The sequence below is a fragment of the Coturnix japonica genome, chromosome 3, assembly GCF_001577835.2.
Source record: "Coturnix japonica isolate 7356 chromosome 3, Coturnix japonica 2.1, whole genome shotgun sequence".
NCBI classification, from domain to species: domain Eukaryota; kingdom Metazoa; phylum Chordata; class Aves; order Galliformes; family Phasianidae; genus Coturnix; species Coturnix japonica.
Window position 1 is genome coordinate 56688553 of NC_029518.1, and position 144179 is coordinate 56832731.

Consider the following 144179-nt stretch of genomic DNA (forward strand, 5'->3'; position numbering starts at 1 on the left):
TACCTACCCAATCTAAAAGGCAGACATGACCTACACCCTCCTCCACCTCTGTAGAAGAAAAGCACTTCATGAAGATACACTGCTTTTAGATAGCACTTGCTTAGGGATATATCTAAGAGTTCCATCTAAATATATGCTATAAGAACAATGCAAGGACAAATATTGGGGTGTACAGGTGTGTTTCTGAATAGAACTCTGCAAAATGAACTTTGAAATAAAGACGAACAAACTATTGATCAGGTTGCTAAGAAGTGGAGAGCAGAAAACTCTAGATGTGCACTAATGGTTGGTTCTGCTTTCACAGCGACAGAAACCAGAACAAATGATCTTTTAAATGGGCAGTACAATAAACTGTCTTCTATTAAGTGTGCATTTAGTTTTACCGTGTGTGTAATTCTGTATAACAAAAACTGATAGGTTCACCGTAAGGCCACGGTCCTTCAGGACTCTGTCTTTCCATTGAAATCTGAAGAAAAGAATCCAGAATTTTCAAAAATTAAAAAAAAACAACAAACTAAACTACATATTCTCAAACATAAAAGAAGATGAGTGATTAATGAGAAACTCCTCAAAACAATGCAAAAATTGTCCACCAGCACTAGCTGGCTGCTTGAGCCTGTCCCACCCATAACAGAAAAATGGAGCAAAGCAGCATGGCTAGAGATGTCCATCTAAATGGTGTCTGTGTAGAAGACACTGAAAGGCTGAAGTACTGTAACGGACGGCAAGCTGGGACTGCCACATAGTGAGTCTTCATGGAAAAAAAAAAAAAAAAAAAATCATTCAATTTTCATATAATTCAGACTCCTTCAGACTGGAATTGATTATGCAGACTTCATCACCAAAGTTACTCAGTCCAGAAACTGCACAGCCCACAGAAAAAATATCTTGTGAGAAAGGTCTTGTGGCGAGGTTTCTGATTAGTATTCTGTTAGGGATTGATTTGATTATTCCAATTATAAGAATTAACTTACATGTGAACTTTCAAAAATGAAACCGTGTGGGAAATCTCTTGCACTGCAACAGTAACACTGTCTTAACACATTTGATACGTGACATTAATTTATTTAAAATTAGATTATTTATTTCATGTACTCACATAAAAAGAAAAAATTCTGCAAAATCAGAGCTAATAGACAAGGGAAAGTCCTTCTATCACACTCAAAGTTTAAAAGCATTTGTCCTTGAATGCAACAGGGGATGGTGACGCTCTAAGTTGAATGAGATGTGTGCAAATGCCCACATCAATAAAAAAGGTTTGTACACCATTAAGCACAGTCCTAGGAGGTAAGCTAATTAGAAAACCAGAGAGTTTTAAAACTCTCAAGTGCAATCTTTGAACTGAAAAAAAGCTATCTACTAATGAAGTCCCCGGTGGGTTAACAGTCTAAATTTGGCAGCACACATATTTCTATAGCTGAATTTCAACTGTGGTAATAAACAGACAGAAATAAAAAAAGTTGTATTTAAGGGCAGAAAAAAGGAAGAGTACATTTGTAATATACCCAGAAACCACTATCTCTCTGCACAGTTATTAGTATTTGAATGGTAAGGTGAGGAAGAGCAGTATAAAAGTTCTGCTGCTAAAAGAGAAGTGGCAAGCAAGTACACATTTATAGATGATTGATTTTAAGTAACATCTGAGAAGTCTCTCACTTACAGGAAATGTAACTAAATTTATCTTTGTGAAAGTGGTGTAAGTATGTACTTTCAGCGTATTCCACAGAAACATACAGCCTATCCTTTTCATACTCAATTTCTTTTAACAGATTATTTTTGCTAGCAACATCATATAAATATTCAAACTAAACCTGAATTAGAATTTGGAATGTCATGAATAAAAATAATATAGAAAACTACCATTACCAAAGAAATTCCACCATAGAAATACCCAGTTTGGAGCTTTCTGTAAATGACAAAATTAGCTTAATCCTTACAAAAAGAGTAGGACTATGTCTGAAACAGTGTTACTCATTTCTTATTAACAAAGCATTCATCACATTGCAATCAAAAAGCTGGTTACATGAGCTGCATTTTTTAATAAATATGATACCTTTATAGAGTGTTATGATTTCTTCTTTCTCTTTCTTTGTGAAGTCCGGATAGTACACAATTGTCGCTTTGTGGAAGAAATGAAACAAATCAAGCTTTGAAGTTATCAGCTTCCTAGAACTTGCCACAAGTTTGAAATACAGAGGAAAAAAAGCAAAAGAGAGAGAAATTAACAGGGATCTGGAATGAAAACTCTCTGGAGGTAACATCAAGCCATTCTAAAGCTGCCATCAAAAAAGCCAGGGATTTCAGGAAAACGCAATGCAGAGCACAACACTCCAAAAGTGGCTGTTCGATAATCAGCAGGATTAGAATCACTGGAAGTGTTGCAGAAGGAAAGAAGTAGGAGGGCTTCCCTGAAAGTAACACCTCCTATTTTGTTATGTTGGTCCACAACGCCACAGGCCAGTTTAGGTGGTATGGTAGTAGAGGTTGAACCTTCCCACCAATATTCCATTACATGTTGTTGCCATGTGACAGATGGCAGCAGGGAGTCAATCTGGATAAATGGCATCTGACATGAAAGTGCAAATGAAGCAAAGCTGTGGAATTGAATTCTTCCATTCAGAAAATAAATAAGTAAATAAAAAATGTCACCCACCGACATTCATTGACACTTGCTGAACATTTTTGGAGACTGGAGGATGTGAGAACAATGAATGGCAATGGAGATGTGAAAAATATGACTTTCTATGCTGTCATGCACAGCCATTACACCACTGAATGAAGAGTGCCTCTATCAGCTCATCTGTGTGAATAGGCTAATGGTGGTGACTATTGAAAAATAGCATTTCATAGCTGAGAATCTGCTTTATGGAGTAGTGTTATTGTGTTCTTTGTATCTCTTATAGTTTCCACAGAAATAAATAGGAAGCATTACTTTTGGAGTACCTACATACATTCCTCAAGTCTTTCTTACAAATAATGTTCAAAATATACATATGCCGCACTACTTTTTTTTTTTTTCCCCTGACTTGGAAGTTTGACAACTTTTTGACCTGTAAATGTAATGGAGAAGAAGGAAGAAAGCACTCCTAGAGTACGTTAGAGAACATCATATCACTATAACATAAAAACTATAAGGGAAACCTAGCCTCCAAGTTCTGTTGACAATTTTATTTTTCATGTCCTTATACCTCATCTAAATTGAGCTTGAAGTTTCTAGTACTGTAAGTTTTTGATTGCAACACACTTTTTCTTTTTGAAGTAAGTTAAACTTGCCTTGCTGACACGTCTGTTCTTTTATTTGCCAGATGGGACTAGCTTCAAAGGAGCGTTTATGTTTATTCAATCTCAATCTTTCGGCAGTTTTACTGGTACTTAGTGAATACTTTAATCTAGGGATGCAGAAAACACATTTTGAGATGTGTTAAAGTCATCTGGGAAGAGAGAAAAGTGGCTGATATTAAATTTCTCACAGAACTGAATGATTTCACAGCAAAGTATTCAAAAATGTATATTGCTGATTAGAAAAAAAAAAAAAGAAAAAAAAAAAAGAAAAAAAAAAGCAGAAAAGGTACAGGGTCACTATAAATGTTCTCAGCCACAGAGAGAAGGCTGTGTTGCTGTTTAATGGCATGGGCTCAGAACAGGCATTTTTTCTAGGAAGGTCCTGACTTATTTGCTGCCTGTAGAGGTTCTCCCAGAACATTTGAATACATTATATGTATATGTATTCATTTATATATATATATATGTATATACACACACACATATATATATCTGAGCTGCAAAATGTAGCTGCAAAAATGTTAAGCTGGATGCAGAAAAAGCACATTTGCAATAAGGATTTATTTTGGGAAAACCTGTGCACTAATGCAATCAAGACAAAACTGAAAGAAAAAAAAATCAAGGTTACCGTATACAAAAAGAAGTTGCAAAATTTATCTACTGTGCTAGAGAAAAAAAAAAAAAATGTCCCCAAGGTAGATCAACTGAAAGAACCTCCTTATTCATATCTTCTTCTCATAAGCTTTAAGTTGCCTTAGCATTTTTGAGATACAGAGCAAAGAGACAACTTTCAGGTCACAAGTACCCAGAGGTCAGGAAAGGAGACGCCAGGAAGATGCTTTTTTGTATTCTTGTTCTACATTCAAAGAAGAATAAGAATGGCTGTATTGCTCAGGAGAAAGTCAACTTTATCCAGCAGCCTGCCTAACAGCAGATAGCAACTGATGTGTCAGAAACAAGAGGGCAGTAAACACGATACGCTTAGCTGCCAGAAATCTATGCCTTGAGGTCTTAGTAAGTAGCTGTTTACATCTTTGAGTTTAACAACTTGTGATGGATCATTTTATTACTATACTATGAACTTATTCAGTAATTTTAACCTGTTTCGGTACGGGTGGTTTTTTGTTTGATTTATTGTTGTAGACAGTTGCCAGTTGATCTCCTCTGATTCTTTTATAATGAAGAAAACATTGAATTACCACTCAGCTATGAATGTGTCCTGGATTTATTCACTAAAATATCAGTAACTTTAACATGATCTCCATTCCTCTCACACAAACTTCCAGCTACTGCACACCTGAGCACCAAGCCAATGGCTAATGGACTAGCCTATGGTGATCCCAGGAACAATTTCCTGAGGAGCAATAGCTAATTTTGAAACAATATTATTTTTTCGTATTGAGGCTGTTTCTCTCCGAAGCTTACTAACAGTGATCTGCATACCCAAGTAAAGAAATATTACAAATCCAACATAATTAAAGGTCTGCCATTTCATAGAAAAGGTCATAAAACTTGCTGCTAATTGGCTGAAAAATATGCACCTACTATATTTTCTTGCATGTGATCTGTGTTTCAAATAGCTGGCATCCATGCAGAAGAGGAGTTGATTGAGAAGCAATGGCATGCTAATATAGACTGCATGAAACCTGAGGAATAAAGTGGGTTAATCAAAGGTGAAAAAAAATCTGATTTAGAAGTGAGGGGACAGAAACTGAACTAGGACAGGGAAAACAGAACAATGACCACAAATATACAAGAAGATGAATGCAGGACAGATTCACAGGTCTTCCTCTTATATTTTTAGCTCTTATCTCATAATTTCATTGCCACTCAGCACGAGGCCTGCAGGATTCTAATAATTTGTTTCATCAGTGAGAATATTTTAGAATAAAGAGAGGTAGTTCTGGTAATTTAAGAGATACCTCATAAGTATTTATGCCTATTTAGGTATAGTTATTTCTCTATAGATGCTGCACAGATATAAACAACTCTGGGTCAGAGAGAAGGAAATAGTGAATAGCAATAGTGAGACAGTAATACAAAGTCTTCTCTAGATCACCTATGCATTCAAGATTTGGGGACCAAACAAACTGGAGAAATAATCTAGAGAGCTCAGGCATAATGCATTTGTACTGATTAGAAAACAAGGAATGCACTTGTTCCCATCTATCTCTCATAAGCCTTATATCCCTCTCCAAAAGGATGTTTTTACCGAATTGAATGTCTGTTCTAAAAAATACAAGGTTTCTTGTTGTTTTTGGTCTTTTCTTTGTCTGTTGGCTGGTTTTTAAGAAAACGTTTCCCAAAATAGGAATGTCATATATAAACACCTACGTAATTTCCAGGCCTTATTTTATTTTGCACTTTTGCATAGCCCTCATGAGATTACATTCAGACTAAAAGGAATTTTGAACTTTGCTAACATATTTTTCATCTTTTGTCAAAGACTTCTTCAAAATTCACAGCTCATTAGAACATTCTGACTGCCTAATAAACAAATCTTCATATTATCACAACTATCATCTAATTAAAATATATCTCTTTTCAGAGCTTTACTGTGTATCATAAAGCTTCTGCCATGAGGTTATATGAAAATTATTATTCAGCCTTCAGCTAATTGAATCTGTCAAGTTGTAGTTCTGCTATAAACTAGCAGAAGCTAAAATACACATAATATCACATATTCTCCATCAGAAAATACAGAAAGATCTTATAAATTTTCATTCCAACTTCACAGAAAAAAACCTTGCACTGTATACCCTTACATCTACGACAAAATGAGAATTCTACTTTTAATCATAGAATCAGACAATTAACAGTTCACAACACCAGCTGGAGCAACTGGAGGTCATTTTCATAATATGAGTTTGCATTACCATTCTGTCTTTCAGGAAGGATGTGACATGTCACAATTTGAAACCAAACCCAATGAAAACTTTTCTTAATTACATCACCTCAGAGTCCACCAGCATAATGCAAGCAGTGTTCTCTGTGTAAGTATTTACCTGCAATCCACCTACACAGAGAACACAGAAGAATAATGTGTCAAACCTGCTTGTATATTACAGGGGGTGTGCCAAAAAAGACAGCATAACTAAGACAAACTATACCTAGATCTGTTCCTCAGTGTCACACACTCTGTATATAGATGTTTGCCACTCTGTCAGAATCTCTTGCAGTAGAAAGAGGGAAGGGAGCCAGCAGGTCACCAACTGAAGTGTTGACATGTTGTAGATGATTATCTGTTCATTGCATGAGGAAAAATTTCATTTATCCACGAAGCAAGCACTTCTTTGTCAAAAGGAAAGCCCAAACCAGCTTAGAAATGTGGATTTGGACAGAGATGTGAACAGGTAACTTACCTTCACAATGTATTCATCAGAAATTTTCACTGTTACTAAAGCTTGAACTGCTTCCAGCAATATCATGAGGACAGCAAAACTGAATCCATGGAGGAATTTTAAAATCTTGTTGTCAGCAACAGAGTAGAACAAGAAGGAATCAAGTTCAGTAAATATTTAATTAAAACACAAAGACAAAAGAGGAGAGAAAGAAGCTAAATAAATGAGCAGAACAACATGACTTGTTGATGGCATTCAGGAAACTTAAGCTCAAGACCCCATGTCAGGACAATAAGTGCAAAGAAGAAGTAAGGGAATAAGAAAAGGGTGGTAGAGGAAACAAGGCTTTATTGGTCTTGGGAGAGTGCTCTTCTCTCTGTAAGAGAAATTAGAACTGATTACATTTAGTTATGTATCTGTTTTATTTTCCTAATACCACTACATACAAAGATGCAGAAATCCATACATGAAAGAAGCAAAGACAACAATACCTGTACCTAGCAGCATCTATGGTAACAGGATAACAAATAATTTGTTCAAACACAGCAGAAATTTTGACCTCAAGAGTAATTCTCATTTTCACAGTAGGTCTAGAATTTTTTTATATTCACCTTTGTTAAAATTAGCTTCTGAAATAAGGTTATTATTGTGCTTAACTTTTCCCTTACTCTCTTTCCCTTGGGTTTACATTACTTTCTTCCTAAATCTCTCTCTGATTATACTTGATTCAATAAGGAGGACCATTCCAAATTTCTTCAATCCTTTGAGGAATTTAAATCCTAAATTGTAGCCTGGTCAGCTTACTTTACAGGCCCAAAAGTCCATAATTACTTCTCATAAGAAAATGCACAGAAGCTGGCAGTCTTGGGTTCTGATTGAGCAACCTGAAGATCAAGAAATCAAAAAGACCTAAAATACTGGAGTAATTGAGTAAATTCTTCTGAAAGTTCACAAGTAAGATTAGTTTTATTCCCAGATCTCATATACCAGTACTCTCAGAAACCCGTTAAATGTGTTATTTAGCACTACATCAGTTCCAAATTCTTTGATGTTTTTTTGCCAGTTTTGCCCTGGGGAAGTCTTTTCATGTATATGCTTAGACAATTTCTGATGTCAAATGCTAGGCTGTTTTGAATCCTTTATTATTTAAGCCTTTTCCTGGCCATCATCTTAATATCATTCCCATTTTTTCTATTCATTCATTTCCTTTACTTTGGCTTCATTTCTGCATTTACCATTAGTATTTACAAAAGCTTACTACTGAAAAACATGCATGATTACTGGATTATGCAAAGAGAAAAGCAAGCAGCGAATACAATTAAAATCCTCTCTTGTTACAATGAAAAAAAATATATGAAGTTTTCAAGTGCTGCTCACCACTTCCTTGCTTTGAAAAATGCTGTGATAGCCTAATTTGAAGAGGGACAAATCAAAACACAGAAAGTAATGGCAGCACTTTGACCAAAGATGTGAGTTTAACTGGCATTGTAATTCCCAAGGGTGGCAGTCGTGATACCACATCATCCTGTAATAGCAGTACCTTTCCTCTGCCCATGTGAAACTGCAGACTACATGTACTTTAGATGCCAGACTATAGAGAACAATAAATAAAGGGAATTAAATGAAATCTCTTGCTCTCATTACCTGGCCTTTTAGGACTGAGAAGGAATAGAACGCTCCACTATAATGAGTCACAAGTTCTGAAATTAATTTTAAAATTATGTATGGAGCTTCTGTCAAAATATGTTCTACTAAGAATTGAATTATTACTGTTAGCTCAGGAGAAGACATGATATTTAACTCATAGGAAGAAAACAACTGGGAAATTTAGACTCTTCTTAGCAGTAAATGACACTAAAATAAGTGGCATAGAACACATTCCAACAGACAGCCACAGGCTAAATGAGTGGGAAACATAGTAGATTGATTCATTAGGTTTGCATACCATCAGAGCATGTTTTACGTCCTACCTTCAGTTAGAAGTAAAAAATAAAGGCAGACACCTCAACATTAGCCTTCCTACTATACTGAAAATATCAGCTGTGTTCTCATATGGAGACTATTGCAAAGATCACAGGCTGGTACATTAGGACAACAGCAGGAAGTAGTAAGGTTTTCCTGTGCAAGTGTAACAAAGGGAAATTAAAGCAGAAATTTACAAGAAAATAAAGATGCACACACTTGGAAACAAGTGGAAAAGACAGTCCCCACCTCTATTGCATGCAGAATATACTTAAACATTTTTGTAGCATCTTCACAATGAGGCATACATTCCAGTGATTACTGCTCCATCCTGTACAGCTGAACTGGGAAAATGCCTTTTTAACGTTTTTTTCTTAAATATCTACCTGCCTGCAGATCTATATTTTTCAAACTTACACATTAAGGCATAAAGCATTTACAGCAAAATATTTCTTAAAAATCTATGGATCTACTGAAACAGAATATTACTAAGTCTGTCTGAAGATGCAACACCATCTTCTACACACCTGTCTCCTAACAAGGTTTCTATTCAAGTAGAATAGGAAATAGTGCTGCTTCCTATCAAAGTTTGTGAAACATTTCTAGATTCTACTTTTCCTTTTTAATTTCTAACATTAAAACATAGCAAAGATGAGGTATCTACAGTTTCATATTATTGCACTGTCTTATTCTCCATCAGTTCTCTGTTTGACTCTAGTGTTCTTACTCTGCAGAGTTCCCAGAGAAATCTCTGGGTTAAAAACGGTACTCACTCTTCGATTACTATTTTTTCATTTTTCTCCCACGTCTTCCAACTGTATAATAAGTTTTGTTTATATGGCTATTAAATACTTGATTACCTATAATAAATAATTCCTTAAATGACTAGCAAAATAATGAAGTCCAACCTGCTGTCATAAGCTGAATTTATTGAACTAGTTTGGGCAGGAAATATCCATAACCTATTAACGCTATTAAATTCAGAGAGCAGTAGCTTCTATTCAGAATTCTCTGTTCAGATTGTTCTTTTCTTGACAGAAAGAGATCTAATTACAGCAGGGAAAAAAAAAAAACACAAAAAAAACAAAAAAAACCCACAACATCTTTCAATTACTAACACTTAGCATTCTCACCTCATGATTAGTAAAAAGAGCAGATACATTTGAGAACTTCAGTCAGCACAAATTACAGCCCTTTCACATGATGAGCTTGAATGGGGAACGTTTATCACTGAGTAGAAACCTAACATGTAGAAAAAAAAATCTTTTCCCCTAAAGAGATAGGGGAATCTACCTCCTTTCCACAGCTTCCTTCTCAAAGGGAAGTTTGTGTTTGTAAGAGACAGAGCTGGAAACAGAAACAAACATCCTTAGTTCAAAAGACTTGCAGTGTTGAAGAATAATACCAGATCCAAATCCCTGCTGCCTGCAGCAAGAGTCAAGTGAAAAGCCTACTTGTTCTTCCAATTAAGATTTGTGGTTTTCTTTTGTAGTTGTAACAGAGTTGTTTCCATAGCTGTTTTATGATGTTTTGCTGCCTCTGGGTCTCTAAGGAAAATGAAGCTAAACACCTCATCTTCATTACATATGACATTTATCACAACTAGTCTGCATATTTAAAATGTGTCTGAGTCCTTTAAGAGCATTTGAAAAGGGGAGAGAAAAACAAAAGTGATAAGAGCAGACAAAATCCCATGACAACAATTCAAAAGATAATAAATGAACCAATTTCTTGGATGCACTGTCTAAGAAGGAGACATTAATTCCTGAACAATCATCCAGGAAGTTCCCAAGACCTTGTATGAGAAGGAACACACGTTCTGGCTCCTTTTCTCTCTAATTTCCTGCATGTGCAAAGCATGGTGAGACCAACAAGACACTCCTACTTTTGTTTCTGGGGTTCCTTTGCTATTGTGTTTGTATGACTACACTCCCCATCTCAAAACAAAAATAAAACAGAAAAGGTTTACAGTGAAAATAAGCTGTAAGTAGTTTTAAAACATTTTCAATCATCTCAAAAATGTAGAACTAAAAAGAGAAGGGGAAAAAAAAATAAAGAGAGAGAGAGAGAGAGAAACAATAAGAACAAAGAAACCACTCTGCTGGAAGAAACATTTGGGATAAAACAGCAAGGCAGTAACAGCCAGTTGAACCATAAATTCACAGTATTTTCTGTAAAATGAATTAGGAAACAGCAATATATTATTTCATGTCTGTTGTTAATACATGTAATATTTCTGGTTAGTGCTGCAAAATACACTTACAACTACCAACCTCATATGTATTAGGAAAATGAATATTAGGAGCAGTACACCACCTCCACTGAGCTCTAAATTGCTATCAGCAGGACCCTGGGATATGCATAAGAATTAATGTATTATTTATGTTGATATATTTATCTAGAAATATTTTAAAATTATGCTGCACATGTCCAATTACAACGCACACATAACTTTCAGTTTTATTGTATCTTTCTTAGAATGCACTAAAATACTTCTCATAGACACATTTACAATATAAAAGGGCTTCTCTGAAAGTAATGGCTCTTATTCTATGATGTTGGCTCACCATGTCATAGGTAGGTGTTGGTGATAGAACAGAGGTTGAACCTTCCCATCATTTTCTTCTGTTCTATTTTATTTTGTTACATTTTGTTGCCATGTGACACATGGCAGCAGAAAGGCAGCCCAACCAAATAGCATCAGACGTGGCAGTGCATTTGAAGCATAGGGGTGTTGTTGATTTCTTCCTTGAGGAAAAAAAATAGTACCCACTGACATTTACTGGTTCTTGTTGAATGTTTAAGTAGAACAAATAGTGGATGTGAGCACAGTGAGGTGGTGGGTGCTGCTTTTCAGCAGTAGCAACAGTGCCATGAAAGACCAGTCACATTCCAGGTAGCCATGCACACACTGCAACCTGTCCAAGCCTCTTCCCGTCTCTTCTGCATTTGCTGGGGCCTGTAGCTAAACTGTCAGAATTATAAAGAAATGTGTTTATTATTTCACTTATGAATGATTAAAAAATTTTGAAAGCCAAAAAGTGAAGTGTAACAATCAAAAGAATCATCAGGGAAAATCAATGTTTTAATCATGATTAAGCTCCATCTGCAAGCTTTGCCATCTACACAATGCACAAGAAAGACTGTCTTCTTCAGATCAGCGCCTTCTGGATTTTTGCTAGAATGCAATCAAAATTCTCCTTTAATTCTAACACTTTATTTTAAGATAAAGGTATGAATTCTAACATTGAATAATTCTCTCCTGCTTACTCAATAATCTTCATATTATTAGTTATTAATCAGTTTCAAAAGTTAGAACATTTAATCCACAATTGTCTTTATTGCTTCAATAAACAAGAATCAAAGTCTGTCTATTCACTTTCTCCTATTTGCCGCTCCAGATACCCCTCATCTGCTTTTATTAAGCATCATTTTATTTTCTGAGATTGAATTCACAAGCCTAGCAATAATTAAGTCGTCTCTCATTTTCATTATTTAATTTTTCTCCTTAATTAGCTGCTGAGGTGGCGTTACAGGAGATGGTGCTGGTATGAGCAAACGTCTTTCATGCTGTTGTTAAGCTGTTCATTCTTCTGTTTCTTTAGATTAAACATTAAGAGTTTATTCACTAATCATGTTGCTTTCTTGATCATGTCAGTGTTTCAATATTTCTTTGATAACTACCTTCTTTAAATAAAAAAAAGTAGGGGCAGATTTTTGAACACAATTTAGACATTTCAATGCCTTTGACCCTTGATGTTTTGCCAGGTAACTCTGATGCTACATTAAGTCCTGTAAATCCTGTAAATCTGTTACATGCAGAAAAAGGATTCTCCCTTCAAGTTTACTTCACGGCAATTGAAGATCACATTTTCTGGGGGTGTGAACACCCAAAGAAATTTTAATTCCAGCTATTAATATCGCCTTTGTTCCGCTCCCTCTGTACAAAGGGGCTACAGTTTAGTGTAATATTACAACAGCATGGTATTGTGACTTGGAGAATATGTAGGAAATATCACACTTTCAAACAAAAATTTAAGTCACAGATCTCATTCTCTGTCCCTCAGACCAGCAGAAGTCTGGAGACTTCACAGCAGCACTGTCATGGCAGCTGGAATGCTTGTATGCTCTCCTGTACTGGCCTAACACCTTCTCACTTCTGATCATGTCTTCTGAGAGAGGAAGGTAGATCACTATATATATATATATATATAAGCAAGCTCAATTCACCCAAGCAGGAAATTCAGCCTGAAAAGCTGGATTAGCAGGCATTTGTGTCTATTATCTGCCCAACTTATGATCACAGTGGACAAAGAATCTTTAAAAGTTTTCCATAAACAAGCATAGATAAGAATGGAAAGAGAAACAATAGTAAGATGCACAAGATTTCTTAGCCAAACTGTTTAACGAAAAAGAGAAAAAAGTTGCCAGCTCGTATTTTTCAAAATCACACAAGCACTTATCAGCTTTATTTTTCAATTATCTTTGTGGAGGGTTGCCATTTTTCTCTTTCTTCCCCCTCCAAATCTAAGAAATTACTGGGCCAAATTGCTTCAGTCAGAAGTGGGTTGCTGTGTCCTTATAAATCTGTCATTAATTTCCTTCATTTTACTGTTTACTGGTTCAACTTCTCTCCCCTGAAGCAATTGAAAAAATCTTGCATTATACCTAATCTTTCATGGAGCTAAAATCACTTATTTTAAAGATGCTTCCCAATCCATACCCATTTTGCATGTAGAAAGATTTTCCCAATCTATGCCCATCAAGCATGCAGAGGAATTGCAAGGTTTGGCTGCAAAGAAAAAAAGTTACTTAGTAAGTGTTCCAAAAGTAGCTGAATAACTGGATTCCCAAGCTTATCAGGTAAAGAGGCCATTCAAAATATACCGATGGGCTGAAGCAGGGCAGGAAAACCAGTTTACTTTTTTTTCTTTTTTTTTTTAATTGTGGTACATTAAAAAACAAACAAACAACAACAAACACCAATTCTAAAGGAAAAACAAGAAGAGGAGAGAAAAGTTCCTAAGGCTATAGTTCAGATATACTCTGTTACAGAATAGGCAGGCTTGCGTCTCTAAATACGAGCAAAGTTATCCCATGCACTGTTTACCACACAGGCAATGTAATTAAAACATTTGTGACGTTTTACAACATAGTCTGTTCTTTTTCACTTGTTCAAATTTCAGATTAATTCACCACATTCTGCTTTTGAATTAGTACAAAAAAATTTTGTGCCATAATTTTTCCTTGCCCAATATGGGATACTGGGTGTTATGGGTTGTCATGCTGAATTCTTCCATTTCACAAGATTGCAGGCTTCTCCTTTCTTCTATCTCTTCCCACTATAATCCCTCTTGACTGCCTCTTTAAATTCTCAGACAACTGCCACATCAGAAAAGACTTGATGATCCTTGAGGATTCCTTCCAACTCAGGATATTTTATAACTCTGTGATTATAGGTTTCTAACTAATGGGTACAGTGACAGTGTAATTATCTCATAGCAGAAAACCCGATTCCTTTGTTATCAAATTAGTTAGATTATAACAGGCAAGTTAAATCCTTCTAAGGATAAAATCTGAGATGTTGCTTTGTGCAAAAAGATTTTAAAGAGCAGGAGAAAGATCATTTATCCTATGCTGTCTCAACAGAACTGGAAAACATTCTCTGTCTTTGATCATGAACATTTGTAGTCATCCAGGAGAAATTTCTGATCTTTCATAAACTGCACGTGTTCCTGAAGACAGAAAGCCAGATAACCAACTGCCTTCTTTCTTGAGGAGAAACCCTGATAAATCTGTATGCTAGTTAAATTTAGGCCTTAACCTGAGATAAGAATAGATATGATCTTTACTATCCAAGATTCAGATGAAGAGCCTGCTTTGGAAAGTGTATTTAGAGCATTCATAAGACTTGTTGAGTACTTGGAGTTCATTCAGAGATAATGTCAAAAGAAGGGAAGGCTTTTGTTATCTTTTGCATGGTAGCCTAATGGTCAAAATACCAAACAAATGGGAGATCTACTCCCACAGCAACACTTCCCAGACTAGAAGCATATGGATGAAGGAAGTTTTGAAACATGAGACTACAATGTTCACAGGTCTAGATAATTAACAAATGAAATGAGTATTAGCCTACCCTTGATAAAAAGAATGGATCAAGTCTCCTAGTTCTCTTAAATATTTCTTGATTTTATCCATTGTGTAACTAATGCAAAAGACATAAACTTTCCTAAGAAAATGCACCCAAAAAAGACTTAAACATAGAAATACTCTTGTAGCATTAGATAATGAAGAAAGAAATAAAGGTAACTGTTCTAAACACGTATCCACTGTGAATTCAAAATACATTCTTCTAAGAAGCAGACAATAGCGTACATATTTTGCTGAGAAAGATTACTTAATGAAGTAAAACAAAATAAAAAAAAAAAAAGATGGATAACATTAGGACAAACATTATTTTTTGGAAAGTTCAACTAAATATAACAAAAATATTTGAAAATGACAGTAATAAAAATTTGCTTTTTTTTTAAATATTCTATTCAGGATTGCTATTCAGCTACTACAAATACTCACTGGAATACATCATTTCAAGTTGAAAGCTGAAGAATAAAGGTATGCAAATATCTTTCAAATTCTCTGAATTCATTCCTGTATTTTCAACGTGATAAATAAATTAATAAACATTTTATGCATAAGTTATGCTTTATTGGGCAAAAAAGAAAATATACCTGCCTGCAAATGTAAGACACACTACTAGCACAGCAGTGACAGAAGGCATTATCTCAAAGGGGTGCAAAGTGACCAACTTGAAACAACTCTCTGGAGAGCAGAATAGACTAGTACACATTCACAGATGAAAAGTAGGAAAACATCAGAGGCAGGAAATTTGAACAGCAAAACCATACCTTCCAAGGTATACTAGAACTCTCTGTAGTGCTATATGCTCTTTACTGGAAGCCAAAATTCCAGTCACATCAATGAAGTTTCTCGCAAGTGAGACTAAAATAAACACATGTGGCCTACAGATCTCATCAAAGAAAAGTTTTGCTGCATACTTTGAGAAACAAAAAAAGGATATATGTACTACTTAAAAGTTAGAAACATTCCTTGTTATTTCTTCTTTTTGTAAATGTGTGTTTTGAATTGCTAAGGAATTTATTTCTAGATACTAATTATTGTGAACTGCTAGTTAGAAGCCAGAATAATTAATCTGGAAGGCTTAGAAGCATATTGCTAGCTGACCAAGTAAACAACAAATCATAAGACCTGAAGCAAAATAGAAGTTAAATTTTCAAATCTAAGAATTGTACTAGAAAGGCATACATTTCTCATAATATTCATGTTATACTGTAGATAAATAAAATATAAAACAGGACATTTTGGAAATAATTCACATAGTATTCCCATGATAAGTAAAGATCAAGTAGAATACTTAATCATCCTTACTGAGCCAAAAGAGATAGGACTAGCCACGAAAACAGACATGAATAATAAAGAACTAACTGTAGCTGATTTTATTGAGAAATTCACAGAGAAATACGTGCATAATAATGAGAACTAAAACACAATAAATAATCATCTGTCTGACATAAAAACTCAGTTATTTATAAGTGTTATAAGGGGAATTACTTAGTACAGGTATATTTAGTCTTTTTTCTCTAATGAGGTATCTGGTATGCCTAAAGAACTCAATCAGTGGCTAAAGAAGACAGGAGGGACACAGCTCAGCAGTCCTCTGCAGATTCCACCTCATATCAAGTATGTACAAGATTTCAAGGAACTAAGTAAAAAAAAGTAGCTCTGAAAGACCAGTTTTTCATGATTTCTTAAACTAAACATCTGAGAGTACTTTAGAGGGCCTGAGGTGGTGTAGGAGCCACACCTGGAGAGACTGAGCAGTGGGAGCTCTGCCTCTTCTGATAATTGTAATGGATCATGTTTGTTAAGATACTGATGAATCTTTGAACGTACAATTCAGAGATTCTTTGCATGCCCAATTCTAAAAGAAATTAATTAATAACACATATCTAAAATGTTTGCGAGGATTTTAATGCCTATCCACAGTATGCATTGGGAACTAAAAGCCCTGCATGAGAAAGGGAAGAATTTCTCAAGAAGCTGGCTAAGACGCATCCTTTTTGTGTTAGAAATATTGTGAGGCCTATTGCCTGTATAAATGTAGGTTTCCTTAAAAAAAGTAATGCTAACAAAAAACATATTCCAATAGAAAAGATGTTATTTGCCATATGAACAATGTTAGGTCATGTCCTGAACCAGTCAGTGATTGAGCACCTGTTGAAGCAGTGTAGTCTGCCCTAGGAACACATGTGGAAGCAATTCACTTTTGAGATCAGAAGGGGTAGACTCTGGCTCTAGCCCTCCCTGACCTCACTTGAGGGCTGGTAGCCACAACAGAAGAATCCTGACTTGGAGGTGATCCCCTACAGAGTATTAATCAAGCTCTGCTCCTCAGAAAGGGGTAGGCTATTCCTTCTTTATTACTGGATTGTGACATCTACCTATCTTGGGTGATCTGAAACTGGTTTAAAACAGCTGTATCTGCTATTGCCTATTGTTACACTTTCAAACACACTTTGAAGAGGTTAAGATTTAAGAATCTGTACTTACAGAATATCACGGACAAAAACCAAAGCTATCCACCAGTAAAGAAGATGTAAGCCAACTTTGATGAAAATGCCTGGAATACAGAAAAGAAATATGGAAAAAGAGAAGATAAATATCTACAAAAGCCAATAAACAAAAAATTCTTCCAGGAATAGTTAGAATTCAATTTCAAATGAATCAACATAGCATTCTTTACAGAAATAAGCATAGATCAACACTCCACCTGTAAACATCAAAATAACAGCTTCTGCCTTCAAAAAAGATATTATTTTCCTCAGTGCTCCATATTGCTTTTTCAGAAACCTTTGATTAAAAGACTTTCCTCCATACCAAGGCACTTCTGGCATATCAATCTCTTAAAGAACTTTATTTTCATGATGTTATACTGGTGCTTCCCTATCCCAGGCCTGAATTACTTTGCTTCTCAGACTTATAAGGCAGGCTCTGATCAATGAAAATAAGGATGAAATGTCTGTAAGTGCTGTAAATCTCTCCAAAATCTTTCTGGTACTCCTTTCTGTTAGAGCTACAGCAGTCCATAACTAATAACAGTGATTCATAATGAGTAGGGTAAAAAATGCTACAGACTTGTTTGACTTCCTTTTCCAGAAGAGGATTGTGATCGCAAGCTAGGTCTGGTTAGCTCTTGGGAATCCGTACTTGACCCAAAATCCCTGCCCGAACTACTGACTTAGCACATGCTTTTCAGGGTTTGGTCATCTCCTTGATCACAAATCCAAGTGTTATCATATTTGGACAATGCTCCAGATCATCAATTATGCTTTCCTGTTTTAGCAGTGAAGAGTAGATGTTGTGGTTTCAGCTGGGCCAATGTTGATTTACTTCATAGTGCCTGCTTTGATGCTATGTTTTTGCTTTAGGAGAAAAACAATGTTGATAACACACCAATGATTTAGTTGTTGCTGAGCAGTGCTGTAGAGACAAGGATGTTTCAGTTTCTCAGCTTCTCATACTGCTCTGCCAATGAGGGAACTGGGGAGCACTAGTAGCTGGAAAGGAACAGAACCAGGACAGCTGACTGAAGCTGGCCAAAGCTATATTTCATACCATATAATAAATTATAAAACTAATGGGACTTGGTATGACAGGCAGCTGCTGCTTGGGGACTGGCTGGGCACCAGTTGGTGGGTGGTAAGTAATTGCTTTATACATCTCTTGTTTTGTGTATGTGTATATATATATATATGTATATATATATAATTACTGTTATTTCTCTCTTCCTTTTCTTAGTAAATAGTTTTTATCTCTATGAATTCTACCTTGTTTTTTCCAGTTCTCTTCCCCATCACGCTAGGAAGATGGGAAGTGAAGAAAAGTCAATGTGGTGTTTAATTGCTTGGTGGCAAGTTTTTTCTTTTTTCTTTTTTTCTTTTTTTGTTGGTTTGGTTTGGTTTAGTTTGGGTTTTTTTGTTTTGCTTTGTTGTGTTGTTTTGGTTTTGTTGTTGTTGTTTTTAAGAAATCCTGCTTGGCAAATCTACTGGAGTTCTTCCTTTACCTACATAAGATGTTATATAAAAGATGGAAACAGGTTCATATATAGAGAGAAATAGTCATACATATGAATTAACCCACAAAAAGCAAACTCTTTCACAATTTTTATAAGCTATACATTGTTATATATTCTTTAATTCTTTTTGACTTCTCTGTAAATGTAAGACCTGCTGCTTACTACTCATTAAAGTTCAGCCTTCTTTCAAATCTTCCAAAGAGATCCACCATGGACCAGGAAAACATATAACTGCCTTCTGTCCTCTTTCTATGCAACCTAATAACAAAGATGTGAAGAGAAAGTGTTATAAGATCCTGCTTCTGTTCTGTTCCAGCTCTGACTGAAGCACTGAATCATTAAATAATGTCTCTTCTCTATATTTTGGATACAGTTATCGCATCTTCCTGTGATATAACAACTGTCTTCTCATCTCTGCTGAAAATTCCAGTTGTTTTGCAGAACCTACAAGTGTTATTCTTCTTGGGCAGTTTCATTACAGCCTTCATCCACTTAGTTTGAAACTTTCTTGTACCCTGTAGTGCCCCAGTAATTTTGACATTTTTTCTTTGGTAGCTTTGACCACAGACACTGTGCAACATGATATTCATCTGAAAAATGGAATTAATTGGCGGTTTTCTAAAGAAATACTTTTAAGTTTTATTTAGTCATGATTTTCTATCACTAGTTTTCTTTAATTTATTCCTATTCCTTGACACTGATGGACTATCTTCTATGCTTGTCTTCAGCTGAAATTTGAAGGATAGGAAAAACACTTCAGATGATTTGTTGCAGTGAACTCTCACCAGCATAAATGGCAGAGGTTTTAACCCATGTAATCTCTTGAAATGGCGTATCTTCTCTGTCTCTAACCAATTTATGAGAGGCTACATGGCAAATGATAGGGACAAAGGAACTCTATTCAAAATCCAGAATACATTAGCTTGTCAGAGATCCATTCAGGTGGGTTTTTTGCAAGTAAATCTGTATAACAGCACAGATACAAATAAAAAAAAGTAGTACATAAATTGTTAAATAATCCAGGAAGGGGATAAGCAGAGGATAAGCATTTAAAAATATATATTTCTGAGGCTTTAATTGATGCTTTATTTCATTTCTTGAACCAATTAATTAGTTTAATTGAAGGTGACAATTGCATATACTCTTCAGTGATAAATTTGGACACCCAAGTATATTTCAAATGAATCTTCTCCTATATTATCAATTTCATTTCACTTAATTTTTAAGTGCTCACTTAGGATAGCAGTATCTTTTATATTAGTTATACTATGTATATTATGTGAGCTTATTTTAAACATAGCACAAGAACAAAACCAGTTCTACAACTCTGAATTTTAATCAATGAGAATACAAGTTCCTGCCAACAGCAGGTATACTTGCAAAAACCAAAATTATTATTTGCCCACAAATTATTTTGAAGTTGATTATTTCATTCCTCAATTAATAAAAGAGAAAATAGAAGGTGATATAAAATAAAATCTGAACTTATGGAAAATTCTGTATAAAACCACTATAAAAGAGAATAATTGTCACTATCAGCTCCACTTTGGTTTCTGAATGAGAATAATTCTGATACAGATCTTGAAATTTTTCTTCAAGAATAGGCCCTAATTCAATATTTTTATCGGCATATATAATGGGATCATGCCTTTCTAAATCAAAAGTCTTGGCAAGGCCTATAGCTACTACAGCCAATTTATCATTAGCACTTTATTATTAATAATGGAAAGATATTGTCTCTCTTGAAACTGTTATGAAATATTTGAAATACTTATACGTACAGTAGCCAAAATCTTAATGTACCATTAAAAGAACAGATATTAAAAACATTTGCTATTTTAAGACCTAAAATCTTTATTCTTGGACATAAGAATACCCTGATTTTCTTGAAAATAGTAAATAAATAATTAAAAACTTCAATCATAATTTTCTCAGCTTTATTTGCAGGCTTCATTTGAAAGTGGTCCTGGAATCTTTAACTCTCATTACTTCACATACTACTTTTTGAACAAAATTAGCCTTTTTTCATTATCAAGAGTTATCTAAGAAAGCGATACATTTTTCCTTTGCACTGTATGCTGTCATTTCCAAAATCACTGCCTAAAGGTCAAGATCTTCCACAGGTAGAGGACATGCATTGAGCTTTCATCTGCCTTTCATCTTTTTGAGAACTTCATTGTAAATAAAACAGTGTATGTCTATTTAGTCTCATCTAAACTATGACTTTTTAGTATCACCTGGCTTCTTAGCAATGGATGTTCTTTTGTGTGATTAATTTATTTTAAAGCACTGTTTGCAAAAACTAGTATAAGTTAAAGATAAGAATACCAATGCTTCCCATCATGTTTCTAGCACCCGCTGATATGGGATGCTGCCCAAAATGCACATACTTATATTTATTTGTGGTGAATTTGCAATAAATGAAAGAAATTACTTTTCAAAGATAACATAGAAAAGATACTTCTAACTAAGCACTGAGAACTGCAAGTTGCATGAAGACAAACCTGCTCAGATTTTTCCAGACAGGGTAGTTATGATGCATCAGAAATTTACTGTGTGTCAAATTCCATCTCAGTTTGTAGAATGCTATGGTTTTTCCTTATGTTTCTTCTATTAAAACTAAGTGAGGAGAGGACTGTTAAGCATGATTATTTGAAAGTTGAATGTGTCAATATGGCATCCTTGCAGCAGAGGCCTGCTGCATACTGGGTTGTGTTTGCCAGCAGGTCCAGGGAAGCGATCTTTCCCCTCTCTTCAGTACACATGAAATCACTTCTGTACTGCTGCATAGAATATGGGGCTCGCCATTACAAGACCGAAATCAGCACACCAGGACAACCCAGCAAAAGCCACTGTTATGGCCAGGGGGCAGAAGAAAGGTGAGGGGAAGCTGAGGGACCTGGGCTTCTTCAGAATTAAGAGAATAGAAGAACTTATTGCTTGGTACAGAGAAGATCTTTCTGGAGGGCACACAGCAGCAAGATGAGAAGCAACTAATACAAGAAGGAAAAAATACATTCCAGATATACTTTGGAATTCTGAGCAACTTAATTCAGATGACCCTGCTTTGTGCAAGAAGCTTTACTAGATGATTTCCCAAGGTCCCTTTGTGAGATGACTGGTTTCCTACTCCTGTGAAGTATTACTATAACTCCCCTCACAGGCTCTTAGTCTCTACCTCTGTATTTCCCAAATGCTAGTCTGAGTACCAGCTTGATCTCTCCCTCAGAAGATGACTTTTCTTTCTTGGGTCAGACAAATGCCATCCATAAATTTTTCTACCTAACAATGAGATAAACTTCCGCTACAGTCACAAGAGAGAAAAAGGCCCCTCTAGAAGGAGATTCACTTACATTCATCTTTGGGAACAAGGCTGGTAAATTTCTAAAAATAGGCAAACCTCAGATTTTTACTTTTTAGCCACTACATATGTCTTTAACTATCTTCCTTGGTAGTGCTTTCATCAGTTAGATACAGAACAGAAAATCCTGGAGATCTTTGGAACAATTCAGAGTAATATTGCTAGCATGACCTGCACTAGAAGAATGCACTAAGTGAAAGAAAAAAAAAAAAAAAAGGAAAAAAAAAAGAGCTTTATAGAGTTGATTTCATATGTGAAAAGAGAAGGAAAAATGGAAATGTGAAACATTTTTATCTCTGAAACAAGTTGGACTGTTGTAGATGAGGGCACTTTACACAAGTATGTTCTTACAAAAGGAATAGTATTTATATAACACTCCAATTACAAAGTCTCCTTCAAAGAAATTGCACTCAGGAACCTAAGTCAGAAAAAATTGCTTTCCTTTTGCTCCTTCTCTAGAACCCTGTAGGAGCACAGGTATTTATCACAATTTTGACAACGCTGTTTTGCCAGTCCTTACAGCTTCAGCACAAAGAGCCTTTAAGCATCACATCAGTGCTGAACCTCTCATAGCTAACGAAACCCACAGAGTTGTTGAGACAAGCGCCAGTCTCAAAAGCTGTCAATGGGAGCTTGTATGGCTGCAAGCTGAAGCAACCAAGCTGCAAAAGAAAAATCAAACCTCTCTAGTTGAAGAATGCCAGAGGAAAATGTTACATCATATTTGCACTTTGCTACCTCACTGGTCTTCTGTTTTTCCCTGTAGCATTTTCCCCAAAGATCCGAGTTGTATCAGTTAAGTTCAGATCAAGATCAGGAATATGCCAAAAGCCTGGAGCCCCTGCTGAGTCCTCTCTGCGTGGCACGGAGTCCACTGTTGTAGAAGGCGCTCCAGCAGAAGCATTCTAGGCAGCTGACAGGCATCAGCCCACATGGTGGGCATGCGGCAAGAGAAACAGTGACATCAGTGTCAGCCAAGTCATCAGGGTGTCTGAGCATAACTGAAGATGCATGTTGGAAACTGTCCTGGCTAGGCAAGTGTAAAGGGGTTTCTCCTAGAGATGACAGGAAACCAAACTCCTTTGGAGGTGGTGGATAAAAAGAAGAATGTGCCACTAATCCTATTCTCCTCCTGATTGAAAGAAGACAAATACCATTGTTACCCCACATATTTCTCAACATATCTGTAAATAAAAAGCTACCATTAGTGCTTTTCACCAGATGTTATCTCTGTGTCAAAACTGTTTAGGGTGTGATCTGACATCCTCTCCTTTAGAGAGCATGGAAGCAAAATAAACTGCCTTTGATTTATTAAAGATGAACTATCAGTACTGTAAAAGGCAGAATGGGAATATAGATGCATATTTTAAAAGCAGGGCAGGATGAATACCAGCTTCACTTTTATATATAAAAGGTCGGTCCACAGCCTTTCCTGTTTATTAGGCCTGTCAACATTCATGCAGCCACCATACATCTACACTGATATGTTTTGAGAAGTTTACCTGTGCATTATTCACCCATGATTGCACCAATTTAGAAAAAGAATGCTTCTCTGCACCTTAACTATTGATGTGGATATTAGGTTTTTGGGAGGAAATAATACATGGGAGAGAGCATATGAAAATTAAAGGATTGTTTTTCTTCTTTTATTCTTTTTTTTTTTTTCTTTTTCTTTTTTTCTTTTTTCTTTTTTTTTTTTCCTTTCTTTCTGTTGTTGTTAGGTGAAAGGCTGACATTAACTGAAATTTAAGTACAGGAAGGAAGGGAAGAGTAAAACCACTGACAGACACGTGGCTACAAACCCAGTGCCAGGCACCGCAACGTACATTTACAGATTGAGACCAGTTCAGCATTCAGCTCAAATCTCTGAGAATACTCAGAGGCTGAGCAGCCAGAGCTTTGCCAGCGCTGCAATGGAACTGGTGGGGATACACCTTCAAATTGTTGAATTTAGTCCTCAGTGAACAGGACAATGCACTGTCACTTCCAACAACATGTAATGCAGTCATTCTTTCACAAAATCTATTAAGAAGAGTGTCTCTGATATCAGTGGGGTGTCACACACTGCAGCTACTGAGCAGATAAGGATTACAAGCATTACCTCATTCCCTCAGAGGTGAAATGTCTTCAGTAGACCCTGGCAGAGGGTGCAGGGTGGCTGCTGTTAGATGATGTTGTGATAATGGTGCCACAGGTATCTCAGAAAACAGAAGTCCTGAGTAGGCAGAGTGATCTCAGAGCCTTGTGATGCCCTGTTAGCTCCAACTTCCCACCACAATATAAACATCCAGGATTATTCTGCAGAGCAGAGCAGTTAACAGAGCAGCAGGAGGTAACTGTGAGTCAAAACATATAAAGAGTACAGACAGTGGAAGCAGTCATACAGCTCTTTGCATAAAGAGATACTTAAAACTCTATTATTGCACACTCTGTGCAAACGAAATGGGAGAAAAAAAATAAACTTGGTGTAAGGTGTTTTTTTATGCTGCTTATGTCCCTAAAGCAAGGCTGCTCTTGTCTTTCACAACTGTCAGTGGCCGCTAGTCACTACCTCAACCAAAATGAAATAATCTTCAGAAGCAAAATGAGTAATAGCTCAGCACAGAAGGTGATTGTTGGAGGGCTTTGTTGTCAGTGCTAGCTTGGTTTCATTTCCACGCAGCACATTACAAAGTGCATGATGTTAGTGCTCTGCATCCTGTGCCCTGTTCTGCCCTGCTGCTGCTAAAGCCATGTGCTCCCACTGGCAATAGCTGTGAAGAAGGAAGCATTTGCTCTGCCTCCAGGCATTTCCCCATGGGGAAGACAAGTGCTTGTCAGAGGTGGCAACACCTGCCAAGCTAAAAAGCAATTTACAACAAGAAATGAGGGGAAATTATTGAAAAGAAGGAATAGAAGGAAGGCAGATAGGTTCTGGGAAATGTCCCTCAGCAGAGGGAGGCACAGCTACATCCTGCCCTCCTGTATCAATACTTCATGAAGGTCAGGCTTCAGCTTAATCCTCATAGAGATCATGGCCCGTTCTGGCAGAGCCAAACTCTTCTGGAGATTTGAGTGGCTTTCCCTCTCTAAATAACCACTGTCAGGATGCTACTGCATTCTGTGCCAGATGGCACTGTGCTGCAGCAGAACAGACCACGGCCCTGCCAAAAGCACAGCAGCCATGGCAAGCACTAGCCTTCATGTCCAGGGGTTTGTGTCTGCCATTCCCTCAGGCAGGCAGAAGGAAAATGTTTTCTGAAATCTGGCACTTAGCTGTATGGTTCCATGTATTTTTTATATAGTTCTGAGGTGCCTGGCAGTGCTTTTAGCATTGCCTGAGGTATCCAGGCTTACCTCCCATGTTACTGTCACAATACTTAATTTTCCACCTCTCTCTGTTGTTCAACAGGCAGTAAAATAAGGAAGCAAAGCACACAGCACAGCAGAAAAGGGCAACAGGAAAATTTACACACATTCCTACTCTGTAGGCCTGTGCAGAGTTCAATATGTGAAATGTCCTGGTGACAGGAAGAGCTCAGCTGTAAAAGCTGGTCTATGATATGTGGCAGAGTCATTCTTGGCTCAAACCAGACAACTAGCTCTAGTAATACAAAGTCTGCTGAAACAGGAGTGCAGTTTACAAGCCAGCTTCAATCCATTTGCTTCATGAATGTGTCAGGCTGGTATACAAAAGCCCTGTAGCAAGGGAAACCAAGACAAAAACATTTCCAAGCTAGCTTGGCTAGATGGTCTCCTGTGAAACCCTTGCTACCAGCCAGTAACAAATCAGCTCTCCTTGTATGCACCAAAAGTATCGTGTCGGATGGCTCCAGTCCAAAGCTTGGAAATTAGCTGTGTCAGCACATCTGGGTTTGTATTTTGGCAGCAAAACATAGATTCTGGGAGAAATTAGCAGTAACAAGGCTCAGCTCTAGACCATTTGTATGGAACATAGACATTCAGCCTAAATTAACAGCATGATCCAAGCTCAAAATTGGTAAAACAACCTTTCCCCAGGCTATCCCTACTATCTCATCTTTAATAGGTGCAGTACAATGTGCCATATCTATCATAAACGCTTGCACCTGAAGATACCTTTCCAGAGTGGCATCATGCTAGGTCTTCACCTCTGAAAATGTCTGAATGTGTTTCTCTCCAGATCCCAGCTATGCATAATTGCCATCATTTTATGCATAACGTATCTAATTTGGGGACGTTGATCCTCCCTGCTTTTCAGGCACACTGAATGTCATTCAATCACTTTATTTTCCATAGCCTTGTTCCCTGCCACTATCCTTCGTATATTATGTCTCAATCAGAACTGAAATACAGACTCCTCTTTCACTCATAGCATAAACAGGAATCATAAAATACCACTAAATCTGCCAGGTGTGAACACCTTTGTGCCTTCTTGTAGACTCATCTTCCCATTTGGAAGTATCAGCATGCATAAGACTTTGGAAAAGTACTGAAAACTGAGCTGCCTGGGTCTTGCTAAGCCCCAGAGCCCTGCCACATGCTAGAGGCACAACATCCACAGCTATACCTGGTAGGTAATTCTGGCTCATGGCTTGTGCTGTTGCATCTGCTGAAGCTTCACACCATAAGGCCAACCTGAGACAACACCTCGGTAAAAAGCTAGCTGTGCAGAGCCCCAGTAGCTGGAGCTGAATTAAAAGAATCATTCAGCCCTGACCCTTTGCCTCCACCTAGGCTCCTTGCAGTGCAACAACAGCCCTGGTACTCACCCCAGAGCACAAAGCTGATCCAGCTGCATGGGTGTTCAACCTCTTCCAATATATATATATTGGGATGGCTATTGTTTTGTATTTTTTCAGGCAGACTGTCTGCTACCAGTTGTACACAAGATCTTGAGTATGTATGAGACTGTGGAAATAAAAGTTTTGCAACTATTATGAAGACAGAACACTTACAAAAATAAGAAAAAAAGACAAGTAAAACCTGGTGTTGGATATCTAACTCAAATAATGACACAAACGAAAAAAAAATATACATACACTATTAGAGGAAATTCAGTCTAATGACTTTTCCCTTGCTTTATTTTTCCTTTCCTCGAAGCCATATTTCTGTGCATTATGTTGTCTTGGACTTCCCTGTAACACATCCAGTGATCTCAATGAGGATTTGGACACAACCTGCAAACCCTAAAGTTTCTAGGAGGAAAATCTTCATTCACAGTCTTGCCATGTCTGGTAGTAATAATCCAGATGATATCAAAAGCAGAATGTGTGCAGGAAGCATGAATTTTTAATGCTGGCCACTCTTTTGTTGATACTCTATATTATCTTTTCTTATAAAATATTTTAAATCTTCTTATAAGTTTTCCTGACAGGACAGATAGCCTGATCATGCTGAGTATTTCTATGAAATCACAGTTTGTCACGCTGTTTCTCAGTACTTTTATTTAAGTCTTTTCATCATGACAGAAGGTAGCTAATGAGTGGTGATACAGTTTATAGCTAACAGACACAATTGAGAGCCATTTTCCCTAGTAGTCATTTCAAATAACTCACATAATTTTCCAACAATCAACATTGCTGCAAAGTTTCCTGAAGGTTAGCAACAACTCACCTGTTGGTACTCCTGTTGTGTTCATGTTTTCAGGATCCATCTCTCACTTTCTGTTTGCATTTCTCCACATAGAAGTAGCACAAACCTGGCAACACATTGTGAGACAGCTAAGAAATGGGTTTTGAATGATGATAGGTAGACAAGGAATATATACTAAATAGACTATATTTAGGAAGGCTTTGCCCTTCTGTTGGTCTACAAGTAGTAAACCATAATTTTAACACCCTTACATCTGTGTTATAACATGAACAGGAATGTTTTCAGTATTTCAAGGAAGTATTCAGATGAGATTCACAAAGTTAGAGATATCTGTACAATTTTTCACAAGATTCAGAAGTACTGTCACAAAATTTTAACCATTACAGCAGACCACCTCTTGAGTTCGGGAAGAGAAGGAGCAGAGGACCAGACCTTTCTCTGAGATTATCTTTCCCTCTCCAATCTTGGGCTGTCCAGATTAGATTCAGGTCTCACTTGTTTTCTTTTTAGAGCCAACAAAACTAAAAGTGTTTTACAGATTCATATAAATGAATAAAAAATTAATAAATGCTTTCTACAGCTTTATTTTAACTTTTAATGACTGTTAGCAATTAAAATAATTTAAAAACAAAACAAAACAAAAACCAAAGCACAACAAAACTTCATTTACAGCAATCTAAGTATGCATCCCGGCTGAGAAATTCAAACCAAAGGTTGTCTTTTTTACTCCCTATTTGATCACGCATTTTTTGACATAGCCATGCCAATGGCAAAAAAAGCAACCTCCTATATTTTGTGATTTTTTTCTGAGTTTAAGAAAAGCTGTGCTTCTTCAGTTACTGGCTCAAATTTCCCAAAAGCCACAACATTCATTATAATTATTGTGTGAAGTGGAAGATAACTACTTTTATTAAGGATCATCAAATACAGGATGTCATATTTATAACAAGCACACCTCTAGATGCAGCATCACACTGCACACATAATAATTAAATATAATTTCTCAAAACAGAAATGGTTACAAAATAAATTTTCAACATCTTGTAATAAATTTTTTACTGTTATTAGTCATTACACCTGTGCTAACCATAAATGAAGTGTTACATTCAGGTCTCTCACTAGCTTACAGAATCTATCACTACTAGTGAAACAATTCCCTCCCCCCTCTCCCCCCAAACAGCAGATATAATTACTGTTTGTCTTTAGTCCAGTAAGACCAGGATGTTTGTCTTTACTCCAGTTAGACCAGGATATACCATATTCAACACAGCTTCTGCAATGTTGGCTTTCCAGTACATCTAATTTTGAAATTTTAAAACCACACATACTATTCAGATTTTGCAGGAAATACCTTTACAATTAAAATTTCCTAAAAATAATTCTCTACCAGTCCGGACATGATCTGAAGACAGACACATGAGCTAGATCACATTGAGAACAAAGGAATTGCTGTCACTGCTTCAACTTGACTAGGCTAGGCTGAGTCATGCATTTCTGAGATTATGGATACAATTGTCTTTCTACTGTATTTTTTTACAAAGATATAAAAAGGCAATATGACTTGTTTTCTTTCCCCTACAGATTTTGTGGCGAAAAAAAACACACTAATAGATCATTTAAAATGTTTTTATATGAATCTGAGGTTGAAAATAAATTTGGTTGGAGTATATAGATTCTTTTAGTGACAGAAGATTAACTTTATAGGAAAATCTTCAGGTAAGTCAGGAACATCCAAACGTTATAAAAACATTCTTCAAAGATCTAATTACAACAACTACTATTCACTGAATTCAAATTATAAAAAAAGCAAAGTTACAGCTGCTGTGTAATTGCTGGATTGTGTTTCCTGCTGGCTTCAGTAGGTTTTCATCATTTAAAGTATTTGTTAATAGTTTAAGAAATGCAGCGGTTCTTTTCCATGGCATGATACAAGTAAAAACAAGTAAAACTGCATGAGATCTTTGGAAAGAAAAATGTATGTTACCACATAAGTGTTCAAAAATAACAGAATACTTTGAAACAGCAAAGAAATGTTGCATTTGTGCTCTTCCGCAAACAGTGTTAGAAGAAAAAAAAAATTAAAAAAAAAAAAAAGAATGGATTAATGAGAATGTACTAACCTATAAATACTTGGCACCAACCCACATTTCAGTTGGAGAATCGAACATTTCAATTTGTTTACAGTTCTGCCTTCTCATTTACCTGAAATAATGTTGCTAACAAGCCAACAATCCTAGATGCTAACAGCTGACAGAGGGCTGTTTATGACCAACACCTTTTTTTTCACTTTTCATTCCTTTAAATTTTGGCATTAAAGGATTAAACAAACAAACAAACAAAAAACAGTTTAATTTTATGCTTTCTTCTGCTAAGATATATTTTCTTCAAATAAGACACAAAAATTGTTTGTAGATACTCTGCTGTAGCTTTATTTTCTAAGGCATCATAACACACTAGATTATAGTGAGTATCACTCAAGTTAAATTCACTTCTGAGAAGTGAAATAACTTTCAATCAAACCACAGGCTCTCAGCTTTCTTCAGGAACAGGCCCATAATGCAGAATGAATGAATGTGGGTGAACACAAGAAAGACCACTGAGCCATGCAACTGGGGAAAAACAAATTACCATTGCTGAATACAGACTGTTACAGCCTTAGAAACAGTATTTTCATTAGCTGAATAACTTGCAAATTATGCTAACTCAATGAAAAACATTCCTGAGATTGCAGGTCCTCAGAAATTGTCCTGGAGTGAAACTGATGTCTGAATTCCAGATCTATATTCAAATGGCTCACATTCAGAAATACAGGAATACTGGCTTAATGCAGCAGGGATCAAGAATAATAAATAATTAGGAAAATGTATGTAGTTTTTCTTTTAGGCAGATTCCAACCTTCTTGTTTCTAGAGAAGAATTCCATGGTAAGTAGGAAAAGTGGAGAGGTGAAAAAAGCCAGAGCACAGAACCCATCATAGGAGAACAAGTTCTCTCTGTACATGGGTGGAAGCTCTTTCCACCAAATGCTGAAATCACCTATGACTTGGGTGCTTCCAGGAGCAGGATGCATTTCTGAGCCACTCTGACCACTAACCCAAAGTTCCCAAGAGGAAAAAAAATCCCTCAATACTAAAACTTCTGCTCTCTCTTAGAGTTCACCCAATTTGAAAAGCCTATTTAACACTTAAACCAAAGAGTCTCTTACTTTTTAACACCATTTTGGTGCTAACTATCCATTAGTTACTCTGCTGGTCAGACATATATAGGACAAATTAAAGTAACTGAAAAGGTTACAGCTACAGGAGTTATGGAGAAATTGCATACTTTGAAGTTGATGTTTTCTAAAGTTGAGACAAGATAATTGCTAGGACTCTTTCTGCTCTGATGAATTGAAGGTGTTTTCAGAAAACTTTTCATTCCAACCTAATGCTTAATTGCTCATAAAAACAATATGCTCAGTGATCCCGTATCAGACATCTTATAGTTATACACAGACTGTGGTTTTAACTGTTTGTGAAAATTGTCATTTTTATGGGGACTGGACCACTACTAATCTTCTTACTTGTTCTCTGAGAAGGAAAATGATCCTCACATCTTGCAGCTAAAACGTAAGTGCCTAAATAATTAATCATATCCTGATATAACTCCAGAAAACAGAATTTTAAAGCAACACAGAAGGTTTCCACAATCTGCTTGTGTCCTTCCTTCTAGTGCTTTGTCACACAAGAGGGTAGTTAATTTTTCTTTGGGTAATCACACTGTTTTTTGGTTGGGTTTTTTTGTTTTGTTTTGTTTTTTGTGGGTTTTTTGTTTTGTTTTGTTTTTGTTTGTTTTGGTTTTTTCATGAATCTCATGTCTAGCAGAATATTCAAATATTTCACAGAATCACAGAATCATTAAGTTTGGGTAAGATTTCCAAGATCATCTAGTCTAACTGTCCATCTACTCAATATTTTCCCACTAAAGCATGTCCCTTTGTATGACATCTAAATATTTCTTCAGTGCCTCCAGGAATGGTGACCCAAACACCACCCTGGGAAGCACGTTCCAACACCTGAATACTCTTTTGCAGAATAAATAATTCTTAATATCTAAACTGAAACTTCACAGTTACAATTTAGGCCATTTCCTCCTGTCCTATCACTAGTAAAGCAGGAGAGGAAGCCAACCTATATACATATGCCATGTGAACTCACTCAAGATGATCTATTCCATAACCTCTCTTGGCACAGAAATCAGGGCTGACAGACCTGTAGTTCCCTGGATCCCTCTTGTAAATAGGAGCTACGCTGGTAAGTCTCCAAATCTCAGGGATCTCTCCAGTTGATCAGGAACACTGATAGATGGTTGAAAGCACCTTGGCAATTACCTCTGCCATCTCCCTAAGCATCCTCAGGTAGATCCCGTCTGACCCCATGGACCTGTGACATTCTAGATGAAGTAGAAGGTCTCCAACTGTCTCCACCTGAATCAGGAGTGGCGTGCTATCCTGCTACTGTCTGAGGCCCATATATTCTAATGAGAGGTTTATTCTGATACCCAGCCCAGACCTCCAGGTCAGGAGGTAGAGTACGCCAATTCTCAGTTTGAAAAATTACTTCCTAAATCTTTTTTTTGGTGTGTTTGTTTTGTTTTGTTTTGTTTTTTACATCTGTTCATCCGTTCATACTCACTTTGTACCACCAGTGCTAGACAGGAAAAAATAGTTCTAATTGGTGGTCTGTGTCAATTATTTTTTTGTTGGCTTGTAGTACGTATTTGGATACTGGTTTTCTAAGCTCTATGAGTTTTTTCTTAAATTCTTTCAACCCCAAAATCAATTTCTTTTCTCTAAAATAGATTTAAAAAAAACAAAAAAAACAAAAAAAAACTGCACCTCATGTAGCAACAAGTTTACAGATTTAAACACAAATCTTTAAAAGAAGTAATTAAAATTGTTATTTAATATTTAGTCCAGATGTAGCATAAAAAAACAAAACAAAACAAAACACTACTAAGAATTGATTCCCTTATTATTTAGAAGAAGCTGTGATCCATATCCCTGGTGGTACAAACATGAGGAGCCTGGCAGAAAATTATAGATATGAATAATTTTGTGTGCAAGAGTAGTGCCATAGAATTTGCTGGAAATACACATTCTTATGTAAAGTTAATAGAGCTATTCTGGAACGTAAATTTACTTTTACACATCGTTGACTGCAAGCTAGGAAGGTAATGTTACATATCCCAGTCTATATAATAATTACTTGCTCATCTTGCACAAACTGTATAGCTCAGTGCAGCGTATCTACGTTACTTTTTGCAAGATAAAAGGATTTTAATCACAGTCAGCAAAAATTAGCAAACATTACAAGAAAGCACTAGTTTCTGAATTTGTTGCTTGATTATATCATAAAACTATTGTTGCCTCAAGAGAGTTAGATTTTTGTCAGACTAGTTTATCATAAACAAAACACAACTCCCCTCCCCACAAAAATCTTGGAGAATTCAGCAAGATACACACATATTAAGCTTCTGAAAGACAGAAATGGTCTCTTACTATGCATGTGAGGATCTGCCAGTGCAAGAAACTTACCTGTTAATGTAGTCTCCAGTACAAATAACAGGTAATAAGCAGAGGAAAAGAAATGATAGCTATATAAGTTGCTCATGAAACAAAACAGAATTTAAATGAGAAGTATTTCTCATAGTATATATAGTAATATAATTTTTTCTCTGTATCTTTATATAGGTACATGAACATATTCTTTCCTTTACAGTACCACCTTTATTAAATTCTGTGCATAAAATCCAAGGCAAATCCCTTCCTGCAAAGGTAATATTTTATACCTCAATTCATTGTAGCCTTCTCCACATTTAATGATCCAAGTTCATGCATCTAAAAATATCTTCTCTCATCGTTTATTAACCCCAGTCAGCTAAAAGAAGAGAAAGGAGATGGATGTTGACCACCTCCAGGATGGGGGCATGGTGCCTAAATTCATTCTGTACATATTTATATAGATGTGCACTATGTCCCAAGCAAATAAAATATATCTTTTATTGGCTTAGAGAAGTTACAGATACTCATTGTGAAGAAATATGAATGTGGTAAACACAATTCTGTGTAAGTGGCCAGATTTGTGCCTGCAAACCTGTTAGCTCAAATAGCTTTTGTGCATGCCTCTGCTGATCTAAGAATGAACCCATCAGTGATCACTAGGTGTTTTTTTTCCTAAACTATCTGACCAACAGTTGAATCCTAGGTTATTCGTGTCCCAGGAGAACACTGTACCAATTTATTTTAGTATTGTTCTAAAGTTAAAGTGATGAAGGGAATTCTGTAGCTTTGGCCTTTACTGTAACCCTCACTTATTTTAGATGTCTGGGGTTAGGTGAAAGTAGAGATGTTACAGTGATATTATAGGGTATAAGGTTACATGAGTTTTATAATTAAAATGATATTACTTCACAGTGATTCCACTTTTTTCTCAACACCAAAATAGCATATAAGCTTGCAAGGCCTGATCTGTTTGTTGGGGGTTTTTTGGTACATAGGCACAAAAGTTCCTGCTGTTTGTCAGGTTTAGGAGGCAAGACTGGTTAACATCTGCAATGCACTGGTTTTGTAGCAAGCATCTGTCTTTGGTAAGATGCAGAACACATGCCTGTTTAAAGACTCATTCCTCCATTTCAGGTTTCTGGAATTGTAAATTTTATTCACTAGCCCTCAGTCCAAATTCTGCTTCATAAGCAATAGAAACACACATTCAAGCAGCATGAATCTGTCAGAGACTCAAAGAATAAGTCAGCTTTTCTTTGGAGCCAATCCATAATGCTTGAGCCCGTGACTTACTTTGGTTGTGCTATACCACACCATATTTTCCCTGATTTAAATCACTGCCATAACATTTGCCCATATGCAATACATTCATCACTCAGCCCATCACTCAAGATATTTCTCAGTGAACATCCCTGATGAACAGCCTTCCCTCCTACTACTATTTCAGTATAAGCATACCCACCAAGAGTAATATAGAAATTACTACTGCTGGCCCATTTCATTCCTCCTTGCTTAAGAAGTGTCAGAAGCAAACTTCAAGCACATCTGACTATTAAACATTTTTTTGCAAGAGATGCAAGGACTCTGGGAATCTCCAGACAGCTGGAAAGAACATGATTTACTCTGCAGGATAGCATTTCCAGCAGCGCTGGGTGTGCTACAGACAAACACCAACAGCTCTGATAATAAACATTTTATTTTTACTAAATGAAATAGATACATGTAGTAAAAGGTCTTAAAGGCTAACCTTTCCCACAGGTTGGCAGTGCAGGCTGCTGCAGGAATGACATCACTGAACAGAAGTCATTTTAGTTAGAGAGAACTCCTGTTAAGGATGTAAAAATAGAAAATATGGATCAGTGCTAATTTAAATATTGGACATTCAAAGGACTCAAGAGACTGTGGACACTCATACTGGCACAGAGTCGTGACCATTGGAAACATCTATTGGCACCACTGGAAAGAACCTCACACACAGAAGACAATTAGAAAGCCACTTTCAAACACAGTATTCTTAATGTTGAATTGCAAGCCAAAGACAGAGCAGAGTGTGATTATTTCCATAGTGCACTGCGCTCAGCAGTACACATACACTTATTGTGGTCCCAAGATACAAATGTAGTGTGAGCCTTCATACAACCCATATAAAGGACCTTCATCCTCTTGCCACAGACCAGAGAGAATGGGGTTGCAGCTCTACTTCTTACAGGTGACTGCAAGGTGATCCTTGCAGAAAACTGAGCAAGAAAAAGATGGCGCTTGACAGTATATCCTTGTATCTTGCTCATGTAAAAAGTTTGAACAACACAGAAACTGCTCACTGTCTCCATGGAAGGAAAGAGGGCTTTTCTCTGGCTTTTTTACCAAGCTCTCCCTATGAGAGCATCCTGGACTACACATGGCAGGAATGATGTTCACACCAGAAAGTCCCTATTCAATCTCACATCCATAAAAATCTCATAGCTTTCTTCTTCGGTATGCCCTGTATCATCTCCTATTAAAGGTCTGCTTTACATAAGTGCACTGCTATAGGAAATCAAATTTAGTAAATGACTACAGCCCCCCATCCCCTCAAAGACGACTTAACATTAGAGTACTGAAAATGTTAGAGGTGACCTCCAGCATAAAATGTAATGTAGCAGTAAAAGGGTTAGTATCTAAAGATACATTCAAATTCAAAGTGTAGTAGTAATTCAGGAAATGGCAATAATTTTCCAAACCTCCTGTGCAGAATACAGCTACCGTTTCTGTGACTGTCTCTTTAAGAAGGTGAGTTACAGAAGCAAGATATCTCTTGAGAGAAGTTATAATAAATCTTTATTGACTTGTCTTTTAAGCAGGAAAAAAAAAAATCCATTTATGAAAAGGCTTCAAGGCAAAATATAATCTGACTTTAAAGTCAAACTTTTCATTTATTGAAAGAGATATAAAGCTGTCTCCAGGTGCTTGATGTTACCTACTTTGAGCAGCAGAAATAGTGAGTTACTCCAGGGAAAACATCTTTTAATTTGGCATTGTTGATCTTAAAATATAACATTGTTTAAAAACAAAGTCAAGTCAATCAAGCAGGTACTAATCCAGGAGAGTAATTTACATGCATATACAGTAGTGCTGCGTAGGCACTGCAAAGAGAATCTGATCAGCAGTATCTGACTTGCAATAGATAAGTTCAATTCATTATGACCCCCACCTGGAGACTAAGGTGTCAGTGTATCCACTGAAGCCCTCAAGAGGAGTAAAGTTTTCCAAACCATACCATTCTGTAATTCTGTGTCTGATGTTATTGCTAGTTAAAAAGACAATTTGTGAATTTCACAGGTGGAAAAAAAAAAAAAAAAAATCACTCAAAAATTTTTAGTTAGTCCTATAGGAAGTACTAAAAGCTTTGTGTCCAGAACAGGAGTTGAAAAATACATGGAAAAGCTTATCCAGTACAAAGGAAAAGGGATAAAACCTATTTTCAAGCTGCACATGCAATCTACAGCCAAATAATACATCCCACAGATCACATGGAATCTAAAAGTTCTATTAATTCTTCTATATCACTGACAGTCCCAAGATGGAATTACTACTTCATAACAGTAGGCTGAACAAGAGCTGATAGGAACTAGTCATAGAAAACAACAGGATACTGCAGCTTTCCACTAAACAGAGAGAAAAGATAGATTCTAATCTTAGACAGGGAGGCTGGCACAGACAGTAGTAGTTTTCTGATAATCACAGTAACATAAGCTGTATAGGGCGGGTTGTAACAAAATGACTAACAGCAGCCAAGGTCCTGGGTAAATTGCAGGACTTTGGTAGGTTAGTTAGCTAGGAGTTGAACTTAATGGTACTTCCCACTCAGAATATTCCATTCTGTAATTCCATAATTCTACAGCTCCATTTTGCTTGAATGTTACCTCATTGCTATTTAGGAGCAAAAGAGGCTAGGGATACAGAGAAGGAGCTTTGATTCCTTAGAGGCAAAGGCTGATGAGTTTAGGCAAGGAATAGGCCTCAAAGATGACTTTCAGTGGGATTATGAAACTCACAGCACACAGGAAATCATGATTCATTCCACTCCTGACTTATGGCCAGGTGCTTCAATGTGCTGAATAAGATTTTATTCTGCATCTAGTAGAACACTTGCCCAAGACTGCTTTTTCTTCAGTAACAAGTATAAGTCATCCCAAGGAAATTATGACTCTATATTGCTAATTCAATAGGCTCATTTCCAATATAACTGAAAATCTTTCAAATCTCTTGCTCAACTCATCGCATGCATTTGAGTCCTCACGATTGGACAGAAAAATAATCATCTCAGAGGAGCAGGGAACTGTAAATTATTTCAAATTTAAAGTCATTAATTGGAGCATATATAAGCACATAAAGCATGCAACTCAATAAAAGCAAGTAGTAACTGTTACTTTTACATAGAAACAATCAAATGTATAATTATGAAACAGAGAAAGAGCAATTAATCAGAAACACTGCTAGAAAGGGAGCAGCATTTAGTCAACAATGTAATTTCATTACCTGCTCAGCACATTTACCTATAAAGTGGAGCTTTTTCTGTCCAAGCTTTCCACACAACTCAAAAAGGCTAAAGATCAGTCGATTCATTATTTTCTTATTTCCTTTAGGCTGCCAATCTTCAATGAAGTATTGAATCAGAAAGTGTTTTTAAAAAAAAGAAAAGAAAAAAAATGAAGAGCTGAAGTTCAGTTTACCAAATAGAAAATTTAAAAACACAGTGTAATGATTTTCAGATACAGAAAAGGGAAAGGAAATACTCTGTATGTTCACTGGTAAAAAAAAAAAAACAAAAAAAAAAAAAAAAAAAAAAAAACAAAAAAAACCTGTATAAAATATAATTTTCTGATGCTTGAGACAGTGTGAATAATTTACTTCCTTCTCTGTAATTCAGCTTCTTCTCCTGTTAATTCTCCTTTAAAAGCATTATGCTTTCTTATGGCAGCTCAGGCCCAAACCATGCAAATAAACGTAAATGTTACAAATTCATCATTAATACCACACACTAAAAAAACAACAGTAAGAATGAGCTATGGAGAGAAGAAAAATCCTACTTAAAAATACTACTACTACTAACATAGTAATATAGTTGACAACTGGAAGTCCTGCTTGCCTGCCTCTACTCTTTAGCAATTAGGGATTCAAATATAAATATATTTTCCAATCCACTGTAGAATCAATTTACTTTTGTATGAAAAACCTGTGCAGCTGTCTTGCAAAGAAATAGAAGATATATCCCCCAGTCAACACATATGCACCATCTGAAATAATATGGACTGTGTGTTTCCACAGAACAATATGTCCTTCCACATATTTGTGCATAAATTCTTGCAGAATAAGTGCTATCAATGCATGCAGTTAGGCTGGTCTTGATTTTGTTTAGCAGTTCCATCATGCTCAGTGTATTCAAATCACAGTGCAACACCACTCACAGTGTAACACCAGGCATGAGGAGAGCAGAGCCTGCTGTGTGGAGCACAGTGCACTGGATAGCCTGAAGTGGAAACACATTGTCTTTGCCCTGGTCAGCACTTTAAATGAAAGTCTAGCCATCACCTTTTCGATAGACAGATAGTGCTTAAATTTTTCATAAACGACATATCCATTTATTTTGGTTTAAGCACATCTAACACTTCTAACAGCATCTCTTACTGAAAGCACTTACTATTCCCACCATAACATTTTGTAATCAGAAATGGCATCAGGCATTTCTGGCAGTGGTAGGAAGCCTCCACTTGTTCCCATCTGGTACTACTACCTAACTTTTCTTTTTAGACAAAGTTGTCTTCAGAAAGCTAATATCCCGCCACATGTCACTCCCATCATTTCAGTGTCCTTTATCTTTTTTATTACCTACTGATTTTTCTGCCAAGACCTTTAGATGATTGATCTGTTACAACTTTATTAGAAACCACTCACTTACAGAAGGCTAGTGGGGGGGCCACATGTATTCACAAAGTCATTAAACTGACAACAGTGGGAAAGAAATCCCCCTCCCCCACCCCCACCCCCCACCCTCACAAACAAACAAACAAACAAAAAACTCTGCACATTCAAAATAAATAATAAACTGCAAAATTACTCAGTTGTTTCCATATCTCTTTCTTCTCCTCTGGAGAGTTGAGGTCTATATTGAGCCACGCATCTTGGTCTTGTACATATCCTTTAGTATCAGGAGATATTAACATTAATTATATTAGGATCTGTTATCTAGTTAATTGGATTTAAAATATTCTGATCATGAATCTGGATCAGACCTAATTTTGAATCACACGTAGGTTGAATTACTGACATAGTAGCTGTGCAAGAAATAGTTGTGATTTAAATGCCCCATCTGCATTTCATTTGTTATCTATTGTTAGAATGGCAACAAAAACCATAGGGTAGAATCCAAAGTCACTTAAAATTACAGTCTTTCATTATTTGCTTGTCTTAACTCACATCTCAGTCTTCTGTTTCTTTTGTACTATGTGAAATCTCACCACCGCCCCTTACTTCCAATTCACGAGAGGTTAGATTATTGCACCATTTCAGAATTAAGTAATACCATTTCCCTTAACTTGTGTGTTGTGTTCATCTCCTCATCTTTTTATCCTTTCTCGTCTGCTCTTCATAATTACTGTTCTCATTTTCTTCCTGGAAAATAGCCATGTATCTGCCTGGATTTGAGTCTTCAAACTCATTTCCACCTGAAAGTTCAGCATGGCCAATTCTTCATTGTATTACTTACTGCTAGGAATGGCTCCTGGGATTTTCATGAGAGAAATGAAAAGAATTTGTGATTAAGTTTTTTGATAAATGTGAGAGAACAAATTTATAGACAAAGGGAACCTTCATCCTTCAGAGCAGCAAGAAAACCCAGGCAGTTGTATGTGCTGCCTGGCTGCTAATATTTAAAAAATATTTTACTCATGTAATAGGCAGATCTAGGTACAGGGGGCACTTGGAAATAGAATAGCTAAGTTTTAGGTCATACATTTTATGGGGGCATAAGCTATTTAATAACTTGAGATTAACAAATATTACATAACAAAAATCTATACCCTATGGATTACTGCCCTGCAGCACCCAATCCATTTCATAGTATGCTACAAAAATGCTCTTTTCTGTGATCAGAAGTTAGTCGGACTCTTGCAGGTGTGCACCAGGTAGCTGCAAGCAAGCTGAAGGGAGATCTGCTCACTTCAAATAGTTTTTCATGTGTCTTTCTTTATCTATGTATAAACAACCGATGTGATGTTTTAATGGCTTCCAAAGGCACTGTAGGAACAAACTAAATAAGCTGTGACCTATTGAAAACCCAACTTAAAAATCTCAGCCATGAGAGTGTTCTGGTTTATGCCAGTTTGTGTTTACAAGGTGTCATGGAAAGCAATTATTGTGGTTATGAAAAATGTAGCCCGAAGTGTCCTCTAGATGGGAAAATGCAGAAGACAAAGCATACTCTGAATACTATTTGCTGAGAGGCAACCCTCTACATGTATATATACTGGGGTAAAATTTGCCTTTTTAGAAAGTCCTCATGCAAATAAAAGGGGACATGCACCATGTGGTTAGTACTTATCAAAGAGCAAAATCATCAAACTTTGTATAAGTGTGCTCTTAAACAGCAAGCCCAGTCCTTATGTAAACAGTAGTGGTGAATCACTGCAAGCAGACTAGAGGTTGAACTTCCTTACATAAGACACCTGACAAAAATTTTTGATGAACACCAGTAAAGCAAAGCATCTCTTTGGAAGTAATTTGCTGGGGGAGGCAGGCAGTGGATGCAGTTTAAGGAATAAATAAGTACAGTGATGTAAACACTATGCTTAGTAATTTCTTTGCATCGTGACTTACTTTTGTCACATAGGCTGAAAATGCTTTGTTTATAATGTCTCCAGCCCCTAGGGAAAGATACAGTATTTTCCATTTCCTTTCCTTTCTCTCAATTGTACATCCATATTTAAGGTTTTACTTCTATTTCATCTTTATCTTCCAGCAAATTTGGTCACTGTTCCTTAAAACAGTGAGGTGTGAGGGTCAGAGAAGTTGTGCAGGGACTTAAATTTTCTGAATACAGGTTCCGTAAATTTCAATGTACATAAAAGCAAAATTTCTACATCCTCATTGAACACTTCCAACAGCAAAAATGAATTCACTTTTTTTGGCCTCTAGTAACCAACTGTGGATGGTTGCAGCCTGCAGTCTCCTCTTCCACAAAGCAGATCTTTTCCTCTTTGTTAGGATTAGGGAGAGATATGACAAAACCATCTGCTTAAACTTGTTCCTGATTAATATACTGCCAGCCATCCTGAAAAGCTAGCTAACTAATGTGAAATTTGAGCTAATTAATGAGTGCGTGCATGCACTTGTGCAAGTGTGACCCTACACTCATCAGATGATAGGTATGTGCAAATACGTGTAAATACAGCCAATGAGGGATAGTTACCCATAGCAAAACAGATGAGCCACCAGGGGACTCCTGGCTGACTCCCTCTGAGTCACCCCTTATGTTTTATTCCTCCACTGGAACCAGCACAACAGCAGCAATTCTTCTCTGGGATAAGTTTTTAGATTTGTCATGTCTGCACTCACTGATGTAGAAATTATGGAAGTGGCATTTAAAAAAAAAATAAATGGTGGAAGGATAATTAAAAAATAATTAACAAGAATAATTTGCAAGGGGCCAAGGGACAAAAGCTTTTAATTCGTCAACTGGTCTATGTCATTAAATAGGTATACAACACTGCTGTAGAAGAGAGAGAAGGGAAGGTATTGGGGGAGTAATTACCAATTACTTTCTTCTTTTTGTTCTTTTGTCAGACTAACTTGCATGACCAAGTAGTTCACTCCAAGACAAGCAGTTAACAAATCACCTACTCCCACTCAGCAGAGTAGCTCCAGCAACTTGATATCTGATGAAGATCTGAAGATCACAGCTGCACAGATAAAAAAGCAAGAACACAGAACAGACACTGCACTACCCCTGGGTGAGGAGTATGAGGGGGGGAAGTCCTACTGCATCTCTCACCAGCTATCTCTCACTGCTCCTCTATCACATTTCAAGAGCTTATTACTTCATGTAATAGGAGAAGAAAAAGGAGAATGGGTTTTCTCATGATATCTTGTGATTTATTTTGAGCTGAGGAACTAAAAAAGATTACACTCTTTCTATAAGATTTGCCTTCAGCTAATCATATCTTCCTACCATCTGACTACCCACCACACAGCAAAGACAGCATGCCATGCTATCCAGTATTTCTCTGCTGCTAGTTAAGGTTGTTGCCCTGTCCCCACTTCTGGATGGCTGCCTGCTTGATAGTAAATCCCAAAATTAGCAAGTAAATCCCATTGATCTTGTGTACTCCCCTGAAAATGAGCCAGAATCTGTTATTTGGGTATTTCACCTGTTGTACCTTCTTACTTGCAAGACTTGTGATCACTTCTGTAGCTCCCGGATGTGGACAGCAGACTATTGTCGACTTTATCACGGCCAGAACTTGCTTTTCCTGACTTAGCTTAAGACAGGAGCTTTTTTCCAGGGTAGTTTCAATCCCTAAATCTCTGCTTTTCCTTTGAGGTACAATGACCCTGTAGCATCCTGTTCTTTTGCCATTGCCTTTGTATTTGGCTCCTAATAGAAATGTGATTGAAAAGATATCAATAGCAAAGTGATTCAGAGGCATGAAAACTAGCCCAAGATATAAAATAAGCCCAAGAAAAAGCCTTCTATTATTAAAATACCTCACAAAGAAAGAATCAAAGTCCCTGGTCAGGATCTGATCTTTAGATTTCATGCTGAATTTCCAGTCCAGCACAGCATAAGCACATTTCTGGGAAGTATCCAAGGCTTTGAATACTTTTCAGGACCTTTCGAGTTCACCAAAGCATTAATGAATGCATGAAAAATGCAAATTAAGTACCATATGTGAATTCAAAATTAAAGCTTTATAGAGAACAATGTAGAAATATACATTCCAGATGCATTCCTGCTTGAAGGCTAAAAGAAGAGCAGCTTTCAGGATTTTGCCAGGTTCCTCCATTGTAATTCCATCCCCTTTTTGAACAGCTCTCTATGTAAATGATGACAGGACAGTTAAGCACAGTGATTGTTAAATGCTTCTTTCTGTTCAGTGTGGTTTTTATCAGAACTTTTCAATGCCGCATCTTTATCTGTACTGCCTTTCACTCAGTGCTAAGTGGCTGCTTCTCACCAGCTCTAACAAATTTCTCTTCTGTAAGTTTGATCTTTCTGCTGTCACAAGTATTATACAATATAAAAAGCCAGGCTTCTAACAGCTGAGAAGTGGATCCAGTCATATGCCAGATGCATATTCATTTCTCGTTTTAAGTCCTTTCTTCCTCAGCTTAGGGAACAAGTCACCTGTCAGTACACCAAGAGCCAAGGTCTTGCCTTCACTAGTTTGGAGAGTCTTATAATCACAGCAAGGTTTCCCAGGTGGCCCTACAGTACAGCACACACCAATGAAACTAATTGTCAGCAAGTAGTCTGGAGTGATCACATCACTCAAGCAGACTGCACTTGACCCACACAAAGTTAATTGTCATGTTAGTCTCTATACACATAGGTCTCACAGTAACAAGCATCTCCAAAGGAAGATGTGAAGTTCCCTAAGTACTTATTTTCAAAATAGACTGTGTTATTTTCATGGCATTGAGCTGCATTTTCTTTTTTAATTTTTGAAAACACTACACAAAGGAATTTCTCATATTATTCACTGTCATCTGTAATAACACATAGCTAAATATGAAATGGCACAAGAGCTGCCATGACAGATAACACCATTAAAATCAACAGCCCAGAGCAAATCTCTCCCATACCCAATTTGCAAATATGTGAAACTTCACACTAGGAATCTGACAGAATAAACCAGAGTGTACAGATGTTGGGAAGAAAAAAAAGTTATATTATCGGACATCAACAAGCACTACAAAACTATTAAGTGAAACAAGGCTCCAAAGATATCCTTTTTTCTTACACATACATAAAATTCCCTGAAGTATATAGATTCACTGCCAGAGGACGGAACAGCTCTCTCTCATTGCACAAGACATACCTGCCTTGCCTTGGGACCTGCTGTGTCCCAAGCAGGCTATGTATACTTGGCTGTTTCACCCTCTGGAAAGTCCATGTATGCACCAGAAATATTCTAAGAATTATTCACACAAACTCAAGAAAAAATTCATGTTCTTTGTCGTTCTCTCTTTAGGGAAATCTACCAAAACTTATCTAAGTAACCTACAGAGATACCTGGAGCAGATGGAATTTCTCAGATATTTGCAGATAGTAGAGTACCTACAAACATTTTGTGAAACATCAGTCAATGACTTTTCAGACTCACTGGCACTACACACAAAAGGATTTTATGGCTGTGGAGATTGTAGCTGAGCATTTCATAACTTATACTAGATTACTGACATGTGTCTTCTCCTTAAAAAGGGGAAAGAAAAAAAAGATATATATACCATACCATTTTTAAAGTTAATTATTCCTGAAAAGTTGGAAAGTTTTATATTAATATTTTCAATACAACCAACATTCTGTTTGGGTTTTTTGTTTGTTTGTTTGTTTTTGCTTCTAGATGTTATAGTTAATCCTACAAAAAATAAATAAATAAAATAAAGTCTAGTTAAAATAGTTTCGACTGAAACAGTTACAAAAGAAGCATTTCACTCTGGGCCAAATTAAGCTTTAACAGTTGGGGATGCAGAGTCATGTATAAAATAATAGAAAATACTTGTCATAAGTTTGATGCGGTGTCTGAAAGACTGTGTTTATATCTATCCTTAATCCCAAGTAAAGCAAGTCACTTTTGTCATCTACTAAATCTCAGAGCTATCACAGAGGGATAAGGGCAAAAACGTTATATAAGACAAGAGCCAATTGCTAATAAAAAAATACAAGTTAGCCAGAAATGGGTTTATACTGGAAGAAAGAAAAGTTTCTCATTCATTAAGGAGTTGAAGTTCAAGCTCAAGAACAGTTTTTCCATAGGAACAAAGGAGAAAATCTAACAACTTTAACATAGATTTTGCTACACATATGAGAGAGATTAAGAGATCTGATATTTCAGAGCAATAAAATTTCGTGTAACTGGAATCCCAATTCTTTATAAATCTGCCATGACAATTATCATCTATGCAAATGATTTCAGAAGCTATGAAGTAAAAATACTCATAAAGCAGTCTATGTACAGGTTATAAATTAGGAGCTGTGTTTGACTGAGCAGAGTTGCTCCCTATAGAATAATATTATGCTGTTATAATTTCGTACAGGAAAAGATAGTAAAGTAGTTGTTCTGTTATGTAGAAGCATTGCTTATAGATTATATCATAAATGGCTCGAACTCAATCATGACAGGCCTTTGTGAGAGAACAAGAATTGTTAGTTATTATGTAAAAGTCTTTAATGTGCCTAAGAATCTTAGTAGACCTGCAGCAGAGGAAAAAGAATATGATTAAAATTTGGGCCAGAGGTTCTAGTGAAGACCTTAACTTTTACTAATAAAATTCTTAAGGCTCTCAGCCTCACTACTGATAAAATGCAATCTGCATGAGAATGTACGCTGTGGCAGTGATCTCAGAGTACATGGCAAATTTTCTCTATGTAAAAATGTTTTGTTATTCTTTAAGTGAAAAGAAGAAACTCGGTGCTATCTCAGCTATGCCAAAACGAACCGTTTGTTTAAGGTTTCAGAGGGTTATCAGAGTGGTCTCAGGACCACTGAGACTTATCCCCTGCTAATACAGATGTAAAAATCACTAATAAACCCACCCCACCCATCAGTGAGTTTTGACTCATGTCATCAATTCATCACTTCTTCTCCACCAGTAGAGACCTATCACGGATAGATCTCACCACACCTTGAGTGTGGCACCAACTCAGGGGATGAAGTGCTGAGTAATGGAGATATTTCCACTCCTCTCACAAGTGTAACACACCAGGCAAAGCTTTTGTTTAATGTTAACAAATAGAAACAAGGAAATATGACTTTTATCCATCCAGGATTTCCTCAGTTTTGCTCTGACTCAAACCCTCTAGCTTCAACAAGCCAGTGCTGTAGCATATTTTTCTCAAATCATCTAGAGTAATTCCCTTTTTTTCCATTCTAAGGGCCAACAGAAATTTCCAAAGTAATAACATTTTTCTCCCAGGAACACCACTATATTTCCCATCTGTTTTGAAAAAGGCAGGGAAATATTCATCAGATGACAACTTATCATGCCTATCCAGATGAAACATACTCAACCAAATAACCTAAAGTGTAACTCTCTGTTTTTCATTACTACTCTCTAGCACATCTGTTCCTCTAAGTGAATTTCTTGCAGTGTTGAACACTTGAGAAAACTGGAGAAGCAGTATATAAAAATGAGGTAGCCACCACTGGCAGGTGCTTTTTTCTTTTTTCCACAGTACATGACTGACTGCTTCAGCAACGTAGGTGTTGTATTTCAGTTATCTTTGGTTCTTTCATCATGAAAGCTGACAGTGATAAGCTTAGCAAAATTACTACCATGTTCAGATCACACTGATACTTGTTTGTCCATGTCCGTGAAATCTCCCACGTGGCGCTTTTTAGCACCTTTAACAGCATGCCCGCAAGAGAAAAAAACATATTCATTACTTGAACAGCTGGCACAGACCTACCAACGTAAACAAGAGAGAAAATTAACAGAGAGCAGGACTTTATATATACTCTATTAAATACCCTAGAGAATCATGGTTAAAAGACTGCACCAGGGAGATAGTATCATTACGTACAGTGACCTTTCATCAATACAGTATGACATTGTATACAATAGCAAAGAGAAAAACAGTTCAAAATTTTATCTAGAATTAGATTATTCTTTGTATCTACAACCTTGAGAAAACAGTCTAAGGTGATATAAAAAGACCACATTGACCGCTTCTTCCTTTTGGCATTTAGACTGGAAATAACTGTCCCTTTTTATTACCATTGTTTTTATCTAGAGCTGTAATGACCATCCTACACAGGTGAAATGAAAGACATTTTTTTCCTTCCTAACATCAAACTGGAAACTAAATAAATAAATAAAATCAATGTATTGCACTAATTTGCTGAATAACTTTTTGTTGACAAGGAGATACAGCACTTGAGAGCCAGCCACCCCACCTGGCATGCTCAGAAACTAATTACAAATCACTGTGCCAGACAGGTGAAGCCTCTCCATCATGTGTACTGTGGTTTGCAACTCTCTGCTAACATGAATAGCAATGACAGCATCAGCTATGGAGAAGTTCTTTGGGGAAAACCCGAGCCTTTCTTACAGCATTAATCAGCATTTTCATATAAAATAAAGAAGCTGTGCATTTGCAGGCCCAAGCAGGCTGTCATACATTAGGCCTACTTGGGTCAAATCAACTCTGTTGAGATGCTGAGATGTTATCTCCATGTATCAGCAACCCCCAGCAATGAATTTAGAAGAGCTTAAGAGAACAAACAAACAACAAAACACTCCTTACCACTCACTTCGTCATAGAGGAAGACGGTTATTTACTGGACATGTTCAAACCAAGATTACTATCCAAGGCATGTAGGCTTATAGTGCAGGTAACATAGAGTGTCAGTAGTACATTCTACATCACTTCTTCAGACTATGAGCAATGGAGATAGAGCACTGCATTTTGCTCAATAAGAATGCTACTACATTTGAATGTGTTATTTATTTCTTACAGCTCAGATCAATGCTCATGTATAGGATGAGGACTTGGAAGAGACAGACCTGAAAAGCAGTGCCCTGTTTTCTTGCTTGGCCTGGACTCATTACACCCTGAACATAACTCATGTCCCTTTGTATAAAGTACAGGTTGTCACCAGAGGAAACCATCTAATTGATAAATCTGCAGCCTGCTAGAAAACAGCAGAAAAATTTTGATACTCAACCAGCTCAGTTGTATTAATTGTATTAATGCTTGGATTTTGGCTTCAAGTATCATTTACACATAAATCTCTACTTAAACTGTAGGAAGAAGGAAGCCATTTCCTTTTAGCACTTGTGACTTTCCATGCAGGAATGCAAATGCTCTATCATCACCATTTGGACTCATACTGTCCACATATCTAACTCTGGATGTCAGAAAGCTGCCCTTCAAGTGTGGTAGTTTCTGTTCTCTCTATTACTGTCACCATTCCTATCTTCTCTAACTTTTTAAAAATAATTTTGGATCATGGAGCCAACAACATTATACTTCTGTGAAAGGACCAAATACCATATTAGGATGAAACCACAAAAAATGTAGCTTGGAAAATGTTTGAAGTAGTCATGTTCCTCTGTTTAATGCTGATAAAACACCCATTTGAACACAGTATTCTGTTTCAGAGTTAATATCAAAGGAATTATGTTGAGTAACTGAAGAATAGGAAGAATATCAATATATATAATATATTGATATTAATAATTAATATTAATTAATTAATAATATCAATATAACACAAGAGTATCGAGAAGGCTGGAAAGTGTGAACAGTTGCCTAAGTTAAAGATAACATGACATAGTAGCCTGAAATATGTAAACAGTTGCTACAATGAGGAAGTGAACAATTTGTTCTCCGTGTTTATAATAATATAATATAAATATAATAATATAATATAAAAATATAATAATAGTAATGATTATATGTAAATTGCAGCAAAAAAAAGGTGAAGATTAGACATAAAAAAACCTCGCAGAATTTCTTAGCATACAGGTAATCCAGTGTTACGTTAGGCAGAAGAGCTATTAACCTCAAGTCTCCTCTGAAGCAAACACTTCTACATTATGCAAGTAGGCTGCTTCACAAACTTCAACATAATTTCCTTCAGAGAGAGTAAGATCTTGATGCCAGGGTCAGTATAGCACGTCCACATTCCACCTTGCCACCACTGTGCATACATACACACACGCTCCATTACAAGGAAAAGCAGAAATGAAGTATCAGGTCTCATCTTACGGAGATTAGTTATTTGAAACAAACCAACCAGCACTTTTCAGAGCCATTTGTACTTAGTATAAAATGTCATTCATATCATCTTACACCTGTTTTCAATCACTTACTCATGTTTTCAATCACTTACTCATCTCTGATTTTTCTTGTAAGTTCTTCCAGTTACTATAGGCAGCTGCAGTAAGGTCTTGACTAGAAAATAGAAACTCTTCAGTATGTTGTCTTCCATCTATGTTTTAGAATCTAATGTGTACAAGCAAGAAAATCTATAGTAAAGATCAAGATGATTACAAATAGTCACAGAAAGCCAAACAAATACATGCAACAAAGTCACAACTTTGTGCAACTGTGAAAACCCAAACAAAATTCTTCATGAAAATAACAGGTGCAAAAATATTTGGCTTTGCACTCCCTTTTCTAAAACCTTTTTTCAGTCCAGAACTATCAGTTAAATCAGAACTTAAGTCCAGTCTTACTAACCTGCGTATTAGAATCTCAAAAGGATGACATTAGATGATACACAGGGCATGTGAAACTGTTTTACTTTAGCCATGTTACTAATGCTAAATAGACATTTCACTATGGAGGTTGCTCTCTTTAAGTCTCAGAAATGACACGATTTCTCCTTAATACATGGCCAGATCCAACTCTGTTCCTCAATCAGAGCCAGTTTCACAGTGTGCTCACTTAAAAGGAAACATTTACTCAAATGGCTTATAGCTCAGACCTCAAGAAAGAAGTAAACTAAAGTATTATCAAGCAAATTTTTATCAAGTTGTCATTCCATTGATGCTTGAAGGTCTATGGGGCTTACTTCCTGGGGCATCTCCACTATTGTTGCACCCAGTGGGATTTGAGCTGGCTGAAATGAGGTAAATAAAATAAGGTTTCTTTAGAACTGTATGTTTGGTAGGAAAAAAAAGAAAGGAAAAAAAAAAAAAAAAAAAGGTAAAAGCAACAGTTAATAATGGCTTTTGAAAGTTTAGCAAAAGCCATATATCAAAAGGCATAGAGGAGGTGACTGTACAGAGGTAGAAGAAGGGCCAGTAGAAGTCTGCCTTGTCAAGGTAGTTAAGCACACATACTGGTAAATAACTGTAACACAAGATACAAGCTGACATATCGTGAGGAAAAAAAGTATTAATAGATTACTCAGATGATAGAAAAAAATTAAAATGATACTAGGAAATAGCAACAAATGATTTTAACTAATGTACAGGTGTTTGGCTCCAATTGTTTCTTAGAATGCCATAAAACACTGTACAAAATGCCATTTCTTTTTGAGGTATATCTGTGAAAACAAATACATTGCTACAACAGCATTGATGAGATGATCTCTCTAGGGAGTTTGAAGGGGGTCAATGCCTTATGGGTTGCAGGTCATAGCTTTTCACAATCATTCCTTGCACTGGGGCAAGAAAGCCTGCGAGGCAAGATGCTGGTATTTTCCTCTCACACTGTGTGTGTGTTGTACCAGACTTGCATGCTCACACCCTGCAGGGGACTACTTTTGTCCCTGTCAGTTACTTCAGTAAACATGCTTTATGTTGTTTCAACCAGTTATGACCTGTTATTTTTCAGATACACGCACAGGCAAAACAGGATCTTTCTAATACCAACTCCCTGCATGTTTACACAGCAGAGAGGGCTTATACTGAATGCATATGCCAAAATAAATATGATTATTACCCTTGTCATTGTGAAAGAAATTATTCAAAAGTGAGATCAATAGAAATGTGTTGCAAATGCATGATTGGTTGATTTTGCAATCAGGATAAAAATTTATTCAGAGCTAAAGCAATGAACAACAGATACAGAATCAGGAATATTAAATTATCTTTGTTATGTGAGTGGGAGGTTTGACATGCAGGATTTTATTTATCTAAATATTTGTGAGCTGCATAGTGACTAACATTAAAATATCAAAATGACAGCTAAACTCATATATTAGTACAAAGAGGCAGTGGTATAATTACCAGGATGTATGAGGATATTGAAAAACTGGCTGAGGTAGAAACACAGCTTTAATGAATGTACTCAGTAAGACATTCTGGCATTCAAAATGATACATTTTAAATAATAGAAAAAATTAAGTCCAGACGACTCCTAAATAGGGCTTTCCCCCTCTCCTTAAACACCACAGTTTGGAGCTAGTCCGACTACGAGATGCCTGCGCTTTAGCTTCTATATCACTTAGCTATTTCAGAAGTAATATTGTACCTATTATGCTTATAAAAAAAATAATGCTCTCATTGGTGACCTTACATACTGAGGTTTAAGACAAAGTGGATGCAGTCTCCTGTGGCATTAAAAAAATTAGCTTCCCTTCTCCTTTCTCACGTTCTACATATAACTAGTAATCAGTCTTGTGGCATATAACAATTTAGAGCAGTATTTTACAGAAACTTGATTAAAATGACACAGTTTGAGAGCTGGGGGAAGAGCAGAGCAAGACAAATTTGCAACTGTTAGAGGAAAATGCATTAATCTTGTTGGTCTTCATAGGAAGTTGCTTTTTCACAAATCCAAACACTTCCTTTGATGTCCAGTACATCCAGAAGCTGTTTCCCCAGTCCCTATGACTGACAACCACCTTGAAACAGCAGGAACTCCCACTCAGAGCATGCATTCAGTTTTCTGTGTGTGAAACAAAGTGAGAGAAAGCAAGAAAGGAGAGAAAAAAAATGAGGACTATAGAGAGGAAGTTTGTCAGACACATTCACCCCATCTTAATATGGAGTTAAGACACTTCTGGGGCTTGCAGACAGGTAAGGAACTTGAGAAATGCTCTAGTGTCGAGTAATACAAACCATTTTTTTTTAACTGAACAGCAAATCCTCATCATCATCATCACAGGAACAGTGCTCTGCAGGGACAACTGGACAGTGGTGGTGATGATGGTTTTCCCCACTTGGTGGTGTTACCAAAGTCTAACCAGTTCTCACTTAGCATTAAAACCTAATTGACAAAGAAAAAAACAACTCTTTACAGAAAGGAAAGCACTGGAATAGGCTCCCCAGGGAGGTGGTTGAGTCACCATCCCTGGATGTATTTAAAAACCACTTGATTGTGGTGCTCAGGGACATGATTTAGTTAGTTAGGGTAGGATGGTTAGGTTGTGGTTGGACTCAATGATCTTTAAGTTCTTTCCCAAGCTGAGTGATTCTAAGATTCTATCTAAGGCTCTTCTGCAACATTCACCATATTAACATCTAAACACTTAAAAAAAAATGAAATTGAAATGCATTTCAATTTTCTTCCATGCCTCTTTACTAGCCAAAGTCTAGGTTGAATAAAACACTGATTTAAGATCCCAATGACAACTTGCAATGACAAAAGTGATGCTTGAGGAGGGCTGGGTTTGAGAAGATCATGACTCATGCTGTGATGGAGATTGAGACAGAAGTTCCCCCTGTGACATCTCACCCTGCACTTTGGGAAAAAAGCATTTCCTGCCACTTTCAGAGCTATTTTGGGAATCCTGGATCAGGGTTGATATGCCCAAGCCTACCGAGAGGGTAGAAGATCACTGCCCAAAATGGAGATAGCTACCTGTGTAGGGAGAAAGGGAAAGCAGGAGAAAATAATAAAGGCCAAAAGGTGTCTGTGCAAAATCTGGACAAGTTGCTATCACCAAGAGGAACCCAGGAAAAGGAGCAGTTATGCTTGAATCTATCACTGTTCCTCCTGTTTTCCCATAAAATAAATGGGAAAAGGAAATGATAATTATTTATCAGTAGGAAAACATTACATGACAAGTCAAAAGCTACTCTGCAACATTTCCACTGTTTTCACTTTCTCACATTTTCTCGCAGCTATTTTGGACCAATATATTTTTTTAATCCATTTTTTCCACTAAATCTCTCTTTTCTGAAGTATATTGAATGGCTCTTACCCCTCAAAGAAGCTAGGACCTATACTAAGAAGAGGTTTTCCCTTCATACCATTGCCTGATTTCTTTCTTATACTCTTTTCAAACCACACATCTCTTCTCCATCACTTTCATTTTCCCAAAGAATACTACTATCTCTAGTCAACAAGAAGCAATGGTAATGGGCAATTCTGAAGACCATCGCAGAAGTGATATGGAAACTCAGCTAAGTCAAAGCACTGACGTTCTATCTAGTTCTTAGGCCACATAATAAATAATTTTCTAGAAGGTATTTGTGGTATCAATTAAAACAAAACAAAACAAAAGGCAGTCTACATATCGTATTTAAAGAATTTTAGGCTCTGCCAAAAACTTCAACCCTAGAGAGGAGTCTTTCTTTTTTCTTTTTTAATGCTCCAAACTTTAAAGCTTTTATTTGAGGTAAATAAAGTATAATTCAAAAATTCATAAATAATGGGATACTTTATTCATGAACCACATTCAAAGTAGTTGGAAAAGTCATGGATTATCATCTACAAGATGTTAAGAATAAAGATGCAACCCCTGGCTCAATAAAATCAGAAGAATGTAAGCTCTTACTAGCAGTGTTTGGTTTTGATTGTTGTATTAGTTTCACTACAGCCATGTTTCCCAAATATATGCCAGTTATTGGTACAACAAAAAAAGCTACATAAAAAACATTGTAAAGCAGGAGGGGATGCCTATCACAGCAGTGGTGAGACCAGTCATACTACTCCTTTGCACACACCAGGAAGCTTCCACAAAATGTAGGCTGCAACCCTCTATTTACTAAACTTGAAAGTAATAACAGACCATGCATTATTTTACTGATGGCCACCACAGTACAGGGAGCCACATGGATGCACAGCTTTGTGGTTTCAAACAAACTGAAAGTTTAATTTGTCTGACTTTCTGCCACCTTCTGAAAGTAAATGCCATGCGACCTGGCTGGCTTCAGCTTCCAATTTTCATGGAAGAGTCATTTATATTTGTCATGAATGCACTTATCCCCCATATGGAAGCATATCTTGTAGGGCTACACACTTCTGGCTGGCAGAGACTTAGTCACGTGATGTAAAGAGAGAAAATAATGAGTTTTCTCCTCCTGATTAGGTAGTAACCTTTTAACGCAAAAAGCTCTGCTTTACCTGCAAATGCTACTTAGTAGGAGAAAACAAATCCAGAAAGATAAATTTACCTCCTAATGTTCTTATTCTTCCTGATATCTCTTTAGAAGCACTTCAAAGAGGTTTAACATTTTTTACAGAATCACAGACTTGTAGGTGTAGGAAGGGAGCTCTAGAGATCATGAGTCCAACCCTGTACTAAAGCAAGTTCCCTACAGCAGGTAATGTTTTTTGGCTCTCTGAATCAGTGGGGGGAAAAAAAAGAAAAAAAAAAGAAACACAGTTACAACAACAAAACTAAACTAAATAACTCCCACAGCTTTTTAACAGTTAAGCAGACTGAATTTATGCACTTTGTTTGCAGATCTCCTCAGTTTCGATAATGAAGCAATTATTGAAGCAACCAAAACATTGTGGGACCACTACCATGACTGGAGTGCTGCAATGGATGGTTATAAGCTCTTCAGGAAGGACAGACAAGGAAGGAAGGGTGGTGGTGTAGCCCTTTATTTTATAGACTGTTTTGTCATTTAAGATCTGTTACAGACCGCCTAGTCAGGATGAAGGATGGACAAGGCATTCTATGAGTAACTTGCTGAAGTCGCATGATCACAAGCACTCATTCTCTTAGGAGACTTCAACTCCCCTGATATATGTTGGAAATATAATACAGCACAGAGGAAGGAGTCCAAGAGGTTTCTAGAGTGGATGGAAGATAGCTTCCTTATGCAGCTGGTACAAGAGCCTACCAGGGGTGGTGCCCTGCTAGACCTGCCCTTCACTAATGTGAAGTCTTATGAGGAGCAGCTAAGAGACCTGAGATTGTGTAGTCTGGATAAGAGGAGGCTCAGGGAAGACCTCATTGCACTCTACAACTGCCTGAAGAGAGGCTGTGATGAGGAGGGATTTGACCTCTTCTCCCAGGCAACAAACAGGACCCAAGGAAATGGCCGCAAGTTCTTCCAGAGGAGGTTTAGATTAGACATAGGAAAAACTTATTCTCTCAGAGTGGTCAGACACTGGAATGGCTGCTCGGGGAGGTGGTGGAGTCACCATCCCTGGCAGTATTCAAGAGGCATCTAGATGAGGAGCTACAAGCTATGGTTTAGTGGCTTGTGGTAGCAATGGAAAAGGGAGGACAGTTGGACAAGATGATCTTGTGGGTCCTTTCCAACCTTATGACTCTATGATTCTGTGAATAACTGAACTCACATATGATGCTTGAATGCAAGCCAAATTTGTCAATAATTGCTGTAAATATAAAAAAGTTCAGAGGAAGTGCAAAGAATAAAAGCACTGGAGAAAGAGGCTCATAATTTTGCATTAGGAAAGTAAAAAAACAAAAATAAAAAAATCTGTTGTGTAAATTACTTTTTTATAAAAACAGAAGCAAGAGGTTTTCTAACACTGTACAGTGATAGAACTTACCCTTAGCCCTTACCAAACCGTCAAAGAAGCTCATAGGCTAGCACCAACATGAGAAAGTATATACATGTTATCTCTTAACAGAAATGTGAGCAAAAATCAAGCCCAAACTTAAGGTTTTCCCTGCCATGCTAATGAGAAATCCTGTGATTACATTCATGTTTAGGGGAAAACTAGAAATGACTGGATTCACCTTTTACAACATGCCTCTGTTTCTGTCAGTCACATTGTTACACATCTGCTTCCCCATCTGAAGATGATCGGGTATGCTGGTTCATGGTCTGCTTTGGTACAGCACACTAAAAGATCCGTATCACATTATACCACATTGCTACAGTAAGACAAGCCTGAGATATCTTTTAAAATACATGCAATAAATGAGTTAAATAATAAAAGGGGAAGGGTTGATTTCATTTCAAAAGCTCTTATTTCATATTATAGTAACTTGTCACTTTCCTTTACAGTGCATGCTTCACTTCCCACACATAGCCATGTCTTCACAAAACAAGAAAAACCCGTATGAGCAATAGTGGCATTTGTCTCATTTGTCTCATTGGCTTGCCCTGGATGCATCATGCAAGCCCCTGTAGGTAAATATTTCTCTCTGACACCCCTGAAAAAATAATACACATGTATGCAAAGCCTCTATCACAAGGCATGCATGTGGGAGCACATACAACAATAATGTTGTAGGCTTATTTTATATTACTACTCAAAAACAATTCTACCTGTAAAAACAAGTTGGCGTTCTGATATTTCTCTGTGACCACCCTAACATTTTTAACATACCAGCAAAAGTCTCTGTGACATGGAACCTATGCTCCCTCCCTTCTGTCTTACTTCCCTATCATCCTGCCCTCTAACTCTTTTGGATATTACTTTCAAAACTTTAGTCCTTGTGCATTCAAACTGGACTCATGGCATAGAGAATAATGTGGATCACCTTATAAGATAGAACAGGCATGTTCAACATGCAGCCTGGGTCAGCTAGTAATATATCTCCAGAAGGCTGTAAATTTTTAACATCATTATGCAATATTTAGCAATATTTTTCATTACTCTGTTGTGTGTAGCATGAGTGTGGACTGCGTAGGCAACAATAGAGTGCTGGGGACAGACGGGTGCAGTACCATGCTAACTCTGCCTCTCACACCAATGACACACACTCAGTAAAACAGAATAACCCCCTGTCTAACTCACACCAGCTGTCCTGGTTCAGCTGAGAGTCCTGGCTTGGCCCCAGGCACGCACCCTTCCCTTAGTCAAATCACTGGTTTGCTATTAACACTGTCTCATCTGAAACCAGAACAAGGACAGGACACAGTGCCATACTACCACTCCTCACACCCACTATACACACTCAGTCAAATTGCAACCCGTATATATTACACAGTATATGTTGTTTTGCAGCTTGGTAAGTAAAATACGGTGATATTTCAACCTATCTAATGTGGTCTCAGAAGAAATCAGAACCCAAAAAATCTGTGCAGTCTAGGCTGATTTCCTCTCAGCTATTTCATGTTCCTAAAGCTTTGCAGTCTTTCTCAAGTTCCTGTAGAGTCAACAGATGTTAGGGCAATTTTTTTTTTTTATCATTAATATTTTTATTTTAAAATATCACTTCCTCTTGACTTTTTTTTTTTTTTTTTTTTCAGTCATCCAGTAGATACTGACCAATTCTAAACATCTGGACAGTGAAGGGTGGCTGGTCCCCTTTCTTGAGTCATGTCTGCATTCATCATCCTGCAGACAACATGGGCTCACTTCCTCTTTTTTTTTTTTTTTTTTTTTTTCAGTCATCCAGTAGATACTGACCAATTCTAAACATCTGGACAGTGAAGGGTGGCTGGTCCCCTTTCTTGAGTCATGTCTGCATTCATCATCCTGCAGACAACATGGGCTCACCTCTTCTCTGCTGTAGTTTAACCCAACTTTCTGTTTGGGATGGAGGAAAGAATGAGAAAAAGAAAGGGAAAAAAAAAAAAAGAAAGAAAGAAAAAGAAAGAAATAAAGATAGAAAACATAGTTTGAGACGAAGATTATTTACCAAGACAGGGAAGGAAGAGAAAATAATAGTAGTGATGGTGATATACATACACGTGTGTATATATATACATATATATATATTTACAAAATGAGTGATGCACAACAATTGCTTGCCAACTGATGACCAGCCAGTTCTGAAGAAGTGACTGACCTCCCCATCCAAATTCCCAAGTACTATAGTTCTACATGATATCGTATGACATGGAATATCCCTTTGGCCAGTCTGGGCCAGCTGTCCTGGTTCTGTCCCCCTGCAGCTCCTTGTGCACCTCCAGCCCTCCTTGCTGGCAGGACAGTACGAGAAGCTGAAATGTCCTGCGCTCTCTATAGCACTGCAACAACTAAAACGTGAGTATGTTATCAAAATTATTTTTCTCCTAAAGCCAAAACATATAATCATACCAGCTACTATAAGGAAGATCAACTCTGTGCCAGATGAAACCAGGACAATTTCTTTAACTTTACACCTGGTTAAGAGTCCCAGCATGAGTGGCCAAGTCTTCAGATATGCTACAAGCTACATATCTGAAGCTATGAATACGGTTTCCTGACTTCTTCCCAAATATTTTAATGTTTCTGAGGTTGTTTATCATTAGAAAGGAACGTTGTGGAGGAAGGCTGTGTTTCTTCAGAAAACGCTGACAGATGTTGTTAGCAGGAGAGCAGCACTGAACGTTGGACTCTTTGAATGAGAAGTCTAACTATACTAGCAAGCTAATGATCTTAGGAAAGAGATCTGACAAGCCATTTAGGAATGTCAATAGAACGTCCAAGAAAACAAATATTATTTTGGTAGATTTCATTAATCTAGGACCAAACTTTTCTTCCTAGGAACTAGCACAACTCAGAATAAGTGCTTTATCCATATGACAACAAAATAAGAAAATTGCCACCAGGTTTAGAAAATGAGCCTTTTTCATTTTCTAACATCCATTTATCCAGAAGAAATCATGCAATATCTGAAATTACACAAGAGTTATCTGGAAAAAAATTGTATTGAATCATAGAAGCTGTCAATACTGTTCTAACCTTTGAAGAAATACTTTCTTTTCAAAAGGAATCACATTGCCTTTTGCAAAGATAATTCTTGTAGTGACCCATAAAAATATTGCAGTACATTGCCACAGTAATATACTCTAAAATGATTTTACCCTTCTTATGATAACTTGCTACTTTAAAGAATGGTATTTCACCTACGTGTCATGACAGCAAACAATTAGTAGTAAAATACACAAATTAGCATCTACTTTTAAGAAGTCAAAATTTGAAGAATTGTTCCTATATGTTAGCGTAATAACAAATAATTTAGTTGAACATTTCTAATGTTCTAATCTGAATGCTTGGTTTTGCCTTCTTACTTTATAATTTCTAACTTTTACCTTTGAGTAATTCAAGAAGAAACTAGTGCCAAAACAGAAAAGGTTGTTCAAAAGAAGAAAAGCATATGATGCTTGGTCCAGCAATATATGCTTAAGACAACCCTAAATAAAGATGAGAATGGCCTTTCTTACACATTCTTCTCTTAATGCAGTTTTGCTTCTCAGGAATGACTTTGTATATTTTAATTCAATTTGAATAGGTAGTGCTGCTGCTGCAACTTTTCTTGATGCTATATAGAACTTTCAGAAATTATGTTTAGAAATTACTCACAGATACTCATCCTTGGCTTTCTCTTCTTCAGTTTTTGTCTATTCTTCCTATTTAAGCTCCTCCCTTTACGCTAAGTTGCTCTTGTAAATCATGAATGTAAACACAGCTATGTATACAGTATTCTTTCACACATTTTTAAGCGGGCAAAAAATCATTCAAACCAGTGGCAACTTCTTACACATCTATAATCAGTGTAAGTTGTTTCACAGTACAAGAGAGTTGGTTGATTTATTCAGAATGAATAAGGTGCCTGATGAGGAAAGTCCTGTTCTTATGCACAAGGCCTCTGCAAACTGATCATGATTTCTGTAGATTTATTGCTGAATCCTTTGACAAATTCACATATGGATTTCAACCTACTGGTTAGTCATAAACTCTTCACTACTGCCTATATTTCATTTAAAGTTGTGATTGGTGGCCCATATTGCATATTATTTCCTCAGTCAAGAGACACAAGAGCTTATGGGTACTATTCAACAGTCAAAAGAAAACATTCCTCAGGTACAAAACTCACTTAGGTAAAAACACATAAAACTCCTCATGAATAAACTGGTGGTGAACCAAACAGAACAAATGGATACACACAAGCAGACCACCCTTTGCCAGAGATAGTTCATGGGAACATTCTCAGGACATTCTTTTGGCTAACTTTGCAGAAACACTGGAGATGCCTAAACATTTTGCATCCTTCAGTATATTGGAAAATAATACAAAGCTATTCTTTATGACCGTGAGGAAAACCATGAAAAGGACACATTTTAATACATCAAAAGATAAGAATCAATACACAGTGTAGAATTTATGAGGAAAACATTTGAATCAAATGGATAGAGTTCATTAGCCACAAAATAAATAAATAAATAAATAAATAATAAAAAATCTATTCTCTGAAATGAGGTTGATCAGGACATCATCAGTGTGAAAAGAGCAATTTTCAAGAGCAATTATGTGACTTAGATGTCTTTTTGATAAACTAGATGTTTTTTCCCTACAATCAGGGCTATGATTACAGAATATAATCCATACCAGCTGTAAAACTGAGCTAGTAATGAGAGGGCAATGAACTAACTTTTGCAGGCTATAGATGCCACAAGGGACTTGCTGCACTCAATGAGGCAGCCAGTATATGCCCCTCTCTGTAACTCCTCACACAGGGATATGAGGTTGTGCTGTCACTCCATTCCAGCTACAGGAGTCAACATCTGTACCTCAGAGATGCTTGTATTTGTATGCTTTATACCACTGTAATCACTTTGTCTGTATGGTTTTCTCCGGTGAGGCCGCATCTTGAGTACTGTGTTCAGTTTTGGGCTCCTCACTACAAGAAAGACATTGAGGCCCTGGAAAGTGTCCAGAGAATGGCAACAAAACTTGTGAGGGGTCTGGAGTTTATGAAGTCTTATGAGGAAGGGCTCAGAGAGGTGGGATTGCTTAGCCTGGAGGAGGCTCAGGGGAGACCTCATTGCACTCTACAACTTCCTGAAGGGAGGGATTTTATGAAGTTTAATGCAAATGGAAGATTTCTAGTTTCTCTCACATGTAATGACTTTCTGCATTTTTGCTAGAGCAAACTCTTCATTAACAATGATGTCCTAGCTGGTTCTTATTCTACATTCTCTTACAGAAATACAAGGCATTATGTTGAAAAAACAGAAACAACAGGGCACCAGTCATCACATCAGCTATTCAGGGAGTTGGTTCTTCTGTTTACTACTCTCCCTAAGCTATGGATCTTCCTTTGAAAATTTATCTACCAGCTAAGACTGAAAATACGCCAACAACTACATCTTAAGTTCTTGCAGTCACCAGGCCAGTCAGAAAGCATGCCCTTGAAGTTATCAACGTGAGAAACAAAATGAGCCTAATTGTCCTCTGTGCCATCTGTATGCATTTAATACTGCTTCTATTGTCTTCTTTGCCAACTAAAAAGTTATGATGCAGCAATGTAAAGGTTTTAAGTATCATCAATTACCAGCACTGCCAAATGAATACTATTGCAAGACGCACTTCACAGAGACGGCATGTACCAGCTCATCTATTCCCCTGATTCACTCACACCTACAAGATGAACAAGTATCTGAAATCCTGCTGTACAAGTGAGAAAATAACACATTTCTACATTATTTCATGAACAGGACTGTAACACTTAGGTCTTAAGAAAATCTAGGATTTGTTTTTTCTTGAGTTAGAGACAAAAGACAGTATGACAGTTCATGAACTCATCTCAGGAACAGTCCATTTGAAATGTAGATTTTGAACTAATGATTGCTACTGAACCACAACGTATTAATCAGTCAATCAAGACCCAGGTGACTGAGTGCTTTAAATATTTTTATAGTATAACTGAACAGAATCTAAGGTCATGTTTCATCTCATCACCTTACATGAACATATGTTCAAGCACTCAGACAGCGAGTCCTGGGAATTTGGAGAGACAAGGGGTTCACTTAATGTCAACTGTTCACTATGAGATTGGCTGATGTTCCGCTTGCTTGCTCTCCTCCCCTTCTGTGCTGTTTATTCCATCACTTTTATGTTTCTCATTATTTTCTCTAGATTTTGTCCCCTTACATTTTCCTCCATCCACTGCTTTTTCTCTGACCTTCACTCCTCACCACAAATCTATTTCTTCAGCACTGTTTTGAATTTTCTTTTTTTTTTCTCCCTTGGTAAAACTAGGTCAGGCTTGCTGTCTATGCCCACCAGTACTTGGCATCCATTTTACTGTTTCTGGCTACTGTGCACATGTGCAGTCATTACAGCTGCTCCTGTATCCTGAAGGAGCTGAGCTGTTGACAAGCCAGGGATGACTGACTTCTTACGGACTATCAACATCTAAGGTACCTCAAGCTTCCCCTCCAGCACCCCTTTCAGCTCAAAAACATTACAGCCAAGTTTGAAAAACATTGATTTCACTTCCAACTGTGGCCAATACCAGATGCTGCAGAGAAACAAGACATCTTGTATGGAAAAATATGAAAGAATTTGCTGTGATGAGATGGACAAAACCTACAGCTAAAGGAAGATGAAATCTCTCTCATGCAAACAAGGCCCAGAATCTGACCCTAGCCTGAAATAGATTTAAACAACATAAGACTTGGAAAAAACTTCTTTCTTTTATTCTTTACATAAAGAAAAGCTTCCATACATAACATGGAAGATAAGGATTTTGTTCATTTTGTTCACTGATGATTTACAAGAATTAATCCCATCCAGATTTTCATTTTAAGCTAACAGTTTATCTTTCCCATAGTGTCAATTACTTGATATGTTTCTACCATTCAATTTCTAACACACTGTTTCTTTCCTAAACTAAAGGAAAAGAAGAATATCTTTCATTGTTTATGTCTTAGTTCTAAGAAGAAAATAAAATCTTCTCATACAATTTAGCACTTGATTCTAAATTTCCTTATGTACTCACATCCTATTTCTTTATAAAAACAAGGTTACCATAGCCAAACACTATACTGCCTGCAATGAAGGAAAATGTATAAACATCATTTGTATTCTCCATGATGTTTTCTTTGCAAGATTATTATATTTTTTGGCCACTTCTTTTTCGTCCTCTAAGACACATAGTGCAACAATTGATGACATTTTGTCATGCTGAAAAATCAATCTTTTAATTCTCTTTTGTCTTTAACTTGCAATCCATGATGATACTTCAGGTGAGTAGCTTTTTAATAACTTTCTGACAGACTAGGTCAAAGGCCTTTGAAATTCCAGATAAACAAATTAACCTTCAGGGCTCAGGAGGAGTTAAAACTCCCCTGAACTTTAAAAAGCAAAGGCATTTCTTTATGATCTAATTCTCATGAGAAAACTTCAGATAGCACTTCAAATAATATCCTAAAAATGCCAAAAACATTTTATTTTCAAGACCATTCCCATACATTAAATTCCTATAAGTGGCTTGTATCAGAACTACTTCAGGTAAAGTACTGCACTTGTACATTTCTCACTACTGATATTTCAAGCATACTGTTGTTTCTTCATACATCATCATCACCCTCAGAAAAACATTCTTTGCTTCCTCATCTAAAATAACAGCAGATGACATTCCTAAGATTTTTCCAGATAAGCTATTATTTCTGTACAGAACATCAGTGATCCACTCTGCCAGGAGCCACATATCAGATTGAGGAGTAAGTTTTATCTTAGCAGAACTCTTGAATCACCAGTGGCTCTCTGCATCTCTATTTCCAGTCTTGGTTTTCAGCAATATTATAGATTTAACAGCAAAGTTCTTATTCCTACCTCACTCTGTTGCACCCTTATTAAATGTTAAAATGAACAGAGGAATGTCTTATAAGTTCTATCTGACAGCTGTACTTCTTTAGTTGGAACAGATAGAGATTCCTTGTCCTTGTATCTCAGCCTCTCCCCCGCATTTCCAGAAGGCAATCCAGTGATTACTATTTCAAAGAGCTGAGTTTTGTTTTCTCCCCTAATTTATGCTCCCTTCTCCAAGACAAATGAATAAATGAGTCACAAAAACAAATTTGTTAAATGAAACGAATAGGCTAATGGAAAAGAAAAACCATCCATAAATAAGAAATCACTAATCAACACTACGATCATTTAAACTTTGGCAGCCCCTCTGAGATGCATATATAGCCAAAAGGAAAGATGGGACAAAGTAAAATACTAAGTACTTTCTGTTGCTGGAGAAAAACAGTGAAATTAAATTGCAGTGTGCGTTAGCTCTGAAAATAAAGTCACACTGACAAAACAACCAGTATCTTTGTCTTATAGCACATTTATAACAGTGAAGAACACTCTTGCAAAAATTTTCCTAATTCTGTTTGCAAACATTTAGCCACTGCTTTAATCTGATATGGGCCTACAAGTACTTTCACATTCAGAATCTAACCAAAAGAAGTACTTAAAAGTTTCAAAATCAAGAACAAAACATCCCAGATTTAATGAAATTGCCTACATTTGGTGTATTAGAAAAAGAAACAGAATTCTTCTTAAATGGTGTCAATAACCTAGTTGGTTTGTCTGTAGCTGACCTCTAAGAATACTTCATTTTTCCCTTTGGTACAATATCAGCTGTCAAGCAGTGAGATGCCTGTGTTTCTGACCATTACTTTTCCTTGTCATTTTGTGTATGCCTACCTGCTCTACAGCCTCCTTTGGATGTCTCATTATTAGGTCCAGAGAGCCAAGACAGAAACCGCAGTGTTTCTCACATTACAAAACACTACTAAAACTTCAAAACAATGCTCAGTGTCACTCTTACTACTGCTTCTGGCTGTATCACTTGGTCTTGACTCCTTCCAGATATACACTGATTAACACAGCTGATAGCAGACCTGCAGGCCCTTCTTTCAGCCACTCCCTTCGCGGGGGGAGATATCTAGGGTTATGTGTTTTGTAATACCTCCAAACAAGACAAAATGCCACCTTTCCAAGTCTCATTCCAACCTGTTGTTCCAATTCCAACACACTGGCATTTACACCTGAAATATTCTCCTACGCCCAAGCATTTGAGTAAATAAAAATCAGTATTTCCACTGGATACCTGAACTTTTATTCTGCTATGCTTCTCCCTTGCTTTCCTACTCTACCAGAAACAGCATTGCATGCTCCCTGATGCTCCAGAAATCTCTGGGATTCCCACCCAGAAGCTACTTCAAGATCAACTTTTCCTAAAGCATACAAAATCTTATATCTTTTTTTAATCCAAATCACTGCTCAAAACCCATCTTTGCTATTTTGCCTATAAGAAGAAAAGTCAGATAATTAATGACCTGAGGCATAAACGAAGCCATCCACCAACTTCTGACAACAGTTAAATCGAGCAAATGTGTATTATCTCAGGATGGATTTATTTTATTTCATTTCTACTTTGTCTCCCTTTTCAGGTCTTATCTTTTCTTAAACTGTGCATGTTTATACAGCACTTAGCACAGTGGAGGTCCCAATCTTTACTGAGGCCCCTGGGCAACAAACATTGCAAGCATTATGTAAGCAACAAGCATTACAAACATTACATATGCTTAATGCTGATGCAGATAAAAAGGTTTTTAGAACAGGAAATGTTATTGCGTAACAAATGTGATCAATGAAAACCATTCTCCCATTGCTCATAAACATAGTATTATTAACGATATTCTTAAAAGCTAGCATCATTAAACTGAAGGACTTACATCCTAAATCCCTTTACCATATCTGTGTTCACACAAATATGCGAGCACAGATGACCTGCATCGTCATTTTTGTCTTTCTAATATTTGCATTCCTTATAAGTAATTATCATAACTAGCACCAGAAAAAAAAGGCTCTCTTAGTACAAAAGAGATGTGATCCACATGGTTGGGAAGAGAAGGATGTATATATCAAGAGAGAGTTGCTTTAATAATCTTTACTACATCTTAACTACAGCAAATGTCAAAAACTCATGGTATCAGCAATTATTTGAAGGACTGAGACAAAGGATCCATTTCACCATGAGCATCTTGCTGGCTGCTGTGGCCATTCACCTTTTCCACATCTCCCTAAGGTGGCCATTCCCCTAGGGACTCAGGGTACATCTGCCCAGAAGTCAGGTTCCTGCTTGAGCCATTCCAGACCAACATGGTCACTATCTTTCTCTCTTTGCTTTCTATAAGGGTGAAAAAGGAGTAATTGTGGCAGTTCTGTTCACCAGTGCACCATAGCCTAGGCCATCCTGTGCAATAGTCTCTGCTGAAAAATTAAGCGATGATGTAGGCCTATATCAGATTAAAGCAGTGCTTCCTACCCTCCCCTATTACTTCTAGCAGTAGGCTGTGACATCTTGCTTCATGGATCTTGCAAACACAGTAACACAGAAACAAACCCCAGTTCTATTGAGTATAATTTTGCACTCAAATAGAAGAGATAGAAACCTCTAAAAGCAATTCAACTTCCTAAATTATGTGGAACTATGGATCTGATAGCTAACCCAGTGACCATCCCACTCTGTTGCTTATGACATTCTCCTGGGAGATGTCTATGAATCATGTCAGGCCTGTGAAGGAAATGACTCATATATCCCACTTTCAGGGATAAAAGATTTCATGTAGAAGACTGTTACTGCTCTCTCATCTTAGCTCCTACATTTATGAATGGAGTATCTGTCCATGGCTTCTGTACTTGATCTTGTAGTTGCTCCAATCAAAGTCTCATCCATAGGCAGCAGGGGGAGTTGACAACAAATTCTGAGTATTATAGCTGTATCAAGGCCATCTGAGCATCTGAACAATACAGATCACACACTCACCATGCTCACAGATTCTGAAATTAGACTATTAACAGCCAAGGTTGTTTTAATCACATGCATGTCCTTCACCACTCTCCAGTTTCTAGGTGACTCACAGAATCACAGAATCACAGAATCACAGAATCACAGAATGACCCGGGTTGGAAGGAACTCAAGGATCATGAAGCTCCAACCCCCTGCCTGGTAGGGCCACAAAAATTCCATGTTTACTAGATCAGGTTGCCCAGGACCCCATCCAACCTGGCCTTGAACATCTCCAGGGATGGGGCATCCACAAACTCCCTGGGCAGCCTGTTCCAGGACCTCACCACTCTCCTAGTAAAGAACTTCCCCCTAACATCCAACCTAAATCTTCCCTCTTTCAACTTAAAACAATTTCCCCTTGTCCTACTATTATCGGCCCTTTCAAAGAGTTTACAACCCTCCTGATTATAGGTTCCCTTCAGGTACTGAAAGGCAGCAATGAGGTCATCCCACAGCCTTCTTTTCTCCAAGCTGAACAAGCCCAGCTCCCTCAGCCTGTCCTCATAGGGCAGGTGCTCCAGCCCCTTGACCATCTTTGTGGCCCTCCTCTGGACCCTCTCCAACAGCTCTATGTCTTTCTTGTACTGAGGGCTCCATACCTGGACACAGTACTCCAGATGGGGCCTCACAAGAGCAGAGAGGGACAATCACCTCCCTATCCCTGCTGGCCACCCCTCTCCTGATGGAGCCCAGGATACCACTTCACTCTTCTACTCTCACTCTTTCACTACTGGCTGATGTATCTATTATATATATATATATCTATTATATATATATATATATATATTTTTTTTTTTTTTTTTAAAGCCTATCAGTCTTTGTTTTATTTCCTAACTGCTGAAATAGCTCAGTCATTTTACTGCGTGTCACTTGAAAGTACATGAGCATGGGTTTTGCCTTTGAGGTTAGCTGGGGATATTACTAAGTCTAATATTTATAAACCTTAATTAGGAACAGCATCATCATGTTTTATCACAAGGGCTGTACCTGACATAAGCTTTGTTTTGCACAACTAGGCTTTACACAAAAGCCAAACTGCTGACACACAACTGTGTAAGCATCATCTTCAAACAACGAAAACAAAAGCTCAGTGACAGCTCCTCAATGAAAGCTAACACTCCTGTTTTATAATATAACCCAACTACAGATAAGCAAGTTTACTGAAGTACTGCAGCCAGAGGAGCATCTCTCCACTGCATTTGTTATAGTTTGCAACTATTATCAGTTCAGACAAGAATGTTTCCACTGCTGAGTTGTAATCATCAGCCAACCACTTCTCCAAAATTAAAGTTAGAAAAAGACCTTTAATTACCAGTAAGTTTTCTTCTCCTGGCCAGTTACCTAACTTTTATTGTTGTATAAAAGAGAAATTACTTGATTTCACTGTTTCAGCATACATGCTTTAATGAAGCTCCCTTCTGCCCCAGGCATTCCACAAGTTTAATTCAATTATTCTCAGGAAAACTGTGGAAAGCAATGTCCACATGATGGGAGAAAAAAAAAAGTGAGTGTACTAAACCTATTATCCATCTGCAGAGTTACGCACCCACTGGCCATGAGCTGTGTCCTTAAACAAAACTTCACTGCTACTGTAATGCTGCTCTCATTTACATAGCATTGATGGTCACTGCAGTCATTAGAGAAAGATTGTTTTGTGTTCTTTACATTAAGTATCTGCCTTGTCACTTTCCACAGAGAAGCCTTTCTAATTTGAGGTGAGATGAGATGATGCTGCTAAACAAGGTGACAGAAATTGTCAAAGGCCAGGTTGAATGGGGCCCCAGGCACACTGATTTGGTGAGTGGCAGCCCTGCCCACAGTACAGGTTTCAGACAGGGTGGGCTTTAAGGTCCTTTTCCACCCAAGCTATTCTGTGATTCTATGAAATACACCAGGGGATGACTACAGAAATAGATTATACTTACTGTTCTTATGGAAAAAGAATTTTTTTTTAATAAATTTTTGTCAGCTTAGAATTAGTGGTGACAACTAAGATCAGTTTTTATTATAAATGCTTATTTTCATTTCTCTTTCAAATGATTACTCAACGAGAAGCATGAGAACCTTTCTAAGAGAAGAGGAAGTTAATTGCTCACTGAGATGAGGGAAGCTAAGAACAAAAAATAAAGACCCATGATGCATATAAAGGAATTACAAAAGGCTTGGTTTCAAAATGGCTTATGTTACTCATGAGTGACAAAAGCTCAAGATAATTTTGCAGGTCATCCTTAGCCTCAATTAGACTTCCATGTCCACAGAAACCAACACTTTCCACCTCTCCTCCTGTATTGCATTTCTGTGTTGCTGCATTTCCTCAGTGCTATTGGTCTAACAGAGACTCAGAAGCTTCTAAAATAAAGCCTAACACAAATGAAACACCATCACATTCTGGAAGAAACTCCTTCGGGAATTTCAACTACCTAATGATGTTCTTGCCAACATAAGTTCTGAGAACTAGGCAAAAGTGAGTTTATATCATTCTTATCATCCCTTCCTGTGACATGCATTACTGTTCTTTTTAAGCAGCTTTCCTGCAGTTCAATTCATTTTTTGAGTGCAGGATTGCCAGCTCACAGACAAATATCCCAACCTGAGAACTGTTAATGCTCTTCCCCTACCACAGGTGCTGAAAGCTGCTCAAGGAATGTGCCAATAAATCTAGCAGAAAAGCATTTGTGGTCAGGGAGGCACAAGTCAGATGCAGTATGAGAATTAAGGTTTAGCACATCAATATTACTATCCCATTTATATACTGTAGATAAAACCCAATGCCATTGAGACAATAAGGTCCTCCCCTCAGACCATTCTCTGCCTACAATTTGAGCAGTCCCAGAAGGAACTATAACCAACAATGAAAGCAAGAACATAAATTAGAATAGAGAGGAAAAGAACAGCCTGTACCTATGTCTGAAACAGATTTATGCACAAAAGGCAATCAGGGAAAGTCTGAAAGTCTTTCTGAGGGCTGTAGGTTTCCTCCTCCTCCTACAGACTGCTAAGGATTGCTAAGTACTCCCCCAGAAGAGAAGTTTACCACTTCATGAGGTAGTCTGGCCTCTGCTCACTCTCATACAAACTCTACATGGAACGCTACTTCACCACTGTGTCCCACAGCCAGACGCTTAGTAAATACATGGTCTATGTCCCTAAAACATAAGCTTGTGTAAAAAACAAAACAAAAACCTTACCTACTAGTCACAATTCTTGCATGTCCCTAATCAGTGTAAAATCAGCTGGAAAATGCTGATAACTGTCTTACTGAATATATTTATTGCCACATTCAAACATGTTATTTCATTAGGTAAATAACTTGAGTAAGTAACTTGAATAAGTGAAGATCAATACTGCAAAGAATGGAGCATTGTTGACCTGACATTTGATCATCCCTATGCATAGAAACAAGAATTAAAACAAATTCAACACATTGTTCATAGTCATCTTATTTTTCATCTTGTCACTTTCCATGAACACAGTTTTCAATTTATTTTTTTCTCTTTCACTGATAAGTGTAGAAAAAGACGAGAGAGAAAACTGATTAAGGCTCTGTCAGGCCTTGCCACATTTAATAATGGTGAGTTCAGGCATTGCCCTCTAAATCAAACAGAACTCAGCAATCTGAGCACTGAACTTTCTATGCTGCAAATAGATCTTTGCACAGACAAACCCTTAGGCCTGCAAGGAGCTCACCAGAGATTTGGGATATAAATGGCCATGATAACTGGCATGATGCAAAAGAATGAAACATTAACTAAAGAATGAAGCAAAGGGAATTAGTGCCTTGAAACATGGAAGAATTCCCCTCATCACATCACAGCAGAACTCTGAAATACTATGTGCAGCAGTACGAAGCATAAAACAAAACATTAAGCATGTAAACGAAAGATTTTTAGATTGGTAGTTACTCTCTTCTATCAAAAGAGGTATTTGCACAGCATGTAATGTTTATTTTTCCAAAGGATATTACTACACATACTGTAAAAGCAAGATGCCCAAGCTAGGTTTTGAGATGAAGCACTAAGATCTGCGTTAGATTTTGCTGCCTGTGCTTCCCATGCATTTCCACTGAAGGCAGGTAGTACCTCAACAGAAAAATTTTAACAACTTTGACTTTCTTTTAGTCAATTCAAAACCCTGGTTTAAAATTGCAGCCCTGAAGCAGTTAACCCTGTGCTAAATAAAATCTTCCAATTAGCATACCTATTGAATGCCATGGGAAGTACATAGACTGGGTGGATGAGTTTCCTTCCCTCTAGCTTTTGCAATCTAAAATGTGGGCTTATAGTGGACACTATAAGTCCCTTATAGTTTAGAAAGAAGCAGAGCAGTCTGTTCCCAGGGGTGATTCAATTCATGTTAAATATAATTTAAAAAATGGGATAAGCATCCCTCTGGGAGTGCTTAGTGTTTCCCTACTGCCTACAAAGAAAATCTGAAGGCAACCTTCAGGAAGACACATCCAACATATGCGTAGCAAATATAACAAGAGCAATTCTGCCATTTAAATGAATAAAGGCAGATGAAGAAAAAAAAAATTAGTCTCATCATCTATGGGGTCCATACAGTTACAGGTATAATTTTAATTCTGAAATATGATACTACATGGTTTTAAAATTTCCCAGCAGACAATTTCCAGTATTTTCCCTATTTTGGCAAGCTTGTTCATAAATCAGAAGAACTAAGAGGTGAATTTGAACCAAACAGTTCTAGCATTGTGACAATTTAGAGAAAAATCTTCAAAATAAACCCAGCTGATTTTATTCACAACTTATACAAGTCAGAAAGTGGTTTAAGTGAAACAACAACCACAAACAAAGAAAATCTTATAAAAAAGCATGAATGTCCACACAAAGACTTAATAGATACTGGCACTGGCATGAGAACTAGGGAGAAAAAAAAAAGAAAAAAAAAAGAAAAAAAGAAAAAAAATATATATACATGCCTGAAGAAACGATGGGAGAAATTACAGAGCAGCTCAAAGGAGATAAATGACATATTTGCATTCTTTTTCTAAGGTAATTTTAATATCCTAAAGGCTAAAATCCCTAGCAGATGCTTCAAGAAGCTTCTTTATTTTCAGATAATCTGTCTTTTTGAGGGGAGTGGTCTTTTGCAGCACTTTGGTTAAAGGATATAAATGATGTGCCAAAAAATTTATTGCTGGGTGAAAAAGCAGATCACATGTCTTCATTTTCTCAGTTCTGGGAGGTATGTGAATTAAATTTTGACACTCGTATTTTATAAATGGAAACAGAGACCAATGTCCTGTTTAACTTAAGCTACAGGGCTTTACTTAGAATTATCCTCATTACTTGCTTATCTCTTCTTTACTACAGAAGGTAATGGCAATGCAACAGGAAAAAATAATACCCACTATGTATTAAAAACTGAATTAGATCATGGTTCAGTGTTTCCTAGTCTCTTTCTACAGATTTTGGGTTATGGTAGAGAATGTCTCTCCCCCACCCCCCCTTTTTTTTTCTTTCCTATTTTCATCTAAAAGAAACACAAATCCATAGAACTATTTATCAGAAAAGCTATTTCAAAAACAATGTTTGTAAAGTCATTAAGTCATGGCTTTCAAATGTGGTGATGGATACAATCTCCCTACATGAGACCAGAAAGATAGTCCTCATGCATCAGCATTGTGATGAAAAGATGTCCTTCTGAAACACACCAGAATACATCAATAGTTTAACTAGACTGTTGTTTCCAGCATTGGACATTGCTGTTTCCAAGGAGAAAATAAACTACCCAAAGAAGGACTAATTCTGAATCGCTGAACAATACTTTTCTCCACAACAGATTAATCCATACTCTGCAGCACAAAAAATAAAAATAAAAATAAAAAAACACAGATTTTTTTTTTTTACATGAGCTTTGTAGATTTCATTGTTTAACCACAGAAGCAGTTTATGTTCTAGAATTACAATAACTGTTTTAATATTCAATATTCAGTAACAATTAGATCCCCTAGACTAGACTACATCACGGATGTAAAACATGTTTTCTTTATGAAAAGCTCTCAGGGAAGTGAACTGTCACTCAGCATGCTAGAATCCATAATTTTGGTCACAGAGGATCATTTATGAACAAAAGCAAGATAAGATGCACTTTGTAGAACTACACTTAGTAACACTTTTCTTGAATAAGAACCTTTTTATTTTGTCAAGGACTCTAGGAAAGAGACTAAAACATCTTGAAGTGTAACTAACAGCATAAACTGAATCTCCCACTTTTAACACAGTCATTTTATTTGCAGACTAAAGGAGAAAAAAAAATGCAGGGGAAGAGGATACGTATATTTAGGAAAGCAACATCAAGATCATTAACGCTGTATGTAAACAATACCACAGGACAACAGGTTTTCTTTTCCCCAGTGTACTGCAGAAAATGTCACCTCCAAATATTTAATTAGATAAATTACCTGCAATTGTACTCCTTCAGGTGATCTTTTACATCTAAATGTAATCCTTACTGTCTATGTCACCATAGCCTTTGCTGTTATAAATCTTACTAATGACAACATCTCCACCGTTTTTTGTTTCATACCCTAAGCACAGAAAAATTGTTAGATCAGTTCATGAAGAAATGACAGGCTATTGTTCTTCCTTGCATTCCTGAACACCTTATTAACACAGATTTAATGCCCATAACATTTTAGAGGCCTCGATTAGATATGAAAGTATTGCTACACTGTGTAAGAGATAAAAGTGTGTCATCACTTCACAGAACGTAACTGAACGTGCACAAAACTCAATTAGTATTTTCCTAACTGGAAACTAGAAAAGAACTTGCAGCTTCATTAAAAGCAATCCCTTCTAGCCCTTCCTTAAAGACAAATATTTCTTTCTTAAGGAAAAATCAGTAAATTATTTTATGTCAGTCAAAACAGAGTGGTACATTGCTCCATGGTTCTGTAGCTTCTACTCAGATTCAACTGACTGTAGGCTATAAAAATACCCAAGGGAAGTTAGTTTCATTTGGATTAGCACGCATATTTAGTGTATAATAACTCACAATACAGAAAGAGCTCATACTGGGATTGAAAGAATGCCTTTTAATAAAAGAGATCTGGATTGCAATGAAGCCATGAGAATTTCTAGTCAATGGCGTATGAAATACAATTTAAAAGTTGGTTATTTCACAAGCTATGTTTCAGTACTATTGTAAGAAATAAATAGACTTCACTTTTTCACAGTGCATTTCATCTGGGAGAAGTGAAAAAAGGCTATTGAAAAAAACAAATTGTCCTATAGGGCCAGCAGCAGGGCTATATCAGTAGTTAAAACATGTTAAACCAGTGAGGTTTAAGCAGAAGTTTACAGTTAGGTTTTCAGCAAAGTGTTTCCTGAGGGGCCTAGTAAGCCAGTAACGCTAATAGTTTTTCAGTCATCACTTTAGCTTTAAGGTCCAGTGCTCCCTTCCATCCAGAAAGCTACTAAGAGAAGTATCACAAATACAGCTCAAGTACAGTGAAAACGATTCAGGGATTATAGGACAGCTAAGGTCTACAGGAAGTGATAGAGTTACAATGTTGTATCAGCACAGAAAGAAAAAAAAAAAAGAAAAAAAAAAAAAAAAAAAAAAAAAAGAAAGAAGAATTTTTCTGATAAAGCCCCTTGCCTGAGATTTGGTTAGGAAAATCATTCTCATCTTCCAGCATGATCCTCAGTTTCTGCCAGTTTGATCCAGCTCCTTCCCCATCTGCTCCCCCACCACAGTCAAAACTCAGAAAGCACAGATTTCAGAACAGGCACGTTGCTCCAGTGCTCTAAGCAAATGAAAATTAATAAAGCTACAGAAATTGAGTATGATCAGCACACCAACCACATCCACCTTCAACCTGATGCAGTTGTTACAGGTTTCAGTTTATAAAGCCTGCACCCTTTTCTTGCAAGACTCTTCAGCTGAGAAGGTGTTCATCACTGCTTCACAGGAAGTTTCTATGGCTGTAAGGCAGAGCATAATTTCTCAGTCCTGAAATGCTGTTCCAGTACACATTAGTAGTACTCCATGCCCACACAGATTTCCTGAGCTTTCAACAAGACTCCTACAAGTGGCAGTAGGAATACATCTTTACTCATTGAAACACCGAGGCATCTGCTTAGTATTTCCCTGCAAATCAAACCCAAGAGGAGAGCCTGCAGGGTTTCAAGGTATGACTGAAGCCTCATTTCTAAGACACTCTGACGGAGACAGCGTTTACAGCATCTTGTTTGCATGAATAATGCAAACCATGAAGGTGATGTTTGTGCACACTGAAAAGTAACAGCATCATGCTACTGTGCAGTCAGTGTCCCGAGGGCTTTCAGATAGAATTTTCTGTTTACAAGCACAAAATGATTTTTCTCCTAGCTGCTAGCTCTGAAAACTTCAACAGAAAGTTGGTCTCAAATTCAGGCAAAGCTCCCTTTTATTGCACATTGCAAAGATTTTGTGAGCCAAACTGCACTCTAAATTACAGGTGTGAAACTGCATTTGTCCTCAAGGTCTTCATTTCTGCCTTGGCAATTTGTCCCTGTAGCTGAAGCTCCATAAACAATTGTTGCTAATGTATGAGCCAGATGGAATCCATTTTGCCTTTCTATAACTGTGGCTTCTGTGATTTGAGCAGAAGTAAAGCTATAATAAAACCCTTTTATCTGCAAGAGTGATAACCATCATTGCTGAGTCAGAAAATGTCATTCCCACTCTTCTATCACAAGTACAGCTACAGCTTCAGGGACTACCAAACATTAATTGCATAATGAAGGTGGTCTTCCAGAATAATTTTTAAAAAATAAAAAAATAAAAAAAAAAATCTTTTGAAAATATAGCGAAACTAACAAGTTAGAAAAAACACCACCTTTCATGTGTGGTCTTCAGCACTGGTTTTACACTACAAATAAACGTAAAAATCCCAGTGTTACCTTCAATGCAGTCATTTAGTAGAGGCATGTGTAGCTGAGAGATAACACACATCTCAGTTGAACAGAGAGCCTCACCACAGAACCCCAGCTGTACTCGCCTGAAGTCAGTGTCAGTGGAGGCTGAAGTGCTCCTGATAATGTGTTCCTGGTGGCTGCTCCAAATCTATACCTCTCATGAAAATCTGTTGTTACTTAGGGTAAATCCCCAGCACTCTTTAGCCTACATAACCTTTCTGATACTGAGACATGTAAAGTGATAGCCAGATTATTTCGATTTCTTCTCCATCAGTGACTACAATATTCCTTTGGAGTTACGCTCTATTAGGCAACACAAGCAGAGATCAATACTTGGATCTTTATCTGTTTCAACTTTATTTGCTTATTCCCCACTGTGCTTTCTGTGGAAGAATGATATCTACTGCTTTCTAGTTTACAGCATTTTGAACCACATCAAGAACTGTTCATCTGAATAGTGAATTTGTGCGTGTAGAGCAGAAATTAAGATAAAACTTTAGGTGAAGAAAAAAGGAAATTCTGAGCCTTTTCCTCAGCTTTAATGCGATTGCATCACATTCTACCTGCTTTATACAATGTAAGAAACCTCACGGCTGTAAAGACAGAGTCTGTAAAGCCTCTGTGGTAAAACGTAGGACAAGGCCCTTCACTCCACCCTCCTCACCAATCTATAAGTGTCTGTCCCTCCATCAGAGGCTGCTTTCCCTAACACTTCTCAGCAGAAGTGGAAGCACCTTGTCCCCTCCCGGACTGGGTGCTGATCAGGAATGATAAGCAGTACCTCCCACCAGCTCTATCTTTTAGGACCTGAGCACAGATGGGAGAAGGTCGATTGTTGGTGTTCAGTTATTCCTTTGAACTTTCACGTCTCACTGACAGGTGTGGGGAGCCCTAAGCTCTACCAACTGTGACTGAAACTAGGAGTCCCTGCTAGTATGTGCCTGAACTCATGGACTGCAAAAGCATGCCAGGGCCCAGGTACTGAGCTGTGCTAATGCACCTCAGAGAACAGCCCTCTCTGTACACATCCATGCTATTACAACTCAAACACTTTCAAGTTGGGTTGGAACTACATGATCCTTGAGGTCCCTTCCAACCCGGGTAATTCTGTGATTCTGTAATTCTGTAAGTCTTATTTTCAGTTTTCATAAGAATAGAGAGACACATCTGGGGAAAAGGTATGAGAATGCAAAAAATAGCTGCTCTATTCCCAGCATCTCCATGCATTTCTGTGTGCCCTGGGAGTTTACAACAAGTCTCCTTGCCTTCTTGATCATAAGCAAGAAGCCCTTTCAAGATTATTATAAGCCTTAGCTCATTTGAAGGGGAAATATTCAGAGGATCTTCATGGAAGGATCTGCATTAGCATTCATTCTTTCAACATGCCTACCAGCTCACGTGTGATTTAGCAATGTACTTACACACTTCAGAAGAAGATAAGCACACATGCAAATGCGTTGTTGGATCAGGATCAGAGTATTCACCACCAGATGGCACCCACAGGTGGCCAGTTTTATTCTAATAGATGATCATACTTTTATGATTTTTTTGTGGTGCACCAGTGACTAACATGAGAGCGTAAGACTCTTCTGGCAGCTGTGACTGTTCTTCCTTTGTCAGTTTAAGACAACCTAAGGCATTTTAAAACCACATTATTTAACATTTTTATCTGCATAGACATGTGAAAGCAGGCATGTCTTCAATACTATATATAAATGAGATGTGTGCCACATCAACATATTTCCCCCTTTTGTTTATATTCATTGCTACAACAAACACTGTTTGCAGATCTACCATAGTACAATAACTTTCATTTCATATGTACACACTCACAAACCACACACTAGGGACTGCGACAGAAAGACCACACAGCATCAGGGGCGCTGATTTGAGACACCATAACTGCTTGCTGTGGATCATGTCATTGGGAGACACAGGTTAATAAGAAGGTCTGAGCACAATGTCTGCAGCATCTCCTTCTGAGAACTTACCAACAAATCATGTCAGTCTGTGCTGCGTCAAGCTGTTACCACATCGGTAACACAAACTTTGATTTATTGTACACGTTTCCAGGGCCAAATGCCACTCTGCTACAATAAGAGATGTTCTCAGGCATACTGAGAAACTGAATCACACAGCTTTTAACATCTTAAACTTAATTTAAGCTTAGTTTACTTTAGCTTAATAGAAGCTATTGTCAAACAGAGTGGGAGGCCACTAATCTCCCAGGTGTGCATAGTTCTTTGTTAGGCTTTGCTAGCAGAGCCTGAAAATGTGTCCAAGCGTATTAACACGTTCTAGTCATAGAGCTTCAGTGTTACAAGGCAGCAGACCCCATCTACCGGCATTGAGCCACCCTTATGTCTTACTGAGTCACTCAGTGAAGTATAAAAAAAAAACTGTCTCCTGTATGTATATTCTATTCCTCCAGTTTCTCCTGCCTCAATCCCTCATATTGTTAAGGTATTAGGAATAATTTATTCACAGAAGGAGTGGTGAAGGATTGGAACAGGCTGTCCAGGGAAGTGGAGAACACTTAAGGACATGGTTCAGTGGTGGATTTGGTAGTTCTAGGTTGATAGTTGGACTCTGTCACTTTAGAGGTCTTTTGCAAACTAAACAATGCAGTCATTCTGTGTAAGCCACTATTACTGCTAATAGATCAACTGTTTGTGCTGTTTTAATACAACTTCTGGTAAACACTGACAGTGAGATTCAATACACATAAATGCAGAAGGATACAAGCAGGTTAAAACAGTTCCACATCTGGAGGAGTGGTCTCAGAGAAGATTACCAACAAGACTGAGATCTTCAGCTTTCAGTAACACATTGGAGAAGAAAAAGAAAAGAAAAAAAAAAAAAAGACTTCAGCATAACATTGGGCAGAAGCCAAATGAACAAATCAGGTATCAGAATCAAGAGAAAACTAATAGACAGATAAACACCTCAACATCACCACATATCTCTTCTTGAAAACTGTCTGCTGTTCTTGCTTCCGTCTCCATATCAAAAAAGCAGCTAGAAAAAAAGACAGCAGAGGAGGAAAACAGCAATGAAGCAATTACAGAAGTTGCCTGAAGGCAGATTCAGAATGGCTCCCATTATAAAGAACAAATAAAATTACTAGTCTCATTTCCAGTGTCCAGCTGAGGGGGGATTGCAACAGAGATATTTGAAACTGTGAAACAATGAACAAGGAACAAATGCTCAGAGGTCACCAGCTGAAACTAGCTGGTAGCAGGTCAAAAGTAAGCATGGCAGAAATACTCCCTATGAAAGAGGAAGTCCTCATAGTATAACATGAAAAAGGAAAATATCCACACAGGAAGAACTAGTGAGCACAATACTTTGCAGACAGACTAACTCTTTGTCCAGAAGATGTTCAAAACAGGATGTAGACAGGCTACATAAAGCAGAAAAACCTAGTGTTTGGCATTGCCTTATGACTGTCCCAAAAACTTTTGTTGTATATCCCAAACTACAGATACAGATGAACTCTTGTGGAAGATAACCACACAATGATAATTAAAAAGGACAGGGTGTGAAAGCTTAAACAAAAAGAGTCTCCAAAGCAACCTAAGAAAGTTTACCTGGAGGCCTCTCAGTTCAGAAACTGAGCTGGCCCATCTAATTTATTAGGCTATTACCTCAAAAATGTAGCTTTTATGCAGACCTAGCAACCAGAAACTACTAAGAGTCATTGCTCACATACTGCTTTTGCACCCAGGGCCTCACATATTCTTAAGACATGTTAACATCAGGACATACTAAAAACAGTAAATTACCTTCCTCTTGCCAAATTACAGCTACAAAGAGCAGAGAGAAGATCCCTTGGTTCTCTACCCTAGTGCAGAAAGACTCTTACCTGAAAGAAAGACTCCTGGACATACTGATGAGAGAAGCAAACTGCAATAGTTTGCTAAGCAGACATCCACCTAAATCACATTAATTAGTTCAATTTAGTGACTCACATAATGCTGCACAGTGGCAGAAATGCAGCACTGCAGTGCACAAATGGGAAATTACAGCAAGCTGCTAGAGGGAATTTTTTCATTCCTGTTTGTCATAGCTCTGAGTGGATGAAAAGTGTTGGTATTCTCCTGACTATAATGGAGCAGCAAAGGCTATTGCCTCAAAAATGCAGAGGCTATGGCACAGGAAAAAGCATGAAAAGAGAAAACAAAAAATAGAAATGAGGGAAGTTCTAGATTGGCTTAAACCCAGAGAGCTAGAGGAAAATAAGTTTTGTTTTGAATTATAGGCACAGTAGCTTTCTCTAGACTCTGGACTTTTCCTATACTTCAGGTGTTGGGGAAGTGGTGGTTTAGACTGCTCTGAGACCTCACAAATGGTCTCTCAGCAAGGGATGAAGCATTTCTTTGATCCCTTTGGAGAGTTAATTGAAAGATACAATTCCACAATCTCTATTCAAGGCCATATCTCTACTGCAGACAGTTTGGCCAAAACAACTATTGACAAACCAATATCCAAATCAGCTGCTTGAGCCAGCTCTGGCATACTCTACTTTCTATTGTGTTTGGGCTCAAATAGAGAAATTCTAGCTCCCTCCACAATAGGGAACCGGCAAATCCCCTTCATTCCCAGCACACAAACTAGCCAGTTCTGGAAATGCAGCGCACTGGGTTTGGTTCTGGTGTATAGGTAAGTCCTGTACTGAATCTCAAGTCCATAATTCTTACATATAGGCTGACATTTGCATGATATGAGTGAGAACATCTGATTAGACCAAGCTGCATAGCCAGGAATTGTTTGAAAAAGAGGAATAAATGTTTATAGATTTAGATGCTCAGCCAGTTGCATACAAAACCTGCAAACTGTGTGTTTGCACTGATTTAAATCTCTTTTATCATGTTAAAATAAGTGCTCTGTGAGTGAATGAGCATCCTCTTCCTTTCAGCAGGGCCAGAACAATTAGCTAAGTCTAAGCAGACTGATCAGCACATTTCATCTGCAAAATCCATTCTTAAAGAGTGTTGATGGATAGCCAATAAATAATACAGTAGAGAAAGGAAGAATGCTACTTCACATATGACTGTTCTCTTTCCAGGCTCAGGATTCAGATCCTTTCACGTACAATGATGTGTAATGCCACGTCCATCTCAAAATAAATAAGGCTACATCAGATTATGCGGTCTTTAAATTTTCTGTGTAAATTGGATCAGATTTGATCTGAAATTCACTGACACAAGCAGTGAACTCCAAAATGCTCTTTTCATCTAGATATTATTCAGACAAGAACTGCACTCAAATTACTTTCAGATTGGACCAACATAAATGTCAAATGAAGGACATTGCAAAAGAGCACATGAGGTCATGAAAACTTATTTTCATTCTCATAATCTAAATCTAAGACACTGAGGAGTATCTTAGATATAGATGTTAGCTATTTCAAGAAGGAATGTATACATTTCCATCTATGCCTTTCCAAAATGACTTTCTTTACTGCACCTGACAGCTTTTGCAGTTCTCTCCACAAACTATAAACATAATTAATTGATTGTGGGCTGTATTAAACTACTCCAGCAGGGGACATCATATGTGCAGCTGTCAGCTGCAGTGCTCAGTTATGTCCCTCAGAGCTTTGTCTTTTACATTTACATTATACTGCACCTGGAAGATGTTTTTCACCATTACTAAGCACATATAAACAGTAGCTAGAAGCATAAATAAACATACAGAGGGACTACTCATTAAGACATAATGTCATTTAGAGAAAGTCTTCAGCACCAGACAGCTCTAGACATACAACAAAGGATGATGTTTCATCCATTTTATTAATTCTGTGAGAATTTACAAGTCTCCAGCCTGAAATCATTTAAGTCTCAAATTTTCCCTTCTATAACTCATTCAATTACACCAAATGTTACCTACTTGATGACTGTCTGTATTCTTCATAAGAAAGTGATGATCATTTTCTATCTCATGCACAAATACAACACGCTCTGCATTCTACCTGGTGAACTACACTGACGCAATTTCCATATCTAACATAGCACTGAAGACTGTCAAAGTTTTCCGATTTGTTTAGCTGCTGGAGATGTATGGCAGAAACTCAGATTCCGCCTGCTGTCAGAAACAGATGTCAGTGAATGAACGGGTTACAATAAATGACATTATTTTCCTTTCTTTGCATACTGATGATCAACAAATATGAAATTACAGCTCTCAGCTGATCATGTACTTCTAAAAATCTACTGGAACCTGCTTTAAAGGAGAGCTGAAGGAGCAAGGATTAAACAACCTGTGGGCTCAGTTTCTTAATAATAAGATCAAAACCAGAGATAAATAAAAAAATAAGAAAAGAAAGTGCTTCGAACAAATAACTTTTAAAACCTAAAAATATAGCAAGACTCTGGAGCAGACCCATATTCTACCTTGTCTGATTAATGCATTTTTGCACAAAAGAGCCCCAGTCTCCTCAATCAGCACCAATATTTAAGCTAATAAAAGTCATGAAATTATATGTAAAAATTGAGGAATGGTTATTATTTCAGGAGACTGGTCCAAATATTTTCCATACAGATTGTTTGTTCCCTTGAATCTGGAAACTTTCTCACTCATTTTTTTCTCTTAAATCTGCAAATCTAAATCTTTTTCCATAATTGTAACAACTCTTGTTCTGTAAATGTGCATTTACAAACAAACAAACAAACAAACAAAACCTGAAAATAATTTACTTATAAAATAACTTTAATTTTAAACACGAAAATATATTTCAAGTGGTAATGTTTCAAGGCTTCCTGTTTTAATCCAAGCTACTTATTTTAAAATTGTTGTGTTCATCACAACACCTAGTTCATATTTTTCAAGTTGCTTCAGGTACCCTGATAAACTTTAAGTTTATAATCTTTGCTCAAACAATCAAATCTCTTTACATAGTCCTTAACCTTTTCATACATTTTGCACTGTCTAGCTGTCCAAAAGCCATTCTTGAATTTAAAATTGTATACGCACCCCTGCATTCAACACAATAAAAAGGCCTTTTGCAATTTATCTGGCTGAGCCAAAGTAAATTTTTGCTACCCAAGAATGGAGGGGTCCTTCATCTTTTACCTCAGTTTGTGTATTCCTGAGGTCTTCCTCCTCTGTGAAAGCTCACAGGGTCATAACAAGGAGAAGAGTAAACTAATCTGGTTGAAAATTACTCAAAGAAAGAACAGAGATTAAATAAAGATTTAGACCGGAAACACCATTTTAGTCTATATTGCTGCTTAACGCAATGACATCTTTTATAGATTCCCCAAGGGCTGAGAGCATACAAATGAGAACCCATGATACACACCACACGCATGGTGCTGTTACATCTGGGCTTGTATATCAGCTGTACTGTGTAAACATTACCACAGCATAAATGTTTAATAATGGAGTGAGGCAATGTGATTGATATAACTAGAAAGCAAATCCAGTTGCGTATTGACCGCACTATTCTACTTCCCCTGCAGCCTAACTCTGGGACTTAATGAAACAAAAGGAGTACATTAAATTTATGCTGACAACAACAACAACAAAATAATAAAATAAAATAAAATAAAATGTAGCAGGGAACTTTTAGCTATTCCAGGGACCATCTGTAAAGGTTAGTTGGCTTAGAGCAGCAGTAAGCCTAAATCTTTATGGGGAAAACGTGTGATGATGTAATATGGTCATCCCAAATGCATGGATATAAAAACTTTATAGTACATCACGCTTTGCAAGGCACTATAAAGATTTTATAGCCATGCATTTGGGATGAGTGCTTTGCTCAGGAGTGGTGGAGCCACAAGTGAGTTATGCAAGTCTTTACCAGAGAAGTGGCGTAGAACATAAACCTTTTTCTAGCACTCCACACCATCTCATGAAATATTCTGGGGATGGACCTTCCCAGTTTCCAATTGTGTTTTTGTTGTTGTTCCCGTTGGAAGAGCAATGATTGGGGGCCATGTCACAATGACACTTCCAGTAACAGTGCCCTTCAGCAGCCATTTACATGATGAAGTTCTATCAATTCTATTTGTACAGTTGAAATTGGACTCACAGGTGCCAGGGCTATTGCTATCAACACCTGTTCAGGAGAAGTAAGGAAGAAAACGGTGCCAGACATCAAGCTGCAGAACAAAGTCTAAACTATCCCTCTACACTCCTTTTATCAGGCTCTGTGCTTTGTGGGGTTTTTGTTTGTTTGTTTTGTTATGTTTCTTGTTTTTGTTTTTTGAATCAGCCAATACAGAGCACAGTCTCTAGGATAAAATTGCTCCTTTACAAATCAGTTTTCATTGTCTTTAATATTAGCAAATTAATCTCTTCCTCCTTCCCCACCCTCCCCACCACTGGGCAATATTAACTAACAGGCACTTCCTCAGATAACTTCTCAAAAGGAGTGCTACTAAATACACTCAGAAATTAGTCTCAGATGCTCAGAGGGAACCTGGACCCACCTTCAAAGAACTATTTGGGAAGCCAGACAGACTGTAGGCCACCGTAGAGGGTCTACAGCTCATTATTTGAATTAAGCAAAACTAAACATCTAGAATTCAAAGCAAGCATGGTTTGCTTAAAATACTTCTTTTTTTTTTTTTTTTTTCTTTTTATGCTTGTATGTTGTATTAGTTTTGTATGCAAGAACAGTGGTGGGTTTCTTTGGGATTTGTTTTGCTCTTCTATGAAAAACCAATGCCTTGAGTACAGGCAGAGAACTAGTCAGCTCATCTTAGTTAGTTGTCCTGGAAACAAGCAACCTGCTAAGGACTACTGGAACCTTTTATTCAGAAAGTTGGAATTAATTGATTTTTAAGAACTTCTGCTTTTCTCTTTCATGCAAACCTGTCAAACCATTGGCCAATAAATCAAAACTACTTTGAACTGCATGCCTTTCCTGCCCTATATCTCTCTTTGACTGATAAAATACAATTACTGGGATCTGCTGATTGTTTTTGTTTGTTTGTTTGTTTGTTTTTTACTATTGCTGAATATTGGGACTTTGTTCTGTAAAAACAACACCTTCAGAAAGCTATTACAACACACATGCAACACATAAAATATGCTGCTGCATGTATATGTATGTAAAATGTATGATTTTGATCTGTTCTGTGATTTTATGATTGTTTGAAATAAAACATATCACATTTTGAAAAGCAAATAATCTTCAACTGGTAGGGAGATAGGAGAACATAGTCATCAGATAAGGTGTGTATTCTATGACAAGTTTACAGAGACCTTCAAAAAAAGTACAAAAAGAGCAAGAATAACAGGAAAAGCAAGACTGAGTAGCTCATGCTGAGCAAGAATTACATATGCAAAGTAAGAAAGTAAAGCAAATTAGTTAAGAATGTTATATGAAAAGTAGGCTGCTTCTTCTTTAGAGTATAATTTTTATCTGAAAAATACTTTGTAAAAAAATTATGACATTCTCCCCACAGACTGGTAACCAGTGCAGCATTAGAGACAGAAAAAAAAAAAAAAAACAAAAAAAAACACGAAAACAATAACGAAAACAATAAATTATAAAAATGTGTGCTTTCCACCCGTGTTCACATACCAAAAGCAGGATAAATGTAGGGAAATGATTTATATTTCTTGTTGTCATGCATCAGCAGAACCAATTAATATGTTACCACCACCAGAGCAAAACTGGAGAAAAGACAGGGCTTTACAAGTGGCAGTATGGGTCTAGTTCAAACACCATAGACTTACTGTGGTATAGCTGAAGGCTTTATTTGGCCCATAGTGTGCTCAGATGCTGACAGTTACATGGGAGAAGAAAAGAACCCAGTGTGAACTTCAAGTCCAGGCTGAGTTCACAGGGGCTGACAGGCAAGAAAAAAAATAAGCACCTTTTTCACTGCACACTGGAGGCATTTGATATGAAAATGATTTAGGGATGACAGGCACAGAACCCCACAGTGCCATTTTTAAGATCATTTTTTCAGTGTAGATCCGCACTTTAAACTGCTGCCAGATAATCAAAGGCTTTTGGAACATCAAATGATACTACAGCTACCTGATGCTATTACCTTTTTGCAGGAGACTATCAATTTATGTCACTGAAGAGTAGGAAAAGAAAACAAACAAAAGAAGAAAGATGAAAGGATGAGCCAATTGCTCTCTCTTTTCACACAGTGGCATGATCTAGGACAAACCATCAGCATGTGACTTCATAAAATAAGGTGAGGAGAGTCCAGAGACACCCTCACTGGCAAAGTATGGCTCACAAAATGCTTTGGGAAGCTCTCTTGAAAATGGTACGTGCATCTTGTACTGAAGTCAGTGTTGCATGCCTCAGCTTGGACACTTTCCCAAACATCTAACCTTGATCCATAACCTACTAAAAGCTTCTGCACTGGGAGACAACTCAATCAGAGAAGCAGTACTGGGAAAAGAGATGTATTAATCACTACCCATACAACTTTGAGCTGTCAGCATCGCACTGTTAGTCACCAGGGCTGTGCAGGGATCTTATATAGATAGCAGAACCTAGTGAAAAAAGGAGGAGCCTCTTTTGTACAGCTTATAGTACAGGCATTACCTAAGCCAGTTTAGCACAGGGGCCGGCACAAGGAAGAAATGAGTGAGAAATAGTGGGAAACCTCGGAGACTTGGTATCCACTGGCATCCTTTTTTAACATGAATTTAATATTTCATACAAGAATGCTTTATAACATCCATCAGATTTTAATATATGTACACATACATATCCTTAGCTCACTGTCGTATTTTTATCAGCATATAGTTCAACATAGAGCAACCCCATAAACTTGCACAGAGAGACTGCAAGTACTATTAGATAGATTGTGCAAACTTAGCATAATCCTTACAGATACTTACTATTTCTCATTACCACAGAATGGTTTGGGCTGAAAGGGACTTCAAGGATTGTGCAGCTCCAAACCCCTGCTGCATGCAGGGCCATCAACCTTCATATCTAAAACTAGACCAGGCTGCCAGGGTCCTTTCCAACCTGGCCCTGAACACCTCCAATGATGGGGCATCCACAATCTCTCTGGGCAGCCTGTTCCAGCACCTCACACCACTCTCTCTTTAAAGAACTTCCTCCTGACATCCAATCTAAGTATTCCCTCTTTCAACTTAAATCCATTTCCCCTTGTCCTGCCTTTATCTACCCTTGTAAAGAGTTCACTCTTCTCCTGTTTTTAGGTTCCCTTTGGGTACTGAAAGGTTGCAATGAGGTCACCCAGCAGCCTTCTCTTCTCCAGGCTGAACAAGCCCAGCTCCTTCAGCCTTTGTAGGAGAGGTGCTCCAGCCCTCTGATCATTTCTGTGGCCTTCCTCTGGACCCTCTCCACCAGCTCTGTCTTTCTTGTACAGGGGCCCCAGACCTGGACACGGTACACCAAATGAGGCCTCACAAGTGCAGTGTAGAGAGGCACAATCACTTCTCCATCCCTTCTGACCACCCCTCTTTTGATGGAGCCTAGGATACCATTTACTAACATTAAGTTTTTCATCCACCAGTACCCCCAGGTCCTTCTCTGCAGGGCTACTACCAAGGATTACTCCTTCCAGGCTGTATATATGCCTGGGATTCCTCCTGCTCAAGTGCAAAACCTTGCACTTTGCTGTGCTGAACCTCTTTAGATTCACCTGGGTCCACCTTTCAAGTCTGTTGAGGTCCATCTGAATGGCATCCCTTCCTTCTATCATGTCAACTGCATCTCCTAGCTTGGTGTCATCACCAAACTTGCTGAGGGTGCACTCTATCATCAGCATCACTGATAAAGATGCTAAAGAGCACACATCCCAATATAGTCCCCCAGGATATGCCACTCATTACCTGCCTCCACCTGAGCATAGAACCATTGAGCACCACCCTTTGTCTGCAGCCTTTCAACCATTTCCTTACCCACCAGTTGGTCCACCTATCAAATCTCTCCAATTTAGAGATAAGTATGCAGTGGGGGACCATGTCAAAGGCCTTGCAGGTCCAGATAAATGACATCAGTCACCTTCCCTTTGTCCACCAGTGCTGTCACTCAGTCATAGAAGGCCACCAGGCTGTTTAGGCATGACCTTCCCCTGGTGAAGCTATGCTGGCTGTCTTGGATCACACGCTCATTTCTCATGTGATCAAGCATGTCATCCAGGAGGATCTGCTCCACTATCTTCTCAGGCACAGAGGTAAGATTCACCAGCCTGTAGTTCCCTAGATCCTCCTGGATCCTTTTCTTCTGAATGTGAGTGATGTGACACTTTTTCCAGTCACCCAGGACCTCACCTGACAGCCACAACTTTTCAAATATGATGAAGTGTGTTATATAATATTATAAAAGTGTTAAGAGCTTTGATTTTTCCTGCCCCATTCTCAGTCACCAGATCACCGATCTACTCTAAGCTCTGCAGTGGGATCGATGTTGCTTAACGCAATGTTGCCTCAATACCGATGCAGGTTGTTGGCTAAACTGCAGTGTAGACCTCTGTCTTTCCACTACATACTCACATATTTGATTAAATTGATCATTTCTCTGATAATATCCTGCTTATCTTGCCATTTGAGGAGGGATTAACCTATTATTATCTTTGCCCTTCAAAAATGGACACTTTGAAGAAGAAAGAAAATGTGAGAACAAAGAAGAAAATGATGTGCAATCCAAATTTGAAAACTGTAACTATTCCCATTAACCTCATAATTTAGACTAATGTGTTTAGTTCCCCCATAAACAAAGCTGAATTAAAATACCATTAGGCTTGTTTGAACAAGTCTAACAACCCATGTGATCTACTTTTTAACTGTACATAATAGGAAACTAGAAAAGATTACAAAGATAATAAAGAGCTCCCTATAATATATCAAGGTATGTGATGACACAGGATGTGAAATTCAGATCTTCTACTGAGTCCACATTTAAGATGCAACTAGTTTGGGATCTGATTTCTCCTTTGTAGGGTGTGGAACAAAAAGAATCTGAACTAGGCTAACATAAAAAATAAAAGAAAATAAAATAAATATCTAAAGGAAGTTACCAGAAAAGTTCTTCTGACAATGGAAAAGCCCCCAGACAGAAAGGACAGAAGCTTTATTATTTGAGGCAGTCAGTCTGTTCAAGTCTGATACAAGAGCTATAATCATGCTGACAAGCATGGGCTACATGACCCAAAGCTTTTCTGTTAATTACATTCCATTTTTTCCCTTCCACAAACTAGTATATGTGCCCTGAAGTTTCAGACTGAGTGTTGCAGGTGAAGATAAAGACAACTTATAATGTAATCATAACAGCTTCTTCTAGACAGGAATTGCACCTTGGATACACATCAGCTTGCCACAGCTCTCACTCAACCATGGAATGAGCTGGGCCAAAGCATCATCCTTGGAACGTCCTTCACCACCTTCAAGCAACAAGGACAAACCCCTCCAGTGCCTCTCAGGACACAGGCCTGTGCTTCCCTCACACCAGTGAGACCAATATGACTCTATAAAGTACAAAAATAACCATAATTTTTAGCAAAAAAGGAAAGATGAATTTAAATTTTATAGTCTCAATTCAGTAGCACATAGACTCTGATTTTCTGCTTAGCCCTGTGATACGTTAGAGGTGCAAATACAAATAACTCTTCCCTTATTTCATCAATATACATATATTTTTAATGAGGATAATAAATGATCTTCATCTTTAGCTTAACATCAGTAGGTATTGAGCATTAAGAAAGTTTTCTCAGGAGAGCACTCAGAAAAATTATCTTCATATTGAAATTAAATTTCCTACAAAGACAACAAATAATTAGGATAGAACTGACCAGAAAGGAATGAAGTAAATTTTTTTCACGGGCCTGCTGTGGTTTTCGGGTTTTCGTATGGCAAATCACCCTGAAATCCAGAGAGCCAAACAGCAACATCACTATGATTTAAGAAAAGTAGTTCACCTTTCAAATACTACCAGCATTGACAAAGGAAAACAAGGGACACACAAGCACTTCCTGTTTTTCTATTGAAAAGTTCCATGAGATCACCAGCTTCTACTTAGTTCCAAGTCATAAATGAATAGGTAAAGTGATTTATTTTTTTGCCTCATCTGAAGGAAAATATTTCCTAACAAGACCAAAGACAAAAACCTGAAGGCTATATCTATGCTAGTAAAGGAAACATGCCAGGGCCCATTTTCTGGCCCTAAGAGCAGCTGGCAAAACACAGCCCTGTCTCTGCAATTAAGTTCGCTTAGCCTCCAAAACAAAGGTCATCCAAACTGCCACAGCAAACATGCTCTCTGGCTTGTTCTAAGCCCTTCACTGTACCTGGACACTGATTCAGAAAATGCTAACAATCCTGGGCAAAAACAGTGCCAGGGACCTTTCTAGCAAATGTCTGTGAATGGTGTAGTATTGTTAAATTCAGCAGCATAGGTGTAGCCTAAATCTCAGTTATCAGAAATAGATTTTAAATCTAGAGAAGTAGCAGCAAGGTAGGAAGTTACATTTGGAACTATCTTTAGAATGAGTGTGACTCATTATGAAAAAGAGAATCATTGTGAAAGTCACAGGAGGATTAAAAAAAATCCTGACATTAGAGGGCTGTTCAGATCAAGGATATCTGTGTCTGAGGCTGTGGTTAAGCTACCTACATATCTGAAATGCACTGTTGATGTTTGTCTTAGCTAGCAAGTATGAGGTACTCTCCCCCAATAACCACCGCTGTGAATATTAACAACAAGACATTATTTTTATGCTGTCAATTTGATTCAGTAAACAGATACAGAATTTGTTGTACCTGGAGAATTGCCTCTGAATATCTAGAAGCAGCATGAAACTGACCTTATATATCCTCTCACTTATGAATGAAACCACCACCAAGTCCTTATATCCTGATCTGCAAGATTACAGAGGTAGATAGAACCACATAGCATTAATACAGAGTTATTACGAACTGCCTCTGATTAGGTAGTTCAGCCTACATCCAAACATTTAATCAAATACTGAGCAAAAGATCAAAGGGAATAAAAGATTCACAGCTCTGAAAGAAAGGCTGAATTTCTTTCCTCTTTTCCCACTGTGATCCTCAAGTCCTTTTATATCTGTAGGAATTGCTGAAGACAGTTGCCAGCAATAAGAGTTCATTCTACACATGCTTCTGAGCTTCAAAAAGAAGCTCAAAGTTCAAAATCCACGCAGTCCTTAGAAATCTGTATATTCACTATACTCTTAAAGCTAAACCTACGCAAAGGGTAAAGTCCATTCTTCAGATATTCAAGAGAAAGCCAACTCAGAAATCCTAGAGTGAGCAGTGAAGCACAGCAACTACTAAGCAGAGCTTCAGACAGATTACCAAACTGCATTTAATCTCTCCTATATCCTATACTTCTCTCACTTCCAGAGCTGCAACTACATCTCTTCCTGCTTTTGCAGGTATCACAATCACGGGCATCAACCCTGAATCATCTGTTACTGCAAGAGGTTCTGCATGGGAAAAGGCCTGCAAGCCCACCTGCTTCTCCCCTATGGTCTGAGGAAGCACGCAGTGAGTTTAGTGTAATCTCTCAGAAAAGACTATAAATGTGAGCAAGAGCAAGCACCCTACCCAAGCCAGGTAAAAGTAAAACATGAGGTAAAAGTAGCATCTGGGTGATGACAAGCCCACAGGCAGAATTCTGTCTGAAGGATGGCCAAGTTTTCAATATTGTAGTAGTTAGAAAGTCTGGGAGAAGTTTTATGAAAGTTTTCATTCACTGTGATATCCGAATTAGGGGCATGTTGCCTTACATGCTTCTTCCTTTGTATCTACTTATGTTACAAATCCAAGGTCTGAAACCTCAACAGCTATTTGATGTGTCTGTATCAATTAACTGCTTCATTCTACTTCAGCTGTTTACCAAAATTCTGACCCTTGAACTTTATTTCTTTACCAATCTTATCTTTAATAGAACTCTAGGAGACTGATGTGTAGGTCAGTGTCACCAGAGCAACTGTACAAGGTAAACCCAATAATCCAGCCTGTTTTTACATATTTACATAGAGGGTAAAAGCAAATTCAAGAGATTAATCTACTTGATGTTAAAGGACATGGGAACATGCTGTCCTGATTTTTCTAGATGGAGTCCTACTTTCTCTAGCTATGTCCTTATTGTAAAATCCTAGAAGTGATATAGTAAACATTATTTGAAAGATAAATGAACAATTCATTTGAAGGCAATAGCTGTATGCTAAGCTAGACAGAATCTTCATAACAAAAGGTTGAACAGTTACTTATTGAAAAGTTACTGAGGTTAAACTAGGTACCTTTAAGCTTCCTTCTTCTTCTTGTTCTGAAATATTTCTGCCCCTAAGTATGTCAGCTCTCCTTCTGCTCCACAGACATTTAAATAATGTTGTTCCTGCTCCTGATCATAGCTGACATAAGCAGCAGAAAAACAGAAAATACTAGGACTGGTAAAATAGAGGAATAAGGCAGTATGGTGACTTCTTCCTGTTCTTGTTCCTATACAGACCTAACGTCTTTTCCTTTCCCATGTGCTGAAGGTTAAAATGAGAAAAGTCAACACCCATCAAAAAATAAATTAATAAAGTAATAAATAAAAATTCAAGAACATAGTGGAAGCTGTCTTTACCATTGTTTGAAATTCAGACAAAGTAAAGGTAGGAGAGTAAGGAGGCAAAACACTAAGGCAAAACTTAAATGTCAGTATAGATTATTAGTTAAAACTTGTGTTATTCTGTGCTCATTTCTCTGCAAAATAAATAAATAAATAGATAGATAAAAGTTCAGGCTTAATTCTAGAAACAAAAGCATAGATAGGGTATAAGTTGCAACTACTGTTTCCTTTGAGGAACTGGTATAAGCAATCTCTCTATGCTGATAAAGCTGCACCTACATTAGAACATTTTGTCTGTACAGTTACGACAAACCTTTCCCATCATGTGAAGCCTACTTCAGAAATCCAGCAGAGAAATACTTATTTGCCAGAGAAAGGACAGAAAAAAACACATTCATTTCCTGCATTTAAGAAATGTCAGCCTTTACTCCATGTACATAAGTTATCAATATTATTTATATATGTTAACACACACACTTTACCTTTCTACACACAGACACAATCTCAAAATTCAAGAATGATACAGTGCTCAGGCAAACAACCAGGGCCAGACTGTGCTGCTCAGACTTATACCTTCTACAATACACACTCCTTGTGAACTAGAATCTGATGACTTTATCAGTATCCCTAATTGGTGATGGACAAAAGTGTGGCTAAACTTAACTGGTCAGCAATGCTGAGACAAAGAAGCTGGCCGTGTTGGTGCTTATCTGCTCTGGGCATGAGACTTTAAGTTGGAGAGACTGCTGCGAAACGCTGTCCTTGTCACAAAATTTCATACTGGAATGTTCTTGTGCTTCATGATCAGCAAGACCAAAAATGACTGACAATTCCTAAACCAGGCAGCATGGAGGGATGTGACACTGTATCTAAATCAGAAACAAGCACTTATTTTTTTTAATTATGTAATTCCCTATACTTCCACCAACGTGTATTATCAAAACAGAAATAAAAATTTGCATAATCACTATCATTTATTTCCAAATAAGCATATAATATTAATGTGAATCATTATCATTATGTTGTTTTTTATTATTTCCTACTGAAATTCCTCACATCTAGTAATATCTCTTTCTAATTGCTACCAGAAGCAGTGCTTCTTTTCATGATCCACTTTCTCAGTTCTCCATTTTTCTCACTACATAAGAAAATGTCTCCCAGCCCCCAAACTCACAAACTATTTCCTTAAAAATTGTCCTGAATTTTATAGTTAGAATGATACGGTGTAACAGCATATAAAATGGAATTGGAGACCGACAGCATAAAAAATGACAGATTTATTCCATTATCCAAAACTAAGAGATTTCGTGTGGAGTTCTATTCTTCTAACTTAACATTTAATTTCCATTTTATTTCTGTTGTATTCTGATGTTGGAAAGACACAGAAGATCAGAGAGCTGAAATAAAGCAAGAATCTGTCTTAATGGTATGCTCAGTGTTTTTGGAAACAGAAAGTCCCGAGAATTCATTTTTGCAGCCAGCTTAGGTGGTTGGAAAACACTGTCTTATCCTTCAGCTTTTTTTTTTTTTTTCCAAGCTGTATTTTCAATGCTTTTGATATTCACATATACCAAAATAGGTCCCTGCGTGTTTAACTAGATCCCTAATCAACTCACATGAGGCATTTTACATCACTGCATGGCAATGCAGTATTCACAATAGCTTTTGCCTTTCCAGGCACATAGTCCTTCTATACTTCGACAATGAAGATTAATGCAAGTATAAAACTGAGTGCTCTGTTCTACCAGCTTAACATACAATAAATTGCTGGGTTTTAATCCCACAAACTTTTATAAATCTAAGAAAATTGGTTTCCTTGAATTATATTAAAAACTCAGCAATCTCCCTTAGAAACTTTCTCCTCTGGTATTTCAGAACCAAGCTGTTACTCATACAGTAACATATGCTCTTCATTGTTGTTAGAGGTAAGGAGATGGTTATTTAGCATTGCCTTTCGCAGCAATTGGATGCCACTCATACAGTATCATTTGCAATAATATCCACCTTTATGATCTGCTGTCCTCAGAAAGAATTATTTTGAATCTTGATAGTCTTAAAGAAAAAATTCACCAGCACATACTGTCATTGTGCTAACCCAGCTCATTTCTGCTGGGTGGCTATGGATCACACACTCCGAGGAAGCCAACAGCACTGAAAACCTTTGGGGCACTCCACTACACTGCCAGTGAGCCCCAAAGCCTGCCCTGCTGGCTGCAGCTGAGACGCCCTGCCAGCACCAACTTGTCTTCACTCAAGCTCCTGGCTTGACAGAGTACCACTTCTGGAGAGTGAAATAAAAGCCACACAAACCAAGTAACTAGAGAGAAAGTTGTCAAATCTGAATGAATCCTGTTACAACATCTATCAAGGATTATAAGTGCCACAGTGAAGAAGTACAAGCCTTCCCACTAAGACGTCTCAATCACTGCTGTCCTACTTCCTTACCCATTGTGCTGTCCTAGTATTTTAGTTTTACAATTATAAAGTCTAGCCTCATTAACCACATCCCACCTATCAAATCATTTTATGTTCCTAGTATAGTATTTGATCGTCCTAGTTCTATTGTCCTGAGTCATATAGCTTACCTTTCTCCATTAAATTTACTGTTTTTACCCTAGTTCCTTGGCTTTATCTTCTATTATGTCACTCTGCTTAAGCACTGCATATGCATTTGCACTGACCTCTGTAGAGTAACTTGCATACATAGAATATTTAAGTGAGAAAAAATTCAAGGACAAGTAGAGTTTACATAAAGTTACTCTACAGATTCAGTCATTTTTGCTGAGATCACTAAGTAGTTATTCATACTTTACAGCAACAATCTACATAGCGAACAAAACACAAAGGAAGACATGTTCTTTGCCCTGGAATTTATTTTAAAATATTAACATTAACAGTGGAGCTAGAATATACTAAGGTTATAATATAATGACATACAGCAAAACATTTACACTCAAATTAGATGGTTTATTAGTTGCCTCTTACCTACTTGTGCCACCCATATGTCATTATTCAAATTTTCTTTATTAATTTCTAGATTATTAGAATGATTGTTTTCCTAGAAATATGTAAAATGTTTCCATACTACAATAAAATTGTCTATTTTAATATTGTTATCTAAACAAAGTTATTGTGGTACAGATTACCTGATCAGGAGCAAGTAGAAGGTTAAGATTTTTTCTTCAGAAAACTGGACAAAGTCACAAGCCCTTGTCCAAATAGGGGACTTGAATAACCCCAGTATCAGCTGGAAGGACTTAACAGCGGGGCACAAGCAATCCAGAAGTTTTCTAGAGCGTTTCAACAACAACTTCCTAACACAGAAGAGGAGAGCTGGGATTGTTCAGCCTGGAGAAGAGAAGGCTCTGAGGAACTTATTAATCGGGTTGTCACAATTTTGCTGTTTGTTATTGGAATTCCACATCATAACATGCAGTGTGCTGGGAAATAAAGAGTTAATGCTGCAGCTCCAGACTCAGAAGTGAAGACTGCTTTTTCATTTCCGTCTTCTGAGGAGAAAGATAAAACTGACTGGAAGTCACTAGACTGTCTCTTTGCTCACTGGTGGATCAGAGTAAGAACTTCAGTCTTCAGAAACTGCATTTTCACTACTATAATTAGTGAACTCTATTTGTTTTCCTCTTTAGAGCATTGCTGCAATTTTTTTTGGTAGTTTTTTTTCCCTTCCCCTTTCGCTCCCTTTCTCCCTTCCCCCTTATGAGCTGATGAGCTTGTGGGCCTGCCACAGACACAGATCTAGAGATAAAACCACAACACGTGCATAAGTACCTGATGACAGAGAGTAAAGAAAGCACAACCAGACAGACTCTTCTCAGTGTTGCCAAGGAAAGAGACAATGAGCACACACCGAAGTACAAGAAAGTACATTTAAACATAAGAAAAGTGAAAATCAGTGCTAAATAAAAAATGGAACAGTTTAAACAGAAAAGTTTTAGAGTTACCGTTCTTGGAAATATTCAAAATCTTCCCTGACACAGCCTGGACCTGCTCTGGGAGACCATGCCTTGAGCGGTAATTTGGAACTAAGCAGTCTCCAGAGGAGCCTTCCAAACTTGGCCTTTGTTTTGTTTCTTTTTTCTTCTATCTTTATTCGAATGCTCAATGAGCAGGATCCAATCACCCAGCCTTAGGCATCCTATTTGCACTTCTTTTGGTTCTCCCGATTTAAAGGTCAAAGTTCCCTCCCTAATCAATAGAAAGTGGCTAATGTCTTCAGTGACAAATTTTTATCTGTCTAAGCAGTAGGGGCATTTAAGTTGAAGCACAAGGCTGTTAGCTGAATTAGACTGGAATTTATCCATTGATTTTTCTGCTGACCAAAGTCCAGAAATCCAAATACACTTTTCAGTGGAGGAAATCTGACCAAAGTTCAAGTGTTGCACTTACCAGAGAGTTATTATTCAAATAACTGGAGCTAGGCAAAGGTCATATCCATGGCTGAGTTTATTGCATCTTACTGCCACTCAGCTGATGCACTTACCCTGAAGTAAATTGTCTATCTAGCTGAATCAGTTCCAAGTGTGGGGGTTACATGATGCAGATGAGCCCATTTAATATTTGCTGTGATCAAAAAGGAACCCCATGTACGTATGCAAATGCACATTCTGAATGTCATCTTTCTTACACACACAATTCTACCTCTAAAGCACAAACAGTAACCAATGCCTAACACAGAAGTAAAATAAATAAATAAATAAATCCTGTTCCACTAGATTGATTTTCTACTATTTGTGCAAGTTTGCACTGGCTTGGAGCAAAATCAGAGGAAACACAGAGCCAGCACAACAGAGAGGTCAAGACTGCAAGATGAAGAGTGAAAGCGAGGAAAATGGGACAGAATGGGAGAGTGGAACTGCCTTCGAGGTATACCCGAATCTCTAGACTGGCTTAAGCTTGTCACATAGCTTTAACCCTTAGCAATAAACAATCATAATTCATAGCACACCCAAGGTGAGAAATTTTTTGTCATGGACAAGAGAGCCATGGTCTTCTATTTGGCCTGAGTGGGACCAAACCAGGGAGGTCTTTTATGATATATACAAATGGATTGGCTTGATGTACCACAAGAGAGAGACACAAAGCAGGGGAAGAAGTTGTGCTGATTACTGTGCTTCACTGGGGGCTTACACTCATTGTTAACCTTCAGACATAGTTCCACAGAATCAAAATAACTGCTGAGAACAGCATGCTGCACCAGACAGTACATAGCACTGATTTGTACCACCCAGGCTCCATTGTAGTTTAAAAAAATAATTTATTATCAGTCATAATACATTAAAAAGTGTTGAAGTTAAATATATATATATATTAGTATATATATAATATATATATTATATATATATTATTTTAAGTAATATATAACATGTAATACTAAAAAATAAGACTGCTAAAAGTAGCACCTATTCATTTAATTCTACACAAACATTTAAGACCCAAATTCTCAAGGCTGAATCACTCACGTTAAAGAGACAGAAATGCAAAATTTAAAAGGCCATTTTTGTTTAACTGCCCTGCATAGACATCACAGCCTGTCTATCCATTTTTGTTTACAACGTGGCCTAGGAAGAAGCTGTCAGAACCCAGTTTTCTCTTGGTATCAAACTGTTGTTCTAAACACACGATGTTCCTCAAACTTTTCTATTTGTGTTGTGATGAAATGCACAGTAATGCTGTTGAATATATATATATTTTTAAATAACAACTTTAACTAATTTCACTCTAGTGAAATAATCATTGTCTTCCAATTATGCATTGGGTAAAATGTTTGGAAAATCTAAACTCTAAAACTAAAGTTTTAGTATTAACAAGTAAAGCAACTTTCCTGAGAATGTCACTGCAAAGCTAACAGCAATTTAATGAGAGGTTTTCTTGGAACTGCATTTGCAAAAAAAGCACTGAGGAAGGAAGTAGTTTCCTAGACCATAAGTAAGTTTTATTTAACTATTTGAATGTCTCAATGTGATTTTGCCCCATGCTAGTTACTACTCATATAGCTAGCAGACAGGCATAGCAAAGGGGATGGTGCATGCTTAGAAATAGACTGCATAGGTATACTATATAACTAACCTATTTTTGGGAGGAAATGAGGCCAGATACGGAGAGAAAAAACACACTTGAGGGACAGAAAATATCCCTTAGCTTTTACTGAGAAAACAGACAAAAGTAAATAAATGATGGTAGGTTCAAAAGGCATTATCTGCATCATGAACACTAAAGTAGTAACAAAACTTCTGATATCTCTCTTGACTCTTCAACTACTAGTAATCATGTGCTGCTATACAAATGAGACTAGAATTTTAAAAATACATTCATGATTCCAATTCATGATTTCCTTTTGAAATCTGTGTTTCAGTTTTCTATACTGTAAACCTAGCTACTTTCATTATAGCCTTAGCAGGCCACTGAGTTCCTGTGTTTCACAAGTTCAAGGCAGTTCTCACAGGGGCAATCAGGTTTCTCAGAGCTTTGGTTTTTCATGGAAACTTCATTTTGCATTCAAGAGAAATACTTTCTAGCAGAATTAATTGTAGCAGGGCAAGGGAATGTGATTTCAAACTAGAAGAGGGGCAATATGGATTGGATGTAAAAAAAAAAAAACAAAAACAAAAAAAAAAACGTTTTTTTATTGAAGGAAAAAGTAAGAAAGCACTGGAAAAGGTTGCCTGGTGATGCAGTGGATATCTCTCCTCAGAGATACTCAAGGTCAGGCTGGACCAGGCTCTGAGCGAGCAACCTGACCTAGCTGTAGGTGTCCCTTTTCATTGCAGGAGAGTTGGACTAGATGACCTTTAAAAGTTCCTTCCAACTCAAATGATTCCTTTAAAAATGCTTTAGTATTCATGTCTGTGAAGAGCACAGAAATAACACAGCATGCTGCTCTCAAAAACAGGCAAAAAAGAAAGGGCTTCATGCAACAAAGAACAAATACCTCATAAGGTTATACTTGGAAGGGCTCATAATTTAGGGAGAATATTTATTCATAATGAAGCTATGACAAGTATGTTTTGATAACCAAAAAACTAATAGAATAAATATAGTGAATAAACAGAAGTCTTAAAATTATTTAATCACTGCAACAAACATGGTGAACTAATTCACTTAGCCATAAACAAGTACAGCTTCTAAAGGAGAGATGCATAGGGAAAAAGAGAAGTGGATGTTACCTTGCTTGTGAAATCGAGGTTGGGTGGAAGCATATACAAAATGACAGATGAGCAGAACTGTCCAGCCAATTAAGGATAGCAAACTTAAATGAAGCAAAGTTTAAGAAATTCTGAGAGCTAATAGCAAATCACATAGAAGCTGTAAGTCAGGTGGAATTGATACAAGTGAGTTTGAAAGAAGAGCCTATCCAGATAAAAAGAAAAAACTGCAAAGATCAAAGTCCAAAAGGAGATATCACTAGCAAGAGAAAACAAGCAGATTGAGATGGAAGCCCAGGTGAATGTTTCCTGCCGTGCTAAAAACAGCAACTTGTAATTCAGTGTTACCAAGAAAATAAAAACACCATCTTATGTCAAGCAGTTAATATAATTAGCATCAGTGAAAAAGGAGTAAGACATCAGATGGATGCAGCAGATACTTTGATAAATTAGCTGTTTTCACATCAGTTGTGCCTAATGAATCTCACTCTTATGTGAAGTAGTAACTGAGCAACCACAGAAGCATTAGCTGTTGTCATTGAGATATCATGGAGAATGGATAGTCCAAAAAATAAGGCAAATGAGGCACTTTAAAAAAAAAAACAAACAAAAAAACAAACAAAAAAAAACCCACAGCTTTTCCTTGGTAGGGGGAAAGGGGGAGGGAAGGAAATAAGCAGCTTATAAACCCCTAGAAAATAAAAGCATGATAAATAGCAGTCAAGAACAAGGTAAGCTGATCTGCTCCCTTACCATGACAGAATAATGGTCTTCATAGGCAAGCAGAAGCAATAGCTTTGAAATACCTAGATTTCAGTGTGGTTTATGACATTGTCTCAGCTGATTCTTTTAAGAAAGCGTGAATTAGATTGTACATCCAATGGACTCCCTAGAGGTCTGCCCTCAGTCTTGAACAACTTAATGTTTGCGCTGATGATTTGGATGAAACAACTCATACTGGACGTGCAGCAGGAAGGGTCACACACATACCAGAGGAAAGGATTAGGATTCTAAAGCCTTTTACTAAATATGACAAATGTCAGCAAGAAAAAAGAGGCATAGCAGTCTGGACCTTTTAAGGTCACTTCATCCTTGCCACCTATGACACCTCTACAACAAATGAAACCCTCTAGTATAGCATAACATTGCAGCACAGCTCTTCCCACACCAGTGATTTTCTGCTTTTTTGAGGGTGTCCCACTCCAGTTTATAGGAGGGATAAGAGATTATTTGGTATATGTATACCCAGCATGAGAATAAGAAACAACAGTTCAAATGTTGAGCCAACCAATTTATTACAAATCTTAATCGGGGAGATGGGGAAGGATAGGACAGATAATTGACCAGGACTTGCTTGGACTTGTTCGTCTGTGTCCTGCAGCAAGCTTTGAGTCAATGGTATAGAGTAATATCTTACAGAGGGTAGTAGTTAGGCCTAGGTGCTGTCTTTCTATAAGTACCCATAGAGGAAAGATCTTCTGTGACTTCTCACTTTGGGCACTGGTCCTAGAAAGAAAATCCATTCAAATACTGAACATGTGTTATGGTGCTTTGACACTTAAAAAATGAGAGAGAGAACTGTATATCCTGATTTCTCCAAAAACATTGTTTTCCTATGTTTTCCACACAGGATTTGGGAAAGAGGAGGAACAAAGAGCAGTATGATATCCACTCCATAACATCAATGGAATACTTGCACAAAGTAGTTAAAGCAAAAGTGAAGACAGGACTTGTCCTGTGGACAAACTTCATTTCCATCCCCCAAAGAAAAGGGCAAAATAAATTCAAAATTCAATTCAGCAAAAGTGGCAAAACAAGTTGGGTGAATAAAAGATTTTTTTAATCCTAGACAAAAGAGGTCACAGCAGTTTTTCCAGAGAACAGCAAACAGAGGCTTTTCTCTTTCTGTGATTGCTCCACCCTCTGATTTACAAAGACTTCTCCATGGGGCCTACGTACCTTTGAGGCAAGCAACAGCTCTTCCCAATTTAGTATTATCTGCAAACTTACTTAGTATGCATTTGAGTCCTGTATCCAGATCATTTATAAAAACACTGAAGAGAACTGGCCCTAAAACGGAGCCCTGTGGAATCCCACTATTGACCAGTCACAAACCTGATGTGGTTCCAATTACTAAAAACCTTTGAGAGCCACCTGTAAGCCAGCTGTTTCCCATCACATTATGGTTTTCTCTAGCTATGCACTGGACATTTTGTCCAGAAAGGTACTGTGAGAAACACTATCAAAAACTTTACTGATATCCAAAATATTACATTAACTTGTACTGTAATAGCTTCGCACCCTTCCCTTTGCTCTGAAGGAGCATTTCATCCCACTTTCAGAACAGCCTCATTTCACAAAATAGACAGTTGGGTTTGAGTCAAATATCATTTCTGTTTAAAAAAAAAATAATAATACAAGCTATCTGTTTAATGTATCTCCTAATGCTGCCGAGATCTTCATTATACGAAATGAAACAAGCAGAAAGAATACAAAGTCATCAAGGAGAAAATGAAAATGCTTTAAAATTATTACTGAAGAAAATCCCTGTTAAAATAATACTTCCGGCACTGCTGTTTAACAAAGTTACATCAGTAGTAACTGAAGCAACAGGCATCAGAGTAGAGCTAATATTAAAATAAGTGCCTTACATTTATTTTAGATATAGAAATTAGAATAACTTCCATTGTTGCATTCTGGAATCTTGCACATTAATCTAGCTACAATGCAGCAAGAGTTCACACTGCAGTAATAGAATATTGATTGTACAATGTTCAGAGACAAAGAACTCATGTTGCTGAACTTTATACACATGCATGTTGTTACAGTAAGAAATTCTCATCGATATTCCTTGCCAAATATACCCAACCACCACTGTGCCTGCTGGTTATTTAATTATAAGATATAGAATTTTTCTGGGACACAGTCAATTTTGCATTATACTCAAATGTCAGCAATGGAAATGATCTTGAGAAAAGAAAAAGATTAAATGTTCAAACTCAGGAACATGTTATGTTCATTTAGTTCCAGTACTTTGCTAGTCTATTACTGCATAGGAGTATATTTCAGAGTTGTCAAGAACTTCCGCAAAGATAAGTAATGTCCCTATAGTGCAGATTTCACACCAATTCCAAACAGACTGCGTTTTTGCAGGTCTTTTTTGGTTTGAAGACTACCGTTGAGCAAAGAATAAGGAACCTGCAGTAGTCACCGTGTAGGCATTATTCCTCAGAGCAGCCTCCTGATACATTTCTTCAAAATGAATCAAGCATAATGCAGAAGTAACTTGGGGCTGACACTGCTTGCTTCATGCTCCTTACTCCTACTTCTCCTTCTTAAGCCAAGCCACATATCCCATCCCACAGCTTCTGGCAGCTCCATAATTCACAGCTGCTCAGCTCCTTGCTTCTGTTTCATAGCTGAATTTAATCAGCTTCAAGAAGAATCTCTTAACATCTCTATGGGATTCCATTACATGACCATGAATATAATGCCACTTTTACTTTTCATGAAATTTAAGGCAATTCCTATGTAGTGGTTGTTACATATAAATACATGCATGGTCAAGTTTTGATTTGAGATTTTGTTTCATTGTGTGTTGGTGTGGAAGAGATTAGGTATTTTTCTGCAAGCACAGAAAATTCTTAGACCAAATGCTGGACTGAAATGCTGGACTGATGATCTGATCCCCTATTTTTGGTGTTTTTTGTTTTTCTTTTAATTTAGAAGAGTATGATATTATTCTGTTTCCTTCACTGAGCAATATCCTACCAACAGTCTAATAGGAACACATATCCATTGAGCATGCTCTGAAGTTGTAAGTTGAAAAGACTTCACACTGTTAAAATATTGTAGACAACTTCAAATTACTCAGAATACCTGTCATAAGTTGTTAAATTGCACAAGACACAGAAGTTTATAAACAAATAACTTGCATACTCCCATGGTTTTGTCCTGAGATACATTACAGTACCCTATTGAATACTGTCTATCAGTAAAATAATAGCATAGAGCAAGATCCTGCTCCCCATTCATTTTCTTCACTTAAATTATGTTTCTTAATGTTTTCTATTTTGCAGAGAAAAATGTTATTTTCAGGCCATGTGTGCTGCTCCCAACCAATTATTATTTCCCACTTCAATATGCATCAAGAGGAACAAAATATATATACTACAATCAGCATATTTGTTTTCTGTTCTGTTTTCCTATTAATCATTAATTACAAAATTTGAGTTATGATTAATTCTCTAGAGGAGAATATTGTCAGTTGTTCAATTTCCTAGCAGTAAAAAATATTTTGTTTAAAATGCTTATAGTTATTTAAAAAAGAAACATGTCCAAGTCATGTCAGATATCTGCTTTTCTGATTGGTATTCATCTTCAACATGATTACCTTAAAAATGTTTACAGAAGATACTGCTGGAAACCATCTTTGTAACTCTCTGAATTGCCTCTTTAAGGCATTTGTTTTATATGCTATTAGGTAGAGAAAGGTGCCTTTATTACCACAATTCATTAGAATGGGCTAAACATTACCAAATGAAGCAGCATTTCTTCCTTTCTCCCTCTCCCTTCAGACAATTTCTATTACCTGATGCAATTTTGCTGAATAGAAAAAATGTTTTCTTTAAAAAAATAAAAATAAAAATTCTGACAAATAAATTTGATTCTAAAATACAGTACAGAATAAGCCTGAAGACTCTTTAGATTTGTAAATTTGTATTTGAAACTTTTTAATGTTCACAAGGTCCAGCTAAATGAATCCTTCAAAAATGTTTAACATAAGGCTACCAACTTGATCTAACATTTAAGAAATTAAGGAAAAAAAAATAAAAATAAAAAGACTTTCTCAACTAGTGTGGCTTATTTCCAATAGGAAACTAATAGAGTTTTCATTTTGACAACCACATTTTAATAGCTGTCAGGATTCAGAGGACAAATGAATCAAGTCTCCTCTAAATTGTTCCTGAGTTCCTTCTGAAGGAATAAAAAGCCATATGAAGGGCCTGCTGGGATTAGCACCCCTGATATTTTGTCTAGTGGACAAGGAAGATTTTCTCCAGTAGGCAGAAGTATGGAAGCTTCAAGCAGGATAATATTCTTTTATCCAGTTAGATAGAGTTAGATCACTTTCCAGTTCTTTCACCAGTCCAACTCCATGTACTTGAGGAAATTTGCTTGTGGTAAACAGCAGCCCATCTCCTTTTGTAGCTCTCCGGGGACAGGTGGGAGGAGATTTAGTTCTGATTACCCAACACGAGCAAACTTCTAAGCTATTTCCCGAACACATACAGGGTCTGCTGAACCCAGCATTTGTTGCCAGGCCTCATCTTCAGCACATATTGCTGTTGAAAATATTCTGCACTTGCAGAGGCAGAGTTGTGTGTTGTGAGCTAAGGATCATCAGACTTTACTAAATCAACAGAGCAAAGTCACCACTCTTGTATATTGCATGGGGAAAAAAAAAATAAATTGATCCAATAATAATAAAAGCAGAAGAGGGCTCTGAGGAAACCAAAGCTCCCAAAAAGTTCCACCAAAAAAAAACAAACAAACAAACAACAAAAAAAAGTATATAAAAAGCTTTTCACATCATGGAAACAATGGCTGCAGTACAGGTGATGGAAGAACAAGGTTTCTCAAATTTCAGAATTCTTTAGATTCAGTGAACACCAGCAGTTAACAGATAAAAATAGCCCATATCCAAACGACTGAGATTCTGTAACATAATGCTTCTTTAGGACTTCCGAAGCACAGAGATGTTACACTGGGAAACAATTCATTGCTCTTAGTTACATTTCAAACACACACAAAATTATGAATCCACAGCGTTAGCATCATTAGTTAGTTCTGACAACTTTAAAAAAAAAACAAAATAAAAAAATGGAAGACTGCAGTAAATCAGAATGCTGACGATAATCTTCAACATATGCTCAGTAGTGAGGGTTTTTCATGGAAAATCTGAGATCAAAACCAACAGGGCATAGTAACTATTATGCTCTGAGAGCACTGCCTTAACTTTGCAAATGCTTCTCCTGTACTAAGACATCCAAAGAAACACAAGTTTAGAGATGCACAAGTCCAGTTAGGACTCTCACTCTCTTTTCAGTGTGAGAAAAAGAACTTCTACAATTAGTTCATAAACAGTGCAGAGAAATAACTGAGGCAGACCTAAGGGAAGAACATTTAGACCCAAAAGACTGTGTCATCTACATTTTATCCCTAAAAAGTACAGGAGAGTGTCCAAAAGCAAAATCCACATACCACAAGCATTAAAAGTTTTAAGAAAAATTTGTCAGCTTATGCTGCAATTGATTCTGTACCATCTTGCCATGAAAGAGCATGCCAGTAAAAACATCTACCACCACCAGGTTTCCACAGCAAGGTTCAGTTTGTGGAGTCAAATGAAATGCAGGCAATCATTTTTAGAAATAGTGTAAAATGAGGGTGTGTTCCTGTTGGCTGGTGACACTACCTGTATTGTCAGAATAAGTATAGACTTCCTGTGGGCAGATAGGCCATGCCAATGCTATATCTGAAGTGCTTTTAAATAGAGGCATATTTTTCTTCCCAGCAACAGAGGAACTGATTTGTAAGCTACTGCCGCAAAAGGTAGGGTTAAAACTACAGTAAATTTAAATACATTTTCCCTTCTTGTCTTCTTGAATGTACATTGTTGAACCCCTGATTTTTTAAACCTAAATAAATCTCCTCCTTCCTCCTGGCCCAACAGAGAACAGTTACCATGCTTTCTGAGGTCCACTCACATGGAAGAGGCCTACTCCTGACAAGTTGCTAATAAAAGGAACTCAAAACCTACCAGAATTCATGATATATATATGTCTGCAAAATCAGTGAGCAGCTTCATCATTGCCCAGCAGGGAAAAACACTACTGGTCAGTAAGACTGAATTACTAGCCCTAGTTCTAGTTTTAGTATGCTGATGTGAAGCCTGTAAACACACTCATGTACAAGAAAGCATCTAAATGTCTTCCAGAAACACATAAATCAGGAAAATACCAGGCAAGCAGGAAATTAATTTTTAATGATAGTTATATCTGGTCACAGAGTTCAACATTTCCATATTCCATATTCCATATTCAACTCTATTTCCATATCTCTATCTAGAAAGAAAACACCTGGGACATGTTAAAAATGAAAGCATAGTCTATCAATGTCAGTATAACATTGAGCAGATAAAGGGATATTAAGGAGGTTGATGGGCAGTTGTCTGTTAAACAGCAAGATGTGAGGAATCATACAGCTCTTCAGTAGCAGATAACAAAAGGATGCAAAAAGGGTGAACCAACACTGGCTATTCTAGGCAAAGCACTGCTGTATTTAAAACAGTGTTTCACTTTGGAGGAGATTCAGAATTGCCCAGTGGCATTTAGGATGAATTATGATTTATCAGGTTGCAGTTATTGTTGCAATACACTGACTTGTCGTCAATTCTAGGAATACTCTAGGTGTAGTTTGCAACAAAATCACTAAAAAATGGAATTCAGGAGCAGTCAAAAGGAGATCATTTGGGCAGACAATCTAGTCTTTTATCTGAGGAGATTGGAATAGACAGATTGCAGCTTCATGAGACGCAATAGAAATTCCGTTAATTTTGAAAGCATCCAATTGTCTTACAGTTGCAAAAAGGTACCTTCGGGACAGAAATAGTAATAGGACTCTGAACAAGAAACTTGAGATCACTTTCACTTTTCCTTTCTATTTTTTAAACTTTAATCACCAGCTCCTTTAGCTAAGCAAAAATACCACTTTAAACTTGCATAACTCCTTCCTAAGGAAAGCAGCCCTTGCCAATTGCATATTTACAAACCTTAGTGTTCTAAAATGCTCAAGATTTGAAGTAAATGTAAACTTTTATATGCCCTAACATTAAATTTGTGATATTGCAGCTCTTAATTGTTTGGAATGCTTTTAGAATAGCATTTTTTGTACAATTCTGTGCTTCTCAATTGTGTGTGCATGTTTCTATAGGTCTGAACAAGCAAGGATTGTAAGTAGGACGCTGAATCAACATCTATACTGAACAATTCTTTTTCATGCATTCCTGCAAGTCTTGTAGATTTTTCTTCTGATTTCAGTCATTTTTGATTTCCATTTAGTACAACTTATCTGATCTCTTTTTATTGCAACTTATCTGAATGGCTCATTCATTAACAAAAAGCATTTTTCTTCTGATTTGCAGATTGTATAAATTTAAAGATAATGTATTCTGCACTAGCTCTCCAATAAGATAAAACATATAATGGCATTATACAGTAATTTGGATATTTCACTGACTTTATATTCTGGCAGTATGTTTCATGCCTCATTTGATAGAAAACTCATTAGACTAGTGCAAACCATGTTTCAATGCAATAGGTTTAGATTTTCCCAACTTGAGCCCTTGTCTCTTTTTTGTACTTTTATGCTTGAGCTATTAAGATTGCAAACTTTTACTCTTCTTTTTGCTCTGTTCTCCTTTATGTACCATTTATTGGTGTCTCAGTATTCTGACAGAGAGAAAAGATGAAAAGAAATTATCCCCTTGGGATCATAGAATGAAGTTGTCCTTCTTATAACCTGCTTTCTGATGGAGCATTATATTTTACTGAGCTCTCAATTTGTGAGAAGATCATTTACTAAAATTCAGATATATCAGTAGGGAAGAACACCCAAGAGTAAACTGTTGCAATGTTTCAAACCCAAATAAGAGCTTTTGGATCATCCATTAACAACTACCTTGTAGTTAAGGTAATGTTCCACCATACCATTGGTGTTCCAGCACTGTAGTAGTTCTGTGAGAGCACATGGTGCTCAAAATCCTTCTGCTTGTTTCCCTGGCTTCATTCAGCTTCACCTTCACACAGGTAAAGGAATGTCTTTGTATATAAAATCTGCAGCAGCCATTGGCATGTCTCTTACTGCAGCTCTTTAACAAGGATAGAGCAAGTAATTCACATCTTAGTCCATCGTGAAGAAGTACTTTCAAAGTTTAATGAGGAAAGGCATATAGAATTACCCCCACTAATTTTAGCAGGATTTAGTAAGTAATGACTTCCATGGTACATATTACAGTCAGGTGTTAGTGATATTGTTGCAGACAAAAGGTGCTGTCAAGCCACAATAGCACAAATAGGGAAAGAAAGCTATGGGGGTAATTCATAGGTCAGTAAACATCATGGACAAAAGGAAAGGAAAATGATCTTGTGGTTATTCAAAATTGTCTATAAAAAATAAGAACCTGAACAATAATATAAGTATGCACTGAAGCAGTAGCCAGGGTTACAATTTTACTTTATATCTGTGATAACATCCTACAACTTCTCTGTTAATCATTTCAAAATAAAAGCAGTAAGAATGCTAAAATTGCTGCAATAAAAATAAAAATAATCAGAATACAATAAAAGATCTGACAAAGAAGTAAACCTGTCCTCTTTCTCTGAAGAACATTTGTCTCCTAGGACAAAACTGCTCAGTTCTAGATTAGTTACTAATTTCTGAGATACACAGGTAGTTAATATTCCAAAAGCCTAGAGGTTCTGCTAGGCATCATCTTACTACCTGACTCTTTGTGAATTCTTCTGACTGCTTTGTCTTTGAATTCCAAAGCACTGGCTCTCCCATGTCATAGTATATGGTTTGTTTGGATCTAAATGATTGCTTCAGTACATCTATAAATAAAGTCAAGTTTTATCTAGAGATGTACCTTACTATAAATAAAATATCAACTGTCGTATACAAGTAGAAACAAAAAAATTAATAATGAATATAAACAATTTCCACACAGCACATAACAAGTGACAGTCTCTGCATAAGACTTTCATGGTTCTTATTGGGAAGACCTACATAATTTAGCTTTGCCTATTGCTTCTCTTAAGTAATGCAGGCATCTCATACTCACACTGATTAATTCTTTATAGTATACCACCATATTTCCATATACATAATGCATCATGCATGCCTTTTTTTTTTTTCTTTTAAAGTCACGTGCCTTAAACACAGTCCTATACACCTCTCTTTCCCTGATGGACCGAAGAAAATACATGAAGAGAAAAGAGTAAGTGTTGACACAGCAAAGCTTTTAATTATGCAAATACATGCAGCACATATTCTCCTTAACTGAAGTTATGCAACAGTTGAATAATTGTGGCTGAGCACATCTGTTTTAAAAACCGGAACCAGTTTAAAAGTCATACATAAAGTAGGAACTGGGAGAAATGAAAGTCGGATTTACACTAGGGTCTTCAAACAACGTTTTTTGGTGTTTGGGGTGTTTTGTTTTTTGGTGGTGTTTTTTTTTTTGTTTGTTTGTTTGTTTTTGAGAAATGACAATTGTGCCAACTAGTGCCAATTTAAAGTTTTCAGGTTGAGGTCAGATCTGTAACACCCCATCCAGATTTTCGAGTGCAATGCTGTTAAAGAGCGATTGTGTCCCATAATATGACAATGCAAAGAGCCAAGATAATTTGCCTTCCACAGCATCCCTCCTGCACTCGCTTCACTTCCCAAACCACAGATGATTTGTTTCAAGAGCCTTTAAGGTGCCGTGACCAAGCTGCAATATTCTGAAGCTAATTAATCTGCAGCACATTTGTGAAAAGCAACTGCATCTCATTATAGATATATATTGCTGTAGCAAAAGAGAAGCTTAATCTTTCTAATATCTTCTGTTATGGGGTTTATTACACAGCTTCTGGCATGCTAATTTTTCATGTTTTTTACTGTTTCACTAATGATTGATAAACATTCTTACTGAGGTGCTCAGGTGAGTTCATTACTCTGTTTTAAGCTATTTCAATTGTAATTATTAATGCCTGTGAAGTGTAACCAAGACTAATGTACCAGTGTGAGGTCTGGGTCAGAACGAGAGCATACAGCACTGCCTGGTCCCTTAGCACAGTGTCCCCGCAGGGTCACAGAGTGCTTACCAGCTACTAAGAAGTCCCACAAAGGTAATAGTAACGGAGAGAGATGCAACACTGGTAATGCAGATTATATGACTGAGTTTAATATTAACACAACATCACAAGTCACTCTGATATTAGACAACCAGTCATTTGTGACTGTTTTAACATCAGAGCACATGTTAAAATGTGGGATTACAGAACACTAAAATGGAATTGAGTTACATACCATTAATCACTTTGAGGATACATTCTCCTTCCTGTATTCTCTTTTCTATATTCTACTATTTTTCCAGTGGTAGGCATTTATAGCTACTGAATAGAGTTCTCTGCAGATGAAGTGTAAATCTTAATATTTTATTTTATTTTTTAAAAAGGGAGTCTACAGTTCAGTTCTGGAAAATTATTTATTTTTAAGGCTGACATTTCAGTTACACCGTGGAAGACCCAAAATCTAATTCCTCAATCTAAGCAAAGCCTGGGTAACTCAGAATTCATATTTGCCTTAATCTTCTCTTACTGTAGAGAGATTTTATGTTACCTATGCCACCTATAGTACCCTTTAAAATATACATATATTAATAACACTGAAAATTTTTGGTAGAGTTTGAGAAGCAACCGCTACACATGCAAGTACTCACAGCTGTCTGCATGCATGACTATCAGTGAACAATAATTTGTGTTTCATTTGTGGTCTGTTCTTTGCTGATTATTTCCCTCTCCGTTTACATTATTTCAGTTACCCAATTAAAGGCAAGTTACGATACCATATGATAGAAATTTTTGCACATCATAAATATTCATTATGAGAAGTTGCATACAGAACTTTCACCTAAAAACTACTCAACCAATTTAGCAACTAATTATAAATAATGAATACTTTCATGGAAATTAACACACAAATCATAGACAGAAAAGGCCAGTTTTAACTGTAACATATTCACAAGGAGTACAATACACATTTCCAACCATATACTTTCTTGCCCCAAATATAATTTCCCAAGATAGTTGAGATTTTTGTTTTGGGTTTTTTTTCCCCCTTAAGCTATTTTTGTTTTGCTATCAGTAATTGCACTATTCACGCTGCATAGCAGAAAATGGCTAATTTAGGAGAATGAATCAACAAGCAATTTCACAGCTTGTCAATATAATATCAATACTGATAATTGCTATTGTTTTTGTCATTAACAACCCATGCAGATGGAGCAGCTTAACAAAGACACGTTATCAGGTGTGATATGTGGCCATGACACACTCATTATGGATTCCAGAAGGGCTGCAGACTTCATGGGAAATCTCTCCTTACTTGCTTATCAAGCTGAACTGTTGAAACCTTGACACTTCCAATTTACAGAGATATATGCAAACCTTTTCTTTGGCATGGATTCAAGTTTCCTGAATTTCACTGTGAGCTTTAGGTTTGAATTAGTCTAAACTCCACAGTAATACTCAGCCAAAATTCTTAATTTATGCCAAATTCACAGAGCTTTGAATTGTTTCCATCTCTTGTTAAATCAGTGCTGTACAGCTGGCTTAAAAATTGGCTCCAGTTAGGCAGTAAACTCTCAAATCCAATTCAATTCTGTACCCACGGTAAACCATGCAAACCCGCGCTGTGATTATGGGGAAATACTCAGGAGGAACAACCCCAGGGTTGATGAGAAAAGCACACAGTCCCAAGGACCAAACACCTTCTTCCAACTTGCTCTTTTCCCAAGTCGCTTGCTGGATGCCATATAGCCTCTAGGTGAGGGAAGCACACCTGACTTTCTGCCACTGTGATTCTTCCTCCCCAAGCACTGTCAGGCTTTCATTTTATATACATTATCTAGCTGATCCATCCTCGTTACAATAACAATTGTATATCCTTAGAATCGAGAACTGACTAAACATCAAGAGCAAAGTCCCCAAATATAATTTTTCATCTGGATCTCAGCTGCTTGAGGGAGATCCATTGCTGTGCCAGCTATTGGTGGTTCTCTTATCACTGAAAGAGTTGTCTGCCCTGAATGACTCCTACCTTCAGCAGTTTGTGTCACCTCCATCCTTTTGCTGTATGGGGAAGAGAGACATTTGTGCTCCAGGCTGCTAGTGATGGGTACCAAACACACAACTGAGCCATCCAACAGGATGGGTCCAAAACTAGGCTCAGCAAATAGAGCCAGGAGCCATTTTGGGTTTCCTCTAAGCCTGTATCAGTTTTGCAGGCATCAATTAAAGCATCCATGCTTTCACATCACCTGCTAAACACAGGTGAATTTCTGACTTTCTGAGCCAGCCATACCCCTTCACCAGGTGCTCAATCATCAGTTTAGCCATAACCTAAAAGATCTCCTATGTATTACACTTATCTGTAAAACATTCCTGCATTTGAAAATATTCACAACTCCTGAAACAAAGGGTAATTAAATATATTGTAGAGGTAGTAGGACCAGAAAATTCCAGCTGCTGTTTAGATTAAACAAGTGGCAACAAACTTCAGCACAGTGTGCACTCAAATCTAAGCTATAAAATCATTTGCCTTAAAACAACAGCTGTTATAAACAAAGAAATACAAAAGTAAACTTAAAGTTAAGAAAAAAAAAAAAAAGAACTTTTATCTTTGAGTTTTCTTTAGGGAATTGTTGGGGAAAAGCATACGAGTCCTGTTTCCAGGTGTGATTAGAGCAAGCAGTGCACCTGCTGTTTGCTTCAGTGCAGTGTAATGCAGATGAACATCAGAAACTGGTCTGAAAACTGATACTCTTAGTTTATTCTCTGATTTTTATTTTTTATAAAGAAAACCCAAGTCTGTTCTTCACTTTCAGTGTCTTTTCAAGCAAGCTCTGTAAACAAATCAGAAAGCAAAGAGCTCTGGAAGGAGAACTGCTCCTGACACCCCAGGAGGGGCCTTCCTTGCCAGTAGGACTGGTGCTTCAAGGGACTGGCGGGGTCATTTGCAGAAGTATCCACATCTTGCCTCCACTACAGGTGAAGTTTGTGAACACCCACCTGGCCACTTGCCCTGATACACACGGCGTTTACAGAGAGCTCTGAAAGGATGAAGGAACTAGAGACTTGAGTTAGCTTGGCAAAAATGTAAGACACCTGGTGTTTTCATCTCCTCATACTATATCCCTCCTATCTCTGCTCTATTTGCTCTCTTGTTACTCTCTATACTTGCCCCTACCCCCATCTGCCTTTCTGCCTAGTATCAGAGGCCAACTTTTACCCCAGTAATCTTCAACCTGTATATGGCCACTAAATATCAACTAAGTCAAAAGAAGCTGATAATGCCAACAATGATAAGGAAAGTTATAGATTTTAAAATTTAAAAATGAAGCTATGTTTAACAGCAAGAAGGGAAACTGTATTGGTTTGTAAAAGGAGCTCTGTGTGCTTTCTGCCTACAGAGATATATTCCTTAACTGAGTGTTTATATCAAAGGACGCAAATCACCCTAATGGAGAGTTTGTGTTTTTAATATGTTCTTGATGTGCTAGGACAGTTTCCATCAATCCTTCGCATGGTATTAACAGTTCAGCAAGTAGTCATTCACTGTATTAACATCCTGGAGTTTCTGGTAATTACTCAATCTTCTACTGTTTAACGTGCCACCAAATGCTTTCCAGTTCTGCTCTAGGATCTATTTCCTTCTTTATGCTAAATGTAATCTTTTTGCACATTCAATTTATAAATACTTATTTGTTTTATAGAATTATTATGCTAATTCCAAGTCAATTTATGATCATTTAAGGATGCAGTTATGATAGTATAAAAATGTTATTGTTTTCACTGAATTGTAGCATTTATGATATAGCTATTTTTATGAGAGATTAAACACCTCCAAATTTATGAAGGCTGTTATGTTTTTAATGGCAAAATTAAATGATAGTGAGAAGAGATAGAAATCAATACATTCAGTCCTAGAGTAGATAAAATCTGAAATAACTAAGGTGATCCTTTTTGCAGAGAGAAACAGGAAATTAATTCTCTGTAGTGTGGCACAAGCTTTACATCATGATAAGCAGTGTTTGTCATCCAGCAGAGACAGTCTGGGTTTCCCTGTCATTATGCTGGAGACACGCAGAAAAGAAACCAGCCTATGAATTTTCAAGATTTGAGGACAGAGTGTGTAGCTTTGGAAAAAAAAAAAAAGGACAATTACTCTGTAATATTCTGTAAGGTTTTTCATGCAGGAATTATTCCAAAATAGATTGGTTTTACTATTCATGCATGCTGGTCAATTTGTGTATACTGACAGTCCCTTCCCAAAAGGAAAAAAAAAAAAAAATGTGGAAAGAAAGAAGAGCACAATGGGAAGTGAGACATGGATCTGTGAAACTGAGACTTTTTGAATGAAGAAGAGTAAATTTGACATTTAAGAAGTGAGCAAAATCATCTATCTGATCACGTAGGAGAAGTCAGGACTGTCTGTACACGTGTGTAAAGGGATGTGCCCTTTTATGTATGCTGCAATATGGAAAATTAGGGAAGAGGGGAAACTGGAGTCTGTTCCTCCAGATAGCACAGCATGATCGAATGACTTTCAGTAGACTTGGCAGAGATGTGTAGAATTAATAAGTTAATGCATTGCTCTTAGCACCATAGCTAATACTAGCATGCTTACTGCACTCTGGGTGAAGCCACCCCCTGAAACAGAGGAAAAAGGTAAGGGAACAGAGTGTAGCACCACCTCAGCAACAGCTGAGTTTTTACAAGTAAAAATAAAAAACCCTGTCTCGGAAACTCATCAGGTGCAGCAAGACATTGTGACTCACAGGGATGATACCTCTCTTCCAGGAGAGGTGAGTGGGTAGCCCCCGAGATCCAACTGTGGCTGAGGCTTGGGACCATGCATACACACAGGCACAAGCAGTAGAATTCTTGTGGGCTTTCTGCCATGAGGCTCCATCTCTCCAAGAGAGAGGAGAAGAGAGGATATATTGTCCCCAGAGGGCTTCTTTAGCAGGTCAGGGAGAAGAGTTTCCTTCCTTCCAAAAGGGGAAATAAGGTCATCCTAAGAAAATCAAAAGAATTACTGATTTGTCATACTTCAGCAAGAGATAGGGTGTCATGTTTTCATCTCAGTGAGCTATCCCAATGGAAATGCTCTTCCATCTTATCCTTCTCTTTTTTCCTGTTGTTTTTCTTACTCTGGTCACGCAAGGGTGAATTAGTATGCAACGTGTTAGATAGAGGGGAATGAAGCAGTCATAGGTGATTTATAAGAGGAGACACTGGCATCGTGGATAACATAATGCAAACAAGAGTACTGAAGCACAGAATGAGACTAGAGACCTACCTTTCCCATGAAGAGCACAAAGATAACAAGGGAAAATGAGTTACCTCATCTCCAACCAAAGGCAGGAATATGGACAAAAATGTCTTTACATCTTCTTACAGATGGTATCTAAACTTACATCCAGCTCTAAGCAATGTAAATGTTAATATACACTCATTACTTTGATAGCTCAGATGACTCATAAAACAGGAGCTAAAATCTTCAATTTCCCAGCATTATAGTAGCATTTTATTAGTTAAGACTATAATACATAGCAAATTCTCTTCATCATCGACATAACACTTTTTTCATGCTACTGAAATGAGTTAGTAACAAAAAGCTCCATTTCATTATTGTTGTTTTTTTTGTTGTTGTTGTTTTGTTTTGTTTTTACTAGCCACCATGTTTTAAGCTACACCATCATCATCCTTCTCAATTTCCTTCACTTTAGCAACAAAGAACCACGCAACTATAGCTACTTTCTTTGAGTTTCTCAGTAATATTGAGGATTTGGAGTTTCAGAGCAGTAGGAGTTGGGCATGCCTCTGGCTTAAGGAACTCAAATGTAGGTATTTATTGTACAAACTTGCATGTAACTTCAGTTAGGGCTAATCACTGCTCTGAACTCTCAACAGTGGCGCTACATGTGACAAGTCAATATTTCAACTATATGTATGGCAAATTTCAGCAACTCTTTTCTAGGAGAGGGCAATTGTACACAAGTTCATATAGGGGACACTTTGGTTGTACATAAGCACTTGTGCACCTAGAAGGTATCAGTACTGTTACCCGTAATGATAAGATAACAGCTTGTACAAGTGCTTGTTTTATTTTAATTTCCACGCATGAGAGCAAATAATAGCAGTAGATACATTTGCTATGGCATTACAGTTTTTTCTCTTCAGTTGCTGCACTGTTTGTCCTGCTTTATCCTTGTCATGGGTGACTGCTGACATCTCTCTTGAAAAAAAATAAAGAAAAAAAAAAGATTGGAACCACCGGAAGCGAGGTTGTAACAGGTTGATTGATTACTGTCAGAGGTATTTTATTTCGTTCTATCTAAAATGAATTAATCAAGCTCTTCTCTGGTCACAGAATTATTTACTTGTTCACTATTTGATACTAAGGACATCACTTGTGATTTTGTAAGAAAAGAATACCAGGGTCATGTAGTTTTTTCATATTTATCTTGTACTGTTAAGGAGAAACATTGCATGCTGTTTCCCAATATAGAGTAATTTCTGCACGTAAAAGCGAACATTAATGCTCCCACTGCATAGGCTGTGGTTTTCATATTGATTTATTGTTTTCTGTGGGGCCTTAGTGACTTGTAACTCCTATAATTGTTTTAATGTGACACAACAAAGCAGGTAATCCTTCCTCTCCAGATGCACCTTGACCAAAAACACACTAATGCACCTCTGTTTCCCTACACTGAACGCTCAGTCCTCCCAAAGCAGGTATTTGTCAAATCACTCTGGGCTGCACAGTCTTCTTCCCTACTGACAGCTTATTCTCAAGGTTTTATATCCTTAAGGGGTTCCTGCAGTTCCACCTCCCTCTACAGATAAAGCCCTTGCTACATATAGATCTTTGTGGAATCTTCATCATCAGGTAGTGCATGCAGAGATGTATGACGTCTACCAGAGTACTCAATAGAGATTGATTTGAATAACAACAACAACAAAACAAATAAATTCAGGAACAGTATGAGATCATAATTTGTCAGATCATCCACTTCAATTAACAGTCAGATGATGTTTGTCTGACTTTGAAAAGTCTTTCTAATTTGAAGGTCTTGGTGAATAAGGTAAACTATATCTTGGCAACAGATGGAAATGGAAATTTCTTCTTCACTACCAAAATCAAAACAACATAATCCAAATCTGCAGCCCTCTTGGCAAGCAAACTAAGCAACAGACTTTATTCCTTAAGGGCTTTCCACCAAACTGGCTTGCCCTTGTAGTGCTAGGGGCAAGGTTCCCCAGTCTCCTCCATTCCCTGAGACTTTTTTCAAGATGAAAATGACAGGAACATCAACAAAAGCAGAACAAACATTGAGATAGTCAAAGTTCGCAGCGCTCACCACTCGGGCAGAGAACTACTGAAGTCCATAAAATTAAGTCTGGCCCTGACAGTTTTATTGGGACATTACTTGCCATGGTTAGTACTATGCTGGATTCAGCTGCAAGGCAGGCTGATCTCTCTGGATTCGTTCTCACCTTCAGCAAGGACGCCTTCAGGAAGTTTCAGCTCCAGTTCACACTCTCACCAAGGTAATAAGCTGAGCAACCAAGATGAATCATTTTGCCTCTAACAATTGCCTCCTGGCTATTGTGCTGCTTGGGTGGTGCTCTGTTTTTTCCATTTTGACAACTCAAACTCAAATGGAGTTTTCTGTCAGTCCATCACCTACTGCCTGCTAATAACACAACAAACAATTGGAGCTGTCTGGGTACTGTCATTAAACTGCCATCTAGCATAGCCAAATCTGATTATGCGCTCCCCATTACATTTCATTTTCTATGTTAGGACTCAAGTGGCAACTCTTCTGCCTTCACTATCCAGTCTTGGCATTCACTGCAGACACATATTTATCATCTTGTATCCTAACAAGGGTTCTTAATTTCTTAATTTCCTGCTAATTTGGATTTGTTCAATGAAGCCTAGACAGGCCAATCACAAGAAATTTGATGTATGAAAAAGTAGAGACACAGGTGGCATCTCAAGCCAAGGAATTATACAGCCACATTTACACCAGAAAAATATATAGCATTAGGGCAATGAGTGATTGCAAAATACCAAAAATGGGAGCTCTGTATTCTTCACTCCATGATGTCTCCTAGAAGTTGTATATTAATCAATGATCTCTGCCTGGCTAAAGAACTGAAGGAAACTCACACCTTGACTTTTATACAAGTTAAGAATAAATAGCCTTCTGGCTTACTGTTGACCTTAAGATCTAATGCTACATGTCCATCTGCAGTCATTAACATGAAAGAAAATTCATGTTAAGTGCTTTAATAGACAAGAACCTTCTGCGGCCTTTATGCTCTGAAAAAACATCACAAGCACATTTTGATTCCTCCCAGTAACTCACTGGCTCAGCTAACAAGTAAAAGTGAAAGCACAGAGCAGACGGGTTTCCTGCCTGCCAACCCAGCACAGTTTTGTGCTTTCCATCATGCATAGCAATAGCAATGTGAAGGTTAACAGGCCAAAGTGTGCACATGCAGGAAAAAAACAAGATCTGGTCTTTTTGCCAGGTGTCCTATCACAGCAGGGGGAACAGATGGAAAAATCAGCAAAATTTGAATGCACAAAAACACTGCTCCATCAGCAACGTTACCTGTTTGAAAATATGACCTTCCAAAAGAGTGCCTCCTTCAAAAATCACAATTTTAGCATCACATTACATTAAAAGTAAATGTCAATTAAAAAGAAAATGAGGTAAGAAACAGGTCTGATACTTCTGAATTTGTTCCTGAAAAGGAAAATTTATGGCTGGATCATTAGAATGTCAATTTGCAGCTGTGACAAACAAATGAAGACTGATTCAAGTCACGGTATCACCAATGGTATTAATGATCTTGGTAATGAAAAGCTGATGACTTTTAACAAGTGTTATCTGACACACAAAATAAATACTATTAAATATGAAAAGTCCCTTTCATTACATGTGGAGTTTAGAGGCTTGTGAAAAGCAGGCAAATTGGTATGCTGTTGCCTTCCCTACCTGTCACTGGGCAGAATAATGCCATAGCTCAGTTACTGTGAGCTCCGCTGGTGCATGAGCCTTGGCTCAAAACAAAATGTGGAAGCACAGGCTCTCTTTCTGAATCTTTCCATCGGAAAACAATAGGTTTAAAGCTACTACAAAAACAATGCTGAGTTGTCTTGTGCAGCTAGGTAGCACAGGCAGCACGGTTTTCCCGGCTGACAAAGATGTTTCCACATTTAAAATGGTTTAGCTCTGTATTTGTTATTCCTCTGCGAGAACCTTGCAGAGCTGCTTGTGCCATTTTTTTCTTCTAGGACGCTGAGAGTCACAAAGGCGTGCTGCATGTCTTTAAGGAGAGTTAAAAGGCATGGTCAGATAGTCAATTCCTGACCACGTTTGTAATTTAGAATTCAAGAAGCTTTTGTTTCAGTGCCTGTGATAAACACTCTGTTTTAAGGCTTTTAAATGCCAAACCTGATTTTTCCTAAAATGGTAAATGCCTGCTTAAGAAAAATAAACAAATCCTGTCCAATCTTTACGTGTATGATTTCAAGCTAACTTTTAAAGCAGCACATAAGAGATAAGATTCCTTAATAGGTAACATGCTAGCTCAGTGATTCTCTCATGTTCCTTTAGTGACTGAAGTTTATCAAATCTTTCTGTGTAACTGAGACACTTTCCACTACACTCACTCTGTAGCAGTACAGGAGAGAAAAACGATTTTCTAAAACTGCACCTCCAGCTACATATTTTACTCCATCTCGTTAATGGATTCAGGTAAGAAGTCTCAACTTTTACCAAGAATAACAGTTCTTACTTTTTAGGAGGGTAGACCTTGGATATAAGTCATATCTCACAGGGAATCAGAGAAACCCTCCAACTACAGAAGGATTAAAATCTAGGATGAATGATCTTCTATGGCAGCCTTTTTTTAAAAAAAGTTTAATTCTAATTTTGATTAAACTGGACCCTTGATGCATTTGTGGCTGAAAGATATTATATAACAATGTGATTTCTCCAAAACAGGATAAATATAAAATTAATTTTAATAGTATATACACAGTAACAGATGACATATTAAAAAAACTCCAATTTTTCCATTATACAGAGAATTAAAATAAAAATATTTTTATATTTGGGATGAAGTCATCAGAACACCTGTTATCCAGCCTGTAGTTTCATAGAAACATAGAATCATTTGACTTGGAAGGGACCCTTAAAGGTCATATCGTTTTCCTGTTTTCTGAGGAAGGAGAAATGTGTTCCTAGGATGTAAATGCATATGACACAGATAAAAACACTTGGAGTGAATTTACACGCATTTCCTTGACTTTAAGAGGAAACGCAGGAAATACAGGAATTGATCTTTTAAAACTGGATTGTTTATACATGATTGAAAACAAATTCTAGAGACAGTTGAAAATATGGGGGGGGGGGGGAAATAAGGGAATGGGGGTAGATTCAAAAAGTGTCTTCACACAGAAATCATTTGAAAACAGAAGTAAAATCAAAGTCTCTTCCCTGACTTCCTAAATAGCACATTAACTATATTTTCTGTCCTGTTCATTTTCACTTCTCTGTCACAGGCAGGAATTATTTTGCAGGAGTTGCTTAGCAGTGCTTTAATCATTTAGCACTGACTAACACTTTGAGTGCCTTACAGGTAAGCATTTAAGCTGTCTTGAACTGCTTGTGCAAACTTCAGTAGGAACTGAGATTCTGTTGAACCTCACAGGACTGATGTTTCAGTTTGGTGCCCTCTCTTGCTATGGAATCACATTTGGTTGCCTTCAATAGGATTATGCAGTACGGTTAGAAATATTCCACTCCTAATTGATAAAAGTTACAGGACCTGACTCTGCAAAATGCACTGGTTTTCCTCTGAGATGCATTTCTCCATCAGCACTGGGAGCTGAGGACAGCCAATTCTTCCAGGAACTGCTCCGCACACTGCATTATCCAGTCTATTTCAGCTTGTTACAATTCTATGTATATTAATTATCATCACCATAGTAACAGACATAAAGTGCGTTTGACTTAAGAAGGAAGGACGATTAGTATTTTCTAGTTCCAATTTAAAATGTTATTAACCTTTCAGAATCATAACCAGATACTCTGAAATTTTTAAATGATACAGTATTTTAGTAAGTTTTGAAGCTACCTTCATTAAAATCATTGGAGGAGCAAAGACATGCCTTTGGCTTTTAATGGGAACAATGTAAACTCCAAACTAACTGAACTAGCCACAGGAAAATTTTGTGAATTATAGGGTATGATATCCCGTGAGAATACGAAAAGAGTTTCACATCTTTCCAATTATAAAGAGCCTTTCGTATTTATTACCTTCTTGTGCACCACTCATTTGTGAGGCCAAAGGGGATACTGAAAGAAGGTTAGGATTGTGTCAGCAAAAAATCACAACACGAAAAGGGCATATGGATCATCAGATTATTGGAAGGAAACTAAAAGTTTAGCATATTTGATTCAGGAACTTTTTGTAATACAGACTATAGGCCACCTTCATGTTACCAGACAGAATCAAACACTGTAATTCTTGATACTTCTGGGACCTAATCACACTGTAACGACTTGTTAAAGATAAACAAGTCTTCAAAATAGCATGTACCACTGTGTCCAGGCTGGCTAAATGTATGGACAAATCTGTCTTTTTTTGCAAGGGAAGGATCTTACTGCACAGTTCTTTGGAGGGGGAACATGGATCAAACTTCACTGGATGTCCCCCTGAAGGGATATCCAGCACACCAGCAGAGCACACAGTCCTTATTGCCACCTCCAAGCCTATGTTTCATCGCCAGAAAAACTCCTGCCAACTCTAATGGCGCACTACCAGAGGGAAGGTGTTCCTGATATCATCTGAAGATCTGGCCAACTCTATTAGGCGTAGTACAACAGATAATGCACATTCCTAAAACAAAAATGTTTTATCTTTCAGAAAATAGATCTGTAAAAAGAGAGTATTAATGGTTCATCTGCATCACAGTATGTTTCTCTGCCTGTAGTGAAATGTACAGCATAAAGCCTCCAAACACAACACACCCCATGAACAGAAAAATACCTCATGTTCAAATACTTCTCAACAGATGCATTTTAATTTACACAATTTATTATATTGTGCCTTTTATACAAACCTGCATTATAATCACACCTTAGAATCACATGCAGGTTCAGAACTATGTGTATGACATAAATATCTGTGTGGTTCATCACAAACAGAATGTGAAAGACCAACCAAAATTTAGTGCCTGCAGTTATAAACTGCAGGAATATTAAGATTTTGTCTGGTAACAGCTTCATAGTGTGCCATCTGGGAAATAAAGCCAAATGATAGTGAGTGATTATTTTTTTTCACAGTCTAAAATAAACCATTGCATTCTTTTCTGTGTGCAAAAGCAATGGTTGAAACAAAATCCACAAGGAGCCATCGAAAGTTTAACATACACAGATACACACAAATAAATTAATCTAATCCTACCCATATGATATATTATGTAGTTTAACATACAGATATATATTTCTCACTTTATATTCATTGTCATCAGAGGTGCAAAACCATCTTTACTGCACTGTAGAAAGCAAAGTAATGAATTGCAATAACTACATGCTTATTTAAGACAGAATTCCATTCAACTCAGAACCTGTTGGCGTATCTGTATGAGTATTGCTTTGCATGTGAGCAATATTTAACATTCTTTCACCTATTTACAAGTTTACATTAAAATTCAGTTATTGTAATAATAGGAAGGCATTCGAGGAGAAAAAAAAAAAAAAAAAGTATGTCTCAACCCTGTTTTGTAGGCAGGCAACTGGACAGCAGAGATGTGTGTTAAATAACAGACACAGGACAAACCAGCACTAGAGGCAGAAATCAAATTTAAGCAAAAACTAAATTGGGGGAGAGAATAAAGCATCAGGTCTTGATTAATTACAGCAACATAGTTGTTGTAGAAACACGCTGGAAAATATATAGGCATGGGGGAGGGGAACACTGATTTTTTTGTTGATGTTGTTATGGGCGCTAGAAGAGAGCTCTGCTCCAGAGCGACCAACTGGTTCTGTGCTTGGATCAGGTGCAGGAAGAACAGGTTCTTGGCTGTGGGATAAAGTAGATTTGTAGGGATCTCTGTATGCAGTGTGAACGTCTCAGATACTCACCTACTAGTCACTCTGCTGCCCTTGAATTTTTTTGACAGGTATTTATTTCTCAAAATCATGCTAAATCTTTCTGCTGTATCTTTCCATCAGAGAAATATGGAAGCAGTAGGGCTGGGAAATGCAGCCAAACATAGCCACCTGCAGATAGTAGGAAAACCACAAAATATTTCCCGAGCAGCAGATGCCTGTGTTTAGCTTGATACAGCAATTGAGGAGAAACAGAAGACTGAAGGCTCAAGAAGGAAAAAGGGTGAAAAAAATCACAAGAAGAAAAATTCAATGCTTCACCCACTGAAGGATTAAATGATGTCTAAATAAAAATGTAAAACTGGGTGCATATGTATTTCTGGGAGGTATAAAATGTGCTGAATAAGCAGAAACGTATAGGTTTTTGTTCTCTTTGATTCAAGTCCACATTAATATTTCTAGTCTTGGAAATCTTATCTCTTGCTGAAAATGAGGTGCTCCTGACAGAAGGAGTTTCTCCTTTTAGAAGTGCTTAGCCTCAGGGTCTGAGCTAAAGTGAATATGAGTCAATAATACCAAGTGAAACAAAATAAATAATGGAATCAATGGGAAAACTCCCATTGAGTTGAACTGTCAGTAGACTACAGATTATGACATAAGGCAGTAGGAATGTATGCAGAGGGAGGGAAATCTTGAGAGAAAATATGTTTAGGATAAAATGTTACCACATTTCTTAGTATGATTAAGAGCTATGAAATGAATTCAGCAGTTCATTTCCACGATGCTTCTCATGGGGATGTAAAGATCAACCTCATCAAGGGTCCAGACACTGCCAAGGCTGGTAGGAATGTGCTATATTTGGGCAATAGAGCAAAGCATCACTGGAATAGAAGCTATATTCGTTGATGGCTGTGCATACTAGCAAATATACCTATATTTCCTGTCTATGAGGATTCAGTTTCAAGATAAAAACAAAAAACAAACAACACTCAGTATGAGAAATGCAGTAGGAGGAACAGACAGATAGTACTGTGAATATGAAGACTGAAAAGACTGTTTTTTTTTCTGTAAGTTTTTCTTAGATCAATGCCTGAAAGAGCTGAACAGTTGGTAATGACCAATTCAAAAGTGAGACAGAGTCATGTGAGAAAAGTTGAATTATATGTAAATATAGAAAATGAAAGGTGGTGTACAGTAGCTGTAAAAATATTTATGCTAATCCTTTATATTTCCTTTGTCATTCAGCTTCTCCTGCTTTCCAGCTCACTAGAATTAAAGGCACTTAGTGTGTCCCTTCCATTCCACCACTGTCTTTTTGACCACAACTTTTAGAGGATCCAGAATTGCTGGAAAATGTTCTGGCCAAGAGTTAAGCACTTGTTGCTGATTACCAGTCAGGTTTCTCAAACAATTAAGTAAAGCACAGACTGCCTAACTGGCTTGTTCGTGGTCATAGGGAAATCTGGAGCAGAACAGAGAAACAACCCCATTTATCCTAAGCCAGCATTCAGCACTGTAACACAGAAACCACAATTTTCTCACTACCTCAGTATTATCACAAAAGAACTAAATTCTGACAAAATAATCACTTACTCAAGAAAGGCAATCTTTGCTGGGAAAGTTATGTTTTAACCACCAATTTCATTCAGTCTTCAGCTAAATGCATGATAGCTGTAGTATCAAGAATCAAGAGCTCAGGTTTGGCCGAATAAGATACAGAAAAAGATACAAGCTCTTTACTACTATGACTCACCTGCACTTCATGGAGAGGAAAAATCACAGTAATTGCCCTTTGTATCACTGGAAAGGCCAAGGCTTATTGGGAATGCAAGGGATGATTTCTCATTTCTAACTGTTTTTCTTCACTTCCTGGAATCCTGTAAGGACAGGAGAAGCACTACTGGCTGGCCACTCCTATGAAACTGTAAAGAGAATACGAATTCTCTTGGAACTGAATAGATGCTATATACTATACTGCAGTTATTCTGTTGACCGAAGGTCCTTCTAGAGCCACGTTAGCCTAGCATCTCTAAATAATGCACCCAAAAGCATTTTCAGTTGTCAAAAAATGAGATCTAGTCACGCTCTTATTATCAATTTTTCCTGTATGGTTGTGTGGAAATAGCTTTGTTCAAGATGCTTAAGATCTTTGTGTTTGTTCTGAACAATTCTGAAGAAGGATATTAATACCTTGGCAAAGATCCCAAACTTGTTGTTTGTAATGAAGGCTGCCCAGTAGCTAGATAAGTTCAAAGGATCCTTGTCTTTTTTTATTCAAGACTGAGTAGCATTATATCTTCTTTTGAATGCTGGCCTATAAAACCATCTGCTTGTACAGTTGTTCTAGATTTCTCATTATTTTAGGCTTTCACACTATGAGTCTGTTATTTTAAATTACAGTGCTGTAATTCACACCTGCTGCCATGAGAGAAACAACTGAAAAATCGTAATGCTACTAAAGGCTGTTGTGCTCAAGGGAGATCAGAAAGCATAAACAATTTGGCATTAAAGCCCTTGCCAGTGATTTTTTTACAGTAGGAGGATTGAAACTTGCTGATGAGTGATACATTAAATCACTATCTGGAAGCCTTGACTCAGCACCTCCCAGTTTTCAGGTTCTGCTGGCCAATCTCACGGCTTTACTATAGGATGTAAAGTACTTGGGCCATCTCTGTGATTCACCCAACAATGAGCAAACTGCTACCAGCACTCTCCCATCTCTGGATGCCAGTGCAGGCACTTTGTGAACTGAGTCTCTAGAAATTTCCAGAATGACTAAAACAACAGAACTGAAACATACCAAAAAAAAAAAAAAAAAAAAAAAAAAAAAAAAAAAAAAAAAAAAAAAAAAAAAAAAAAAGCCACTCACCAACAACAAAAACTGTCTTCCTGTGACATTTCTGTTAATATTTCTTTAATAAAATTGCTCATAAAACCTTTGCATAAACCAGTCTGAAATGATCTAGATCTTACATAGTAATTCTCTCTTAGATTTCCAACACATACTTTCTTACATTCATCCTACCTGGACCCATCAAAACTTCTACCTACAATCTTGTCATATATTGCTAAGAATTTTTCACAAATTTAGAAAATGAAAATACCCTGCAGCAGAAACCTGATGGCTGCTCCAACCTGATTTTGCCCTTTTTAAAATAGTGCTGAATGTCATAGAATAACAGACCAGCTGAGGTTGACAGGGACCTCCGGGTCCACCTTGTTCCATCCCTGCTCACATTACCCTGTTCTACATCCTGGCAGACACTGAAGACCTCCAAGGAGGAGACTCCAAAGCTTGGTTGAGCAGCCTTTGCCAGTCAGTGTTTAATCACCCACACTGCACTTAAATGCTTTCTAGTGTATGTACTGAGCCTTCTGTGTTCCAGTTTGTGCTCACTGGCCCTTGTCCTTTCACTGGACACCACTGAAAAAGGCCTGGCTCCATCCTCTTTGCACTGTCCTTTCAGGTATCTATACACACTGATAAGATGCCCCCTGAATTCATACAGACTATCTAGGCAAAATAGCTACTACAGTACAATAAGTGCAGCCTAAATTGTTCCCTGTTTTGTAAATTGTATTTCCCTGTATGGTTAAGCCTGTAATTTAAGAAAGTTTATGCAGTCTTCCTAAATAACTTAAAAATTACATTTCTGATAAGTGGCTTCTTCAGAGTTAAGATAAACTTTTTCCTAACATGAATAAACTAGGAATTGCAGAGATACAAGAATTGGTTCAATTAAACCAGAGAATCCTAGTTTTATTTGAACAATACTGTCTGAAACAAGTTACCAGAGCTTAAAAGCTGGAAGGATTTGTGAGTAGTTCAGTAAACTACTTGTTGCTTCTCTTACTTCACTCTCACGGGAAAAAACTGAAAAAATAAAAAATATACATCTTTGCAACACACCACTACACTCAATCAACAGTGTACTCTGTTTTAAAAATGGTATGAAGGAACTCAGCTGTAAATTGAGTGTCAGTGTTCTCTTGCATTGACCACAACAACATATTTGTCTTAGTGCTCTGACAGTTGAACAAGCAGGCATGCATGAATGATGCTTAGGCATGGCACTTGTGTATGAAGTGTTTCCCAAAACTTGTTCAAGGACATGTCACCCTTAGAATGCACAGTTCCTAATTCTGTCAGGTTAGGTGTCTCCATGGGTTATCTGCCAAATAATTGTCAGTTCTTTAACCTAAAATGTCTGGGGACAACTGCAAAGATCAATGGGAACACAGATATTTTGGCTTTCTCCTCTTCACATGCTTACCTCCCTTCAGCTACAGGTTTTTCCCACATTCTGTTTTGCTTTCATTTCTAGGTCTGTACCAAACAGTGACCCAGCTCCAACCTGGGACCACACAGGGTGGATTTGAGCTGGCTTACACTGAGCACTGCAAGTCAAAGTGACTACAGTGAAGCACAACAAAAGTATGTTGGGAGTATTCCCAGCCACAGTCCAGTCTTCTCTACCCTCCTGCCCACCACCACCAGCCCTCATACCACACTACCTTCACACATCTCCTCTCTGCTTCTCTTATCCCACTTGGAGAGTTCCTCCTTCGCTCCTACAGGTCACAGCTCCCAGCAGCCTGTCCTGTGGACATCTCAACTAGGTTAACCCCTTATTCTCACTCCAGTTTCACTGGAAGTGCAGAGAAAATCCTGATGACCTCCTCAGACCACAGCAATGCACCTCATCAATGACAGCCAGGGCCAGGCAGACCAGGAAACGCTAAGCATGCATGCTGAGGGTACAGGAAATCAATGACAAGAACCAGTAAACTTAACCAGATTGTGAGCAATGCCAAGATACATGTGCACAAGATCACCAGTGGGGTCAGGAACACATGTGCAGACTCCAGGGTCAAGTAGATGACCTTGTTTTCACAGAGTTGCGGAATCACAGAATCATAGGGGTTGGAAGGAATCTCTGGGAACCATTAAGTACAGCTCCCCTGACAAAACAGATTCCCTACAGTAGGGGAAAAGGACAACACTCACCTCAGAGAGAGCTAAATTACCATCACTTCTCCTTGGACTGACTCAAATTTCAGCAAGGTGAAGATGATCTAAATTGGGGAACAACAGGACAACAAAGTATATCAGAAGGGCATAGCCAAAGATTTGGGTAAGGCTTTACTCTCTAACCTTAGCTGTGACTTTCTTTGTAGTCAAACTGTGCACTGTCATTTTGCTTCACAAAGGCTGCTTGCTTCACTTTGCTCCTGATTTGAAGATGCAGACAAACAGACGTAAAAATGCTGTGCAACAATTGTAGTCTTCCAGTGTTCAGAAAGAGTGTCATTTTTCTTACAGTAGAGAAGTAAAAATAACAAGTTCTGTGCTTGTTGTAAGAAATAATATGCCATTAAGCATTATTAAATGCACTGGAAACCAAATACTATTTCATCTGAGTCTCCCTCTCCCAGAGAGAAACTAGGATTAGTTTGAGCAATTACTGGAAAGTTATAAAATAGTGTGTGTTTTGCTCAGAAAAAAATTATAGGTAATCTCTGAAATTTCTTGTAAAAACTAGTCTCCCTGCACTATCCATATAATTTGTCACTTTTACCCTGTCACTAACCCAGTTATCTGCTAAAGATGCAGAAAGTTGCCCTTTACAGAAATGGGAAAGAACTTCTCATGGTCTGGGTTGTGTTTCACTGCTAGCATGAGAGGAATACCACTCTGGTAATGGGCATGGGGTGCTCTCTTACCAGGCTTTGCACTGGCCTTTAAAGGAGCTGAGATCAGGAGTGCAGGAGGAGACAGTAAAGCAGTGCCAGCCTCTGAGTGCTCTGAATCATCAGGTCAAGGGGACCTGCTCCTACTGAACTTCCTCTTGTCCCCCCACAGCTTGCAAGCACAGAGGATAACCATGGGGCAGCTATGCAGTAACGCACAAAAGCATTTGCTTTATGTGCTGCTGCTGACTTGTGGAAATTATGGCTCTCTGCCATATTAGCCAGTCTGTAGCAATAAGAAAACAATGTTCTAACTTAAAAAGGATTCTGTTTCTCTCACCGCTGCTGCTGCTGATGGAAGTAAAGCATTTATTGGAAAATAGAGTTATGGCATATAGATAGAAGAAAATTTGTTTTGTTTTCAATGCAGAAAAAAAACCTTTCTTTTCAACCTGGAAAAACAAACAAACAAACAAACAAACAAACAAACAACAAGCACATAATCGATTGTAGTCTCAATTATTAAGACCTTCTAACATCAAATTCCCGAGACTCAGAAATAAGGAACATGATTGCTCTTTTTATGGAACATTCCCATGCTGGATATGTGTGTAGCACCTGCAACACCCTCCAAATCATGCACTGCTGTCCATGCAATATTAAGGAAAGCTGCTCTGAATGAACTCTTAAGTTGTTCCAAGGCTTCAGTTAAAATGTAGATAGAAAATACAGAGGTCATTATGCAATCTTACTGAAATTTGTTAAATTAATGCTATATGTTCCAATTTGTCTCTTTCCATAAAAACTATAAAAAATTCCTCCATCTTACATTGTTCCCTAGGATTTTTTTTACAGCAGATTGGAAAGGCTGAGATATTAATCTGGCAGTAGGAGGTGCTTTCTTTAAAAAAAAAAAAAAAAAAAAAAAAAGTAAAGAAAACCATGTATTCAAAGCAAAATAGGAATATAGGAATATATGTATATATTGTTTTTGTAATAAATCATTATTTTCTGAATTGGAGAAGTTGTGCTACTACTGTTCATTTTTTTAGTTTTTTTAAAATTTATCTGTTTAATTATTTTTTTTAATACAGTATCAAAGCAATACAAAAACTCCATGAAATATAAACAAAAATTCTATTACTGAGAGTTGAATTGTGGTTTCAGATAAAAGATGTTGGCTAATAAAAAGATGAGCACTCATAACATATCCAAGAAACTGCTTTGGTTTATTCCTTATTCTAAGAAATACATTCATGCAGATCTATATTCCACCTGTATGAAATGCAGAAGACAATTCCATGCTCCTGCTTCCAGATCAGCAACTGCTTTTTCCTTCCAACTCAAACAATGCCATCTCATTTCCCCGGTGCTCTGCTTCTTTTAGCCACTTGGCCAAACATCTTTTATCCAATTAAAGAACCCATGTGAAAAAAATGAATGTCCGCTGATTTTAAATCACACTAATGAGGGATCCATCGCTTTATTTTCTGGCTGCTAAAGACATAGATAACAGCTCTTGTCAGGTGTTACATTTGTGTACTCCTTCCTGAAAAGCAGAAACACCAGAACACAGTACTTTCAATCCCCCCTGCAACATAAGCTTTGTCTTTCCCATGCATTTCATTCCACATCCTGTTCACTTGGGCCCTATAAACCCCAGTGCTACAAAATGCATTCAACTCTTCAGCTTCTTTCTGTGATCCCTAATCAGATACTTAAGTCACATACATTAAGTATGATACCATGGTTTGTCCTGGCTTGACCTATATAGCATGGTGGAGATCTTTGTTGTGTGTCCCTTTTCTCTAACTGCATATGTGTTAGAGCTGTGATTTCCTTGGAAGCTGAAGTACACTGAAGAGAGGTATTGCATGAGTACACATCTCCTATCCCTGCAGCATGCACCTGGGCCAGTGAACTGGGCAGAACTCCTGAGTAGTATGTGGGCTTGCTCTTTTTGCTTGTTTCACAGCTATTTAGGATAGCAAGAAAAAATAAACACTGATTTCTTGGGCAAAGGAGGTGTTTAACCTGTGTGAGATGGTGATGTTTTGCAGGCTACATTAAGCCTGACAGTGAAAAATCCACTCTCTGTAATTGCAGATGTAATAACTGTTGAAGATCTAAATTAAACTGCTTCCTGTAACTGAAAGCTGTGACCTAAGTCTTAGCAGAATACTTTGATAACAAGAAGGTTCCCTAGAATTCATTCACAATGGTAATTTAGTGAACTGAAAATTAAAGCAAATTGAAGACCAAGGTGTTGGACTCTTAAACAAAAACACTCACTAAAAACCTTTCAAAAAATGTCTGTTTTCTTTCCACAAACCTGTAATGCAGGAGAAGAATGGATTAACTGCTCATACTGCCCTTAGGTTTTGCTCCCAATACATTACATTACTGCAGAATCAGTACATTCAGAATTGACTCCACAAAGCTGAAAAGTTCCTGCCAGGATGAAATGAAGCTGCTTTTCATTAATACAATGACTAGGAATATCACACAAGGCCCTGTGTTAATTTCTAAATTATTTCTTTATTGAAATACATTGCATCACAAATATTGCATGCATTGTAATATGTATTTTGAAAAAAACAAACAAAAAAAAACTTAAGTATTACATGGTAAAATAAATATACTTCTCAGGAGTTTACTTTTTGGCCTTTTGGCTAAGATAAAAAGTATTGTAGCGTAGAGTTCAATTGTGCTGAACTTTGTGAATGAAATGTTTACATGAGATCACAATCCAGTCCTTAGAGACTTAGCTGTCTGGTTCTTTCAGCTACTGTCGATATAGAGAAGAAGGAATTTCATAGCTCTAGTAATAAACTTTCAAACTCCAAATAATACCCTCTAACAAATTAGGCCATTGGTATTTATATGGCTGAACTTCTTGGTTATACTGCAAGAGGGGTTGTTTGCTTTTAATTCCAATTTTCTACGTAAAACTATGTACAACTTTTTAGTTTTCACTGTTTTTCAGTGAAAAAGGTCACAAATTCTAACAATTAACAGTTTCCTGTGATTGGTTTGAATATCCCATGTATTGAAAAACATTTTCTTCCACTGAACTATACTTCATGTTTTACATTAAAGTTATAATTGCAAATAAGCAAAAATAAATTTTACTAATATATATTCTGTATTTTCATAACCAATGCAAATAGAATGTATAGTATTTCTCCAAGGAAAAAGACTTCTACCTTTGAAAAGTCTTTAGAATCATGCTTGACACTGTGCTTAAAAAGAAAATCATGACTTAAAGTTATCACAAATCAGGGCCAAGGAGACAAGTGCTCATCACTGAGAATTGATGAATAAGCATACTAAATGTGCCCTGCTATAAAAGTTATCTTTCAAATCACAAAAGATATGAAATTCACCTTTGTACAATGAAAGAAGAAAATATCTAAGTCCAGGTACTAAATAATAAATCCATCAGGGATTCAAATGACTCCGTTAATTAGTAACAGAGTCTGAAATTTTAATCTCTAGGTCACCCATTCAAAACCAGCTAAATTCAGTAATAAAAGGTTACTGCTGCTTAATGACAGCTTCCAGAACAAGCAAAAAGAGTGTGTTTAAGGGTAGCCTGACAGAAAGCCCAAGGACAGAGGGAGATCTTTGATCGCAAATCCAGTAATTTGAAAGAATAGACACTTGTTAACATCAGTTTCAATGCACCAGTATTCTTCCCCACACTAATGGGAAAGCTATAACAAGACTGCATTTGGGGAAGCTGGGAAGTTTTTCTCTTTGATAGCGCTGAATTGTCTTGGCTCTTTGCAATGATCCACATGGAGGGAGCTTTCCCAGGTACAGTGCTCCTGTGTGACTGAGTCATCACACAGGTGTGGCTTCAATGGAGATGGCTTTTGCAAGAGGGGAATTATTTTGTCAGGGTAATATAACAAGCAGTGGCTTGAGCGGAAAGGAAAATCAAAGGTAGTGGGGAGCCAACTCTATTCTTTTCTACATCAATTTTTAAAACTTTAACTGTACACCAGTACCTAGTGTGCATGTTTCAGTGTGTGTGGGCACTACCAAATCAGGCAATGGATTTTCTATTGCCTCTTCACAAAAGAAAATGTCCTTGCAGAGGTGAAAGGCACAGGATGGTCAGTACTATTGGGTTCATCCCCAGTAAATGAGGTGCATACTCTTAGGAGGAAGTTGGGTCAACTATAAGCATTACTGTAAAAAAACTGGTAATGAACATCAGCTCAGCACATCCTACCAGAGCTTTTGAATCAGATCTGTGAGAGAGTTTGTCAGAGATCAATTCGGCTGCTTCTCATTAATGCAGTGACTGGAAACTGCATACAAGACCTAACATTTTTCTCAGTATTTGTGAGAGGACTGGGAGAGAAGAAAACTGTTTTCTCTAATAGTTCATGCTTTATGAACAAGGTTATGAAGCTACTAGCACATACTATTATCAGACACAAGTGGTCTTTCTCTTGATATTATATACCAGCTCATTCACCTCCCTTCTTCTCTGTTCAATTCAGAAAATAAAACCTCTGGAGCTTCCTAACACCACTGGTGCTTGCCTGCTGCTGCCACATTATCACAGGTACTACCCTTCAAGCTCCGGGGAATATCGAACACTTCAGGTTGGAGTAGCCAATATATTTCACCAAGCTGACACCGAGCAGTGTGGTGTGGTAGACACACCCAAGGGATGGGATGCCATTCAGATTGACCTAGACAGGCTCAAGCAGTGGGTCCACATGAACCTCATGAGGTTCAAGAAATCCAAGCACAGAGTCTTGCACCTGGCTTATGGCAAGCCCTGTTATCTGTACAAGCTGGAGAATGTAAGGATGGAGCAAGCACAGCCCTGCTGAAAAGGGCTTGGGGGTAGTAGTGGATGGCAAGCTGAATATGAGCCAGCAATGTGCCCTCGCAGCCTAGAAAGCCAACAGTACCCCAAGCTGCATGAAAAGAATGGCCAGCAGGTCAAGGGAGGTGTTCCTGCCCTTCTATCCTGCTCTGATGGGGCCTCACCTGGAAGTACTGTGTCCAAGTGTAGAATCCTCAGTACAGAAGAGACACAGACCTGTTGGAGTGCATCCATAGGAGAGCCACAAAAATTATCCAAGGAATGGAACACCTCTCCTACAAGGACAAGCTGAGAGAGCTGGGGCTGCTCAGCCTGGAGAAGAGAAGGCTCCAAGGACACCTGATAGTGGACTTCCAGTATCTAAAGGGTGGTTGTAAGAAGGAAGGCAACAGATCCTTTAGCAGGGTCTGTTGTAACAGGACAAGGGGAAAGGGCTTTAGACTTAAAAAGGGAAGATTCATATAGGACACAAGGAAGAAATTTTTTACAATAAGAGCACTGAGGCACTGAAACAGGTTGCTCGGATATGTGGTAGAAGACCTGTCTCTCTGGAGTTATTCGGTCAGACTGGACCAGGCTCTGAGCAACATGATCTTGCTGTAGATGTCACTGTTCATTTCAGAGGAGTGGGACTAGATTCTATAAGGGTCCCTTCCAATTCAAAAGGTTCTATAGTTCTATGATCTCTGCTGCAGATGAATCCTTTCCAGAAGAAATTCAGAACACAAGCACTTAAATTGCCTTCAATTTATCTTGCTTTGCTTGCAGGCCTTTTTGGTAATGTTTAATAACAACAATTTATCTTGACAACACTTTTTGTTTTACATATATTTGCTGGAGTACTTACTGTCTTGAACTCCTAAATTATAGACAAAAAAGAACAACAGATAAAAAAAATAGAAAAGAAACAAACTAATTTTAATGTCCATATTAAAAGTGGTGGAGACATTTTTCTAAGGCACCATGATCATGACTCAGGCCTTTTAGAAAATCTTAAATCTATAACTAAAGTTTACACTTCATGGAAAATTATGAGGAAGCTAGTTTAGACCATGGAATATTATAGAATACTTTCTGACTCCTAAATTTCTCTGTATCTCAGATTAACTAAAGTTTCTCTGCAGCCTTCTGGTGAATTTTTAGTATAAGAAGAACAATAATTACTGTGAGGCAGAATAAGAGTCAATAGTATTCTTGGCTACTGTCTGGGCACAAAGAAGAATATGGAGATTTAGTGAGATCACAGATCAGAACTAGGTTAAAAACCACTCAAAATAGGGTCAAATATAAATAAACCTCCTCTTGTTGTGTTCCTTCATTTATTAGTATTATTTCAGTCCAGTACTTCCTTAAAATCAGTCTTCATCAAGGCCCAAACACAGACCTTTCTGTCTCAATACTTGAAACAAAGCTAAGCTGAGACACATTTTATCTATCTATAGAACACTACAGCCTGACCTCATTTTGATGGCTACAATCAATTTCAACATATTTGATTACAGGATTAGATTTATGTTTGCAAATATCTGAGTTCTACATTTAAAAAAATAAAGCAAAAATACAAGTATATGTGATTGTCCATTCATTATAATTTTATGGTTTTGAAAAATATCCACAGAAGAGTTTTCAGGAGCAAGATACAAATATTAATTTAATATTGCATTGAATAACTTACTTAAAACCTTTATTCCTTTTTCATTTAAAACAAAACAAAAAAAAAAACACAAATGAAAATTGATATTTTCAGTATACAGCTTTATGAGAAACAAGTTGAGGGAGAAAGGAAAAAAGACAGTAAAAAGGACCATCTTACAAGGGTCAAATTCCCCACGTGGAGACAAGGCAATCTGTTGTACTTATGGTCATGCAAGTCTTGCCTGTTTAATCCTACAAACTGTTTTAAGAAAAAGCCTACAGTAAACTAAAACCTGTTCAAATCTTTTCAGTGGTTCTTTGCAGGGAACTACTTTCTTTCCTTATACTTTTTTTCCTGTGGGAAATTGTTAGGAAACATATTGTCCCTGTCAAGTCTGTACATATAGTTTGAGAGAGAAATTTTAGCACTGGTCATCCACCACCTCATGAGTCTTTCAGCACTACCAGTGTAATTCAGTGGTTGCAAAATAGTGGCAGTGGAGTAGTAAAAGTTAGAAATAACATGTTACTAGCCCTTCAAGTGATATTTGTCATTGTATTTTTAAATATTATTCATACATTATTTCATTACCATTATAATAATATCTGGCTGATATTTCCTTATTTTAACATTTGTTATTCTCTATATTTTCTAAATGCTCAGACACTTACTGGTAGCCCATCTAGTTCTCCATCTCAATGATAGGCAGCTCATATTACATATCCTCAGTTAAAAATGACAAAAAAACAAAGATAAGAAGTATTAGACAGGCCTGACACAGGATGAAGCTCAGCAACTTCTATTTATGGATCCATTTTCCATATCCACCCATCCTGTTTTGGAAAGGATGATGGAGTAACTCAGTTTAGTTTAATGCATTAAACCAAAACAACTCATTTGGATTCCACATTTCTTAATATTATCTGTATCTGTTTTACATTTGCATTTAGACATTCATCTTTGTACATGGTTCATTGCATTAATCATCCATGAGCCATTTCACAGACAAGAATGTTGACTTCTGCCCCAGTGGTTTAACCTCTAAATCATTCTTATTAAAAGATTCAAGGAATAAGGCACGACTCACACAAATAATTTTATTTTATTTATTTATTTTGTCAAGGTGGCAGAGCACATGGCTGATACTTTGTTACCATTTAATTCCATATCCCACTATGTAATCCAACTGACTAAAATAGGGCACAAGTAGGCAACGTCTAAGTGCAGTAATGGTAACAAAACTGACCCTAAAGAGGAGATGACTCATAATTTGAAGGACTTATACTGTTTGGGATGTCCCACGTCTACACATTTGACTATCAGCTTCTTCAGCACATGCATGGTGAATTGGATAGCATACTTTGTCCCCTTAAATTGATAATGTTCTCTGGAGCTATAGCTACCCAGTCCCATTACATTGTCCCTGACCAAAATTCTGACCACTTACTCTTTCTTAGCCTTGAAGGTCATCAGGAGAATTTCCTCACTAGAAAGCCATCAAGCCACTTCACACCTAGCACATCCACTAGGAGAAGAGTTCCTAATCCCACCTCCTAATGTACATGCACATACACTGAGTTTCTTCAAGAAGGATCAACAAGTTTCACTTTCAGTGATAGCAAGAGGAAGAAACTACTTTGCTCCTGCAAGAACAAGCAGAAACTGCCTAGATGACTTACTTTCACTGATCACTGCATAGTCTAAAAAAGGACACCTAGAAACAGGGGCACACTGTAGATAAGTCTGTAGCCTCAAAGCCTGGCACAAGCCCATGTTGCTAATCTTCCACCTTCACTATGAAGTTCTGGTGGACAATGGGTTAAATGAAGTTATTTTTCAACATGACCATGGGATGGCTATGCGTGGCACATCAGTGATGGAACAATTAGCCAGAGATGCAAAAAAACCTTTGTGGTAGAAGGTGGGGTCTCCAAGAGGCCTAGTGGGGACCTCTCTACAGTCACAGCAGGACTGCGAATAGGAGTGCCGAGAGGACAAGTAAGCAGAATACTTCCCCGAGGCAACAATATTTGCAGGTTACCTGCAAAGAAGTTATATAAATATTTTGATGGAACTGTGGTGAATAAAATGTTACTTTTTATTAGTATTATGCAAAAGATTTTCTACTGAAATTTCAAGACAAACATTTGCCTCATCATTATTTTTCTGTCCACTTGAGTTTTGTGCTATCACACTGTCAGTAAAAGCTAAAACAGAGGTGTAAGCAAGAGGCAATAGAAGACAGAAAATCTTTCTTTGAAGAGAGATGGTGAGGTTGTAGCAAAAGATAGCATGACACCAAACTGTTTCTGATAAAGATCTTTAAAGACAATCCCATCCATTTTTTTCAGTCCGTTGCAGCTCTCACAGAAGGCATGGGATAGGTTGTGCCAGCCCAAACTCTTACAGAAACATGACTTTTTCCTGCCTGCTAAGTAGGATGGATTAAGTCTTTGTTCCACTTGAACTGAAGAGAACAAATTACTTGAATCAGCCTGAATGTGCTGTGGAAAACTTTGTTGCTTATTGGGAAACACTCCTTACAGTAAAAGAACAAAATCCTGATTTTAAAGATTTCTTCATGGGTAATTTGCAAATCAATACTTTCCTAATATAGATTGAACACTAAGCTGTGTGTCCATTGAAAGAAACTAGATCTGTGCTAAACTTAGGGGAACGAAAAGTGGAACAACAGGTAACAACTTCATTTAATAGGTGATTCTAGGAGAATGACGACCTTAAACAGAAGACTCGTTCAGTTCTGCCTGGAATTTGTCCTCTGTTTTCATGTACATAAGTTAACAATTAACTTATTTTGCTGTCTTTCATCTGTTGATTCAAATACAGAAGGAGAAGAACATGCCAAGCTGTTTTCATTTGAGCAAAATAGTCAGTGCCAATGATGAATCAAAACTCAGTTTTGATAATAAGGAACAGGCATGAATATTTTGCAGAAGTAGAAAGTAGCCAGTTACTGGTTAACCTAAGAAAATATTTGATAATATCTCTCACAGTAGATATATTATACAAATATTTTGATGTTCAATCACTGTTACAAAAAAAGCCCCAGCTATTCACTTTACAGGTCTGCAATTACTTTACAGGTTTATTCAAGACAAAGATCGGTTCCCATCCTGTTCTCTGTGATGTTAAAGGAAACATATTGTACAAAAGGTAATTGTAAGGACATACAAAGAGGCATAAAACCGTGAAACACTGAGATAACCTTCTCTTGCTTGTACTCCAATTTGGAGACTTGATTTACATGTAAGTATTTACCCTATTCCCTAGACAGTGCTCTCATCCATTTCCTCTTTATTCTTTCAAATACACTACCTGCAGGAAGACCTTCATGGAAGAAGTACCAGTCCAAAAGGAAACATCTTTTCTTCCTTCTTCACCAGCTTCTTTGAGTCATGAAGGGTTCGCTAAAAAACATATGCTTCTGACTCAGTTATCCTTTCTTTTCAGCTCTAGATATTTTCCTGTATCTCACCTTCAACATAAAACTGCCTGTCTGAATGCTGCTTGTTGCTACTTTACAGTTGTCATTCCTGAGTCTGCCCAGGTTTCCATACTTCCTGGCATGTTCAGGGTACATTAAAGCATTCAGAAATGCCTCGCACCAAGGAAAGTATTAGGCACTGAAAGCTCAGCATTGCAACAAGGGACCAGAGCATCAGATGACATATGGATGTTAGCAAAGCAGAAGGCTCAGCTGGATATATGCAGAGATCTATGTTTAAAGAAAACCAGGAAAAAAAAATAAAAAAAATTTAAAAATTGCTCTAGGATAGCTTGTCAGTAGCGTACTACAAGTCCTTGGATTAGTAACTGAGCACCAAAAAGGAGAAGAATTCAATTTCTAAGGAAATTAAAATAAAATTTTGCAGCCCGAAATAGCATCTCATTTAAGGATATTAAATCCAACCCCATGCATTACATCTCACTGTGAAATAGGATAGTTTTTATGTTTTTAACTGAGGAAAATAAGGCTTACCATCATAGAGACTAAAGAGAGGAAAATCATCATTTTCCTTTTCTAGGTTTTCAATGAGAACCCAGTCTAGCCAAACAGCAAGAGCAAAGGTCAAATTAGCTGTGATTTTTTCTGCATCATTTAGTCCAGGCAGTAAATCAAACAAGGGAATTTCACTAGGATAAAAGATCAGAATTGAACTGAGGCTGAAAGTCCTGGATTTCATTTAAAGAAGACAAATAATTCACAGCGATAGAAGATCTGTGCAGACACGTGTATGGCATGCACACATACACCAGCTGGTGTTATTTAGCTATGAGCCACACCATTGCAAGTGATCTTACAAAAAAAATTCACACGGTCAATCAGGTGCAAGCTGGACACATCTGACTTCGCAGGATGCATCAAGATGAGTCAGATCACATATAGCATAAACAGAGATATAAGTTTCTAAGAAGAATTGCTAGTCACCAAAGGGCTTTTTTGGTTTGCATTATGAGAATATGCCGAAGAATGATGGAACTGGCTGAAAAAAATGGCTGTGAAGAAAAATGTGTAGCAAGCCTAATTGAAATCAAGTGGGAAAGGAGAGAAGAAAACAAACAAACAAACAAAAAAAACCCCACAAAAAACAAAAAATAAAAACACCACTTTTTTCTAGATGAAAGAGTGGAATCTTTTCAATAGGAACAGTAAATGAAGAAACAAACTAAATATACAGGCTCCGTTCCTTATAAAACTCAAGGCTGCTAAAACCTACAGAAGAGAAAGTGGCTTTTAAGATAGATTCAAAAAATGAAACTAAATTTGAAGTAATGCCTCAAATGGGGTACAGTCAGTAAACCACATCTGTACTCACTGTTAAAATGTGCTGTTCAGCAGAATTAAGGAAAAGGCCATTGTGCACCAATGCCCAGTGTAAGCACAAGAGCACCACTTCAACTATTACATTACAGCAACTTGCATAATCCACATGGCATCACACAGGGTCAGGATGCTCAGTAACATCCTCAGCTGTATCATTTGTTGTTGTTTGTTTGATTGTTTTTGTGTTTCTTTGTTTTATTGTTTTGGTTTTTTGTTCTTTTTTAAATGAAATAGTCAAGGAGCCATTGCATATGTGTACTCCTAATACAAATCAGTAAACGAGTAATTCACAGCATCCTCCATGTTTAAGACCTCTTGGTAACACTTTCAGTCATGTTGCAGCATACTATTCCACTTTGTCAGAGTTATCAGGTCAGTAATCTGCACTCCAATTGCTTTTCCTCAGGCTTATGTATTGAAACAGCAAGCTTTGGTTTGCAACTAGGATGTTCCAAGATTTCCACCAACTAGTTTCTAAACACAGCTGTTGAATGACTGCAAAACCCAGTTCCAATGGCCATATCTTGTTCTCTGCCAACACTTCACCCCCCTGGTTCAGGAAAAGCAGGACATCTTGGAGACTAAAGTAAATCTGTTTCCGAGGGCTCTTTCAAAAACTTTTACCTCATTCCTTGTCCTGATTTTAATCTTGTCAGAATAAACTCTAATTTCAAACCTGTAAATGCAAAATACAATCTTGATGACAGCCAAGGAAGTGCTGCTGGGAGAACAGAATTGTTACAGTCATCATGCTGGCATAAGATACTATGGTGCTATTAGAGTTAGCTAAGGCTAAAGGAAAGTACAGTGGTTAATACAGATAGGTTTTAGTCACTTACGATCCATTGAGCTTTGTTCCTTAAACATATGCTGTATCTGGTGGCTTTCCACCCTTGCTGGTGATTCTGGGTACAGAAATGGGAAGCAAAAGATTTGATTCTGAGGGACAGGGTAAGAGTGCAAACATGCCTCTCATGACTTTTAATATCATCTTAAAAATGTAAGGTACAGATGGAATTTAAAATGGACCTCATCCTTAGTTGCTGTGAGAAAGATTGTAAGAAATGCTTACCTGAATGGTGAAATATCAAAATAATTGACTTCAGTTCTTAGCTTCCTGGCTAAAATTCCAGGGATGATAGCAGGGATGATAAAGGATGATAGCAGTGATAAACTTCTGTGCTCTTTTCGTTTCTTTTATTTTCCCATCCATCCCTTGCATGTATAACACCATGGTCTTGTTCACTTGCTCTGAGGGACTGCAGAAAGTCTGTAACAGAAGCAATTAAAAAGACGGATGGAAAGGAAGGAGTGTGATAGTCTCAAAGATGCCACTTGAGGGTGGGTGTGATAACTTCATGCCAGTAATGTACACAATCCCCCAGGGGGTCAGACATCAAAATCTAGACTCAGTCTTCTTGTGATGCTGAGGAAAATGTTTTTCATCTTTCATACTTTTATAAAATGATAGTAATTTATTTATTATTTTATCAGCCAGCATGTCTTGCAAGTCATCTTCTGTGTCTTCCAAAATACTGGGGAAGAAAGAACAGGCAGAGTTTGTGCCCTTAATTGGGTGTTTAGCTGGATTCTTCCCAATAAGCACTGCCAGCCGCATGTATTACAGAGCCTTCAATTTGCAAAAGGAATGAGCCCCTCCCTCAGGTGGAGATGGGTGAGTTTTGAAGGACAATTCTTGAGGTATGAATAAAAAAGAAAGAAAGCTGACAGTGGAAGAGAAAAACAAAACAGAAAGAGTGGAGTAAGAAGTTCTGCAGGCTTGCAGCTTCACACACCTGGTACATTCCTGCAGTATTTATAGTTTGGATATTAGCCAAAGTTCAGATAAAGTGTGGATATTCATATTCATCTCGTGTTTGATGAGAGGTAATGCTTGAGAAAGGGTGTCACAGGATTTCATTTGCTTTCTTCTGTATTTCACCCTCAAAACTGAGGCTGGTCTTCAATGCTCATCTCACTTTGAATGAAAGAAGATGATGCCTCCCACCTCTCTGGTTGGTGCTGGGGCTTTTTGGCTGCAAGCTTCTCTGAGGGGCAATTGTTCTCAATTTGGAACTGTTGAGCAACACTCCTAAGGGAAAACTCCTCTCCTCTTTGCTCTCAGAAACCTACTCTCCTCTCAGAGTTGCAGCACAACTTCAAGAGGGAGGGTGAGGAATGGGTATCCTGCTCTAGGATACTACAGCACACCAAAAGAGGTGGATTTGAATCACCTGAGACCATAAAATGTGTTGAATACAGATCTCCAACTTCCTGAGTAAATGCTCTAACCACACAGCTCCTATATAACTGGTCAATGTTTCCTTCTTCTGAGCTGTAAAAGAAAAGCATGAGACAGTCCCTTGTACTCAAAGCACTGAAGACTGAGCAGCTTTTGCAGCTGTGAATCATACTTTCCTCACACAGTGAACCCAGAACTGCAGCCAAGTGCCAAAACTGCAGAGACAGGCAGTATTTCATGCACATGTGGTCTTCAAATTGCCAAAGTCTCTTTCCAAACAGCACTCGGGGTGTTACAAAGCCTGACTGTGAACCCTGGTAACTCTATGGCTTTGTCATGGTACTTACTCCAGAAAGAACTAGAAGGAACTTCTTGGGTGCATAACTTGTGTTCTCAAAGGCAAGTCTGTTAAAAGCACCTTGGAAGATCTGGGCAAAAGTACTGTGTTTTGAATGGAAGCTGTCAAGAAATTTTTAAAACTGGTCTTCACCAGAACATCATACTGTGAACCCTTGGTAAGGGAGTGGTACTGTTACAACCTCATTACGTAGCTTCAGGATGTATCAGTCAACATCTCTGCCTCTGATGGATGTGATGATAAACTGGCTGACTGTTGATACTCTCCTTATCTGTCCCACATATCTCTTAGAACATACTGCCTAATTCTCTATCACTAGGTGAGATCTGAGACTAGAACCACTCCAAATTAGGTGCAGCTGGTTTAAATGTTTTGGAAAAGAAACAGCAGAGGTGTTGTTGTTTTGGTGTTTTTTTCATGTCTTTCAGTCAATACTCATTGAATTTGCCTATTCAGAACATGTATTATAGAAAAAGGCCTTGTCTCACTATTACATAAATCTCTCTCCCACTGCCTCTCATGTATCAGTCCTACCTTTCCATAAATGCCTGATTTGTGCACGATAGCTGGGAAATGATTCCTAACCCTGCAGCTGAACCCAGAGAGGAGGCATTTCACTCTGCAGCCCAGTATTTTGTTGGCATTAACACTGGATAGGGCCCAACCTTACTCAGCATAGCAAAACAACTGCCTGAAGGCTTGTTTTTTTTTCCCATTAAGCTGATGTCATCCAGGATATAACTCAGCTCAATTAGCCAAAAAAAAAAAAAAAAAAAAAGAGTAAGCCAGCTCAATGTTCCCTCTAGGTGGACATACTCTGCAGATTGTTATGTCAAAAGAGGCCCTTCCAGTGCAAGCCCTGGTGCATGTCTGGGTGGGCTTTGCACTGCTATCATTAAGAGATTACTGCAAATGTTAGGCTTCATTTGTTCATGGTTTATTGGGATTACTTGATAGTATTTAATGCGGTAGCCTATCAGTGAAGATTAACTTGACATCTGTGCCATCTGTCAGATACAGTCAAAACTGAGTACGTACAACCCTTGGCTTTACTGCTTATATTTAAGGGCTTTTTTTTCTCAGATATTGCCTGTATTTTCCCGTTCTTTGCAATAACTTCCATGGTTCTGTTTTGTGTCTAAAGTGAATTTTGACTTAAAACAAAGGACTTGTACAGGGATGTTGGGTTGAAGCAATATTTTTCTTTCAGCCTCCACTGCCCTCCTATTGTGAGCAGTTCCATGTGCAAGTGACTGGTTCCTCTGTAGGGCTCCCAGATGACTCTGCTGGTAACTGTAACATCAGATGGCCACAACAGGAAAGCTCTGCATACAGAATTCC

At 37.5% G+C, this 144179-nt stretch overlaps 1 long non-coding RNA gene across 2 annotated transcripts; it reads right to left on the reverse strand.

Annotated features, from left to right (window-relative positions):
• Positions 1–11033: 11033 nt before the first annotated feature.
• On the reverse strand, positions 11034–99359 carry LOC116653222. Of its 2 annotated transcripts, XR_004306738.1 has the most exons (4): positions 99210–99359; positions 27674–27758; positions 13309–13377; positions 11034–11555 (listed from the first exon to the last, which is right to left on the reverse strand). It is a non-coding gene; the product is annotated as an uncharacterized LOC116653222 (long non-coding RNA). The 2 variants fall into 2 exon arrangements; XR_004306739.1 differs by lacking the exons at positions 11034–11555; positions 13309–13377 and adding an exon at positions 26557–26968.
• Positions 99360–144179: the final 44820 nt, after the last annotated feature.